Genomic DNA, 144,179 nt, shown 5'->3' with positions numbered 1-144,179 from the left:
TTTTGTTTTTATTTTAGTTATTCTGTGTTTGGCTTCATTCCCTGTTTTGAGCATTTTATTTGTCTCCATTGAGTTGTTTGTATTTTTTTTTTTGTGGTTTTGTTTCCTAATTTAGTCATTTTTTTGTCTGGTTTTTGACATTTGTCCATTTTATTATTGCTTTCTAACGTTTTTGGTCAAATTTTTAATCTCTTTTCTGTTTTGTTTTGCACCGTTTGTCTCATTTTTGTACCTTTGTAAAATACTAAACCATTCCGTTCCAGATCCCTGTGACTAAATGTTTTGCGTCTAAACACTGGCTAATCAGTAAATGACAAACTGAGGCATAATGTTGCTGAAACTAAATCTACATTTATTTTTCCTTAAAAAAAATCAGGCTGTTCATAATGTTTTGTAAAAAAAAAAAAACTTAAATGTGAACAATATTGCACTAAAACAAAGGAAACATTAGGAGTTGTGGTTATTTATAGGTTATTGTGCTGTGGTTTTACTGGTCACTGGAGATCAAACTGGGCTGAATGTGGAACCTGAACTAAGATGAGTCTGACTCCCCTGATGTTAATTATTGGTGTGTATTCAAGTGTTTTGACTGCACCGATTGGCTTTGGAACACAAGATCTGACTAATTTAAGCATCTGAGCAACAACTTGCAAGCTGCTTTTCCCCCCTTTACCTTTTCAAGCTTAAGGTGTTTCTTTGTCTTGTTTCTTTTTTTCTCTCTTCCCTTCATTTGTCTCAGCTCCACCAAACCCTCCTCCATCCTCATGATCTGACAGGCAATAAGACATGGCAGCGTTTAAATAGGTTTCTGATCAGCTCTCATCAGAGGTGAGCGACACAGATCGATACCCAGGCATCCCGTCTGCGCTGACAACACTGGGAAAATCCCATTAACTAAGCGACTTAGCTTTAGCGAAGCACTCTGCTGTTTGATTATTTGCCTCCTCATCCTTGGCTTTGCCATCTGTTCTGAGGGTCTGGGGAGGGGGGGGGGGGAGGGGGGGGAGGGGGGGGGATAAAGTTTACAGAGGGAATTGAACTGACCCTCTGCAACACCACAGAGGATGACAAACAACAACAATTTCCTGAAAAAAGTTCCAAACTGTAATGTCGAAGGTAAGTGGAAGAGGTGAAAGAATTTCAGAGAGCTAAATTGATTCTATGACAACACAAGTGATGACAAGACTCTCCTTCTGAAACCTCCAGAAAGCAGCTACACAGGTCTTTTGTGCAAGAGGCGTATTATGATATGTGGTTACTTTTACCACGGACTGAGGCAGCATGAGCACTTTCAGCTAATGTCTTAAACCAACATATGATCACAATGGAAACCATGTAGTGGCTGTCGTAAATATGATGAGAAAAAAGAGGAATAGAGCCACTAAGAGCATGGTGGCCTTCCATCTTTGGACAGATGGGTTGGAAAAACAGGCTTTACCATGTCAGGACATGTTTTTATCTGTTTCAGACAGAAAGTCAATGTTGTTTCTTTTAACCACGACTATAAGCTTCACTGCCTGTTTATTAGTCCAGACGAAAAAGGAACCCACTCTGGCCTCTGAACCCAGAACACAATTTTTCCATCAGTTGTTTAGCATCCATCCATCCATCCATTCTCTATACACCGCTTTATCCTCACTAGGGTCATGGTTATTCTCTGGTGTTTCCCCACTGTGTGAGATAGCGTTTCCTCAAGTGTTCTTAATTCCCGAGTTTGTGTGAGTGTGTGTTTATGTGTATGTGTATGTGTGTGCGTGTGTTTGTTTTTATGTCTCCTGTATTAAGTGTTTTTAATTGTTGTATTGGTTTTATGTAAAGCACTTTGAGCTGCTCCCTGGCATGAAAAGGGCTTTATAAATAAAGATTGATTGATTGATGGGGGGTGCTGGAGTCTATCCCAGCTGACTCGGGTGAAGGCAGGGGACACCCTGGACAGGTCACCAGTCTGTCACAGGGCTACATATACAGACACACAATCACACTCACATTCACACCTACGGACAATTTAGAGTAACCAATTAACCTCAGCATGTTTTTGGACTGTGGGTGGAAGCCGGAGAACCCGGAGAAAACCCACGCATGCACAGGGAGAACATGCAAACTCCATGCAGAAAGATCCCAGACCCAGGCCAGGATTTGAACCGGGGATCTTCTTGCTGCAAGGCGACAGTGCTAACCACTAGACCACTGTGCAGCCCTGTTTAACATCTAAAACTAACCAAATCTTCACAGTTTAACTGTGATTTTTAGTTTTGTATCTTTGCATACGTTTGTCTGTTAGCAGCATTTCTCATAAACGGACTAATGGATTTGGATGAAACTTATAGTCTGGATCTACGGATTTGCTAAAAATTTCTGTAGAATTGCGAGATAGCGTCATGGCGTCACTGTAACCATGACAACAAGTGATCACATGATTGTGATCCTACTACAGATCCACTGCTGGGGACTTATCTGTTGGAAATCATACAAAGAACAACCGATTAAACTGTTGGGGTGTTTCTGAGTCCCATCAATTCTACTATTTAGGTCACACCATTCGGTATCCGTACATAACGTGCAGATGCAAAACACACGCTTGTGCTCAGCGCAAGGCCATTTATGATTAAAGATTTCATCCATCAGAAATCATACAACGACACTGCGCTCTCTGAGTGCTTTTTTTGTTGGTTATGCAGCAATTTTCTGAAACATTTTCAATGCTGTTTTTTATTTAGCCTAATTAGCAGTAAAACTGTAGAGCTAATAGAGTGCTTTCCAAGTTAGCTAAACATATTTGGAAAGAAAATCAAAGCAAATGGTAATGGCCTTTATTCAAATAATTTGTCTGTTGGATACAACTAATGTGTCCCAAATTCATACTGCATATTAACTGTCAGGATTGCTGAAGTATTTGGCGTATTTTGCAGTAAAATTAAGCATATTTAGATTGAAAATATGAACAAAGAAAATAGGGGAGCAAGGCACAGCTGGAAAAAAAATGTAATGAATCGTGGCAGATGGCGAGACGCCTCCAGAAAGAAAAAGTTGGAAAACTAAACTAACAAACAAACAACAAAGCGACTCCCAGCATGCACTTCAGGACTCTCTTTAAATCGTTTTAATGCGGTATTTTTGTAAAATGTCTTTGACCTTTTCTGATATTTTTTCTGCAGGGTTGTGATTCATGAAAACGGTAAAGCGTATTTTCCAAACCAATATGCTTTTGTTAATGACTGAGTGTGTGTGTGTTTAAGCGTTTGAAGCGTTGAACAAAACATGTTTTCCTTGTCAGCGTTCATAAAAGATCTTTGACTCAAAAATCTTCCAACGAGTTCAGTACCTGACAGTAACCGATCGGAAAATTGCTAAATTATGCGCAGGGATACCTCTGTGCATCGCTGACACCGGGTGTACGTTTACAAAGCAGCAAGCAAGTTGTCCGGGTTCAAACTGAGCATCAAAGATAACTGGATAAGCAGAACAATTACACGTACGGGAAAAAGAGCAACGTTTCGCTTTCATCGAGGACAGACAGCGGCAGCTCGACAACGGAATTACAACAGCACAAACAAAGAAGGAAGACAGAAGAGTTTAAATAATTTAAATGCATCTTAAATTTAATGCGCCAGGAAATAATGATGCCTCTTTGTCGGTAAAATAAAGATGAGAGACAAACGAGCGCGGGGAAAACACTGAATCTGACATGTACAGAAAAATCATCCTCTCTGAATCTCTGATTAACTCTAAGAGCGCAGACAGACGACTGTCTCTTCTTTAATCTCTAATTAAGTTACACGCTTAAGCGCAGACACAAACACACACATAATGCTTAACAATCTTGTATCACCGCATCCCAAATGAGAAACCTTCTTTCAAGCCTTTGATGCTGCGGTTGTAACTTGTCTGCCTCAACAACTGCAGCGATGTTTTGATTGTTGTGCTCTGCATAAAATGCGGGCGCTTACTTTTCTTATCCCAGAACTGCTCCAAGAGACAGGTAAAGTTTCTGATTATTACTCGGTCTTTACAGTAATTTATTCAGGAAAATGAGAATATGAAGAAGAAAAGCGGTAAAAGCTGTCACAAACAATATGAGACTTTGAGGTGATCCACAGATTTCTTTTTAGATTTATTACCTGAAGTCACGCTTGTTATTATACTGAGAGTCTAGCTCATTGTTAGCCTAGCCACGCTAGACCCATGTTCTGAAGGCACGAGGGTCTAGGGCCGCTCGACAGGGAGGGAGGCGGGCTAAAAGGTTGTCTGTCAAATCACTCTGCAGCAACTGGGTAGGTATACAACCAATCAGCGCAACGAATAGGCTGACGTAGTTCCTAGAGCGCCGGCGGATTGTGGCTAAGTCCCATTAGCTTCCCAACCAGCGGAGCCAACTGGTATATTAAGGATTTGCCATATCCCGTCGGCATAAGTCCAAATACGTCTTTCTTCTCAATGAAACACTTCAGTGCCGTCCTTTGTTTATCTTTCAAGTTGAATTTTAGCTTCAAATCTTTAAGGGCTGTGGCCAAAGCCGAGTCGAAAGTTTATTGTGCGCCGGTTGTTTCTGTCAGAATCGTCGCGCCTCTGTCGTCACTTAGTTACGCCCGCCTTCTGACTCTACACTTCATGGTGATTGGTCCGGCCAGTTTTAGGAGCATCCAGCCTCGAGCCTTATGGAGGGTAACTAGACCCACCCTGGCAGAGAATTAAATTCGTTGCCGTGGGTTGTCTAGCGCGGCTAGGCTAGCTCATTGTATGATTGTGGATAAAGATTTTAAAGTAACAAATTAGTGGAGAGGCAACACCTCTAGTTTCCACAAAACCTTTCCAAGTTATTATCAGTTTGCATGTCAAATCAGTGTCTGAATAAAGAAGAGCCTCAGCACACAGTCAGTAACAACAGGCGGCCTTTAAACCACATTCTGCCAGCGAAAGGAAGCTCAGTCTCTCACTGGGATTTGCCAACGATCTGCTGGCTCAGATAATAAATCAAAATGAGTCAAAAAGCAGTGGTCCTGAAACAGACAATTACAAATTATTGCAGTGCAGCACCACTTAAGGAAAGTTCTCTGGCATCCATTCTTCATGAAACTACTGAAGGTTCTAAAGGAAGATTTGTTTTAGCGGCGTGGCATTAATTAAACAAACGTATAAAACCAATAAAGAGATGGACTGCGATTAACATGAGTGAACATCACAATTAAGTTTGGGTTTAATGAGCTCACAGTCACAACTTTACATCCGCTCCACGTGTGAATTTTCCAAAACGATCAGATAATTCACAGCGTTGTTTTATAGTCAGGCTGCATCCCATTGTTTGTGTAATCCTTCTTTGAATGCACAGGAATAAAAGAAAGACGCACACTTGGCTGTGTGAAAACAATCTGCTTTTCAGTGACACAGAAATGTCACCGCTGTCTGTATGATGGGACGGTGGGCCTTCAAGGAAGGATAGTGACACACTTAAATGATGGGACAGCCGTTTTCAGCACTAAATGAAAGTAACCACGCATTCAAAAACAAACCAGCAAACTGCATCCGCTTCTCATCCTGCACTGAAGTCCCACTGCTGTCTGAGCTGAAGTTCAACAGCTCTAAAGCTGGTATTCAGGAGGGCAGATGCATGCTGAAGTGGGGTCCTGACCTCATGTCCCGACACAGATCCAGGGGGTCCGTTTCACTTCGCTTATCTGCTGCTCAAATGACCCCGTTCAGTCCGAGCACGTTATCATTCACTTGTGTGTTCAAAAGTTTCCAAAGAAAAAAACTTTGTCTGAAGAGTAAACACTATTGCAATGCATGAGCAGGAATTCAAATACAGTACTGTAAATATGCGTTCACTGTGTGCTTGCCAAAGGGTTATGAAAACATTGTCTAATTTTTAGGACCGTTGCATGTTAATACTTAACCTCTCTCAGGCTGGTAGGGCCAGTAGCTGCAGGTTGGAAATGCCTCCTCCATGTCTATTGTCCACTTGTTTGCTCATCTTTTATTCCTCTGCTGTCCCCTCAGCCTAACCAGTCGAGGCTCCTTGAAGCTGGTTCTGCTGGAGGCTTCTTACTGTTGTTAAATCCTTGCTCAAATATTCCCAGGTCTTGACCTTAAGCGCCCTGAAGTGACTTCTCTTGTGAGTTGGTGCTTTACAAATAGAACGGAATTGAACTGAACCTGAACTGAATTGATCTTGAAGACTGCTACACCCATTTCTTCCCTACAAGATCTACAGTTCCCACAGCAGCTAGCACTTTTTGAAAGTTTTTTATGTTTAAGCTAAGATAACTGAGGTCTTTGGTTGAAGGATTATTTCTTCTTGAGTTACATGAAAAGTACTGTGCTCAAAAAACTGGACAATCCTTCATTCAGCCATCCGCTTTGCCACTAATGCACCCTTCCATACTCACCACTGTGATCGCTATAAATTGGTAAGGCGGTCCTCCCTTCATACCCGGCGACTTCACCACTGATTAAATTTTGTTTATAAGTTAATTCTGGGGAAGACACCTCCCTACTTGTCCTCTCTTCTTCCCCTTGTCCATAATTCAAATCGTACTAGGTCTAGTGAACACATCAAGCTCATCATCCCCAATACTTCTGCTATTTTTGACCATAGCTTCTTTCACTTTGTAGCTTCTAATGACTGGAACTCCTTATAAAACACTTTCAAACTTTCTACTTTGACTCCACTCACCACCTTCAAGCTTAAACTCCAGCAGATTGCAGTTGACTGTTGCTCCTGTTGATCACTTTGGACTTTACTTAAAAGCATACTTATATATACACACACTTTCTACACCTCATGTACATTTTTTTTTAACTCACATTCATAAGCTCCCATGCTTCTTACTGGTTTCCTTTTGTTCTTGGTTATGTTTATATGTCTATTTGTGTCTGTAGTTTACATGTTTGTTATACACCCCCTGTCAAAAGTTTTGAGACGGGTTCTAATTTATTTGAATGAGAAAGTGTCTCAAAACTTTTGACAGGGGGTGTATTTGTTCCTGCTGGCGCTTCTTGGTCATCAGGTCATGTTTGCAAACGAGAACCGGTTCTCAAACACTTTTACCTGGTAAAATAAAGGTCAAATAAGAAAATTAATAAAAAGATTTCATGTATGTACATAAACATAAAGCTACTAACTACTAACTTACTTTAACACAAAGACTAGAAACAGGAGAAATGGCTAGCACTGGTATGTCCAAAGGTAACAAAACACAATTAAAGCTAACTAATTAGCTTGTTGTACAATTGCTGGACAATTTCTTGGCTAACATCAGTAACTTTGTGGAGTCAAAATGTCGGTACATGACGAGCTTTTCTCAATCTCCAAACTTTGGTAGCAGCTAACTCTCAGTTTACACCACAGCAGTGCAACTCAGACAGCATCACAGGACTTCAAATCTTTTTCTCAGAATCAGTTTTTTTACTCTGAGCCATAGGATCTTTGAACGTTGTTGTTTTTTTTTTAGTTCAAGCATGAATTTACAGACAGAAAAAATGAACACCAACAACTTCAGTTCCTCAGATGGCCGCTTGAGACGGACTCCAAACACGAATCAATCCCCATAGACCCCAAAGCTAAAATGACCAACTTCATGAGACAAATAAACATGTTTACGGCCTGGTCTCTCCAGCTAGTTATCTCCATTCACTACAATTGCACAGGAGCTGAATTTTTCACCTGTTTAAACTGTTCTAAAGCTTTTGCTCATGCATAATGAAGCAGACTTTGAGTGGCAGATGGGTGCCTTCATGCTCCACCTCTCTTTAATTCCTTCGGTGGAGTCTGGCACTGCCAAGCAAATAAAGGCCAAAGCCCCCATCTTTACATGTAATGCTAGTGGTTTTAGCTTCAACATGTGTTACAGCGAATAACTCTGAAGAAGAACTTATATAAAATACGCCTTTGTTTTTTTGTTTACCTGTGTTGCTGAGCCAAATAATGCAGCAGTTCCGTGTCCTCATTCGGCTTTATCGTTTCAGTAACCACCAGTCCCTATTGGGATTCAGCCATAATCAATCTAAACAGCACTTCATCACTGTCAATAAGCTGACATTTATCAGTCCCTGTGTACTTCATGGGAGCCGCGGCCGCACTGATGCTCTGCACAGTGGTACAATTAGCCAGCCTCCTGAACCGAGCCCGTTTAATGTACTTCCTACTGCAGGAGCTGTCAACGTTCCTCAGCATGTTCCCCACACCGATCCCACTCTCTGTCTCACGGTATCTTTTCTAACAAATCTCCACGTCTATAATATGCTTACTTTTTCAGTGTTATGGATACTATGAGCCCGTTGGCTGGATTAGATGATGATATATGGTTCAGACAATAGAAATCTCTCAGCTGTCAGCGGCTTCCCTGTTTGTGCTGAGGTAGCTGCTGCCTCTTTGGCTGTAAATAGCCATGTTGGAAATCAGCGAGCAGGAGACTGTTTCGCATAATTTGTAAAGCGGAGTCATTTTCTCTTCCATTAATTTAGAAAAGTTCCACTAATTAAAACAAACACAATGCTCGTGACCCTTTCATGGGCATGTGAGAGGCCTGCAGGGCTCCCAAATTTATCTGCAATTTGCAAGCTACAATTATTTGTGAAAAGTGTCACCACTCGTGATCAATGCAGCTCGCTTTTGAGAAACAAGCCCCAGGTCTTTTTGGATTGGATTGGATTTTGGATTCACAGGATTTGTGCACTAATGTGATAAAGTGCTTTGATCTTGGGTTTTTATTTCACTAGATTAGCCAAAAAGAAACACGTTAGTCATTTTTTAACCGTTTCTCCGTCGACTTTCTAGGAAATATGCTGCATCACGCTGTCAGCGGTTTCAAACTCAAATCAGTTTGGGCAAGAAGAATCCTAAAACCAATGCTAGCAAGTCAGACAGTTCTTTTCAGCACATTTCAATTTGCCCTGTGCAGTGTCCTTGTGAGAACTCTTCCACGGCTGTCACGGAAAACTGAATTTCTTGGCATATTAGTGCCACCTTTAGATCAGTGGGGAAAAAAATGAATGCACTGGAAGAAAACTGCTGTGCACATGCAAAACAACACAAAAATAGAGGCCCGCTTGTGAAAACACTGCTACAAAGAGCTGGTAGTGGTACAAAACTACAACACTTCCTGTAATAAAATGTAATTAGAGCTCAAGAAAAGCCTGTGAACCTGGACAAATATCTATTTGTACATATAAATCCATCCATTATCTGTACACCACACAATCCTCATTAGGGTCGTGGGGGGCTGGAGTCTATCCCAGCTGACCTGGGGCAAAGGCAGGGGACACCTGGACAGGTAACAGTCTGTCACAGGGCTACACAAAGAGACAAACAATCACACTCGCATTCACACCTACGGGCAATTTAGAATCATGAATTAACCTCAGCATCTTTTTGAACTGTGGGAGGAAGCCGGAGTACCCGGAGAAAACCCACGCATGCACAGGGAGAACATGCAAACTCCATGCAGAAAGATCCCGGGAAGGTCAGGACACGAACCAGGGATCTTCTTGCTGCAAGGTAACAGTGCTAACCACTAGCCCACTGAGCCACCCTTATTTGTACATATAAATGTACAGAAAAATTTAAACACTGAACAAAACTTAAGCTTTGCAGCTCTTGCTATGAAATTAAAGACTGAGAAAAAAAGAAAATGTGGGTTAAAAATGATTAACAACACATCTGTAACATGTGGGTCTGCCAAATCTGGCCCCCATGTTGATAGTTTGAGACTAGGGATGTCCGATAATGATGCCAATATCGGGCCGATAATATTGGTGGGCTGATATTACAGAATAGAATGATGACAATAAAGCTATTCTATTCTATTCTATTCTACAACATCGGACCACTGATATTATCGGCCCGATATTGGCATAAAAATGTATTATCGGTCCATATCGTCGTCGTTATTTTTCCTATCATGAAAACCAATTAAATAATGCACTGGAAAGCCTTGTTTCATCTTAGAATGCATCCAGTTGGACATCACAATAAAATCAGCCATGATGTGTTAATTCCACCACAGGAGACATGTGAGGTTACCTGAAAATACTTAAATAGCCCCCAGGTATCGGTTGATAACAGAATCGAAAATTGAGATTTGGACAATATCAGCATATCGGTTGTTGACAAAAAAGCCAATATCGGACATCCCTATTTGAGACCCATGCTGGGTACATTGTTATACAAAAATGCCATATATTGTGATAGATGATTCTGTTCCTGTTGGACGCTCTACCCACTGATCTGTAAAACTAAATTATCTCACCATAATGCATGGACATAAACAAATACTTTCATCACTCCACACAACCGAAGCTGCAAGCGCTGGTCTAAGTAGTATATTTAGGGCAGTCGATTACATATATTTACTACAGAGCACACTTCACATTTTAGTGCTAACTCATGCATTCTCATTACACAACCACACACTGAAGTCTTTTGTTTGTATCGCCATTGAAACAGTAATTAATCTGGGACACGACACCCACGGCGCACCATTATCCCGCCTTTCACTAATGCAAACACACTTGAGGGATGGAGTGGGTATTATGCAGTTTGACATGCACCAAATCTGAGCTACAGTTTCTGCATGTGGAGGATAATTTATCTCCGTAATCCCCAACTCTGGTACCTGTAATCTTTTAATACAGTGAAATCTGGAGCTGCAAAATAAATAATTCAAAAACAAACAAACAGAAAGAGATTTAGGGTTTATAAACAGTCCTCATAGAACATGCAGTTGTAAAATCAGGAATCTTTCCTCATCTCATTTATAGTATTGATGGGATAATATAATTTAAAAAGTATTTATGTACAGAGCTTGTTGAATGCACAAAATGACCACTGTTAAACAGAGCAAACAAAGTGAGACAACCACTCATTGTCTTTCTGCGATCGAACTGCTCAAGCAAAGGGAACGACGGTGCACAAAATGCTGCTTCATGTGTGTGAGACGTTGATTAATGCGGGCGCAGGAGTGAGGCGTTGCTGAATTGCTGATGCATCAGTTATTAATGTAGTGTTTGAAACAGGAGGGGGCTGAGATAAGAAGAAAAAAGCGATACGTGAGGGAGGGAGCGTTTGTAGAAAGACAGGAGGGAACACGTGAGCGGTTCTGACGGCAGAGATGTTTGTCTTTCAGGTCACACGCCACTTTGCTTTCATGTGTTCTGTGAGTCAAAAGACATTCGCGTCTCAAGGGTCGGAGCGTGAAGAGAAACTTCCAAAAGCTCGTTCAATTCAAAAACAACCATTTCTACATTAAATACACAGAATGTAACGATCATGGGAGCTGTTGTTTTCACCACCACTGCAGAAGTTAAGTTCATGGATAAGCTAATGAATTTTTCATCAAAATTACTCATTTTTTTCCAACAAAATAATCCCTTCCTGCCTGAAAAGCGTGTAGATGTAACTTTCCAGCTGCCTCATTAAGCATGCACAGATCTATGAATATGCAAATGAGCCAGTAGTCCTTCCTGCATCCGCCCCTCTGCAGCTCAGCACACCAGCTCACCTCTGAGTCGACTCAGACGCTGCAGAACTACACTGTGCAGCACAACGGTAAGGTGGAATACTGGGAGTTATTCAGCCACACGTCCAAACTAGAAACTGATTCTGAAGAAGAAAACGATATAGAAAGTACCACCATTGGCTTTCCTTCGCTGTGTTATGAACCTCTGGCTGCTTGAATCTGTGCTTTTGAGATGGTTTCAAATACAAAGTGCTCATCCCTGGTGGTTGATGCATATTTATTTGGTGATGTGTCTTCTAGCACATACAAAGGAGGTGTTTAAAGCTGTATTAACATTGCATTTCATCATGCATAGTCCCATTATGGCATTTTGTTCAAATTAAATAACTGGACTTGCTAACATAATTGCTCACTGCTAAATTGTTAGCATTAAATGAGCCAACTCCACAGTGATGCACAGCTGTGGATGTCCTGAGTCCACGTTAGGTCAGAACTGAGGTTGATCGCAGGATTTTTTTTATCTGACTTCATGTTTTCATTTCATTTACGATCACAGGAGGCCATTAGACGTTCCACTAGTGGCAACTGGTGTAATAGTTTTGTTCAGTAATCCTCAAAGAAGTGCTCCTTTACAAGCTAAACTCCCACAATGCAGTCTGCTTGACAACACGGACGTAACCGCATCCTTGGATTGCTGTAGTGTTTAACAGAAACTTGGAGGTGAAACCAGCTAATATACAATATTTGAAGTGTGCATTATCTATGAAAACTCTCATTTGATCAGTGCATCCCTACTCTATCTGAAATAATGTGATGGATTTATGTCCATCATGAGCAATAAAAACAGTAGAAAACAAAACATCAGTACAGCGACTACAGCCAACTACAGTGTCTGCTTCTTCCTCCTTCTGCTCCCTCTGACATCATCTGGTGTTTACTGTGTTTCCTCGCCTTTGGATGTGACGTCATTTACAGGCGGCCACAAAGAAATGCAACATCACAACCAAATATCTAAATACCGATGAAGCTATTTTAAGACAAGAGGGCTTTCTCACCTCCAAACTGAGCGTTTCCATTTGCAGATCTGTCTCCTAAAACTGCTGGCTCAGTGTTCCATTATCCGACTACAGGAAAAAAAAATATGTAAACAGGAACAATTACATTGTGGGTTCAGCGGTAAAGGTGATCACAGGGAGCAGGGGGGGACTGAGCAGAGGCTTAACAAGCTGAAACTCAGCAGAGTAAACAAGCCGGCTGCCCCACTCCGAACCAGATGTTGCCTGTGGTGTGTGGTTTGTTTGTCAGCCGTGAAAGAGGAAGCAGAAGAAGGGATTTCGTGTTTGCGTGTGGATGGAGAACTCTACAAAAATGACAACAAAACAAGGGTTGACGCTCATTCTGGGGCAGCAGTGTTTGTACGCTTATCCAGCTCTGTGTGGACTCGGGGCAGCTCTGAGGCTTTTCTCACTTTCTCCAGCTTCTGCAAACATTCACTCATGTCCCATTTGCTTTAATTGAAGTACTCGCAACTGCTGAACTGAAAAACAAGTTTGCCTGCTTCAGTGTGGCGTCCGAGCAAGTCAGAGTTCACGGCGGTTCAACTTAGGCCTGCAAATAAAAAACAACCGCATGTTTAGTTGGAAAACAGAGCAGACCTTGTCCTAAAAGTGAACTATCCCATCATCTACTTTGAGCATCATCACACCACCAGATCACAAAGTCGCGTTCCTTCTTGTGGCCGTCTGCAGCGAGGCCGTCAGCCGGCACAAACGCACACGACGAGCTCCGTCACTACGGCGGCATCACCACGACAACAACGCTCCGAGCTGAATCGGTTTTGCATCAGTGCATGTGACCTCCTCCGTCCCACAATACCTCCCTGTTTAGCCCTGATGAACAGCTGCTGAGCCGCTCCATCTTCAGGCCTCACTGACAGGAAATGAGTCACTGGGAGACGTTTAACCCCGCAACCTCTCTGACACACGGGGTCACCGAGTAGCGCAGTCCATTATAGTGTTTACATCGTTCCTTAATACCTTGAGGATGAGGTCAGGTCTGCCGCAGACCTCTTGGACTTTTACGAGTTATACGAGTGGAGGAAAAAGGGGTCAATTCACTTCAAAAGGGAGGAAAAGCGCTGAAATACCACCATGGGAGTCCATTAATTAATGCCAATTAAGGATAGAGCTTAATCTTGTTTCTTTGGTGCTCTTAACGTAGCTGGGAAAATGTGATGCGAGGGGGAAAACTGCAGAAAATGATAGATTTTATGCAGCGAGCGTAAGCGTCTCAAAGAAACACAAAAAAGCCATGGAGCGACTGATGTAACAAGCTTGGCAATCTTCCACAGGCAGCATCAAAAGTTTCATTTTGAGCTCTATAATGTGGAGATGTTACCATTTTATGCATATTTTACCTCTTGGAGGACTTTGAAAGACATCAAAGTGTCTTTACAAATCTCTACATTGCTTCACCTCTTGCAGGGACAGTAAAGAGTCGGTTTGGGGACGGACGGCAGCCTGCAGTCAGAACCGACTGCAGCGCTGAGCGATGTGGACTTTGAGACTATTTTAACAGAAGAAACTGTCACGACCAAAATGCAAAAACAGAAATAACAGCCAAAAACAGTGGAGCTGCAAGTAGCACAAAACAAAAAACAAAAAAAGGCTGCATTTAGTCAATGGAAAACAGCAAATAATGTAAGTTTTTGTGCTAAATGTGTGCCATTATTTGAACGAGTAATCATCAAAGTTACAATACTGACTGATAGCTGAACTCGGTAAATTTAAACAACTGGCACAGAAATACATTTCTTCATTTAAAGGTGCTAATTATGTTAGTATTCTCTGAAAATAGCTCCACTTTAAGACTCCAAACTTCACCACTGATGAGGAGAATTTAGTTAAAATCATAATCTGGGAGGGAAAATCTCCAAACGCAGATAAAGATCAGTCAAAAAAAAGACTCCAAAAAATGATTTTTAATTAAGAAACAGCTTTGGCTACACAGAGATCTTAATCGTTTCAGTTCCGTCTTTGTCAGCTGAAAGCCGTATAAGCCTGTAAACACATATCACACAGATGTAAATGTCTCACATCAAGCAATCCTCTGGTTCTTATGCTGCTCTCCAATGAGGATATTTCTCTCCGGCGGAATTTAACTGAACATCCGTGAGGTTCGCGGCAGGCACAAAGATGCTATCATTATTCAAAGCGGTTGTAACAGCTCGCCGTTTTATATCAGCAGCTTATTCTGAGAGATAGTTTGCTTAAAGTATTACATTGGGATGATGTAGGATCCGAGGAATGAAAGCTTGCTTAAGTGCGTTTGACTGAGAAGCTCCTGACACCGTTCCAAAGGCATATCCTGAGCGTAAACACAATTTACTGGAGAAATGGAGGATTTAGTCACATTTGTGCAAACAGATAAGATCAAAGAGGAGGAATATGGGGGTGGGAGAAAGGGAGGGAAATTGGGGGCGACACGCTGCCTGAATGACACGTTTAATCGAACAGATAATTGAGGCCGGATTGCCAGGCGGTAAAAGAGCGAGAATTAATCCAGGCCACAGGAATCATCCGTCTAGTTTATTGCATCTCCCTCACTCACCTTTGAGCGTGACCTCTCCGTCTACTGTCTGCATGTTCGCATGAATGTGTGTGTTCAGAGTTCACGGCTAGTTTAACCCTCATATTCTCTTTATTTACGGGCACCAAAAAATGTTGTTTCCTTGTCTGAAAAAGCCAAAAATTCAACAACAAAAAAAAAAAATCCTCAAATTTCTGAAAATTTGCAAAACCTTCAGGAAGAAAATTTTAATAGTTCCTTAAAAGTTAAAAAATAAATAATCCCCCGAATTTGGCAAGAAAATTCTTGTACATATTTTCAAAAATTTCAGAATAAATCTTCAAAAAAATACTAAAAATATCGAATGTTTTTTATAAGAGCATTCACACACAAAAATCAACCAAAATCCAGCAAAATCTGCTGGATTTTGGTTGATTTTTTTGTGAGTGTTCTTTAAAGAAAGTTTTACTGATATACACGTAATCACTTTAGATATTTTTAGGATTTTCTGGGAAGATTTTTACTCATTTATTGAAAATATTTACAAGAATTTTTTCTGGCCAAATTTTTTTTATTTTTAAAATAAAACTCTTAAGGAATTATTGGAATTTTCTTCCTTAACGTCTAGCAATTTTTCAGAAATTTTGGGAATTATTTTTGCTGAATTTTTGGATTTTTTTTTCACACAAAGAACCAATGACTACGGGTGCCCCTGCACAGAAAGATTATTGTGAGTTCAAGAGTCTGATGAAAACCAATAAAATAAAGTAATGCCTAGATTTCACTGACATTTACCGGCTCATAGAGGAAGGGAGGGAACTGTTGTTGGAGACATTTTTTTTAAAAAGGCATAAATATGGCATTGTTTTCCATAACTTAAGTTGAAGTAGTTTTCTTATTTTGCACAGAAATGAAAGCCTTGTTGCATTTGAGAATACATCCAATGAGGGATCACAATAAAATCAGGCATGATGTGTTAATTCCACCACAGGAGACATGTGATGTTACCTAAAATTAGTTAAAGAGCCCACATATATTGGTATCGGTTGATATCACAATTAGAAACTGAGAGTTGGACAATGTCGGTTATTGGACAAAAAGCCAATATGAGACATCCCTGCTCTCCAGTAATGAATGTATTCCAGCCTTTGACAAAAGGAGGTGAAGTTTAATGTCTGTAGGAGTCTTTCCTCTGATTTTATTACACATTTGCAGCATCAAAGAGCAACAGGATCTATTTTAACGCCTCCGAAGAGGGATCTGCACGCATTCACTCATAACACAACACAGCACGGTGGAAACTTCATGTTTTTGTTTAAACTATAAATTATTCCTGGCATTCTTGAACTTTCCTTCTCCTGTTTCCTCAGATTAAGCCCTGACCTCTGTATTTCATATTTCCCGTAACGGATTGTGTTTGAACGGTTCCTGCCTGTTATTATTTTTGGTTTCGTCGATCCCACAGTCTGCTGCAGCCTCAGACTCCTGCCGCTGGTTGGACGCTTACATGGTTTTGGCTGCAGCGGACCTCTTGCCTCATGGTTTCTTCTTCTTATGCTGCCTTCTGCTTCAGTCATTTACTGACATTATATGCCATGATTTTTGTCTAATCATTGTGCTAATATGACATTATAACTTCATTTTCAGGTGCAAAACTAAAAGAGAATCTATCATTCAGATGGAGATAGTTTAAAGTTGTCATTTAGTTACTTGTATGTTTGTTGTAATAAGTCTGACTAAACAGAATTTCATCACTATTTATATTTATTATATGCACGGTTCACAGCTCATTTATATTTCCTCTGCGTCCTTCCTTTCACTTCCTACTACCAGATGCATATTTTCAATTGTCATTTTCACAAGAGGACGACTAAGCTGTAATCAGAATTGATTAATGTCTGCTGCAGAAAGAAAAAAAAAACCCTGCGTGGGAACAATAAATCCAACTGAGTCCAGATTAAACCACTCACTTCTTCCAAAAATCTAGGTATTATTCTGTTAAAAAAACAAAACAATGAGCCTTATGTTACTGAATGGACCTACATCCATCAAATTATCTGGCCCAGTTGATATATTTAGCGCTTTTTCTGCATATATTATATAATTTTGCAGGGAATCGACAAGGGATTTGGCGCATAACGCCACCTCTGCTAAAAAGACATTAAGGCTCTATAGGAAGTAGGCATCCAGAAGAATGCATGTCCCTTTGTGGTCACCATGGAACAAATACTCAGCAGATTGGAGGCAGAAAAGGCACATTTTAGTGAACAAAAAGGTTTTGGCCTTAAGCTGACTTTGCAGCGGTATTCTCGTGCGCAGCTAGACAGCTAGCTAACATTTCAAAGTCTTCAAATAACCACACAGGGCTTGCTTTTCTGTGCTTTACTTGAGCTTGACTTTGATCAACAGTTTTCTCTTTCCTGTAAAACTGAAACAGACAACAGACAACAACAGAGAAAATAAAATAAATCAGTATATCAGCGCTGACATATTCATGTACACACACGTATTACACATACTGAAGCCGATCGCTAACTCTGCGCTGTATGACACGGTTTAACTACATAACGAATTATAACAACAGAAACTTCTAACATGGCAGTCTTATTTGATGCTTATGTACACATTTTACTCACAGACAAATAATTTCCAAGGCAGAAGCGTGATAAAACATTAGCAGCAAAGGTTAGCTGTGCGGCTGTCGTCACTCTGCATGAGACGTAGCAACTTCAAAGATAGGTCAGAGCGGTGAGAGCGCTCACACCGCCATCATTTCTGACACCAAAACAAAACGAAGAGCGCTCACTCTGACGCTGTTTTTTTAAAACCCAACTGAAATCAATTTTCAACTTAATCACTTCACTTTAAAGACAGCACAGGCCTCTTCTTAAACCAGTTAATACTTTACGAAAGAGGTCAGTAAGGTACGGTTCGTTTCTTAGCAGCAGAAGTTCTGTTGCAAAATGTTAAAATTTGCCTCCACATTTGGCATTTTAATAATGCAAGCTTCCAATCCAAACTGGAAATCGACTCTTTTTGGCTGACAGGGACTCGAGAAGACATTAAAATGTTTGCAGAATTTGGTTACTGTCCCGCTAAACAGACTTTATTCTGAATTAGAATGAGTTATAATTTAATTGTTTTCCTCGGCAAACAGAAAAGGCAGAAAACGGAGGAAAGCACGGCCTACAGTGAGAGTCGGTGAGATTCCATCCCACTCTTTTACAAACAGATGGCGCCCGAACCACCCCGCCGAAGCACTCCATCACTCCACTTTAGGACGGATTCGTGCTCCGCTGCAGACACAATGTGCATATAATGGGACACAAGTCAGACTTGTTGAGAGAATGAGGTACATTCTGATAGATGTTCAGTTTCTGACACCCAGTTTCCATTCAGCTGGAGGTGTGAATGTCATTTCCTAGACACTCGGGAGGAAAATCTGTCGTAATTTGCATGTTTGTATGTGTGAGAGCGTGACGACGGGGATTAAAATGTGAGTGTAAGTGAATCATTTAATCCCTGGCTTAGGAACAGCTGGTTGTACAAAAAAAGAAGAAGAAGAAGAAGAAGAAGCAGCAGAGCCTCAACTCCTTGCTTGTGGAGGAAGGTGGTGAGACAGAGATGTCAACAGAAAGACGGAGACACGGAAGAGGAGAGAATACAAAGAGGAGATGCCAGAGAGAGAGAGTACAGACAAACAGAGAAACATCCAGAATGGGAGAGCAAAGTGAGAGGAAACAGCTGCTCAGAGAAAAGGGTTACACAGGAAGCCAGAAAGAGACAGAATGATTGAGAGAGAAATGGAACCAGCAGAACCGATAATATCAAAGATAGTTTGCTCGATTAATGTCACATTACAGGAGATGTCAATTAGCTACGTTCATGTATGTTATGTTGTTGACTTTTATCAATATTTATGTTTAGAATACATGTAACTCATGGCTCATTTGTATTTTCTCTGCATCCTTTCTTCCACTTTCCACCACCTGATGCATATTTTCAGTTGTCTTTTCGGTTAAGCGGTGAGGAAAGGGACTTCACGGGTTACTGGAGGAGTACATGCAGTACAACAAACGAGGTTAGCCACTCATTTATCAAGCACAGGTTGCATAAGTAAACCCTGCATGCTCTCATTCCCTCACCAAAGTGGATCCATCATTTTTTTTCTACATTAGAAAGCATGTGTTTGGAGGCGCTGCTGATAATCCACGCAAAGAAGAACCAGAAATACATACATACATACGTACGCCATAAATTGAAGAGAAACGATAAAAGGTACGGCCACACATTGTCCCGCACGATGTAAACAATGCCGTACACGATGCTGCTTCCTCCCAGGGAGTGTGTGAACCTCGTTGCTGAGACTGCTAATTGCTGGCTTGTCAAAAGATCTTGTTTGCCAAAGGCGAAATGTGCTTAAGTGCCAGCAGCCTCCCACTTCTGAGAGGCCAGAGAGCTGCATCAGTGCGTCCCGGCGCATATTCAAGCCCTATAAGCTCTGCATTTTCTTCATCACGAGCACGTTTCAGTGAGAAATGGTATTAATAGCAGCCGTAAATTATTACAGTACGAGGCCACGCAGTGATGAAGCCAAAGGAAAACCAGGCCACGCTGTATATTCTATACCAGCGCTGTCAAACTTATTTTAGTTCAGGTTCCACTTTCAGCCCAGTTTGATCTCCAGTGACCAGTAAAATCACAACACAATAACCTATAAATACTCACAATTCCTATTTTTTAATTTGTTTTAGTGCAAAAATGAAAATGGAATTATCTTTCTACAAAACATCATGAACAACCTGAATTTTCTCAAGAAAAATAAGTTTGATTTCATTTACATTCAGCCTCAGTTTATCATTTCCACATTACAACTTCCAGATCACAGAGTGTCTACAAAGGAACACATTTAGTCACAGATATCTGGAACTGAATGATGTAATATTACACTTAATGATGAAAACGCCAAAAATCAGACAAAGAAAGACAAAAAAACAGCAAAAATAAGACAAAACATTACAAAAATGAGACAGACGACATGAAACAACGAAAAAAAGACAAAAATTTAGACAAAAAAGTTCAAAAGCGACAAAAAAACGACCAGATGACAAAAACGAGACAAAAAATTACCTAAGACAAGCGAGACAAAGAAAGACACAAAATGACAAAGACGATACACAAAACAACAAATAAAGCAAAACGCAAACCAACAAAAATAACACAAAAAACAGAAAATAACAAAAAACAAGCTAAAGTATTACAAAATGACAGAAATGAGACAACACAAAATGAAAGGAAACAAAAAATCTGACAAAAAAGTTGCAAAGCGACAAAAAAAATGGCAAATGGCAAAAACGAGACAAAAAAATGACAAAAGCAAGAAACAAAATGACAAAAAAAGGGAAAAAAACCAAAGCAAGACAAAAATAAAACAAAAACATGAGACAAACGACAAAAGTCCAACAAAAAAAAAGACAACAAACAGCGTAACCAAGACAAAATATTACAAAAACGAGACACAAAACAATTAAAACATGAGACAAACCACAAAAAGACAAAAAAACAACAAAAACAAGACAAAATATTCCAAAAACGACACACAAAACAACAAAAGAAGACCAAAGTCAACAAAAACAAGGCAAAATACTCGAAAAATGTCGACAAAAACGAGAAACAAAACGACTGAAACATGAGACAAACCACAGCCACATGCTTGACACCCCTGCTCTATGCAATGCCACACAATAAATCCGTTTCTCCCCACCTCCAAATATTCCCCTATTTCAGATTCAGTGTTAAAATCATCTGGTTTAGGTGTCATGTCGGGTCGTATGTTGCGAACAGATGGCGGGACGGATGGACCGAATGGGGTGAAGGGCGATGGAAGCACAGAAAGAGACACAAAAGAAGAGAGACGACTCAAAAATGTCAGCAAGAGACTAAAGATAAACAAACTGATGGAGCCAATTAGACCAACCCCCCGTAACTGGAGCTTAATTTAACAGCCATACGTCTCAGCGGCTCCATTGAGAGGACAAGAAGCCCACAAACCTTCTTTGAAGTTCTTCTCTCTGTGGGCGGTAATGTGGCGTGGCACTGAGAGAAAAGCCCTACAGACACGAGGACTGAATAAAGCTCGGCCTGTGTCCATTTCTCATGAATCAGAAGGACGTAAAAACACATGCAAACACCTGGAAAAAACACACAAAATGACAAAAACGAGAAGCAAAACAACAAAAGAAGGCAGAAATCAACAAAAAAAAGACAAAATATTCCAAAAATGAGACACAAAACGACAAAAACAAGAAACAAAACAACTAAAACATGAGACAAACCTCAAAAACACAACAAAAAAAGACAAAATATTACAAAAACGAGACATAAAACAACTAAAACATGAGACAAACCACAAAAAACACAACAAAATCAAGACAAATTATTATAAAAACGAGGCATAAAACAACAAAAGAAGACAGAAATCAACAAAAAAAGACAAAATATTCCAAAAATGAGACACAAAACAACTAAAACATGAGACAAACCACAAAAAACACAACAAAAACAAGACAAATTATTACAAAAACGAGACATAAAACAACAAAAGAAAACAGAAATCAACAAAAAAAAGACAAAATATTCCAAAAATGAGACACAAAACAAGAAACAAAACAACTAAAACATGAGACAAACCACAAAAACACAACAAAAACAAGACAAATTATTACAAAAACGAGACATAAAACAACAAAAGAGGACAGCCATCAGCAAAAACAAGACAAAATATTACAAAAGAGACACACAAAACGACAAAAACAAGAAAGAAAATGACTATAAAACATGAGACAAACCACAAAAACAAGGCAAAATATTACAAAAATGACACACAAAATGACAAAATAAGTTAGAAATCAACAAAAACAAGACAAAATATTACAAAAATGAGACACAAAACAACAAAAACAAGAAGTAATAAGACTAAAACATGAGACAAACCGCAAAAAACACAACAAAAACAAGACAAATTGACAAAAATGAGACACAAAATGACAAAAACAAGAAACAAAACAACTACAAAACATGAGACAAACCACAAAAAACACAACAAAAACAAAACAAAATATTACAAAAATGAGACACAAAACGACAAAAACACAGACAGAAGTTTGTTTCTCTACGTTGACCTACATCCGTCTCTTTGGTGCGCATTTCAAAATGCCGTCAGTTCTTCTTTAAAAATCTATGTCGGTCTTTATGTGTCCAGTAAGCTTTTCTCAATAATGACAGAGATGAGGTGAAAATGTGCAGCTTCAAAATTCCAAATTGTGCTTTCCAGGAAACCGCATCACAAGCAATGTCATACGCAAATCGTTTTTAATCTCTGTGACCTTAAAGTACGAGGAAAAAAATGGAAAAATCAAATCCAATTTACAGAAACCAACAACTACAGGCATGACAAAGCGTGTCTGGTAACGAGTTTGTTCGGCTGAATGTGTTCAAGATGGGATCAGTCTTTGAAAGCACCTATTAAAGTTCAAAGCTGTGGGAGGAAATACATACATGAAGATGTATTTATGGACTGGCCTTGTGCACGCTTCATAAAAGACACGAAATAGCTGCTGCGTGTTACTATAGCGATCCGCACAAAGACGTCTCTGGAGCTTCGGCCGAGGAATGTTGGCAACTGGCGCGTCTACAGTAAGAATACACACAGAGCATGTGCATGTGTGGGTCCATTTCAATGTATGTTTGACTCTATTTTTAAACCTGAAGAGCCCAGTCCTATTCTTAACATTAACCCAAAAGTGAAATGAAACGTCACAAAACAAAACGCCAATGAGACAAAAAGTTCCAAAGCAACAAAGACTAGACAAAACATTACAAAACTGAGACATAAAATGACAAAAACGAGACAATGCCAAAGAAAAAACAGACAAAAAATTTCCAAAGCGACAGAAAAACTGACATACGACAAAACGAGACAAAAAATGACAAAAACAAGAAACAAAGCGACAAAAAATGGACCAAAAAAAACAGACGTGAGACAAAACGGAAACACAAAACAAATACATGAGACAAATGACAAAAATCAGACAAAAAAGACAAAAAAAACAACATAACCAAGACAAAATATCACAAAAATGAGACACAAAATGACAAAAACAAGAAACAAAACGACTAAAATAAGACAAAATATTACAAACACGAGACACAAAATGACAAAAACGAGACGATGCCAAAGAAAAAACAGACAAAAAAAATCAGACAAAAAAGTTCCAAAGCGACAGAAAACGTAACCAAGATAAAATATAACAAAAATGAGACACACAACGACAATAACAAGAAACAAAATGACTAAAACATGAGAAAAACCACAAAAAAAGACAACAAAACAACAAAAGTAAGACAAAATATTACAAACACGAGACACACAATGGCAAAAAAAATAATTATACAAACGACATGAAACAAAATAAAAAAAGCCACCAAATATTAGACAAACACGAGCGAGACAAAGGAAGATACAAAACGACAAAGCAAAACACAAAATGACAAGAATAAGACAAAAAAAAACAGAAAACAACATAAAAAGGGACACGAAATGACAAAAACGAGACAATGCAAAAGAAAAAACAGACAAAAAAGTTCCAAAGCGACAGAAAAACTGACATACGACAAAAACGAGACAAAAAATGACAAAACCAAGAAGCAAAACGACAAAAATTGGATAAAAAACAGACGTGAGACAAAAAGGAAACATGAGACATATGACAAAAGTCAGACAAAAAAAGACAAAAAAAACAACATAACCAAGACAAAATATCACAAAAATGAGACACAAAATGACAAAAACAAGAAACAAAACGACTAAAATAAGACAAAATATTACAAACACAAGACACAAAATGACAAAAACGAGACGATGCCAAAGAAAAAACAGACAAAAAAAATCAGACAAAAAAGTTCCAAAGTGACAGAAAACGTAACCAAGATAAAATATAACAAAAATGAGACACACAACGACAATAACAAGAAACAAAACGACTAAAACATGAGAAAAACCACAAAAAAAGACAACAAAACAACAAAAGTAAGACAAAATATTACAAACACGAGACACAAAATGGCAAAAAAATAATTATACAAACGACATGAAACAAAATAAAAAAAGCCACCAAATATTAGACAAACACGAGCGAGACAAAGGAAGATACAAAACGACAAAGCAAAACACAAAATGACAAGAATAAGACAAAAAAAAACAGAAAACAACATAAAAAGGGACACGAAATGACAAAAACGAGACAATGCAAAAGAAAAAACAGACAAAAAAGTTCCAAAGCGACAGAAAAACTGACATACGACAAAAACGAGACAAAAAATGACAAAACCAAGAAGCAAAACGACAAAAATTGGATAAAAAACAGACGTGAGACAAAAAGGAAACATGAGACATATGACAAAAGTCAGACAAAAAAGACAAAAAAAACAACATAACCAAGACAAAATATCACAAAAATGAGACACAAAATGACAAAAACAAGAAACAAAACGACTAAAATAAGACAAAATATTACAAACACAAGACACAAAATGACAAAAACGAGACGATGCCAAAGAAAAAACAGACAAAAAAAATCAGACAAAAAAGTTCCAAAGTGACAGAAAACGTAACCAAGATAAAATATAACAAAAATGAGACACACAACGACAATAACAAGAAACAAAATGACTAAAACATGAGAAAAACCACAAAAAAAGACAACAAAACAACAAAAGTAAGACAAAATATTACAAACACGAGACACAAAATGGCAAAAAAATAATTATACAAACGACATGAAACAAAATAAAAAAAGCCACCAAATATTAGACAAACACGAGCGAGACAAAGGAAGATACAAAACGACAAAGCAAAACACAAAATGACAAGAATAAGACAAAAAAAAACAGAAAACAACATAAAAAGGGACACGAAATGACAAAAACGAGACAATGCAAAAGAAAAAACAGACAAAAAAGTTCCAAAGCGACAGAAAAACTGACATACGACAAAAACGAGACAAAAAATGACAAAACCAAGAAGCAAAACGACAAAAATTGGATAAAAAACAGACGTGAGACAAAAAGGAAACATGAGACATATGACAAAAGTCAGACAAAAAAACAACATAACCAAGACAAAATATCACAAAAATGAGACACAAAATGACAAAAACAAGAAACAAACGACTAAAATAAGACAAAATATTACAAACATGAGACACAAAATGACAAAAACAAGAAACAAAACAACTAACATGAGACAAAATATTACAAACACGAGACACAAAATGACAAAAACGAGACAATGCCAAAGAAAAAACAGACAAAAAAATCTGACAAAAAAGTTCCAAAGCGACAGAAAACGTAACCAAGATAAAATATAACAAAAATGAGACACACAACAACAATAACAAGAAACAAAACGACTAAAACATGACAAAAAACCACAAAAAAGACAACAAAACAACAAAAATAAGACAAAATATTACAAACACAAGACACAAAATGGCAAAAAATAATTATACAAACGACATGAAACAAAATAAAAAAGCGACAAAAGATTAGACAAACAACACAAGCTAGCCAAAGTAAGACAAAACGACAAATAAAGCAAAACACGAAATGACAAGAATAAGACAAAAAAAACAGAAAACAACAAAAAAAGAGACACAAAATGACAAAAACGAGACAGTGCAAGACAAAAAAGAGACAAACGGACAAAAAAAATGACAAATGACAAAAGCAAAAAACAAAATGACAAAAAAATGAACAAAAAACAGACGTGAGACAAAAAGGAAACGTAAAACAAACGACAATAGTCAGACAAAAAAAGACAAAAAACAAACACAGAGCATGTGCGGGTCCATTTCACTGTATGTTTGACTCTATTTTTAAACCTGGAGAGCCCGGTCCTATTCTTAACATTAACAGCGAAATGAAGTCCAGACTGCAGTTCAAGCAGTCGAACAAACTGCAGTTCACACGACCACGAGTGCCACTTGAAACTCTGCAGACTGTTAGCGGCTCATTATCTTCACTTGATAGGAAGTTGAGTATCAACACTGGACTAGAGAAAGTAGTCTAATTGCCAGTGATAGTTGGATGGAGATGCAGCTTATCTCTGCCACCCACTCAATCTCCCGCTTGGTCTTCTTCCCGCTCCTGTAATTCTCTCCGTTTCACTCGGACCTTCTGAGAAATGGGATCACGAACACATAACTGTCTTAGGAGTTGACTCCAAAGACGATAAGCAATCATCCACTCCACTCCTTTCCCTTTTTCTCTGCTTGTTCAATCATCCTCTCCGCTTGTTAGGAAACGACGACCGCTCTGTGGAGACGAACTATGAGATCACCCGTGTGGCCGTGCCTGCACGCATTTCACAGCGACACGCAAACAAGGGGGAAACCGACACTCACACTCGCACACACAAAACCACATTTATTATGATTCTTCCAGTTTTCTGCAAGCAATTTCAGAGACGCTTTGTTGTTGCTTTCGGCTTTTCTTGATCGTGCTATTAAAGCAGTCTATTGGCAGTTCGGCTGGCAAGGCTATAGATTATTTTAGGCCTCAGCGTATGAGCCAGCACTACGCCAGAAACCGCTGTAATTACAAGATCCAGTCGGCCCCTTTGAATAGCAATGGCAACCAAAAACCTTGATCTGGTCAAAGACAAGCGGGAAGGCGGGGCTCCTCCAGCTAAAATAGATCTGTCCACATGGAGCTGATTTGAGGTTTTCTATATGGGGAGCCGCGGCCGGCACAAGTAATGAAGTCAGTTGAAGCCGATGGAAAATCGCGTGCGGCTCTGTTGTGGGAAAACAGCGCTCGCCTGCCCACAATATTAAATCCATCACTACTGTAAAATCAAACGGAAAGAGATGAGATGGGACTACTGTGTTGAAACTCCAGATGGGATATTTTACATATCCACGCTTTTCTTTTGAAATAAAAAGCAAAATAAATTGATAACATGCAGACCGGAGTTCTTGAGTCAGCAGCTATGATCCCACAAAGCAGCTCCATCACTCCACTATTAAATCAAGGAGGAGGGGATCGCACATAACTGTAAAATCCACATGCAGCGGCACAAGAAAGCATTTAATGTTGCAGAAAGATAGACCAGGGGTGCAAACATGAGGCCCGTGGGCCAAAAGTGGTCCTCCAGAGGGTCCAATCCGGCCCTCAAAGTGTAAAAACTACAGAGAAGACATTAACTGCAGATTGTAAATTAGTAAAACTATAAATTTAAAATAATTTCTAGACCATGACAAGTTGTTTGGATCATAAAGTAAAACATTAGATTGTTCATTGTTCTTTTGTGTCTCATTTTTCTAACATTTTGTCAGACTTTTGCTGCTTGTCTGATGTTTCTGTCATTTTGTGTTTCCTTTTTGTCTCACCTGTGTTGTTTGTCCATTTCGTTTTTGACATTTTGTTTCCCACTGATGTTGTTTTCCGCCTCATTTTTTTTGTTTTGCATCTCGTTTTTGTTATTTTGTGTTTCGCTTCATTTGTCGTTTCTTGTCTCGTTTTTGGTGGTTTTGTGTCTTTTTTTTCTCGTTTGTGCCATTTGTCCATTTTTTTGTCGATTTGTAACTTTTTGGTCTAAATTTTAATCTCATTTTTTGTTTTATTTTATGTCTAATTTTTGGAATACTTTGTCTCGTTTTTGTTTGTCTCATGTTTTTGTTGTTTTGTGCTTCCTTTTTTTCTTGCTTGTTTTTTTTTGCCTTATTTTGTCATTTTGTTGTGCTTTTTCATTTTTGTGTAATTTTTTTGTCTCGTTTTTGTCGCTTGTCCATTTTTTTGTCGCTCCGTAACCTTTTTGTCTAATATTTCGTCTGTGTTTTTTGCTTTGCTTCATGCCATTTGTCTCATTTTTTGTCTTTTTTTGTCTCATTTTTGTCATTTTCTGCTTCATTTTTGAAATATTTTGTCTTGTTTTTGTTGTGTTTTTTTTTTTTTTTTTTACCAGACTTTGGTCATTTTGATCATAAAGTAAAATCCTCCATCATACAGTTCCAGGTGACTAAATGTTGTGTTCATTTGTAGACATTCTGTGATCTGGAAGTTGTAATGTGGAAATGATAAACTGAGGATGAATGTTGCTGAAACTTGAGATCAATTTGGGCTGAATGTGAAACCTGAACTAAAAATGCTCTAGACTGGTCAGAAAAGGTAGGTGGCCTTAGTTTAAGTCGCACAAAAATAAAATCTGGCTCCTATCTGTTTTTTTCTCTTAGTTTTTTTGTATTGCTACACTTTTCGCCAAGTTTTCCCACTAAAATGCCCGTGTAACTGTTAAAATCTACTGTTTTCTGCTGAAATAAACACAGTGTTTTGTAATGTAATATTTTGTAGTCTGGGGAACAAAAAAACATCTTAATCGACCCAGAACACACAGCAAATGAGTCCACCGCTGATCAGATAGTAGAAGCAGCACTGAGCGGTTATTAATCTAGACATCTCTTTGAAATCTGATTAGTTTGATGTGAGCCACGGTCGGAGTCTTTCTTTGTGAAACCGGACCCCTGGCCAGCCGGATTCAGGACCTCGGGAACGGACGGGGATTCGCTCTGACAAGACAAGAGCAGAAATCTATCACCTGCTACTCGATTCGAAAACGTTACATTCAATCAAATAGCTCCTCTGTCAGTCATATCGACTTACAGCCGCCGACTCCTCCTAATTTATCTCATGTTGTCACCGACTGAGAACATCGCGCACAAGTGTTGCAGCTGCCACGCTTTTCCTCCCACACCACGACGCTACAGCGGCAGCCAATAAAGTGTCAGGGCCCTTAAGATCCTCTCTGAACCGGGCTCTAAGGATAGCATAAACTCTGACAGTCTCCTCAGGAACTTGAAAGTCCCAGGAGAATTTTAACACTCGCCTGCGATGACAGATGGGATGGAAGCAAATTGAAGGACTGCTTGATTTCCACAGTATCTCCTCCTCTTCCGGAGAGGCTGGGAATGTGCTATATATTACACACTGAGCTGTCTCTTGTGCTCTCTGTCCATCATCGCACAATGATAGAGTCTATCCTACTGTGTAGTAATCTCCCACTTGACATCGGTGAAAAATAGTGCCCTTGTCCTGGATATAAACCCCGTGACACGGAGCTACAGACAGAAAGGTCACACGGCGTGATGGGAGCGGAACGGTGCAGCTAAACGCATCCGGAGGTCCTGCACGATGCTGCAACCGAGAGAAATAAGTTGCATTTTGTGCTACGGCTGTGCAATTATTTCACAGTTTCTCACATCAAAACCTTTCCCTGAAAAATCGCACTGATACGTCTGACAAGTATCTCCTTCCCTCTCTGGACCGTGTCTGGTTGATTACTCATTTCGGCGCAGTAATCCTCCCCATCGTGCTTTCTCTATGGCTGCCCCTGCATCCAGGTTTCTGTCTGAGCCCCCTTCTATCCCCGGGCATCTAGGTGTAATCAGAAGAAGCATGATGTGCTGCTGGGAAGAAAGCCTCCTATCTGGAAGAAGAAAATTGAAAGAAGGAGACTGAAAGACTGAAGGGACAGAATATGATACTGGAGAAATGTGCGCTCAGGAGAGGCAGAGAAGGAACTAATGAGGAGCGGTGGTGGTGGAGCCGGGCAGGATAGTTGCACGAGAATTCAGAATTCTGAGGTTTAGCGGGGAGGGCGGCGTCTACCAGGCTTTTTCTGCTTTTTTTCCCTCTTGCTCCTTTGTGGACACGAGGCCAGATGGTATTCTCATTGAAGAAATTATGAACAAAATGAGAGTTAGGAGTAGACTGGCAGGAAGAGGTGGTCCCAGCAGACACACACCGTGCACTCACTGGGTGTTATTTTACAACAAATTAATTCTTCTGCACTGAAAGAGATTAAATGGCACAAAAAACACATGTGAAGTTTCTATAAGATTAAATAATAATTAAGGCTTTTTTAATTGAAGGCTCATCTGGTCACCTCATTCTGCCTCCACACAGCTGCGATAGCGAGTACAGTATTGTTTCTGCAGGCGAAAGGTTCCCCAAGGAAGCCCGTCATTCTGTAGCGGAGCGGAAAACAGCCGTCAGGAGTGAAATGACATTAGTGGGAAACATAGTGCAGATTGCATTGTAGCTTAGTAGTTCCCCTCAAATGCTGAAATTGCAAATTGGTGCTTTGCAGTGATGTACTGGGTTAGATAACAGTGAGGCTGGAAGCTGGATGCCTCAGAGCTGTGCTTAAGTTTGTGGTGCAGTTAATTACGGTCACTGTGTGCAGCAGTTTACACAGAGAGACGGATACGTTCGCCGCTCAGGCTTCACTAAAAGCCAAGCGACGGCGCTGAAGTGTGATAGCAGCAGCAGAGGTGCAGATCAGGACATGCTTCTGTGGGTAGATGGCTGTTTTTGTGGACCAGATCCCAAAGGTGCAGCGCTTACGAACACAAATGGCGGAGACAGAAGAGGCCACCCAAAGCCTCGACTACCAATTATCCACCTGTTCTCGGCAGCTGAGAGCCATTTTCACCAATGCAGCACAAGTCTTATTTAAAAGTCAATCAGGCGGTCACAGGGGAGAGGGGAGCTCATCTGTCCACCTGCCTGTCCAACTCCCATGATCCTCCTAGAGCCCTCCACAGCAAACCAACAACCTGGCAACAATCTGCCTCAGCCTCTGTTGAGAAGGACCAGTTATCACGCTCTCATTATACGCTGCGACTGTTGACTCTAAGGTAGTAACGTGCAGCAGGAGCTGAAAGGACGAGCACGAGAATCGGTGCTTCAGTGTAGAGAAAATTGTTTTTCATCTCTTCAAGCAAAGCCACTCAAGCAAACACTCCGCCAGTGTGTGGATTTGCATGTTTTCTCAGTTTCATACGACTGCAAAGGGAGGATTTTCAGCTTTTGGAATGTTGATTGGAAAGAGGTTTTGAGAGACTTTAAAGCAATTCGACATTATTTTTTCTGAGACTTTATAGACAAAACGACTGACTAATCAGCAAAATGGAAGCAATAATTAATAATGGTAACAATAATGTCAATCAGCCCATATTTATGGATCAAAAAGTGCCTAAATGCTGCAGCTGCACACAAAAAATTGCAGTTGAAAAGTGAAAGTTAACGAATAATTAAAACAGTTTTAAAAAACTGTATTCCATAATAATTTGGATATTATCACTGAATCAAAGGGTTCCTACTGATAACAAAGATCCAGTTGAGCTGCCAAGCTCACGGTGAATCAGGATTCAGCTCCCTGCAGCTTTAAGCCGCTGTCTGTTTTGGTTTGTAGGTTCCTAAAAAAAAACTGAGCAGCTGCTCCCTGCACAGAGGCTCATACAAACCAGTCGTGCAGCGTGAAGAGTCAGAGTAAACACAGGAACGATGAGGAGAACTCAGCAGCGGTGGACCTGGAGAGGTTCCTCAACCAAACCGGGAAAAGAATGGCAGCGAAATTTTGTGCAAAAATTCAGTGATGTCCACATTTCTCAGGCCAAGTGTTTGCTCGCACACTCAAACGCTGCTTGAGAAGGGATAACACAACACAGCAGCACAGTGGAGGCAGCTTTGGGGATTGCCACCCAAACAATGGATCATCCGTCTCCAACCGTCCAGCATGTTGAATTTCCAGTGTGAGAACAACACCAAAGCACTTCCTCCTCAAAGACAGAATGCGCCGTTTATAATCTACATGTCCCAACCAACACGTGTAATATTTGCAGATGACTAAGTGCTGCTCTCTGGGGGATCAAGTCCAACACAACAGTGTGAATGCATCCCTCAAATCTGAGGAACCGAGGGACAATTCATGTCTGCAGGTCTGTGTATTTAAGAAGCGAGAAGATGAATGGTTGTCTCAGCAGCAGCAGCAGCAGCACACATCCTCGGGGAATATGTGGAGCCGGTCCAGGACTTGAAATACCTCTGCAACGTCTTTGATAACGGAATTAATACTCAATCTTCTCCACTCCACTCCACCTCCCAGAAAAAAAAACTGACAAGACAAACAAGGCAGCTGATGACAGAGACAGATGCAAAGAGACACAAGTTGGATGAATCACAGCTGAACGTGAATCCATCAACGCTTTCAGGAGGGATTCAGTGTTGGAAAGGCTGATTAGCATTTGATTGTATTAGCTGGAACAGTGTGGGAGAACAAGAAGTGCTGCAAACTTATGAGATGAGTTGATGTGCAATATAGCCATTAATGTAAATAATTAATTACGGTGTTGTCTCAGGAGTTACTAATTAACTGATGCCTGTTTTATCTGCAGGTCTCTGCTCATTAAACTGCAGATATACAGTGGAAGGGTCTGAACTACTGAATTTAGTTTGCTCAGATTCATTAGAAGGATTAGGGGGATTCTGCAAACTGGAAACAGCGCTCCATTCTTTCAATTTAATTACCAACGTGCACTACATTAAACAACAAAACCCCTTTAAATTCTCAGCTCACATCCTCCTAATAATCCAAAATTACCTGTTTGATTTAATTGGCTCACCAGGATGTGCTCCTCAGCTCATCTCAGCCCTATTTTAAACCCAGTGATTGTTCAAACTTGGCACCACATGACATGTTGGAGCAGTCTTTCAGGGGCATGACTGAGAGAAAGGAAATGTCTTATGGCTCCTGCTGTCACAGTGCTGGAAGTGAGCCCCCCGTTAGCCATTCATCAGAGCAGGCTACTATGTCAGCAGGCTGTGGAGGAGGTCGATATTCCGCCGAGGCAAATAGGCTACATTTACATTTATTTATTGGGAGCAACTACAAGGAACCTCATTCCTGCTCTGGAGAACAGCCACCACCTCCTCTCACACACCGTCTGCAGCGCCAAGCTCCCTCTGTGGACTGCTGCGAGAGCAAGGTGTTAAAATTCACATCAGGCGGTGGAAGACGGCGTTTGCCTCACATATCTGAAAGTAGGTTAAACTGCACATCCCCAAGAGTTGGGCAGAAACGCTCCACTGGGCTGTATGCGTGTCCAAAACTTCCCCAATCAAACGCGTAAAAGCGGAAATGTAGCGCAAACTTTCAGACCGAAATGCTTAAAGATGTGAAACTTACCACCCCCATGTCCAGCTGCTCGGTGGTCTGAGAAGGAGCCGCTCCGGCCAGAGGTAAAAACCACAACATGGGCACCAGCAGAAGCAGCAGCAGCAGCATCTCTGGAGAAATATTTCTCATCCACTTGTGAAAAACCGGAGAAATCATGATGCCCTAAGACAGGCTGATCCTGCAGGGCTCAAGACACCGACCCCGACAGCCGCATCCACGGGGTAAATCACACGCCGACACTCTGGAGAATTTCAAATCTACCTCACTGTTGAGCGCAAACACATAAAACACATTGGCGAGAGGGGCGTTTTAGGATCTGCAAGTTTGCTTTTCTTTGCGCTCGTGAATGATCGCCTATGTGGTCATAATCAGAGGGGGGGATCTGTGCGCGTTCAGCCTTAATCAAAGTCCATGAGAGGTAAAATATCCACGCAGCAACGCACGAGAGGTCCGCTCCGGATCGCGCAGACTCGAGCAGTGGAGGGAGAGAAGGCAGCTGCGTGCGGTTTTGTCCCGAGCCGGAGAGGAGACCGCTGGTTGACGCACAGAGCGAGTGGATGAGTATTTGGCCCAAAGTATTTGAGGGAGGGAGAGAGAGAGAGAGGGAGAGAGAGAGAGAGAGAGAGAGAGAGAGAGAGAGAGAGAGAGAGGAGGGGGAGGGGGGGAGTCCAGAGCCTCTCTCAGCCCACTTGGACATTAGTGAATTCATGACGCGCGTCGTGCGTAATTTCAGCGACTTGGGGAGGGAGAGGTTAAGACATAACGCGCAATTTGTCCGCGCATTATCGTTACAGGAGAAATGTGCCAGCGTTAAATGGGGTTTGCATGCCCTGGCGTGAATCCTGTTTTTAACCAGAAGCTTGTGTTTTATTTCATCCTCCAACAAGATACACAAAGAGGAGACATGTGGAGTGTTTTTGGGAGGAACTGGTGGTAATAAGTGTTGTTTATCTACCTTTCCATGCTGGTAACAGAAGCCTAAAACTCATCAGTGGCAGCAGCTACTCAACTCCTCACGTTTTGGTGGTTCTGGTGCCAGTGGGTTCCTAAGATGTGAGTCACTTAGATATTTCCAGATAGTAGCCTTTAGGGCCCCTTAGGCAGAATCATGTCTGTGTCCATTCTGATAACACAGACCACCAGCACTCCTCTGTTCTGGGGCTTTAAGGTATAATGAAGTCAGGAAAATGCATCCTGTAGCAGTAATAATAATAAGACTAGTTCTAGTCATGCCAGCAGCACGAATGGCAAACAGTCAGCTGGACCACCACTTTGGTCCACACTGATGTATACTGGAGGGATTATTTTAGATGTTCCCAGATGATAAACTGTCCAGATTTTGGAGTGAAACTGTCCAGATTTTGGAGTGAACTTGTGAGATTACGTGAGAAATTTACCACTGATGGATTGGATGGATTACAAGAACGCTCTTGGTGATTCTCAGACCTTTCAGTTCCTCTCACCATCGGGTCAAAGTTGTTATCCATTCCTTTGATTTACGATCGTGTTTCCACACATCTATCAGGTGAATTTGACGCAAACTTCTGAACTGATAAAGACTGATAAAGAAATTACTAATAGTTCCGGCAAGAATTTAAAACTACTTTCACCCCTGCTGACCAATAAGCCGTATCACTGCCAAAATCTTATCAGGTGATCTTTGTGTAATTTCTGGCTTTCCCTGAAAATTTCATCTAAATCCGTTTGTCCGTTTTTGAGTAATGTTGCTAACATTGAACAGACAGACAGACCAACACTGATTGTCACATAATGCCGTCTCTTTGTAGAAATAGTAAATATCGGCAAAGAGGTGGAGTGATAGTGCACCTGAAACGTGAATGAGCCAGAACTGTAAACACGTTTATTTCTGCTCTAAAGTCAGACATTTTAACATGTAAGTCTATAAGGATTCACTCACGTTTGGAGTTTAGCGTTGCGCTTTTTGTCACTGATTTTTCAGCTCTGCAGGTTTTTGCTTAGCTGTGTCTTATTGTTTCTATTGTCTCATATTTAATAGTACTTTTCTAACCGGCTCAGTGGCACGAGTGTCTGCTGACTCATTGTTAGAAGGATGTTATTTACACCTTTTTAACAATCTCACTCGGGCCTAGAAACAAGAATAAGGAGATTCATTATATTTCAAAATTATTCCAAAGTCACAGAGCCTGAGGTTGTTCATTTTGGCTTTAGTGTTTCCAGCTGGTACTGGCTCAATTTGGAGATGTTTTTTCAGGTGGAAATTTCAAAGAAAACTCTAAAATTGGCTACTTAAGATGTTAAATTACAAAAAAAAATGTGTTAATACTCCTAATGTCTAATTTATTCACTGTAAATTGTTCACACAGTGGTTAAAATGCAGAACTAATGCACTTGTGAGTCATGGAAAATGTTCACATCCACTGATCCAAATTGCTGAAAATACAGCATCAGTCCCAAAACGGAGCTGTTAAATCGATATCTCATGTTGTTTGTTTTTGACCCGGTTCAAGCTAAGATGGAGACTTCAGAGCAAAGGCTAAAACGGTTTGAGAAAAGGCAACGGCAAAGGGTGAAGACGGAGAGAGAGTGAGTCATTTTTTTTTAACTTTAGAAGCTCTGAATGCGGCCTCCAGTCAACTGTATTGGTTGCTCTTTTACTGCATCATCAGTGAAAAATCGCAACTCACAGCCAAAGGTCATTCAAGTATTTAAACCTCAGTTAATCAGTATAATCTATGAGCCCGGAGATATCAGTCACATCTGTTTTTTCTTTCAGAGAGCAGAGGCAAATGCTATGACTAATGATATTTTCATTTCAAACGTGGGCAGTTAGCATTCAACGAGTTCAATTAGACAGAATTAGACGTACGTATCAGCAGCAGCTGGGTCACTGAGGTAGGGAAAGTGCACATGTCTCTGAAATGCAAAGATGTTTTATTCTGTGCTCCTCATTACGCCTCTGTTTTCATCGTATTTGCGGAAACATCAGAGGAAACACAAAACAATTTGCTGAGCTGCAGAGATAATTGCAATGTGAAAGAGTGGTATCAGGTGGCTCCTTTCTTCCTCGCAGAAAAGACTAATGCACTTCTTCTTTTTTTTATATATCTTTTGTGTTGCATAATATTAAAATCCAGCAGGTAATGGAGGTACACACTGTAATCGCCGGCAATCACTAAGGGCATGTTTAACCATTTAATAGGCCCACAGATCAACTCGTGTAATCGGAATAAATTAAAGGCGTTCAAATAAAAAATGAGAAGGGAATGCTTGAATTCATCCTGGATGGACACACAAACACACACACTTCATCAGATCTATTACAGCAGGCATTCGTCACCAGTCCAGAGGAGAAAGATATAAAGATATGTTGTGGGTTTTTTTGAGCCTGTCCTCAAACCAAAAACGACCACATATGTCGTCTGTACACGCCCGTATTACGACCCAGTGTTACGTTTTGACTATGCGACCTCTGGCGGTTGAGTAAATATCGACACTCTGGAGTCGCAGGTGAAACGTCATCATGAACAAACTTTTATCTAACACTATCCCTGTCCCTATCCCTAACCCTAACCTTAACCATAACCCTAAAAACGTGTTGGGAAAGTGAGAAAAAAAGCCGTTTTGCGACGGAAAAGCCGTTTCGCGAATTAAATCCCGTAATGCGTTCGTTTTCCCCGTAGGGGCACAAACGTTCATACGACCGCATAGGTCGTATTCCGGTGCGCGGTGCAAACGACCGATGCGGTCGTATGAATTGGAGGACTTGTTGGTTTTTTTGCTTAGCGGCATTAACTTCTGCTGCGTTAGTCCCAGTCAGACCGGTCGTATAACCACAACGTTATGATAATTGTAACATCTGAATATTGTGTCTCACAGCGTGCCTGCTGGCTAAAAAGAGCTCCAGTCATTCGGTTTTATATTAACAGAAGGTTAAAATATCCATTTACTCCTCTCGGTCTGCGGTGCACATTCTACCTGAAGTGTTTTCATCATCTTCACACCATTTCCCAGAGAAATTCTACTCATTTTCTTTGGTCAGATCGTGTAATTAAAAGGAAAAAACCCACTGGCCAGCGTGAACGTGGGCTGAATTCAGTTCCATTACTGCGATTATCACACACATTTTAATATTTGTTGTTGCACGCTGTGTCACAGTGGCAGCTTGGGTTTCAAAGGGGAGATAAAAACCGTCAAATATCTTTCTTTACGATTGCATCATCTCATGTTTTATCACCGAGGAGTGGCGCGGATGTGTTGTTTGATCACGCAGATGACATTTGATCATCCTTAATACCATTTTTAATTCCTAAAACATCAGTGAATACTCAGAATTAATTACTTATTTGCCTTTTTTCCTTTGTCTTTTATCCTGCGAGTGTGTGATTATTGATCAAAAGAAAGTACCATTAGCTAATTACTACACTTCTACCTCAGTGTTGTATCTTTTGCGTGTCTTACAGAACATTTACCCAACATATATCAAACTTTACTTGTAGATTTTCATGAGTAAAAAGCTCTACATCGGCGTTACTCACCTAATTATGTCCACAGTATTTGGCACCGTGACTCAAAAACTGACATCTGTCTACATTCCCTTCCATCCATCCACTGTCTATCTTAATCCTCATTAGGGTCATGGGGGGCTGGAGTCTATCCCAGCTGACTTATGGTGAAGGTAGGGGACACCTGGACAGGTAACAGTCTATCACAGGGCTACACAATGAGACAAACAATCACACCTCAACTCATCTTAGTTCAGGACCACATTCAGTCCAATTTGATCTGAAGTGAGCCGGACCAGTAAAATCACAGCATAATAACCTGTAAATAACCACAACTCCACATGTTTCTTTTGTTTCAGTGCAAAAAAAAGTCCATTCTGAAAATGTTCACATTTAAAGAAGTATGTTTTTACAAAACATCATGAAAAACCTGAAATTTCTTAAGAACAATAAATTCAATTTTAAAAACTTCATGCCTCCGTTTATCATTTCCACATCACAACTTCTAGATCACAGAGTGCCCACAAAGGAACACAACATTTAGTCACAGACATCTAGAACTGAACAGTATAGGGTTTTACTTTATGATCAAAACAACAGAAGTCAGACAAAAACAAGACAAAATATTACAAAAACTAGACACAAAATGCCAAAAAATGGACAAATGACAAAAACGAGACAAAGAATTACAAAACAAAAAACAAACAACACAAACAAGACACAAAACAGTAAATGAAAAACATAAAACACAAGCGAGACAAAAAGGAAACACAACAAAAAACGAGACAAACGACATGAAACAAACGAATAAAAATTGGCCAATAATTTCGACAAAAAAGGATAAATGACAAAAATGAGACAAAGAATTAAAAAAGCATAAACAAAACAACAAAAAACAAACAACACAAGCGAAAAAACACAAAAAAGCACAAAAAAACACGAAACTACAAAAACGACATAAAGCAAGCGAGACAAAAAGGAAACACAACGACAAAAAATGAGACAAACGACACGAAACAAAACAAAAGAAAAAAAATTGGCAAAAAATTTCGACGAAAAATGGACGAATGACAAAAATGAGACAAAGAAATTAAATAAAAGACACAAACAAGACAAAAAATGACAAAAATCTGACAAAAAACAACAAAAACAAGAAAATATTACAAAAATGAGAGACAATAGAACAATGAACACTCTAGTATTTTACTTTCTGATCCAAACAACTTGTCATGGTCTAGAACTTATTCTAAATTTATAGTTTTACTAATTTACAATCTGCAGTTAATGTCTTCTCTGTAATTTTTACACTTTGAGGGCCGGATTGGACCCTCTGGAGGACCACTTTTGGCCCGCGGGCCTCGTGTTGGACACCCCTTATCTAAACACCGTCCATTTCTCACAGTGAAGACTACCAGATGATGTCCTTTGTGTGACTCTGAAAGTATTAAACACATAGTTTCTGTTACCCCAAAGATACGCCGCTGTGCATAAATAGTATTCAAACATAGTTTGAACTGCAAATACTCACCCCTGGGAAGGTTGAAGGTAGTAAACCTTATTTTGCCTGCCAGTGCGCATAAGCCTTACTGTAAACGATGTTTCCGATAGCATCTGTCTGGTTCGGAGGACCTGTCAGTATCACTCTGGACAGTAAAATCAATACCGGCATCGGAGGAGTTATAATTAAATCAATCTTACATGCGTTTGTGTCACTGCCTGCAATGCATCTCCTTCTGTGTCCACGTATCTCACTCTCTCCTTCCTCCTTCAAAGCCTCTCCTGCCCAATCTCACTGTCACACACCCGCAGACTTTGATGTATAGTTCTTGTAAGCCTGCGAGAGCTCGGGGCTGCCACCAGAAAATCTACAGCGAGAACACACGAGGACTCTCCCGCTGACTCGCTCAGCCCTTTATGTACACTTTCTGTGAGCAGACTGTGCTCCGGGACACGCTGCATAATTCATGCCATTGTGCCTTTTTAAATGGGGACAGTGAGAGAAGTGTCCGAAAGCAAATAAACAAAGAAAACAGAGTTCAGGACTGCATGTAGATGAACCGCAGACACAGGTCATTGGCTGGCGGTTAGAACTTTCTCCTGTGTCGACATTTTTCTCCACAATGACAGTCGGTTGGTGCGCCACGGCTATTTTTCCACTAAATTTTGTGCAGACTTTCATGATGTGAAAAGGACAAAGCCAACCAACTGTGATAAAACCTCTCTTTCCTTTTGACATTTGTGCTTTTTTTTTCCCCAACTCCCAAACTACAGATCGCCATAAAATTTACTACAGATGTTTCTGTTCCTCACTTTGATGTTCCCTTGATTTTCCAGTTAGCATTAGCTTAAAACTTTGATCTGTCCTTTGGTTTTTGACCCAAGTGCAGGGCCGGCCCTAGGACTTTGGTGGCCTTAAGCAAGATTTTTTTTGTGGCCCCAAAACATGCACAGGGCAACTACCAAATCACGTGCACAGCTTGTAATTGGGTTAAAACACACATGCACATGATTAACAGCATTAACAGATTTATGTTTTATTGGAATAAAGACAGGGACAAAATGCGAATCACACACTTATTGTGGTGTGGCCCCCCTCTAGTGGATGTGGCTATAAACAACGGCATAGAGTGTTTATGCCAGCGGCCGGCCCTGCCCAAGTGTACCAACATAAAAGTGAACTATGAAAGTAAACATAGTATATCTGCTGGCATCGGTGTGTTGCATTGAGACTGCATGCTGATGTTAGCATTCGGCTTAAATCCACCTGGTGCCTCAGCAGAGTCTGACAGAACTGCTAGCATGGCTGTGGATGTTTATCCCAAGCACATTTTTTTAGATTATTCAACAAATGTACACTTTTGCTTTCTAGAAAACAATAACACTCCATTTGAAACATTCAGATGAGACGCAGATGTTCTTGCGAAGGCTGACTGTTGTGGATTTCTTGTCCTGGAAGGGTTGGAAAGGGCTGACTGTGGTGACTACACCTACAGTGACATCCCTGTGTACTGAACCTGAGCCACTAGAACCACAGCTACACCCACAGCTGTGGCAGACACACCTTATGAAGGGTGAGGCTTTTAATAGGCCGTCTGTAGGACACAGACTTATGCTGTGTAATGACAGACAACCTGCTCACACTGATGATGTGGCTTAAGGTGTTTTGCATACAAGTCAAGTGAGCTTTGGTTTCGGTATTTTAGGATCTGACTGCGCCTGCAGACAGAATGCATTAAAATAAAAGCTGCGGCGGCCCATCATAAAGAAATCTTGGGGGGTTTGAAACATCCTCTCACTACTAGAAGGCCATTTTTCAAGCTTTTTCCTACTTCATATGGTCGCCTGTGTCTCTCCTGCTCGCCAACAGTTGAGCATCTATTGGTGTGAAGGTGTCTATTTGTGTGTGGCAGCCCGGTGGTGGAGGGGTGACGGCCAGTACTGTGGTAGGAGTGGAAGGATTTTCTCCAGTTCTGAGCCTCCAGTGCTCTCTGGCCAATCTCACTAACCTGGGAGCAGGTCTGGCTCTGGTTTCCTAACAATCCAAAGTGACTACTTTCTGCTGGACTGGTTCCTCTCTGGTCCCTGTAGTACAGCTCAAAACTGTGGACAGTACATCGGTAGATGATGCTTGGTGATGCTGTGACCGGGGCCCCACACTGGAAAAAATGCCCCCTCAAAACGAGAACAAAAAAGTAATTTTAATGAATTTTTACCTTGAAATCAGTGAAAAAAATCTGCCAATCGAACAAGTGAAAACTGGCTTGGTGAGACTTCTTGAAATAAGATATGATATTTAGAATATTGAGATCTTAAAATTAAATTGGGGAAACTTATTTTCAGCTCTATTTTACCAGGATCGACATTCTTAGATGTCTTAAACTTCCTGCTGTCTTCATTTATGGCACCAAAAAATATTGTTCCCATGTCTGAAAAAATCCAAAAATTCAGCAAAAAAATTCCCCAAATTTATAAAAAAAAAAATTGCAAAATCATCAGGAAGAAAATTCCTTAAAAGTTTCCCTTAAAAGATTAATATAAAAAAAATCTTCAAATTTGGCAAGAAATAAAGTTCAATAATGAATGAAGCATTCAGGAAAAAAAACAAAGTTCGCTGGATTTTGGTTGATTTTTTCAGAATGTTCTTAAAGAAACATTTTTTTAACATTTCTTTTTTTTCCACCATAAATGTTCAAAAATTTCCCCAAAAAATTTGAAAATGTGGAAGTTGTCACTGTGAAAGTATATATTTTTTTCCACATTTTAAAACTTTAAAACGGGTCAATTTGACCTGCAGGACGACAGGAGGATTAAAATAAGATCATTTCAAGATTGTTTTTTGACTTAACAATATATTTAAGATGCATTGTCTTAAAACAAGTCCCTCCATCTGCTGAAATGTCTCTTGTTAAGTGAATTGGGATGAGACATTTTGACTAAAAATAAGACAAATAGACTTGGTAAGATTTTGAGTTTTTGCAGTGCATGCGGTACTGGGGCAGTGCAGAGTTACATGCGAGCCACTGGTAAGGGATTATTCTCATAGAAGAGGCTAAATATCTAACTTTGATACACAGAAATTAGTCTTCAGGAGTTAAATCAGCGATTGGACTTCACCGACTGAACTTATTTATTTTTCTTTGCACTCTGTAGTTTTTTCATTGTGCCTGGTAGCTTTTTGTGTTGCCTGTATGCTCTCATTTTGTCGTCTTTCCTGTTACACTTTGAATGACTTTCCGCAGAAGTCATTTAAAATAGAGCTGCTGTCGTTCTGAGGTCAGCCAAGACATCTAGGAAGCTGATGAATCTGTACTAGAAACAACAAAGTTTAGATTTTCTGAAGCAAAGGGTGCATGTTCCACTTTTGCTGTGTACTTGCATCATGTCCAACCCTCCTGTTTTCTACTCAGCTACAGTGGTGCGAGAAGTACAGATAAGATGGATTAGACAGGATTTGCATCAGTGTTTTAGAATTGTGAGAACATCTAATGAAATTATGTTTATTTAACAAACTAAGACGACTTAGTCTTTCCTACATTAAGTGACCATTCATTAAAAAGTCACTGGATAAACCCAAATTCTTAAAGACATTAAATGTAAGTAATTTTAATAAACTTACTCCAACTTAAATGTTGTTTAAATCTGATTCATGCGGAGATGTCTGTTTAAATTACACACAGTACTAGGTCGATGCAGTGTCAACAAAATTCATCAAAACAATATTTGTAACTTCAGAGGTTCATCTGTATCAGTAAATTAGAATTTCTGTCTTGCAACCATGCATTTAATTAAATAGTAGAAAACAGGTCTCCTTAATTACTTTTGAGAGTGTCGATGGGGGTAGTATGGGTACGCAGCAGCTCACACACAGTACAAGTACAATTAAATAAAACAAAACTAAAATTCAATAAAACAGTGTTAATAAAGCTGGGTCAATATATAATTGAGGGACTTTTGATATCGTCTGCACACATTTTTATTAAAAGTAAAAAAAAAAACTAATGTTTTTTATGTTCATTATGATCATATCTTTACAAATTCCATAATTACTTAGAATGAAAACAATCACTTATTAATAAAAAATGACTGGATGTCACTAAAATGTCAACTAAATAACCGTCCCAATTTCATAACAACCACCTTCTAATGAGCTAAACAATAATAAAATGAGCTGATTCAGAAATAGCTTTGATTGTGTTCTTTTTATTAAGTTGAGATAATCATGACAGATATTTCTTTTTTGGCAATATATCAAATTTTATATGGAAAATACCACTTTCAACGAAGTTCCCCGTTCCAAAAACTCCTCTCCAGGAAGTGTGTTAATTCCAGATCACATGACCTGCTCCACATGATGTCATTTCCTCCTGAAGAAAAGACTGGAAAGACTCCAAGGCTTTCTGAGTGATTTAATACAAAGTAGTCAACAGGTTTACTGCAATATATTTAGAAATAACTTTCAATTTCAGTTTCACTCAACTGTATATATAATATTAAGAAGAATTTTTCTGTAAAAATGCCATGTGGTGTTTGGTTTAGGTGGCCGTGTTGATTTTAGGCATGAAAACAGCAAAAATGTCGATTATGATACATAAAGTCCCACAATTATATATTGACTCTGCTAATAAAGTAAAAATAAAGTATAAATAAGGATTCCTTGAGTCCTGGTAGACTCAGTTCCTCTGAAGCCATAATGGACTTTTTCTCTATCATCTCTGGTATGTGGCATTCAGCAGTACGATTCCTGAGCTGCTTCCTTTGAGCGAGGCGTTCAGGTGCCTGGTGGCTGTGGGGACAAAAGATCTCCTGCTGTCCTGCAGCACAGCGAGATCAGCCGCCCACTGCTGCAGCTTCTCTGTCCAGCCAGGACTTTGAGAAGAGGGAGGCTGACATTGTCCAGGATGGACGGCACCACGCTGTCCAAACTCCTGCCAAGCACAGAGCCAGCCTTCTTCACCACCTTGTCCGGTCGCCTAGCGCTGCTGTCATTCATGCTGCAGCACAGAAAGGGACACTGGTCTCCACTGACTAGAAGAACATATGCAGCATTTCACCGATAGCCTCCTCAGGAAAAAAGAGCCCTCGTTAGTAGTGATGCAGTGCTGTTGAAGAAATTTCACTCTTAGTCCTTCGAAGTTTGCTGCAGTGGTGTGTTTTATTGGTATTTCTGGCAATACGGTGGATTTACCGACACAGAGTATGGGTCTGCTAAGGTAAGTCGACCCAGAACATTTTTAGGGATGGATCAAAGGGAAGGGAGGGGGCTGTATGTGACTACCAAGGTGAACAGTGGTGAATTTGGTTGCTCATCAGTGACCGAAGGTAAGACAACAGAACAAAAGGGGAATTGAATCAAGAAATTGCTAATAGCAAAGTTGTGACAACAAAATGCAAGAGGGGGATCTGGCAGACAGTAGCGCATAATAAAATATAAAAGAATTGTGGATAACCATGGGAAATGGAGTGACAGTAAGTATCTGTAGCACAAGGTCTGGTATTTTCTTCATCAGTACCATTTTAGAGTCATTTTATGGCATAAAAGGTGCAGCGAGGTTTCACTACTGTATACAGCTGAGTTGTTGACTCTGCATTACAACATTATGTCAAACCGAGTGCATATTTTTGAAGCTAAATCTGAATCTGCTGCGTAATTAGTAACTCCAGCTGCCAAAGAAAAGACACACTCTTACCCACACACCTTCGACTGAAGTGTAGTGGATTAGAGGCATAAAGCAGCGTCTACTTGTCCTTAAATATTACTGTGGACTGCTGGTGACAGCAGGGAGTGGATCAGCGTTTCTTCAGCGAGGCGGATTGTTCTCGGCACGGTAAAGAGTCGAGAATGACAGCTGATTTACCCGACCTCAAAAGGGTATTTAAATGCAAATTCATGCTGTAATGTCATTCCATTCTAATATAATTTTGGTTTAATTGTTAATTAACATACTTCGAATAAGAAATCACAAGCTATACTTATGTTTGTCTTTTTTTGCTCTGCTCAGGAATCTGATGGATGATTAATGAGGAGTGGAGCAGAAGAGCAAAGGGCCTGGAGATTTTCTGTCACGTCGTTGACCTCAATCTAGTTATGAGAAAGACCTCAACAAGCGCCCGGATAGATCATGCATTAAACAAAGCCCGCGTCCTCCCCAATTTCACTAAGATGTGCTCAAACCCTTTTATATAACTCTTGTTGTCAGCAGTCATAAAAATTGCTCTATTCAGACATTAAAAGTCAGACAAGACATAAAACCGGTGGCATAAATAAATGAGAGCCTCGATACAAAGAAGTGCCACTTCACAATGTGGAGTACTGTACTCCTCTTACCATAAAAGCACGACAGCCCCCTTTCAGTGAGCTTTTCAGGGATGCTTTTATAATAAATAGTTTGTTTCAGTGAAGGAGAAGTGGATCCGTCTATTTAAATAAACTGCACAGGAACACCGACGATAACGCAGTTCCATCTGAAGTTAAACTCACTCGACCGCATGTTGCACGCGAGATCTCCACCTCATCTCTAAATGCGATGTGATAGATTTATGAGACTGAAAACCATGCAGGCGGCTCCCAGAAACAGAAATTCACATTAAAGAGCGTGGTGTTTCCTCAATTACCCCACCTTTAATTAATGGCAATATTAATTCAATCAGGGGTCTGAAGTGGATTTATAGCATGATGATACATTATTCATCATGACTTCACGTAAGAGAACAGGGGAGGTTTCGCTTGTACCACTGTGATATTCATGTTTAATTCATGCCTCTATTCAAGCCGCATGATTTCATACAAGATGCAACACATTCTGCTGTGTTTTCCGCTGTGAAGGGTCTGCATGTGTGAAACGCATATTGATCTCAAGATGTGTTTGTGATTAGCGGCAATAGTACGATTAGACCCCTGATTAAATCTGCCGTTGCCCGGCTGCAGCTAGGCATAATGAAATCTGATTATATTGACTGAAAGAGGGCCGCGTGCAGACAAACTACATTACTGCTGTAAAAAAGATGGATGTCGGGCGGTTCAACGTGTGCCGTCTCCGTCTCCTTTGTTCCGCCGAGGCTTAAAAGAAAAACAGCATTTATTGGATGGTGAAATGCGAGAGGTCAAGAGGCTGTGCATGTAAAACACATGCGCCTTTCCTTTCCTCCTCCCACACTAATCAGACCTGAGAGGAATCCTGAAGTCGTCTGCTGTACAGAGACTTGGTGAGTTGTGTCCTAGATTGGAAGAGGTTCTCAAAAGCTGTGCCTGAGGCTCCTCCACAACTACCCTGAGGTCATATTTCTGTTTCCCCCTCCACATATGTCCAGCTGCACACACACACTCACACAAAAAAACTAGTTCATATCTTTCTATGAGTACATATTTATGTTAGTCTGTAAGTCAGAACTTGATTCTGATTTGTATGTTTAAAGGAAGGTGTATGGACACAGATCAGGCATCATAATATGACCACCTGCATAATATCATGTTGGTCCTCTTTATGTGGTCAAAAATGCTCTGACCCATTGGACGTGGACCAGAGGAGCTCTCAGGGTGTCCTATGGCAGCGGTCTCCAACCTTCTTTGCACCACAGACCGGATACAAGCAACACAATTTTGGACAGACTGGTCATCGCGTACAAAACAAACAAGAAAAGCACTCAGAAAGCAGCACTCCACCAAGGATGCTCAGTCGTTGTATCATTTCCGACATGAAATCCTCAAACACAAATTATCTTATGCTGAGCAGAGGAGTGTGTTATGCATGTGTACGTTATATATGGACTCTATGGGACTCAGAAAGTCCTGATAAGCCCTCAGCAGTGGTTTTATAGTAGGATCACAATCATGTGATCATCAGCTGGCAGCTGACATAGCGCTCACTTGTTGTCATGGTTACAGTGACACTGTGCTGCTATCTCACAATGAAACAGAAATGTCTAACATATTCATAATGATCTTTTTTTAAAAGAGTCCGAAACAAATAAAATTACTTGTTGTTGCTCAATATTTACGTACAGGCTGTAAACATATCTGTTTCTCGCTTTTACATTCGGCCTCAAGTGGCCATTTGAGGAACTGCAGTTGTTCTTTGTTGGTTTCAGGTTGCCGCCTGGTCGTAGCCCTAAAATAAATCTTTTTCTCCCTCAAAGCATCACTGTACAACCAAGTGTCTCTGCACACATTGATACAGCCACAGAGAAACACTTACACACTGTTACTGTCTATTAGAACGAGATAATGACACTGCAAATGCCAGGCGGTAATTAAGTCACAATCAGTTTATTGAATTGGGATTTAAATGTTTGGTTCTCTGTGGGGTTATACTTGTTTAGCAAATGAAGCAAATGTCCTGAATGGGTTGCATAACACGTTAAAAGTCGATCAGTTTAATTTGCGTACATACACTACGTTACAATGATGTCGGTTAATGTTATGTTCCCGCGTTGTTAATCTTTTGTCGCTCGATCTGGTTGCTCAGAGTTGTACTAGAATCCAAAGGACTCAACAGAGTTCTCATGCCTTGCTTGCCACATATTTTTTAGCTCAGAGTTAGTGATAGAGCACATGATCTCCCCTGTGATTTCAGAAAAGGTTAATATAATTAGATGCTGAATTTTATTTGAACTCGATAAATTTCTTCCACTCACACCGTATTGCTGCATTTATATGCCTACATAATCAGCTTTGAGTTTGTTCCAGCCTGAATTTTCTTTTACTTTGCATGTCATATGCAACTATGCAAACAGATTAGATATAAGCTTTTCTCAAATTGTACCAATTCTATGCCTGATACAGGACGAGTTAATAAATAATCTACTCTTTTCTTCCTTTTTCATTCTTGTTGATGTTTTCAGCTGTCACATCTATTGCATTATATAGCTTTGTTTTACCTTACATAAAATAGTTTTTAGGGCGATGCAAATATACTTTCAAATAACTAGGAATGAGGATGTAAAGGGATCATGCCCCCAGAGCCTTAAAATATTGTTTCAGGTTTTCATCATCTCAGCTTCTTACCTGTTTACATCCCTGGAAATTATAATGAAGCATTCTGATACAATGAAAAATGTTATATTCACCCATCAGACGTACCTGTGGGCTGTTTAATAATGTTAAGCACAGTTTTTAAACAGATCCCATCATGTCTTGTGCTCAGTAAGAAAATTAGAAACTACCACAGTGCCATCCTTTTAATACAAGCGGTTATAAGACGTCTATTTTACACGTTCTTTTCCTCCTGTATGCCAGTTTCAACCTGGTCCTAGTCTAATCATAAAACATGAATGGAGCTTCAGTAGGTCACTAGTGTCAGTTACTCAATGTTTGCAAATATTTCATATGTTCTACATGGGTCTGCAACTTTGGATGCTCCTGTCAGGAGACTCTTCTAACAATCGTCGCCTTCATCATGGAAGAAGCTACACTACTCTCACACATGTGTAATTAAAACAGTTGGTAAGATGACACAGAATGCCAGGAAATTTCAGTACAGAACAACCCTGACTTGATGGAGTTGCTCAGATATGTAAATAATTTCATTGGATTCGCAGCAAACGCCTCCTGGAGGAGTTCATCTCTTAACAAGATGTGTGCCTACCGAGACTGAATCAAGGGGAGTAGAGAAGCTTTAGGTCTGAAGATGGAAGACCTCATATATAAACTTAATAACAAAGCTGAGAATATGAAGCTAAAAACACGTAAAAGTCGTTTAAGACTGGCTGGTCTTCACTTGGACCTCCAAACCTGGAGCCCTTGCTGTTTTAAGCAGACTAAGGGGCTCGACACACGGGGAGTGACAGTTGAGGGGGGAATGCGAAAGTCATTGCAACAAGAGATAAATTCAACACACGGTGCACAATACTTGGCAGCGGCAGGGGACGGCGACACACGGCGCGCTGTGCAAAAGCACAGATCGCTTGTCTCCCTCACTTCTGATTGGCTGTGAAATTGGAGGGATTTTTTACGTTTTCAAAGAGTTTCATGACAGAAAAGCATAAAGATGATGAGCCAGAAGATATTGCTTGATTTAGCCATTGGCCGATAAAAGAAAGAAGCGACCCTGGGTCCATGCCATATTGCAAACTCGGAAAGAGCATGGAGAATACCACCATTTGATGCCAGATCTCAAAAAAGATCCAGAAAAATTCCGGGCCTACTTTCACCTTAGCCCAGAACTTTTTTCCAACTTTTTACCATTAATGTATAGGAGCTGACTGCACTATGTAACATGCTGTAAGCTCATTGGTCAGTGAGTGAAACCCTCGCTGATTGGTTGAAGCTCCAGGCGACAGCTAGCCTAGCCGCGCTAGACAACCCACGGCAACGAATTTAATTCTCTGCCAGGATGGGTCTAGTTACCCTCCATAAGGCTCGAGGATGGATTCTCCTAAAACTGGCCGGACCAATCACCATGAAGTGTAGAGTCAGAAGGCAGGCGTAACTAAGTGACGACAGAGGCGCGACGATTCTGACAGAAACAATCGGCGCACAATAAACAGTTATCTTTCGACTCAGCTTTGGCCACAGGCCTTAAAGATTTGAAGCTAAAATTCAACTTGAAAGATAAACAAAGGACGGCACTGAAGTGTTTCATTGAGAAGAAAGACGTATTTGAACTTATGCCGACGGGATATGGCAAATCCTTAATATACCAGTTGGCTCCGCTGGTTGGGAAGCTAATGGGACTTAGCCACAATCCGCCGACGCTCTAGGAACTCCGTCAGCCTATTCGTTGCACTGATTGGTTGTATAACTACCCAATTGCTGCAGAGTGATTTGAAAGACAACCTTTTAGCCCGCCTCCCTCCCTGTCGAGCGTTCCTAGACCCTTGCGTCTTCAGAATTCAGAACATGGGTCTAGCGCGGCTAGGCTAGGCGACGGCGACAAAAGTTGAACATTTTTCAACTTTCTTATATCGCATTGCAAGTCAGCGGGTGCACATCTACGTGAGCGCGTGCAAAATTTCACATGCACGAATGACGCCGTCGCGTTGTTGGGAGGGGGGAAAGCGATGTTCATCTCGTCGCACAGCAGCCATAGAAAATGAATGGAGCGCGACTGTTGTCGCCTCCCGTGTGTCGAGCCCCTGAGGCGCCATGTCCACCACCAAGTGTTTGAAGCTGAGAAAGTTTTCGAAAGCATGAATCTACTTTTCTCTTTACAGACACACAAAAAAATGTCAGCTGGTGTAGAAAACTCCTTAATGCACACGAGTCAGTACAAACTTATGCTCCCAGTCACTTCTTAGTTGGTGGCATTTACTGACTGTAAACATAGTTTTCCTTTTCTATTAAGAAAAAACAATTGCAATGCAGTTTTTTGTAGCTTAATCTGAAGTGTTTTTGATTTTGCACTGATTAATATGCTTGTGTGTTTCCCACCAGACAGTCTTTAGACATTTGCTGTCAGAGAAAGACTTAAGTGCAATTTTCCATAAGTGTTTGCTCGGTAAGATCACCTGAAGGAAACAGACTTAGAAATGCTTCATGTGTCTTTAACAGTTAAAGTGTGATCTCAGTGCTGATGCTAATTATTTATTACCTTTGTGGAAGACTTTATTTTTGTACCCGGAGATGTTTTAAGGCCGACTTCACTAAAAAATTATTTCAAAAAGATCTCTCCTTAGTGGAGTTTATCAGGCCAAATGATTTTGGAGAGAGGATTGGTGGTTTGTATGACTTTTTCCCTGTTTTTTTTTTTTTTTTTTTGCTCAGGGGCAACTACCAGTGTGGAATAGCCTGTTGATGTTGGCGTACATTCTTAGAGCAAGCGTGTTTCTGGTAAGAGGCGCTGCTATTAATTCACAGTTGTAACATTTCTTAAGAGAGATTGCAGAGGAGTCAGTAGCACAGAACTAAGGTTAAAGTTACAATCAGTCGAAGCAGGTTTAGTCTTTTAGCCTCTGGTCCTCAAATACACTGACCATGTAGAGAGTGTTCGGAGGTATTTCTATTGGCATTCTCACCATCATTAGAGGTAAAGTTCAACTAAACGTGTCTCTTGGAAGGAACCATGAAAGACCAGACCTCTGTACTGCCTTTTGATTATCTTTTTCAGGCTCAGTGCTAGCAGCGCACAAAGAAAACAAAGCTGTGAACGTTAACTGAGAAGCTAGATGTAGTTTTAATTTATGTTTTGCCTGTTTTAGTTCATTGTGCTTAATGCTAGTTCAAAACTCACAGAGCCAATCGTCAACATGTACGTCATCTTTGCTTTTCAAATTCAAATTAAACGTCAGCATCCGTTTTACAAGCAGGTGTAAACTTTCATTTGAGTGGTTGAGGCCGCTAGTTTATATTGAACACTTTACAGTATTGTTGGCAGAAACAAGATGTTGTTTTATATAGTGTAGTGTGCATAAGGTCAGACTGGCCTCAGAGTGTAGCTTACCTCTTATTCCTTCTGTTTACAACCACATGATGTTGCACAATGTAAAGGAATCCTGGCCAAAAGGTTGAGGAAGGTGGCAGGCAGCCTTAGCAGACGTCTTGAGTGCAAAAATAGGTGAGGATTTTACTTCCAGTGCTTCTTCATTCACGTGAAGCTCAAAGTAGAAAAATATATTTGCAAGGAGAAAGTCATTTCAAAATTAATCCAGCAACATGGTCTCACCTCTGTCTTATGCATGGGATCACCTACATCCAGACAGCAGGGTGACATGCTTTCCGAGCTGCATGCAAACAAACCATAAACAACATCATCACACAAACTACAAACTCACTGGCATTTTTAAATGCCTCCATATGAGCATCTGAAGTCTAAACTAAATGATGCTTTTCAATACAAAACAAACAAACACAAAGGAAGAAAAAAACCCTCCACTTGGTTTGGCCCAGTGATGTCACTCTGACATCACCAGTATGTTAAATCCAGGAAGTGCTGGGCGGCTCGGTTTCTAAACACTTGGGTCTGGATGGAGTCAGAACAAAGGGACAAAAAAATGTAAGTATGAACAAAGGAACAAACTATCAACCCACTTAAAAAGCTACTGAAAGTAATTATTGGTATGTCTGATAGATGGAAACTGTGAAATAATAATGAAACAAACAAACCCGGGATAGCATGTGCTGCAGTGAAATATACAGATAAAGAAAATAGTAGTGTGTGATGTGTTGAGTGAAAGGAAAGGAAAGTAGTGAAGAAAAAGAAGAGTTGTCACGCATTTTCTCACAAAATAAATGCAGTTTCAGCTGCGTACTCTTTACTCATGCCTTTATTTTTTGGTCATTCTTCAAGATAAGATCATCCTTGAAACTAAAAATCAAAGATGAGAACGATGACAGATCCCAAAAACCATAAATTATGCAGCTGAGATTCTCCCATTTGTTTCATTAACAGGGTTCAAGCCTCGCCCTGAGTTCTCCACCGTCTTTATGGTTTCACCCCGTTCAGGTAAGTGGGATTCATAATTACAGTACCATAAGAGACCAGTGATATATAAAAGCAAAGTTTTATCTCCCTGAAGCAAGAATTTTATGTTAGACTCACAGGAATATCATAAATGGGTGAACAAAAATGTTCAAGTTGGCAGAACTTTTGTCAAAACTTGTTGACACGTTGAATAAAATCAACGGAAATCAAATCTATTCTCTCACGTTACCTTGAAATCTTCAGTATTTTTAAACTTTTCTGTTGTTTTATTGCAGTGTATGAAAACCAAAAAGGTTAGACTGCTGTTTAAAGAAAAAAAATGGAGGCAGAAACCCTTGAAAATAATTTATAAAGGGTGAGTTCGACTGATGTTAGATTCTCATGTCAGCCTGGTTTTACGGTCACATAAAGCTAACTGTGTCATTAGAGCTTATTAAAACCAGAAGACAAACTAAAAAGAGAAAACGGTGTTAAAAGGGGAGTTTGGTGAAGGGCCGTACGAATAAATCTGGACTTTACAGCTTTATTCTGGTTCTTAACTTGGGTGTAATGATCTGTGGCATCTTAAGTTTTCAACTCAGTGCAAACATCGTGGAGTAGTTAACAGCGACCTTTCCCCCTTTTCCCTTTGACATCTGGACTGGTGCCTGAAAGAGCTGAAATCTGCAGAATTTCCACACCTCCTTACAGGGAATATAAGAATATGTGCATCTGTAATGAAAAGATAAGAAAAATTCTGTACAGTTGCTATGAATGGGGAAAATTCGCTTCAAAGACAAGGCTGTGAACATACATATGTCTGTTGTAAAGCTGGACATTTTAACGCAGATCTATGAGGATTGATTCGCTTCTGGAGCCAGCCTCGATGGCCAGTTTTTCTGCGCTGGCTTCATCTGTCAGCCCCCGAGGTTGCCCGCTTGATTGCAACTGATTACGTTGGCTCTCAGTTGAATAGTTGTTTTCCAAAACATCTAAATTCTTGGATCGTGTAAGTCGAGCACAACAGTCCCTGCAATTGTCAGATTTCGTCAAGCATGTGTGATATCATTAGTCATGTGTTTTACTTTTGTTTTTTTAATGATGTCCCCTAAATTGGTAACTTGAAACTCACGAACAAATGTGCAGTTTTCACATCTTACATCAAGCAGTCACATGTTCGCTGTCTATTCACGACTAAGGATTCGACCAAACACACTTACAACCGCAACAGAAACATTATTTTTGAACACGGAAGAACCCGGCCAGGTAAATAAGGAAGAAGGGGCAAGTGAGAAGAGGAGTAAAGATTTGTGGTGGTGTAGTGAAGGGAAGACACCAAAATCGAGGGAGAAACAGAAGTGTGCAGAGACAGAGCTGTCGTCTAATGAACGGTGGTCGTACAACGGTCGAGGCTGGTCAATGAGCAGCTTATTGTAAGTCATGCATCAGCGTCTTCAACTATATTGCATCCTCGAGGAAGCACAGCTTTGGAATTATACGCCCCGCTATAGCAAGACAGAAGAACTGAAGTAAAACAATGCAGTACAATAACATCAAGCCAATAAATGTCAGAGAAAACTCACACTGTGTGAGTATGTATGAACACACGATGCACATGCTACAGCGCATAAACAGTAATATCTATTTCTGATCTCCAGTGTGTCAAACTGGTTGGGATTTGGAAGAAGGGCAATTTTCACACCTCAGCGAGAGCAAAAGATCTGCAACATGGCTGCAGAAAATACTGCTGTTACACGAAGACAGATCGGACAGAGTGCTACCTTCAGTGGACAATGGCGCCTTTCAAAATACCAGCTCTGTGAGCATCTCTGCAATAAACAGCAGCATCTGATGACCATGAAACAACTCGAGAAAAATAGGTGCCATTTTATAAAAACATTGACAGAGTAAAGGAGCCGCAGTAAAAGTGTGAACAGGGGTGAACTATACCCGGTATATCAGACAATGTTATCGGTTTTCCTTTGCGTGCTGACAGTATATAGGCCTGTGTGTTTTTATAGAGGATGCAGGGAAGAGCGCAGAACATTTTAACTTCTCTGTGACTGTCCGATTCCACAGTAAAACTGCTTTGTTGATTGTTGATGGGACTAATGGAGGAAATGAAATCCCTGACATGCTTGTGTTTGCGAGGTTGATCAGACTGGCCAAAGGCAGGAGACGTGGCTGAAATGTTACAGACCTCCGAGCCACTCTTGGTGTCCCATGTCAGTGTGGCAACATCACTATCTGTGCTGCAATATCTGGGCACACATATTTCCAACACCCAGAAAATATTCTTATACACCGTCTTCAGAGATCTTGTCCATAAGAATGAGAAAAGTTTGGTAAAGTATGTCTTTCCAGCCTCCACCATTGGGAAATGCAGTTCCTTCCACTATATTCTCCCTTCCAGTCTTTTCTGAATTCAAGTGGGAGGTGCATGATCGCTGGTGTAAAGAACAAATGCCCCTGCTTGCTGCAATGGATGCTCCTTGCAGAGTAGATCGTTGCAGAGGGTAAGCAACAAGATTTCTTCCCCTGTTGCATCCTAAGGGGGGAAATATCAGGTGTGTTGTTGAGAGAAATCTGTTGCCAGACAGGAAATCTAGCTTTACTGCGCTCCAGTGTTTGTCCATACATTATTTAACTTAGTTTTTGTGTAGATGTATCTTTCTATTATACTGTGCTGTGTAGGTGTTCTGTTTACTGTGGTGTAACACACAATAGCATCCAGTTAGTTATAGGAAAAAGAGAACATTCAGTGTTAATAAAAAAAAAAAAAAGCATACAAAACTAAAATATGTACATAAAGGAACATTTTCAAGGTCCACTGCCATACTGTCCAAGCATCTGCACAATCTACCTACAATGATGTATAAAATTCTGAAGGAACTTTTAAATTCTGAGGGCATTCACTTTATATACAGTCACGGAACAAAATATTTTTCCACCCTTGTTTTCTTCAATTTCTTGTCCATTTTAATGCCTGATACAACAAACTTTTTGTTGTTATCGTTATATTTGTCCAAACAAATGTACCTTTAATGACACCAGGCAATAAAATGAACAAGAAACTGAAGAAAACAAGGGTGGAGTAATCATTTTTTCTATGACTGTATGTGAGAATAGCTTTGCCTCTAAGTCAGAGTTCAGTGTTTTTTCGACCTTTCGCATTGCGTTTCACTTTGCCAAATTATTCCCGATGGCAAATGCCCCAAGAGCTTTGAGAATGTTATCACAGTTTCAAGGAAGCGGCCAAAGCAATTGAGAAAAACTATAATAAGTGTCAGCACGGCGAGGGCTAGTTAGCGTTGCCGGGTCTCTGGCAATCCAGCGACGCAGTGACCCTGACAGATACAAAAAGCTGCACTACAGGGGACGCAGCCAAGCAATGCATCATGGAAGCAATGTTCTAGTCATTCTGCTGTCTCTCTTCTTCCTTTTTTTCCCCCCTCTGTGTTTCATGCCCTCCTCCCACATCTTGCAAGGACATCCCCCGCCAGCATGTGAATCTGCATTTGTTGTTACAACTAAGACTTCACTGTGGTGGTCGCGGCGTCCGACCGTCAGGAAAACACAATGTTTTCCCCGAAAGTTGTTCCATGTCCTTCTCAAAAAAGGGTTTCCAGTTTCATAGTTTTCGGTAAACAAACTCTCACCTCAGGTTATTTTTACGTGTGAAGAAGAGATGAGCTGCTGAGTGGTCCCCAGACTTTTTCAGTAATTAATAAAAATATTTAAAGTCTAGCGGTGTTGCAGATGTGTTTCATTGAATGTTTGCATTATTCATGTTTGATGTCTTCTTGCCTGGCATTAATATTCATAATACAGCCATTATTGTATCCAGGATTTTCATTCAATAAGTGAAACCTGAAAATAATGAGTCCAGGTATAAGCTAAAGGCAGCAGTTAGGAACCTTCAGCAGTCAGTGTTTCATTCTTGGCTGGACCAGACTTTTACTGCATGTCATTCCCTTGCTGCCTCCCCCCATATTTGAAGTCTCTTTTCACGGTCACTGTCTAATCACAGCAAAAAAGGCCAAAAGAAAGGCTGCAGTCAAAAGCCTTTGCAGCTAAAATATGACAGAAAGTTTCTGTTTTTATGCCTAAATTAAACCCACAAATCCCCATGTGCGTCACGGAAGTACAGATTCGGTGGGCAGAAGGAATCTTTTGCATGAAAAATGAACCTCTCTATTTGTAAAACTCACTAAGTAAAGTTTTTACTTGCTGATTATTCGTGTGAGTTTGAAGCATCGCTATCTGCACCAAAGTGCTTCCTATCAAGCAGGCAGAATTAGGCCACGGAGACGTACTAAGGAGCACGACTCAAAGGACTGATAGAAACTTAGAAGGCAAATGAAGTCTTTTGGCTGTCCAACTAACTGTTAGACCACAGCTTTCTGTTTTCCGCTGAGGCCGTTCAGCTGCATGTTGAAAGACCTGCGATTCTGCCAAGTAATGACATAATTTCTCACAATACCGAATTTCCTGCCTGGACACTTTCATCAGTCCGCTGAGGGAACAAGAAGGATGGGAACGATGTAAAACAATATTCAACAAGTACAGCAGCCGATTTAACATCGGTTCAATCTAATGTCTCAGTTTCGAACTAATCTGACTGTGGGCAGGCTGTACTCTGACCTCAAAAATGTCAAATTTTGAGGTCTGCTGTTAATAATATGCAGCGTATGCACCATGATGAGTCTATATTGTGTGGACTAATGGCTACTGGAAGGCATCTTAAGACCTCACAGTTTGGCAAAATTCACAACCAGTGTCCCTCTCTGTGTCCATTTCCTTCTCTCTCTTGTTTTCATATTAGCGCTGTGTGTTTTTGTGCCCGTAAATCAAAAAGACGGACACTCCTTAGGAACGTGCCATATTTTCTGCATCACAGGTTGACCTTCATCGCAAACAATGAAAGCATCAGAGAGAAAATAAAATCAAGCAAGTAAGACTGTTCTAGGTGGAAGATTGGTATTTGGGATTTTATTCTTGAATTAATCTTCCGAAAATCCCATCACAGCCATTCAGTCCAAATCATTGTTCGACATTCTGACCAAGTAATTACCAGCAGAACTGGGCACAAATGCGTCAGATGTCAGAACAACTTTCAGCTATTTTTTTTTTACTTTGGGTCTACAAACCAAAGTAGGAACCTGTTGTCATTAAGCCACTCTGAAAATGTTTTGCTTCAAGGCATTTCAGATGCTTTAGCACAGTAATGGTGACTAAATGAGCACAAAAACTGCTTCTGTGGACAGTTTGTGTCAAGAAAAAATGCTCTAAAACACATAAGCATGAGGCGCACTGCAACTAATAAGTCATCAGATCAGTAATTTCCAGTCTTTAACCTGACAAAACAGGACAAGGCCACTTAATAGATGTGAGATTCACTTATGTGGCATTTCAAAAGCTGTGAAATTGAAGGGTAATAATGACGATTATGGAGCGTAACTGTGGCAACCTGAGCTAATGCTCATTGGTATGATAATTGCAATGATAATCTCATCTACGGTTATTGGTCTCACCAGCCTCCTCAGTATTTATTGTTCTCTTAGGGATTTTTCATGCTTTCAGGGTCTGCAAGGGTACATGTGGTGCAAATTTCATCACTTAACCAAGTCTTTGAGGGGACGAGCGGCCGTCTGTTTGGTCTTCCATGCCTTGAAAATTCAACATTTGAAGAGTTTGAAATGAAGTAGTCACTGCTGGACTGTGGAGGAGCTTTGTTTGTCTATACTCTCATCAATGAAACACAGTAGGAAGTTCTCCAGAAATCCTGTGCTACTCCGCAAAAACTCACAATCTTACCAAGTCTATTTGTCTTATTTTAAGTCAAAATGTCTCATCCCACTTGATTTAAGATAAATTCACTTAACAAATGACATTTCAGCAAGATAGAGAGACTTGTTTTAAGACAATGTATCTTAAAATATCTTGTTAAGTCAAACGATCTTGAAATTATCTCGTTTTGAGTTGTATTTTACAAGAAAACTCACAATAAGTTTTATATATCTCAAATTAGGAGGTTGCATGAAAGCAGAAATCTATTTTTGAGTGAAAAACTACTATTTTTAAAGCATGTCTGGCTTATTTTAAGACACCTAAGCTTGACAATCCTGGTAAAATATAGCTTAAAATAAGTTTTCCTGGCTAATTTTAAGATCTCAATATTCTAAATATCATGTCTTATTTCAAGAAGCCATTTTTCACAGGTTCTACCGGCAGATTTTTTCACTTATTTCAAGGTAAAAGTTACTTTAAATAAGTTATTTTTTCTTGTTTTGAGAGGGGCATTTTTTCTAGTGTATGTTCACCCACTGTACCCAGCACACTTCAAGTATAATTACTGATACGGTGCTACAACGAGCTGCACACATGGATCATGACTTGGCCTTTATGTGTCGTTTGTCTGACTTCTATCCTTTCTTATTTTCTCTGCCTTCCTTCACCCTCAACCCAACCAATAAAGGCAGATGGCTTTCCTGCCTGAGCCTATTTAAAGTTTTTTTTCTTCTCACTGTCAAAGAGTTGCTAAAAAGTGAATATTTGTTGTGTTTCTCTCCAAAACGTAACATTTTAGAAGTCTTGATTTCACTCAGTGAAGTGCCTTGAGTTCGGTGCTGTGTGAATACAACTGAGCTGAATCATTTATTTAAAGTAAAAATCATCGCATAAACCGAAGGAGCCATCCGCTAATCAAGGGTGAGCTTAGGATGAGGATAGTTGGACTCCTCCTGAACTCTGTAATTGACTTTTTCTATATCCCGCTGCCCCCTTTAATTAACGTTATCAGAGAAAAAGGCCTAATTAACACAAACAATGACACTGCTGCAAAGCCTGCACACTAAATCACGGAGTTAAAAACAGACCAGGTTTGATTTAGTAGAGCGCACGCACAATACTGGTTCAACCTGGCTCCATAGCAAAGGATGGCTTTCACCCAGTCTTCATTTTCTTCATTTTTAGTCATGATTTTTGGTATATTTATCCAGATTACAGTATGATTGTTTTTATTTTTTGCACATTAAAATTGCAAAAGGTACAGCTGTCCCTTATTTTAATTTATATAAATAACCAGATAATAATAAAAGATGAGCCAATTCGCAAAAATAGTGCCAAAAAAAACATAAAATAATGGCATCCTCAAATATGCCGTTATTTTATTGGCATATGGACTAGAGACGGAAACGCGCTGACCTGAACCTACTGTACATGAATGATGACTCATTCTCTGGTAATTTCACGATGGCAGCCTCAGCTGGCTCTTGACTTCTTTTCAGAATAATAAAACGATGAAATGCTCAAGAGATCGTACGAAGAAGTCATGCATAAGAGTCCACGTCCAACTGTTAGAGTTCAGCCGAGACATTAATTGGGTGGAAACGTCAGGAGCTGGAATGGTACACCGAGAGAGAACATTAATATCATTATCACAGCTGCAGCCTCGGTGAAAATGAAATAGTTCTTATTACAGAGTGTGTTTGTACTTTTTCACCTTCTGAAGCTCGCATCTCAGTTAATGCTGGGGTCATTTACAGCCATGACGATACAAGGTCTGAAAAAGCTGTCTGAAAAACACCTCGTGGCTTGTTTCTTTTTTGTTGAATACATGTGTTGTGAAATAATTTTTCAAGGCTCGGTTTGATTTGATCAGACTGTCTCTCTTCAGCATAATAAAATAAGCAGAAGAGATTCATCCCATGGCTTTGTTAATAAACAGTTTTAACCTTTTTCCTGATTACTTATTCATAGAAGCATCATTTAGTTGAATGTGCTCTTCTTTGAGGATTCAAAATATTCCATTTCCCCTTTGATTCCTCTGTTGAAATTACATTAATGGAACCATCAGAGTGCAAGTAAACGAACTTCGCATCATTGCTCCGCTTTCCCCGCCTCTCCTTTTAATTTGTCCAGAGTGAACGACTTCCTTCATTGGGGTGAACATTTATAATCCCACAGAACGGAGGAAGCACCGACCACTCTCGTTTTAGCAATCAATTAGCTTTAAAAAGGGAAAAAATGCAAACATCCTGTGCAGCAGTTGTCCTAATTCCCTTACAAATGATGTTTCTCAGTTTCTTTGCGAGTATATGCGGAAAGCAAGCCGACAAGCAACGGTTAAAACCAATTTATTTCTATGTTAGAGGGGGAGAGTGAGGGTGAGGAGGAATGGTGGCGAAGGCTAATAGCTGAGGGAAGCTGATGGAGGAGCAGGCTGAGGAGGGAGTTGCAGGAAGGCATGTGGTGGAGCTGGCAGTGTGGCAGGCTGGATGAGCTGCAGATCAGCTGATAGCTATAGGAGCAGATCAGCACTGGGCAGGCTGGCAAGCAGAGTGGACATGAAGCACCAACCATCCTCGTTCCCAAGACGTCAAATAATGCCGTTTTGTCAGAGCTGCTGGTGTCTGAGAGATACGAATAGAGCATTATTTTTTTTAGGTTTTTCAGTTTAAAAATCCTCAAGGTATTTTTACGTGTGAATTACAGACTTAGGTCTCTTCCTGATCAGAACTGGGATATTTTTGTGATCATAGCATACAGTTTTCTGATTAAGTTGCGTGTTATAGGTCAATGGCAGATGGAGCTCACAGGGGGCAGTGGTGAGCAGGACAGGACTGTGAGCTGCCACGGGGTCCAGAGAGGAAGAAGTCAGGAAAGGTGTGTGTGGTCTAATCAAGCGTCAGGTGTGTGCAGCACCTGTGGCAGTTTGCACAGCATGCTGAAAATTAGCAGCTAGCATCCTACTGCCCAGCTGGTTGGGGTGTATTCCGTCCTGTTTGTAAAACGAATAACGGTTCCAAAATAGATTAAAATTGTCGATGAAGCCCAGACCATAGTCTCTGCAGGCAAAAAGCAGGTATGGAGTCTGAGAAGTCGGCTGAACCGCTAAACTCCAGGAGCCAGTGTTGGGATACAAACACCTCTATAAGTGAAGAAGGTCTCTAAAATCAGCTGTCGTCAACACAGATTGGTTACGGGCGGTGTCATTACAACCAACATGAACAAAAATTCTGGTGACTGTGGATGGCAGTGAGTGTAAAACCTCCGGGAGGATGACGGCCACAGTAGCACCAGGAAAGCAGCGAGTGACTGTTAAAGTAGCGGATATTCCTGATGATGGAGTCCCCCACAATTAATGTGGTCGGAGGGAAGAGGGGACGGGGGGAGCCGGTTTTGCCTCACTTGGATCAGATGGGGCCCGGGTGTTCTCTGGATGCTGCGGCTTGGAAGTGGCGTGTCGAGAAGAGGATCCCAGCGAGTGGCATCAGACCGCGTCCCCCAGCATCCTGCGCCGAAACACGAGTCAGTGGGGCGGGATGTCCTGGGTCCCGGCTCAGGGCACTCGGAGGTTGCAGGAATGGAGACGACCGCTGAAGCCGTGAGGGTGGAAACACCAGCTGGAACCGTAGTGAGGGAAGAGCCGACCAGAGCCGCCAAGGAGGAAGCACCAGCTGGGAGAACCAGCTTCGGAACAGCCACCGGGTCCGACTCTTTGGCAAGTGGCGGAAAGTCATCCAGACTCAGGGCCTCACACCGGTTGGACAGTAGGAGTTCACAGGCACAGGGGGATTGCCGGCTGGTTTTGCAGGCCTTCCTGCCAGATGCCACCTACCAGGACTCATGCAGTGGAGTGGAGCTCCGTTGTTCAGGTTTGGAGTAGAAACCACAGCGGCAGCAGGCATAAGCTTAGGCTTCACACCCAGCAACAGCCAGCAGTCTTCGGCTTGGAGATGTGGCAATGGGGCCGAGGCAGCAAGCCCGGATGAAGCAGGAGCCCCTCCGGGACCAGTGGCAAGCTGGGAGGTGGGGGCCGTGTCAGCACATGCCGAGGGCGGCGGATAAACGTCGGTGGCCGGGATGGTGAGGCCCAACTCAGCTGAGCTGGCGGGCGGACCTGCGCCCAGCTTGACTACAGAGTCCAGTAGTATTTCCTCATTTCGGATCCAGTAGAGGTCGGAGATACGGCGTTGAAGATCGGCGATTGACCGGGATTTTTGGAGACAGCCATCGCACTCATGTGGAGTGGGGCCTCAGCCATGGATGTAGAGTAGAGAAGGTTCTTGGATGACGATGATCAATTTTACCATTAATTTCAGGCTAAACTTGTGGGGCTGATTAATCACAGCCACTAGTGAAATGTGACAATAATTTAATCTCGTTCAAAATAATTTAAAACCCGCTCAAAGCTCTCCTGGCTGGCCTTGAAACTTGCAAGCGAGATGCTCGGTGGAGATCGCTCAGCACAGCACACAGGATGGGTGTGATGTGGTTTTGCTTCGTCAGGATCCTGGCAGCGCTGTTTTGAATATATTGGAGCTTTTGCAGGCTCTCGCTAGGGCTCTCGATGAGAAGTGTGTTGCAGTAGTCCAGCCTGGAGGAGACCAAGGCGTGGATGAGTTTCTCTGCATCAGAATAGGTGAGGGTGGGATGGAGTTTAGCGATATTTTTGAGATGGAAAAAATGAAGACTTGCACAGATGTTTGATGTGGTTGTTGAATGTCAGGGGAGGGTTTAGTCTCACACCAAGGTTGGTATCTGCTGATGAGATGGGAATGTCATGTCTGGAAAAGATGATGGCGGTTATGGAGGATGATTGGACCTGATGAGGGTTGCCGACAAGAATGGCTTCAGTTCTGGAGCTGTTTAGTTGGAGAAAGAGTGAAAATGAATAATACTGAAACTTGCAAACCTCGATCGACTGACCTGTTCGTCAAACTGAAAGCCTTTTCAAAGGTTCTTTGATGCAAAAAGAAGAACTTGCTTCAAATGGGTATTGGAGTTCTCCAAACAAAGCAGTTTAGTTGTGTTGGATTGTAATTTTGTGGCACTACTCTAATGCCAGACTATGATTTTTCTAGTTTCATTTTATTCAATGACTTCAAACTGCCTTTCACTCGCTGTTCAGTTTAGGCACCAAAACTGCTTGCTTTAATCCAGGAAATGTCGCAGTTTTGTGTAAAATAGACCCATTTACAACAGTAACCATAAATTACAGGAGAAGAACAGGAACGACGCCTGCAGAGAACTTTCTGCTGCAGTCTCAGTGTGTCTATAAATGACATTCTTTTCAGGTCTCTGTGACTAACCAGCACACTGAAAAATGGCATTAAAGGGTACCCAGCGTGTTTTAATTCCACACAAAGGGGTCCTGACTGAGGCTTGAAGCATAGGTAGAGCAGGATTAATAAAATTTAAAAAAAAGGTGAGGAAAAACCACAAGAAGTTTAAAGCCAAAGTGTAAGGAGCTGCTGCTTTGGAACCACACTGTCTGAGTGAACAATGTGGCAGAGAGAGCAGGAGGAAGCAGAGTTTAAGTGTTGCTTTGATGAGATGATGAGAGGCAGGTGTGTAGGCTGATGCAATCAGGAGAACGGGAGGAGCGCCATGTCCACAGAGAGGCAGACAGACACACAGACAGACAGGGGAGCACAGAAACACAAGGGAGGGGAAATCAACACAAACACAAGGGATGAACTAAAGGTACAGCCAAGACCGTGACAATGCATGTCTGTGAGCAGGAAACGAATCAAAACGAGGCATCTGTCTGTCGTGGAATAAAGGAACATGGTGTTTTTTTCAGTTTTGTTTAAAATACAGCAATGATTCCGTTGAAAATGTGCAATTCTTCATTAGCGCAGAGCCAGTGAACATGATCAGGGCACCAGGTGCTGCAAACACCGTCCAGAATTGGCCGGTGTGGGCAGATTCCCTATCTTGTCAGTCCAGTTTGTTCCCGTGGTGACGCTCTTCTAAGTGAATCTGAACATCTGATCTGCTCATGACCTGCAGCTGAACTAATGTGACTATTAACAATTAAATATAAATGTTGCTTTTCTATGCATAGTATGGAAATGGATTTATTTTTTTCAGTGGCAACTAGAGAAATAACATTCAAAGGAAGGTGAATACAGACTCTGAATTCTGTCATTTATCATGAAGTCTGCATGCACCGGATCTGTCATGTCTGACGTATAACTCCATTGTATGCAACTGTGCCTTTGTACTGTGTTTGACCTCTCTGCACACAGTGTTTACTGTCGCAGCTGACTGCCTTCTCTAAGTGACTGTGTGAGCTAAACTCACAGCGGTAGCCCACTGAGCTTGATTTGAACAATACGGCAAATGAAAGGGGAAGATTATTTATTTTTGTTCCAGAGTGCGGCACATCCAGAAAGCGGTTTCCAAAATGAGCCTTTTTCTTGGTTTGAGAGGCGACAGAGCCACTGATTGGTCTCACAGCCGGCAGTGGGGGAAAAAAAACTCTCCTTTTTTTGTGCGATGCTTTCTTCGGTGCCGGCAGTTGACCTCCGGATCAGGTTTGCGACTAGACCTTGTAAAACATCAGCGGCCCGTTTTGTCTGCCTCCTTGTTTGATCTGGTTCGGTACTCTTCCGCTTCTTGTGCTCCATTGCGAGGTGTCCGTCTTCACAGGAAATAAGAGAGAACTCCTGAGATTTTCCTGCTTCCTAATTGTGTCTTTAAGTCATCACATTCTCACACACCTATTACTGCAATCTACTACCACAGACGGCATCTTTTGAGTTTGGTATAATTTGTTAAACATAGTTTTAGACGGCTATCCTGAATTCTCCTCTTGTCCCTGTGCGCTGGGTCGATAACATTTTGTCGTGTTTGTGTTCTTTAAACACCTTATTTGTAGGAAATGTTACAGTCAGTTGAAACAGACCTGACAGAAGTCAAACCGGCACCTATTATTCAGCTTTAGTTGTTCCCCTTAGTTGTTTTATAGGCCCTTTGTTAATTTAATTTCTAGCTGTAATTCAGTTTTTACTATCAGCATTCACTGTTAATGGCAAGAGCTGCTTGAATAAATGAAACCTCTGAATCGCAGCTCTGTTTCTGTGCCTCACGCTGTTCTCAAGGTGCTGCTGCTTTTTACTGTGCATACAAATAATCACAATTTTTAAATGACACTGCTGAAAATGCACAAAAATAACAGCGATCGGCCTCAACATTAAAACCACCTGCCTAATCCTGTGTAAGTCCATCTTGTGTCACCGAAACAGAACCAGCTTGTCTGGGCTTGGACATTCGTTAGTAGATGACACACATGACATTATTTGCAGATCCTTTGAGTCCTGTCGGTTGTGAATTTTTGCAAATAAGGGATCGGATTAAGATCTGGGGAGTGTGGAGAACTTGTCGTTAGCATGGCCTCATGGAGACGTTCCTCCATTCATTCCTGAATGGTTTTGGCAGAGTGACAGGGCGCATTGTCCTGCCAGAAGAGGCCAGTACCCCACGGTGGGAGTGCCGTTGCCACTGGAGGGGTTTCTTGGTCTGCAGTAATGTTTAGGAGGGTGATATACGTCAAAGTAATATCCACACGAGTGCCAGGACCCGAGATTTCCCAACAGAACATTGCAGTCGCCTGTCAGTGCTTTTAATGTTGTGACAAGTTGGTGTATATTGTGTTAAAAATAAATATTATTATCTAGTAGTTTGTAATCTTTGAAAGACGGCGGTTGACAGTAGGGACAGACCAATTATAGGCGCTGGTATTTGGCATTTTTTTCAGTTATCAGTATTGTTACTCTCATTGATTAATAGTCACTAAATAAATGCACTACTGTGGGTCTGCTGCTGTGATCTCAGAAATCTCTCTCAGTTCAGCAAAGTTTCTGCTAAAACACAATCTGGAAAACTGAGACAGAGAAATACAAGAGATCTAGCAGCGACAAAAACAGAACTGTGCACGGAAATGTAGGAGACAAACTGTTCAATGTCAAATCAGTAAACCGAGCAGAACGTCATAGCCTCCTGCGATGTTCTGACTTCTTCATTATTATTGCAAGAAGCTGCTTTACTAATGGAGAAGCCAAGTTATGAATGCATGCTGTTAAAGTATCACATTTAATCTGTATCAGTTCAAAAATATTGCTTATTTGTCTTTCTGGATGACCAATAATCGCCCTGAAAAACCCCACATCAGTCCATCCCCGGCTGACAGGAAACTGCCACACAGTGTTTCATATCTGTGATTCAGAGTCGGCCAGTTCATGAAAGCAGACTGAGATGACTGTGACACTCAGACCATGATTGGTTGGCATTACGAGGCACAAAGTGTTCCACAGACACATCCCCACATCATTCCAGCTTCACCACCGGCCTGGGCAGTGAACTCAGGCCGGCACGCTGTCACTGCAGCCTCAAATTTCTCTTCTTGACTGACAGGACCCGAATCCAATGAAGTATTCTGCTGGTGAGCATGTTGTGCATTCTGAGATGCTTCTCTGCTCACCACCGTCGTGAACAGCAGTTGTCTTTGTCACTGTTTCCTTTCTGTCAGCTCCAACCGGTCTGGCTATTCTCCTCAGATCTCTCTCATCAACACGGTGTTCCTGCCTGGGGAAGTGCTGCTCACCGGGTGTGTTTTTGGGTTTCTCTCCTGTCTGAGTAAACTCTGAAGACTATCCTCACGCTGAACCTGAACCCGGTCTCCTGGGTCCTGTGTCTGACTTATGGCTCCCCCATTTTTGCTTTTTGAAAGTTTTCGAAGACATTTCCTATCATGCTTTCCAGGGGGAAAAGGAGTTTCTTTGAAATTGTAATTGAGAATGCAGTGTCATTGTCTGGGATGGATATTTACGCTTTTTTTTTCTAAACAATATATACTCATGGCGAAGTATAATGATGCTTAAGTAACTCATATTACTTTGTTAAGGATAGGGAAGGACAAGCGACACCAGTTTCATTTGAACCATCTTTGTGTTTCAGTATAAATCCCACTGCTGGGATTATTGTGCACCAATTATGTTTCCATAGAAAATAAACAGGCAAAACAAGTCAGAAGTATGATATACACTTAACTCATTGGCTGCCAGCTATTTTCAGAGCAAAGAGCCCCCTACTGCCAGAGTTTTTAAGAATTTTGACAGATTTTTCAAGATCTACAGAATATCAAGTTTTAAGACTACATAAACATTGAAACTATCAAAAGAAAGTGTAGATTCTCTTCTTTCATCAGGAAAAAAGAGTTTGTTTCTAGCATTTTCGGTTCTAAAGTTATTGGCAGCAGAACATAGGGTAGTTTCAGCAAAAACAGCTGTTTTTGACCAAAAAACAGAGATAACAAGCTTTTTGTACAGAGAGGCACATCAATCACTTTGATGCCAATATTTTTTGGTTTAGTGACATCCCACACAACTGAACAGTTGTTTACTTATATGAAACAACAAAAACAACTCGGAAAAAGCATTTTGAGGTCAACTTTTTAACCTTTTGTTAGCTAAATCATTTATTTACAAACAAACAACACAAGTCAACATTTTGGTTCAGAACAATACATCTTACAAAATATAAACAGTCTATTTTAGGTGTGTGTGTGTGTGTCTGTGTGTGTCTGTGTGCTCGCTCTAAACTCATCTGACTCGGCTTCATCAGATGAGCTCAAGAGAGCGGTGGTGGCGAAACCGAAACCGAAAACTAGCGCAGCTTTGATCGCCAGCGGCTGTTGGCAACGGCACTTTTTGCTGTCGCCCCACCATGGTCACTGTCTTTGTCATTCTTTTGGCCCACCGCAACACTCTCACGTTCCAAAACTCCAGGATTTTCACCGACAAGCTCCGACAGACTATCCTGCTGTCCCCCCAGTCAAAAAACATGATTGACGTCTATAGACGTCATTGGCAGCGAACGTTCGGATTTTAATTGACGTCTATAGACGTCAATGGCAGCGAATGAGTTAATTTGTTGAGGATATTTCACACAAGTGGCATCCTAACATGAACTTTAACTGACATTTGCTGGGCATCATCGGCTGTAGGTCGTGTTTCTTATCCGTCAGCGTAGAGAGCTCTCCAAGAAGTGGTGAATTGAATTCGGAAACCCCCACGGTTGACTAACTGAAGGTGTTTGCACAGTGTTGCGTCTGGGACAATGAGCAGTGACCTCTCCCTCAGAGGATGGATGCTCAGGAGGTCAGGTGTTTGGATCATTTGCCTCAGCCGCCTCAGGTCTGGACACATTTCTGCGTTAACTTATTGACTAGCGGGCTGGCTGGCAGACCTTTTCAACCGTTTGCAATCAAACTCTGCTCGGGGCTGCAGTCTGGGGCACAAAGAGAAATATTTCAAATGCAGTCTGAAGGAGCGTCCCTGTGGGTTCGGCCCATCAGTAATTCCTGTGCACCTTCCTCATAATGTTATTGATAGCATTCAGAGCTCCGAATCCACAGCCCCACAATCTCTGCTGTGTTATTTAAAGGGCTGTTTCTGAGGAAATATTGTCTCTGTCTCCTGTAAAAATCATCGTAATTCGAACAGGATTTGGGATAAAGTCTTGTACAGTAGATGTAGCTGCAGTTTTTTTAATCGATTTTTAAAGCTACGGTGCTTTTTGTTTCCCCTCAGACTCACACTTGCGTGAGTTTCTTCAGTTACCCAGCAATATAACACCGTAATGGAATAACTTATTCAATGTACTTAGTGTTTGGAAGCTATAAAACCATACTGACATAACAGACAATGGGTGAAATGAAAAGTAATATGAATAACTAAAGTTTTGGGATTGATGTGAGGGAATACAGAGACTTTTCATGAAATTCAGAAGTATTGTAAAGGGATACAAGTGCAGCCTTGGAGCAAAAACTCTCACCTTATCCTCTCAGTGGCTTCATTATTTATGCCATAACATAAATTCACAACATGTTTCCCTCCATCACTCCCTCTGTATCCCATCTAAAGTATACAAATGTGTTTATGTGCTCTTCCCATTGGTTGTGTGTTGCTTACATTTTTGCATTCTCAGACACATTTGCCAGCCGCTTTTAGCTGAAGAGCCGCTTTGGGGGAAGATAATGGATGGATTTTTTGTTTGGGTTTGTGATATATTGACCTTTCTAACATGTCTGAATAAAAATAATATGCTCCTGGGTATTGCAGTGCATAAATGTGTATCTTATGTGTTTGAGTGCCCAAAGACTTTCCCTAATGTATAAGTACATAATCTGCTGAAAACACCCTGTTTTTAAAAGTTGAGTGACCAAACAAGAAGGAGGCAGTGAGGGAGGCCACCAAGACATCAGTGAGTCATTAAGGTGTTCCAAGCTTTAGTGGCTGAGATGAGAAAATCTGTACAAACTCGTTCCTTTTCTTCATTAGTTAAATATTTAGGGGAGAGAGTCAAAGAAAACCATCACTGTTGACAAAAGCTCATAATAAAGCTTGATTACAGTTCTCCAGAAGGCATGTGGCTCTGATTGAACTGGAAGACAGTTCTTTAGTCTAGTGAGACCAAATTTGAGTTTGTTCACTATCCGGTTAGATGCTGTCTGGTGGATACCTAATGCTATGTGTCCACTAGATGCATTTTTCCTGCATCTAAACACATTGCATCTGAAAATCGCCCTCTTGCTGGTTGGACAAACGCATCAACTCGGGAGCTGTCTGCTCCTGGATTTCAAGCCGGACCAACATGGTGGCTCGGATGCAAACTTTCTCTTTTATTTGGAAAACAGTTACGTGAAAAACATTTCTGAAAGCATTTGAGGTGAGAAACGAGCTGTGCAGCAGCTGAATCTGTCCTCGTTTTGGTTCCCTGACGACTAGTTTGACAAAAGTTTTGCGATGTGTTTTGACATCCGCACGCCGCACCGAATTTGCATAAAATAGAAGTGGAGTCTACTTTATGCAAACGAGCTCCAGGAAGATGCACCAGATCACAGTTAGAAATGCACCGTAACCAGACCAGCATGCAACGTGGTGCATTTTCACGTAGACCATGAATGAAATGCGGGAATTGTCTGATCTAGTGGGCTTATACCTCGACACTGCACCTCACCACAAACACAGCATCCCCATCGTAAAGCATGGTGGAGGCAGCATCATTTTGTGGTGATGCTTATCAGTCTCGAGCCTCAAAAGGCTCATAAATTTTGAGGGTAAAATGAATGCAGCAAAGCACTGGAACATCCTGGAGGACAAAATGATGCAGTTTGCAAGGGAACTGCAATTTGGGAGAAGATTTGTTTTCCAGCTAGACGATGACTTGAACACGGCACAGAGCTGCACAGAAATGGCTTAAAGACAAGTGAATGTTTTCAGAGCTCAGACCTCAATCCAATTGAGAATTTGTGTCTGGACTTGAAAAAGGCTGTTAACTCACAATCCCCGCGCAACCTGACAGAGATTCAGCAGTCTAACCAAGAAGAATAGGGTAAAACTGCAGTGTCCAGATGTGCAGAGCTGATTGAGACCTTTTCACACAGATTCACTGCTGTGATTTCAGCCAGAGGTGAATCTACGAAACACTGACTTGAATGCGATGAATACGTATGCAGTCCCTTATTTTAGGTTTTCTATTTTTAATTAACTGAAATTACCACTGCTTTCACCTTCACTTTTGTGTGAATTCCTGTCAGAAAAGCCAAATTATTTTGATTCAATGTTGAAAAGCAGTGAAGAGGAAGTCCTCAAAGGGGGTGAATACTTTTTTAGACAATGTATACATGCACATTTACTCATTGCTCTGACTTTCTACCTGTCGTATCATTAACCAGACAAATGCGTTTCTCCTTAGGACCAATTTTGTTACATATTAAAGTACAAAAGTTATTCAGCATAAAACCAGACTGACTGAGGTGACCATCCTTTCCAAGAAAAGTCCTTTGGTTTATCTAATTCGCTAATGTTTAAGAGAAAGTTGTTTTCATTTTCACTTCTTCATTCACTTAGGCAGAACTCCATGACTGATGAAATGCCCCTTATTCCCTCAGGACTTGTTATGTTGCCCTCAACATTTTAAAGGATCAATTGTAATTTCCGTAGACATACTTAAACGACGGAGTCGGGAGCATGGAAAGATCAAAGAACTACAGGAAATCAAGTGTCCTGATGTTTACTAGAGCTGAAACTCCTTTAATATTGATTCCCCTTGAGAAGCCCTGAGTTTTAGATGAAGCAATAAGCAAACAGCATGAAGCTGCTGAGCGGACGGAGGATGTTTGTGTGCTCGTGATGCCAGCTGACACCCTCTCATGGTTAGCCAATAGCAACATGATGTAGAGCTTTTGGGAGAGGAGGGAGTTGGTTGCCGTTTGCTGATGTTGTGGAAACGCTGATTGAGATGCACGATTTATTCAAGCCAGCCAGGGAAGATGAGCCTATCTCACACTAACAGCCCCTGAAGGATGCCGCTCAACACAAAACACAAATCACTGACTGCTGTCAATTAAACAGAGTGCCTTTATTTAATGAGAGAGGGAGTTTACATTGCACTATTTTGCGTAATACCGTGTGTGCTCATTTGTAAATGCATCCTGATTCAAATAAATGTAAGGAAGCCTGAAAACAGTAATTTTCTGAGTGGAAAAAGCGCTGAATCAAAGAACTAAATCTGCAGTCTGTAAAACAGAAACAACGAGCTGCTAGTCTGTAATGTGGTTCTTCTAAAGGGGCTTCCAAGTACTCGGGTTCATCACTCTAAGTGAACCATTTCACATAATGCACCTAAATTTCAACTCGTTCGCTAATGTAAAAGTATTGATTGGAGCAGCTTTAAGTATGGTATTTTATAAATTACCATAAAAAGAAGCATCATTTAAATCCCCCACACAGTTACTAAAGTAGATAGGCACGGCCCCGGTGCTCCACTATCTACTTAACCACACAGATACGTTTGGCATTTGATGTTGCAGTTTGTAAGTCGATGAAATTTCTGCCTTTGAAGTCGCTGGCGGACAGTGGATAAAGCGACGCGATCAGAGCTCAGTGATCACAGCGACGGGAGGCAGGGTGAGTCAGAGTAATGCCAGCAGAACCAAGGCCAGAGAGGAGGAGAAAGGCTGCTAAATTCCTCAGAGCCTGTGGCTAAAACAGCACAAAGGAATGCGGGAACGCTTCATTCCATGAGGACAGTGCAGCTCTAGAGACAGTCTGTACGTCATGAAGGTCTCATAGGTCTCTTAAAAAGGTATGGCGTGAAGCGTGCGATACATATTCGTGCAACACTGACTAGATGTCCCTGTGAGATTATGGGTGTACATACTGTAAATGCATGGATGTAACTGTATGTGGCGGCACTTTCACCCCAGCTGCTATGTAGGAACTGAACAGGCAGAGATCTACTGTAGTTTTAGCAGAATTACTTCAATAATTTCTGAACAGGCTGTTATGTCTGACATTTGGGAATATTCCTAATAATCTTTAACTTTATTTGAATTGTGAGATTGCTCATTTTGTCCTTCATAGAACCATGGTATCCTCATGAGAGTACATAGCAGACTTCAGAACATCTAATCATGCAAGATGGAGATAAAAACCAAAAGCCCTTCTCCACACTGAGGCACACAATGAAGCAGAAACATTAACTGGTGCTGAATAATCCACGAACTGATGAGACGGAGTTGGCTATAGACAGTAATGGACATCCGACAGTCTCTATCACATCTGAACCAATGACCAAGAAGTGAATAGCTTGGTTAGGCACTCGGTTTTTTTGTCACACTTTGCAGAGAACACTCTGAGCAGAACGATCAATGAGCTCACTGTACGTGCCATTTATATTATTTCGTTTCATCGCAGATATTCACTCACAGATAGATTCATCCGCCTCTTGAGGAAATGCACATACAGACATTCGATGCCGTGTCAAGAAGGATCGGCAAAGATCAAGACGGGATGTCACGGATTCACCACAAAGCCTCTATTGAATGGTGATGAGTGTCTTCTCTCAGACCGATTCAGTCCGAAACCTACAAGATGAGCGGTGGAAGCACCGGCTCATCACATCTATTATTCAGAAAAGCATGTGTGAGCAGCTGTTTCCAGGCTCATTAGACAGAGATCATAGTGAGATTGATGATACAATGATTGATGTGATCCAACCCGCACATGTCTTCTGCTCGGATCAAGGCAGTTTGAAATCGCCAGACATGCTACAATGGAGATGGGGGATAAATGATTAAATAAACACGGGCAGTAACATTTTATGCGTGAGAGTAGACTACTACTGGTATGGAATTATTTTGGGGATGTGCCTCTATAATCAGGATGATTATGTTCTGTAGCTATTGCAAGTTGACTATTGAAGTGTTTAAAGCAGTAGCGTCAAATTCGTCTTAGTTCAGGTTCCACATTCAGCCCCATTTGAACTCCAGTGGGTTGGACCAGTAAAATCACTGCATAATAACCTATAAATAAACACAACTTCACATTTTTCCTTTGTTTTAGTGCAAAAATGTTCACATTGATGGAAATATCTTTTCACAAAAATTATGAAGAACCTGACATTTCTTAAGAAAAATAAGTGCAATTTCAACAGCGTTATGCCTCAGTTTATCATTTCCATGTTACAACTTCCAGATCAGTTTCTCCACAAAGGAAAAAAACATTTAGCCTCAGGTATGTGGAACTGAATGATGTATTTTGTTTTATGATCAAAATGACAAAAAACAACAAAAACTAGACAAAAATATTACAAAAATGAGACGAATGACATGAAACAAAACAAAAAGGAGACAAAATGTTAGAAAGTGACATAAAATGGACAAACGACAAAAAATTAACAAAAGTGAGAAACAAAATGACAAAGAAATATATACTAACAACACAAGCAAGACAAAAATACCAAACAAGACGAGAAAAAAATACACAAAAACGGGAAACGGCAAATAAAGCAAAATACAAAATGACAAAAACACAAGCAAGACAAAAAGGAAATACAAAACAACAAAAACATGCGACAAATAACAAAGGTCCGACAAAAAAGACAAAAAACAGCAAAAACAAGACAAAATATTGCAAAAATGAGACACAAAATGACAAAAGAGCAATAAGCAATCTAGTATTTTACTTTTACATCACGACAACTTGTCATGGTCTAGAAATTATTTTAAATTTATAGTTTTACTAATTTACAATCTGCAGTTAATGTCTTCTCTGTGATTTTTCCACTTTGAGGGCCGGATTGGATCCTCTGGAGGACCACTTTTGGCCCGCGGGCCTCATGTTGGACACCCGTGGTTTAAAACATGAAGCTCCTATTACAGCATTGAAAAGATGCAAGCATTTTCAGGAGGAAATCTCTGCAAATTCAAGAGCGGGATAAAAGATGTGAGCTCTGCTGCATCCTCCCCTGTTAGAAGCGTTGGCAGATGAGTAATAGAGGGGAAAGCCTCAATCCCATAATGCCCCGCCCTGCCACTCACTCTGATCTAGTTGCTAATTAAGGGAATGCTATGACAGGGTTACCCGGTTCACGCACAGGACACATAAATCAGATTCTTCTTCTTTTTCTGGTGCTTTCACATCTCGGTGTGGTTGTTTGTGTGTGTGTGGGCTTCAGCGTGCATTATGTGCTTTAATATGTACAGTATGCTTCTTTTAAGTGCTTCTCCCCCGTGGGCACGCATGCAGGGACTCCAGCGCTGGATGGCGCATATTTGGGGCATCATCCTTGTTCTGCTCAGTTGCACAAGGGCTTGATCCATTAACCAGATTAATTTGGGAGAGTGGATGAAGACGGAGGGGCGGGCGATGGAGAAAACGGGGGGAAGCAGCGGAGAGGAGAAGACCAAGAAGAGTAAAAGGTAAACAGAGAAGAGAATGGATGGTGGGGAGAAATAATGAAAAAAAAAAGAGGAGACAATAAGAGTTTGTGGGATTGTTCTGGGAGCAGTAGTAACTCTCCTCTTCTATTGCTCACTTAAATCCCCAAAAGCGTCTGTAGACAAATGTGTATTGGAGTCTGTGCAGCTTAAGCAATTTCATAGAGCTGTGGAAGATGATGGTAATCCAGTTAAATTGAAAAATGGCGAAGTCCATGGATCCTCGTTCGTACTCGTATTAATACTTTCTTGCATTCATACAGCCAGATAGTAATATGATTAGCCCTGAGCAGAGGTAATAACTTGTCTCTTCTGCTGTGGAGATGCTGAAGTATGAAATATGTTCTGCGCTTAAGTGTTCAAAACTGATCCCAAAACTGCTCCGAAGCACGACTGAGCCAACGTGTAGGAGCTTCTTCGCTAATTGACGTAATTTTTTGAACTATTCCTCCCTTTGCATTTAGTGCCCACAACCTTTGCACAGTCTGTAGTTTGGGAAATTTATTGCTTGGAGCAGGTTTTTAGCTGTGCTTCAGTGATGCTCGGTTATGAATAAATGAGTGGATTTCGCGGGCCCACTTGTGTTTAATGGAACAGCTAAAAGGAGTGTCATCAGGAGAGCAGGGAAGATGAACTCAGGTTATATATATGTGCGTTCGTGTTTTCCTCTAATGCCTGTATGTGTTTGTGTGGACTTTGCCATCCTACACAGAAAAACTGATCATCGCCGCAGCAATTATGCGTTATGAATGCTTCAGCCGAGTGTCTGAGGGAAACTTAAACCCGTAAAACATCGAGAGGGCTCAACTGTAAATTCTCCCTGCCCACCCAGCTGTCAGAGTGAAGCTCTCCAGGTTCAGTTCAGGGTCAGTGAAAATGGAGGTGTTTTATGGCCGCTGAAGGCACTGAATCAGTATCCAATCGTTATCTTGTAGAGGTAGCAATGCTTGGTTTGTTTCTATTCCGGCTTCCCTCGGCTGCGTATGCATGTGTGTGTGTTTGTGAGCCGGGTGGCCATAAATCATCACTCTCACAAATGTTTTTACACAGCTCTGTCTTAAAAAAAAATCACCATGATTTAGAAGTGTGTCTGATTAATAGTGACATTTTTATACCTGTCACAAGTTGAGAGTAGGAGAGGACATGCTGTGCTCCCACCGCCCTCAGAGAGACAACTCCACAATGAAATGCTCCGGATCCTGATGGATGGTGAAGGTACACGATTCCGTCTTGTTGAGGCTGGTGACAGAGTTTTTTTTTTAAAAAAAAACATATTATTACGCAGCGGGTCCTCAAATAGAATAAGAGAAATGAATAGAAGCAGTCATTTTTGACCCTATTACTAATGATATTAAGGAGAAGAAAAGGAGACTTGATTTGCCACAGCGAAGACAGCGCGTCATACGTTACCTTTCAGCCAGTAAATGCTGTCTGTGCACGGTTCGCTTGTGATCTGTCTTGGCTGATATGTAATTTTTCAGTTTGCACGGACACACAGGCTGCTGCTGACATTTCCAGCGATCGCTTGTGCTTCTGTGTAATTTGCTGAAAAAAGTAGCGATAAATCAACCCCAGATCCCATGATTTAAGGAGTGTGCCACTGGTAGCAGTGCTTTAGTTGCTGTATGTTGTTTAAACATCCATTATCTACGTATACACTGCATAGTCCTCATTACAGTCACAGGGGGCTGGAGTCTATCCCAGCTGACTGAGGGTGAAGGCAGGGGACACCTGGACAGGTAACAGTCTATCACACAGATACATATAGAGTTAGCAGTAGGGTTGACATTCAATTTCGGCAACATTTTGCCTCAGTGTATCATTTACACGTTAAAACCCATGGATCGCAGAGTGTCTACAAAGGAACACAACATTTAGTTACATGTATATAGAACTGAATGATGTAGTATTTTACTTTCAAAAAGACAAAAATAAGACAAAATATTACAAGAATGAGACACAAAATGACAAACGAACAATGAGCTATGTAGTATTTTACCCTATGATCAAAACAACTTGTCATGGTCTAGAGATTATTTTAAATTCATAATTTTACTAATGTACAATCTACAGTTCATGTCTTCTCTGGAATTTGTAAACACTTTACAAAGTAGTCCCACGGGCCAGATTGGACCCTCTGGAGGGCCGGTTTTAGCCTGTGGGCCGCGTGTTTGACACCCCTGTTCTAGAATGACACAACGAAGCATTTGCGGGATCTCATGCTCACGTTAGCTGGATGGCAAATCATTATTGGAAAAAAAAAACTGTGTTTTTACGACATGAAAGTCATGAAAGTTTGATTAAATTTAGACACAAAACAAGGAAAGATTTGGGAGAAAGAAAGAACATAGTTTGAGTTGACATAAATACTTAGGTACTGTTACAAAATCATGGTTTGGGTTAAAATGAGCAATTTGGTAGAGTTTGGGGACCTTCGTCATCATGGTTGTGAAAATCACAGTGTAGCTGAAGCTGTGTGGTCATGATTTTTCTTCTTTTTTCCACATTGACTATGAACTTGAAGCAGAGATGTTGAAGTCCAGGTGTGGCGACCATCCATCCACCCTGACCTCCTCCTCAGTTGACTCCTCACAGTCTCATTTTAATCATTTGACAGCACTACTATAAATATTAAAAATACTTTCACCGGATGTAGTCCAAAGTTTTTCAAAATGTGTTACCAAAGGTGGACCAAATATTAGAATGACTCGAAAACTCAGTATAAACTTCAAACTTCAGTTTATTTCAAGTTTCTATGGGTCATTTTAACATCGATAACTTGAGGTATGCTGACGATACAGTCCTGCTGGCAGAGAATGAAGAACAACTGAAAGAGATTCTGACAAACGTAAATGAAGCAGGGAAACAGTTTGGTATGAAAATGAATGCCAAAAAGACAAAATCAATGGTAATATCAAAGACCTGCCCATCACCAAGAATTCATATGTCTATTGATGGAGAACCTATAGATCAAGTGGAAACATTCATATACCTAGGACAGCAGATAACTGGAGATGCAAAGAATGATCATGAAATTATAAGGAGGATCTCAATAGCAAGGGGTGTGTTTAACAAAATGAGAAGCACTCTGACAAATAAAAATCTAGGACTAACAACCAGAAAGAGAATTTTGAAGTGCTATGTATGGTCAACCATGTTATATGGATGTGAAACCTGGACCATTACAAATAACACCATGAAAAGAATTATTGCCTTTGAGATGTGGACATATAGAAGAATGCTGAAAATATCCTGGACAGATAAAATCACAAATGAAGAAGTCTTAAACAACATAAAAAATAAAAGCACACAATTATAGAGCACATATTGAGACTCAGAAAACTCAGGTACTTTGGTCATCTCATGAGAAAAAATAACATGTCAAGAATATTATTAGAGGGACGAATAGATGGAAGGAGGCAAAGAGGACGACCAAGAGCAATGTGGGCAGACAATATGAAGGAGTGGACAGAAATGCAGCACAGTGAGGCAGCAAGAACAGCCGAAGATAGAAGTACGTGGAGAACTACCATATCCTCCAACCCTGTAAAGGACGGAACACGAAGAAGAGAAGAATGGGTCATTTGGTCTTGTTTTTGAATGTGTGACAGGGATTTTACTTTTAGCCTCTCTCTGTCTAACAGGCGCAATAATTTTAACAGAAATTACTAGAACAGTAACTGCTGCAGGCAATGGGGTTCACATGTATTCTAATTAAATCCAAAGACCACAGGAGTCAACAGATCGATGCAGCCGTCAAAACTCTGTAAAGCCACACCACGCCTTGTTCCTCCAGAAAACGCAGAGGGGTCAGTGTCGTGCTTCTCTCATTCCTTTTGCTATCTTGCTCGGCTTTCATCTTACTTAGGTTCGAAATTGCGTCTTGCCAACTCTGCCTTGTCAAACCCAGATTGAATGCAGACTACTGCTGCCAAGGGGAAACCCAGCCGGGCCGTCATGGCTGCCCGTCAGAGTGAAGCATAGACAGGTTGCGACCTCCCGCTCTTTGTTGAATGTGGAGCTGCTGGCAGCAAATACCACAGCAAGCAGAGCTGTACTGTTTCTACAGCAGCTGGCAGAGAGAGAAGGGTGGAGCAGAGGAGAGAGGAGGATTTAAGCAGCATAGTTGGCGTCTCATTTATATGAATTGTTGGAAAGGAAGAAAGAAGATGCAGGTCACAAGAATCAAGCCACTCAGACAAGTATGAGCAGAATGGGACCCACCATGGAAGAACACTGATAGTCTTCCTTTTTAAACATTTGCTATGAAAACCTCCTTTTTTCTGAAAATTAAATTTAGCAAAAAGGGCATCATTTGTAATTCCCCCCTCTGCCATAATAAGTTAATAAAATAAACTAGACTACAGTTTATTGCCATGTGCATTACAGTACAGCTACACTGGTATTCTTTGTGAGTCAGCTTTGTTAAAAAAAAAAGTAAACACTATACCCTGAGTAGTTATTACACCTTTTATAGAGTGCACAGGAGTGGCATTGCACATGTTTGTTGGTGATATTGCACATGTTTGTTGGTGATGTTGCACGTTTTTGTTTGTGATACTGTATTGCACACGTTGGTTTCTGATATTGCGTGTTTATTTGTGTTTCAATTCAAAAAATTTGTGTTATTGCACGTTTCTTGGTGATACTGCACACGTTTGTTGGTGATGTTGCACATGATTATTGTTGATATTGCACATTTATTCGTGTTACTGCACATTTGTCAGCGATATTGCAGATGTTTTTCATGTTATTGCACTTGTTTATTTGTGTTATTTCATGTTTTTTGTGTTACTGATTGTTTGTTGGTGTTATTGCAAATGTTTCTTTTGTGTTACTGCACATGCATGTTTGTGTTAATGCACCTGTTTGTGTTACTGCACATGCATGTTTGTGTTATTAATTGCACGTTGGTCCCATAAACTCAAAAACTACATTACGCTCCAGTCTGTAGCATGAACGTAAAGTAGACTGAGGTGAAATTACACTGCAGTATGACAAAAATGCAGTTTATGTACACTGCTTAATTTTAGCCCATCCAAACATTTCTGAGAGAAAGACAATGCAAACTCCCAGGCTTCGGGCTCGGTGCCCATGGTCAGGCATTCAGCCTCGCTCATTAGAGGGCTTTCCAATTACAGTGGGACTGTCTGCATTTTTAATGGAACACTTATTCAGGGGCCATTGTGTAGTGAGCCCTGCCTGTGTTCCAGAGTTTGGAGCCTGACCGGATGAATGTGAAGGAGCTGCTGTTTTAAGGGAACAACGACTGCTTTACTCTTCATGGGCTCCAAAGAAGCAGGGATGGGTTTTTTTCCCCCTGTGAGAACAGCCTAAGAGAGGCCAACACATACCAGGAGAGAAAAGACAGGATGGACGGTGGGTAAAAGGGAGACACCGGAGCCACCGCTGATGCTGTCCATTGAGTCAGGCAAAAACTCAAGTGTCCCCCTCCGTGTTCAGTCACAGTCCGATTGGCCGATTGGCATTCCTGCATGCACCACAGAACATCCAGCTGAGACCTCGAGGGAAAACGCTCCCCTACACAAACACTACAGTCCTCCAGTGCACATACAGTACAACTGACTGGAATTATTATTGCATTCTCCATCGATGTTTAACTCGATGTGTGCATGCTGTGCTTTTCTGTTTCCCCCTATCTATTCCTCTACTTTCACCATCCTCTGTCCCCTCTATATATTATTCTTCCCTTGCTAAAGGCGAAATGCTTTTCATGACAAACAACCACATGTGGAACAAAGAAATATAGCGAAACAATTCAACCCAGGAAGAGAGAAAAGCACGAGAGATAAAATGACGAGAGTGATTAAGACAAATACTTCATGCAAGAGCTGTGGAAGCATCAAATAAATGTGAAGAGTGAAATTAATGGCTAAGTAATACACATTGTGTGTCCTACAGAGTGCATAAGTTGGTAAGTGGTTTTAAAAGCACCAGAGATGACGTGTCCCCACTGTGGAGCTCCACTAAGAGGAGTGAAACAATTGAAGCATGCACTTGAAGGCACTCACATATTTTTTTTTTTTAACTGCAGAACACTGAAGAGAATGACAAGAAACTCAGAGGAGAAAGTGTTTGAAAATGTGTTCAAATGTAATTAGTGAGCATAGTTGTGTCGCCTCTCGTCTCTGTGTGTTTCCTCCTCTCAGTTTGTAGCAATGATTATCTGGGCCTCTCATCTCCTCACTTTTCTTTCTCTCTGAAACTAAAGCAGCACTCCCATTTTATCGCATCCTTCTGCTTACCTTCAGGATTTACAGTACAGGCATTTAGCAGACAGCCTCATCCAGAGTGACGTACCAAAAAAAAAAAATGGCAACAACAAAAATAAGCGAACAATACAGCACCACCAGCGTGCCTTGAGGGAAAATCTTTTTCATCTCGCCTCTTTCCGTTGACATTTCTGGAGGCTGTCATTACTCTCAACCTTTTAGGGCCCAGATCACAGCGGGAGTCAAAGCAGAATGCCAGCGGTCGACAACATAAATCACAGAATCATCCAGGGTCAAACAGTCAACCAGTTAACATTTATAACTCCTTACTGATTTGATTTGTTCATCATTTTCCCACCGGTCTTAAATCAATCCTTTTTGGGTTTAAAAGCCGAAGACACAGAGGTCCTTTACACGGCACACAGTGTCCGTGAAGTGCAGCTATAAGTAATCTTTGAGGGCGTCTCATTTAGTCTGAAGAGCAGGAAGTGATCCCGTTGTTGGGGCAGAGGTAAAGAGACATGAGGTCAAGCTACATCTGATATCTGATACCCTTAAATGAGGCACTTAACCTCCACCTGCTTGAGTGAAGATGGCTTGAATATGGGATGATATATAGCCTGTCTGCCTGTATCACAGCTAGCACGCCAAAGGAACATCCACTCGTTCAGGCATTTGGGAAAGGCAGAGTATCAGGAAGAGCACATGGTGGTTACCTGGCAACCTCACAGCAACAAAAATTACTGCACCTCCAAAGGAAATGCAAGTTCTTTCCAAATAAAGGGGAAAAAAACAACATGCTGGTAAACTGGTAGGATGAGAAAAGATGTTTGTTTCTAGTCTTTAAGCAAAGCTACGCTAATTTTTTGGCTCTTGCTTCAAAATCAAAAACCATCTCTGAACCATAGATTGGATTTAAAGGTGGACAAACCCTCTCTAATGTCACCCACAGGTTTCCAGAACAGTTATGAAGCTCAGTGTGGTGCTCCCGTCCTCACTATCCTGATGGTTCCTGAATCTACTTAGCTTCCAGCAAATCATAATTTGAACACTGAGGTAAAACACAAGCAGCCACACCTTTAAATATGCAAAATATTACACTTTAATGCAGATTTTAACATGTGACTTACCTAAAAATTCACCTTTGGACTGTTGTCATAGGAGAAATTAGCTATAGAGATCAAATGTGTGTGTTTATACCAAGCTGTGGACGTGGTTGTTTCTGTTGTAAAGTTGGACATTTTAACATGAGAGTCTATGGAGACTGACTCGTGTTTGGAGAAAGAATCTAGTGGTCATTCGAGGAACTGCAGTTTTTGGAGGTCAAACTGTCATTTTAAAGAAAAGAATGTCAGCAGAAACATATGCAAATGAAAAAAAGTGCACAAGAGTTCCCTACATGCTATATTTTCATGTCTGCTTGATTGAATGGTAGGGCAAAAGCACAGAGTCATTAGACTTTATTAAAACCAGCTGGGAGAAAAAAAGTTTGGTGAAGTGAGACATGAGCAGCCACACTTTTAAATATGTGAAACATTACGTTTTAACACAAATTTACATGGGTGACTTACTTAAAAATTCACCTTTGGACTGTTGTCGTAGGAGAAATTAGCTACAAGGTCTAAATCTGTGTGTTTATCCTAGGCCGTTAACATGGTTGTTTCTGTTGTAAAGTTGGACATTTTAACATGAGAGTCTATGGAGACTGACTCACGTTTGGAGCCAGAATCTAGTGGTCATTCAAGGAACTGCAGTTTTTGGCATTTGTATGTTGGCTTAATTGTTTCTAGCTTAATGCCTCAGTTTCAAAGCACACAAACATGAAGACACACTTACTTTTTTGGAAACAAGATAATGAAACTGCATTCAAGTATAAATCAAGTAATTAAACTGAGGTTTAACTGGTTGGACACTTTTCAAGTGTTTCCTTTTTCGTGGACGATGTTCGCTACCTTTATATCAGCCCGATCTCACGAGGATTCGTGAAACTGTCACGTAAGTTTTAGTTTCGGTTTCGTGCGCACCAACACGATTTCGTCATGTTTTTCGTGCCGCTCACCACGAAATGCACACCAATGTATTTTAAACGGCGGACTTTTCGTGCCACTCAGAACGTATTTCAAAAGAATGTGTATATTATATTTTTAATGTAAAACCGTGGCGAATCCAACGCTATATTTTGCATGACATCGTTCCTAAACATAACCATAACCATAACCATAACCTAACCATAAGCCGGTGGTACACTTACCAATTTGCATAGGAATTTCAAGAATGTCCGGCGGCCGCAAACGCGATCACACAAGCAGTATACGCCGATGGACAGCTTAGATCGTCATGAATCCGCCGGTATAAACCACTTTCAGATGTGATTACCACAGCGAAAAACATTTCGTGGTGAGCGGCACGAAAAACATGACGAAATCGTGTTGGTGCGCACGAAACCGAAACTAAAACTTACGTGACAGTTTCACGAATCCCCGTGAGACCGGGTTGTTTATACTGAGGTCACCTGAGTTGTGTTTGATTTATTATTTATTTTAATAAACCCAGTATTCATATAATTACTATACTACTTAGTGTTCTCTATGACCTAAAGAGATGAGACTTTCATTTTAAAGAAATATAGAAGAAAATCTAAGATCTTAGATTTAGTCAACCTCACTATACTTGTTATGCTAACTTACATACTGTTTGAATTTTACTGCTAGCTATATATGGAGTATATTTAATGTCAGAGCCGTACATCATCAGAGTAAACTATGAGTCAGTTTTCAATGTTAGCTTATACTTTGTTTGAATCACATATCCTGTCATGCATGTATCCAAATGTGTGTTGTGTTTTCCTTGCTTTCCCACCCCTCCCTCTTCTCCCATCCCTCCCCCTTGCCCTCCTCTGTCCTTCTCAACCCGCCCGGCCAGCAGGCAGATGGGTCCCCCCTATATAGAGCCGGGTTCTGCTCGAGGTTTCTTCCCTGTTAAAAGGGTGTTTTCCTGCCACTGTCGCCTTTGGGCTTGCTCTGGGGGTCAGGCATTTGGGTTCTGTAAAGCGTCTTGAGACGATTTGATTGTAATTGACGCTATATAAATAAAATTGAATTGAATTGAATTGAATTGATCTGCAGACAGAAAACTGCCGGTTATCAAAGCTACTGTAGAGATTACTCAAATGTGCATAGACAGCATGAAACAAACCGGTCAAGTTGGTGCTTTTACACTGAAAGAAATGGTTCAGAATGGAGAAAAAAAACAGCTGATAAACTGCATCAAATTTAGAGTAAAATCACAGGTTATTAGAGAGCCGCACTTACGGAAGGAAAATACTGAGATTTTGAGAATAAAATTGCATGTTCTGTCTGAATGTCAGCAGAGACACGCGTACAAGTTTCCTACATGTTTTATTCTCATGTCAGCTTGATTGAATGGTAGTGCACAGTCATTAGACCTTATTAAAAGCAGACGAGAGGAAAAAAAGGTTTGCTGAAGGCCTGTTTAAATAAATCTTGACTTTACAGCTGTATTCTGGTTTCTAACTTATGTTCAGTCCTCTGTGGCATTTCAGGTTTTCCGCTCGGTGCAAAATATCATGGAGTACTTAACAGTGACCTTTCCCCCTTCTCCTTTTGACATCTGGAGTGGTGCCCAAAAGAGCCGAGTGTCGCACAATCTTCACACCTCCTTAGAGGGTATATAAGAATATTTGCCTCCGTAATAAAGGGATAATGTCTCATTGTGAGAAAGCTTCAGTCCAGTCCATTTTACTCTGTTATCTATTCCTCAGCGGCAGTGGACAATTACAGATTGAAAAGTGCCACTTTTTTTTCTGCTTTATCAAAGCCAGCACAGCTGTAGAGGCAGATAAAAAGCAGCAACAATAATCAAATGAAACTCTTTTCTCGCACACATGTAGAGATTTGGCTCGGAAAAAATAGTGGATTTTTTGACCCATGTGTCACTCTGTATTAAGGCAAGATATTCACAGATGGAAGCAAGTGAGTGCCAAAAAAAATTAGGCCTTTTGTGATTTCATACACTTTGGGATTATTAGAGGATTTTAGTCCAAAAGCATCCAGATAGACATCCTTTATCAAGCTGGCTTTGATTTCCGCCAGCCAGTGGTGACTGGTGTGGAGAAATCGCTCATGTTTTGTTGTTCTGCTGCTGTAAATTGCCTACCAACGACTAATAATGGATGAAAAAGAGCTACGAGCTGGTGACTTGAGTGGCAGGTAGAGGAAACTGTCTAGAGCGGCCACGTTAAAATACTGTTATTTTTTAGGAGAAACTAGTATTTAAGTGGAAGTAGTCACTTAAAGAAGTGCTTCTTTTATTTGATCTTGATGTGATATGATTATATCCACAGAGGCAGGTAAAGAAAGGAACATACACCTGTGTTTAAGTATAATGTGTACGCACAAACATATCCCCAGATGGGAGAGGATAAACAGCCATAGAGGCTTGTTACAGCCTTTAAATCTTGACATTTTCATTCCAGCATATAAAATAACATTTTAGAAGTGGCAGAATCAATCTTGAAATCGCTTTACACAGAAAATCACAAAAAAATTCCAACCACCTACATGGTGATTTGTGGGATTGAAATATTTCCTCAGCAAATCAGAACACACATGATTGAAACTGTCTAATATAAGATCTAGGCTTTCATTCAGACTTGTTGGGGGATAATAAAGTGATGTTTTATCATGAACTGTCCATTAAATACAGTTGTGATCACTTTCTAACTGTTCCCTGAGCTTCAAACTCCATCTATGTCTGCGTAGCCGAATATAAAAACGAGCTGATTCTTTATTTGTGTGCACTGTTTGGTTCTGTCTTATGGCATCGTGCTACAAGAATGTTCAGAGACAAGAAGCAGCAGGGGTGGTAGCTTGGAAGCAGGATGTACTGAGGGTATCAAGTATTAATCTTATTAGCATTAACTCAGTCCACACACTTGCCGCTCAGTGTCAGTTTGTCCTTCTCTGGTGGAATCACCTCAGATGAGCGCTCGCTGCTCTTCGTGCTGTGGTTTGGTAATGTGCTTGCGCCGTTTGAAAGCCAAAATCTGACAGCGGAAGAGGGAAACGGTGAAGTCACGAAGGCTCTACTCGTCTAAATCTCCCGCTGCAGCTTGTGCCATTATTCTGCTATGAACAGAGTAATGAGTGGGGCTGGAGCCGAGTACCAGCAGATCAGTGCAGCGGTGCGTCCAAATATCTTGACTGAGGGGCCGTTTACACGAGGACCATCTTAACAGAAAACGCAAAAGTGGCGTCTTGTCATTTCACGTTTAGACGAGCGGTTTTGAAGGAAATCTGCGTATATACGGTGACTCTATAGTGTGTGGAATTCGATTGGATATGCATGCCAGGCAGCTGGGTGGCGCTGTGATAAAACTCTGCCATCTCCCTTTATGGATCTCCGCCGCGGTAAATGTTCATGAATGGAATCTGTACAGATTCTGTACGTTTGTTAGTACGACTCCTGTAGTGTACATAGAGCTGCCAGAGTTGCTTGAAGGTACGAAGGATGGAAATAATCACACATCTTTGTTTACTTCCTTGTACCGGCCGTCAAACCAAAGCACCGGCACACGTATGTGACGTAATCGCGTACACAACGTGGTCAGATCTCGGCAAAGTTTTGCGTTTTGCTGTTTAGACGGAAACGTAACAGCGGAGCGTTTTCTACTTTTCCACTCTGGAGGCCGGTTTCAAATTTTTGCGTTTTTAAGCCCCCAAAACGCCGTCCTCGTATAAACGATGGGGCGTTTTGTTGAAATATTTTGACGTTTTTACCTGCAAGCGTCCTCGTGTAAACGGCCCCTCAGAGTTCTGGTTGTAGATATGCTCATGTGTGGTGACAGCTGGGGTCTTCTAGGAGGAGGAGTTGTGGTGGTGGACCAATCCGGTGGGTTTGGAGGTGTGGAGGACCAGAGCTGGGAGGAGGTCTGGAGCTCCAGGATAATCACTCCTCATGAGTGCCAGGTGGGATCTGGAGCTCAGTCTTCATCCAGCTGAAATCAATCCTCTCTCCACAAACCAGACATCCAGACACAGAGGCTGAAAAAGTCCATTTCCCAGCACACGGACGTAACCAGAGGATGTAACAAAGTAAATAAACTGGACCAGCTGCACATCAGGTCTGGGGTGGCCAATGAAATTTAAGAGACGGCCAAGGCTCCCCCCTTAGCAGTACCACTGGATCCTGGATTAGACCAACCTAACTGAATGTGCATGAATGCAAACAGTAAAAGCTGCGTGAAAATGAAGGCGAACGTAAATATTTTTCAGTAAAAATCTGCACAAAGACGACCAGACAATTATAGTCTGCAATAAAACTACAAGTATGATTAATCTGAAAAGCTCCTAAAATACATCTAAAGGACTACATGTCACTCTTTACTCACCTTCTGTGAATGGAGTAAGGTGGTTTTCTGAATTTGAACATCACCCTGCCTTGACCTTTTTCACACGGTGTTAAGCTTCCATTCATTCACTCACACTCGTATGAAATGAAGCTAGAAAGGATGACTAGCAGAAGACAATGCACTCAGGAGTCATTAATTAACTAAAAAACTGTAAATCGATGAAGTGCGGTGTGACAGACACAGTTTCATTGAGATGACTGTGCAAAAGATGCAGGTTTCAACTGTTTCAACGGTCACTATTGGAACATACAAACCTCAGTTTTTCTTTTTCGGTATTTTCAACCAAAAGCCACAAACATGGACGGAGCGCTTCCAGCCAAAAGCGCCCAGGGGAGCGTCCATGTGGCAGAAGCTTTGTGCAAAATGTTGGATGAGCATAGATGGCTATCCGCATTTATTTACTAAACTATCTGCACTGATAGATACCGCTACATACCAGTGGGGACATTTGTTTTATCTGGAACGGCCTGCTGTTTGACATTTCTCACAGTGCTATGAAAACACATCAATAGTCTAACCATTAAGAATCACGCTGTCGCAAGCAGACTTACAATGAAAGTTTTTCTTCTCAAGATACCTGTCGGATGTTTTGGTGCGCTGCTCCAGACTGACAATGTGCAATATCGCTGCCGTAAACCTGCAGGAAAATGTTGAACAAGTGGAGTTTAAAGGCTCCCAAGGTCAGGGGCTTGTCGTCTCATCCTGTAATCAGTGACTGCATGACTTCTGTCTTTGTGCTTCAGGGAAAATCTGTGTTTCTGTGAAAGTCGTTTTAGTTTTTAAAGCCAAATCTTATTCTTGAACAGTGGTGTACTGGCCACTGGGACAAATCCCAGCGGTGGGTCAGTGGACTGTCAAAAAATCCATAAAGTTTTCACCGACCCTATCTATCTCTCACTGTGTTGCTTGTCATTCGTGGTAGCATGACAGCGTGTTGGATGTATGTTCATATTTAATATACCCTTAGCGACTCTGTACTGGTCCCAGTGGATAAATCCAGGGGTGAATTTCTGTCCCAGTACAACCCAGGCCTCAACACCATAGCTGCATATTACTGAATGTAGAATAGCAGTGGGGTCAATATATAATTGTGGGACTTTTTGTATCATAGTTGACATTTTTGCTGTTTTCAGGCCTAAAACCAACATGGCCGCCTATAACCAAACACCACATGGCATTTTTACACAAAGATTCCTCTAAATATTATATATACATTCGAGGAAAACCGAAATTGAAATTTATTTCGAAAGATATTGCAGTAAACCTGTTGACTACTTTATAATAAATAACTCAGAAATCCTTGGAGTCTTCCAGTCTTTTCTTCAGGAGGAAATGACATCATGTGGAGCAGGTCATGTGATCTGGAATTAACACACTTCCTGGAGAGGTGTTTATGGACACAGATACAATTTGTTATTTTCCATATAAAGTTTGATATATTGTCAAAAAATAATTATCTGTCATGATCATCTCAACTTAATAAAAAAGAGCACAATCTAAACTATTTCTAAATCAGCTCGTTTTATTATTGTTTAGCTCATTAGAAGGTGGTTGCTATTAAGTTTGGACGGTTATTTAGTTGACATTTTAGTGATATCCAGTCATTATTTATTAATAAGTGATTGTTTTCATAATAAATAATTATGGAATTTGTAAAGACATGATTATAATGTACATAGAAAACATTATTTTTTAACATTTACCTAAAATGTATGTAAGATATATCCCATGAACTTCAAAAGTCCCTCAATTATATATTGACACAGTGCTATTTGAGCAATTCATTTATTTTTTTCACAAAATTTGAATTTAAGATCCGGAGTTTTAGAGTCAGTTACTCTCTATGGTACACATACATTTTTTGTGTTGCTCTACACTTTCTTTAAGACAGCAAACAGTACGTTGTTGTTTCATGCAGAACACATTGGGGAAACTCGGTCTGAGTCAAGGGTGGCAACAAACAGCAATTTCCTTTCTATCCGTATCTCCATATCACAATATCTACACGAGCCTGTGAACAATAAATCCTTCGTAAGTTTAATTAGATGAAACTGATTAAACTGAACCCTCGCCTGTTAAAATCCGACGGACAAGAAAAAAAAGCAATATTTGCCATTTCACTTTATGGGCAGTTTCCAAAACAAAGCGGCTGCACAATAGGTTAGTTAGCAACCAGAAACACAAAGAAAAGGCCGGAGAGCAGCAGCTGAGTCACACAGGGTGAAAAACAAAGACGGCGTCGATGAGGTGTTGAAGAGAAAGACAGCTGGGAAGAGGGAATGAGAGAGAAAACAACAGCAGGGAGAAGTGAAAGTAGCAAAAAAGAAGGAGGAAGAAAAAAGACACACAGCTCTTAATAGAAAGATACAATAGAGCCCCCAGGCAGCTGCACAATTAAGTAATGCTGCAAAGAATGTCATTATTACTTGGGAGAAAGTGGGAATCTTTCTTCTCAAACAGGATACAAGACTCTGCGGTGTATGAATTATTTACCCTACTTAAAATTCTCTGCACCAAAACACATGTCAGCCTCACAGCTGATGAGCTGTTTTTCTAGTCAGGTATGAAACCCCATTTTCCTGCTTAAAGGTGAGCTTCTTTGGTTTCTCACTTGTAACGCTGCTCGGGACATAATGCAGCCATAATGAAGCTGCTGAGGCTTCAGATGAAACAGATCTACTGTAACAGGCAGAGGAAACATCTGAGAATTAGAAAAGAGGCAGGAGAAAGATGCATGGGCTCGGGTTCTAATAGATTGTTACCAGTTAATGCTCAGTGGGAGTCATGTGTGAGACTACCGTCTTCGTAATATGCAGTAGAAAGTAGGTTTGCATTATAAATTACCTTGAAATTGTGCTGCAGTTGTTGGCTATTCCTGTGTGAATCGGAAACGTTTGTTCCGTGTTTTGTGAAGGATATCTCTATTTTTGGCTGAAGGACAGAGACGGAATGTATCAGAAGGTAATGAGATGAATAGGAGGAATAATGATAAGGCTTCCGTGTGCATTTCGCTGCCAGTCATACCAGCAAATCAGGTGTGGCAGGTGGAGAGACCCCTGCTGGGAGATGTTCATCCGTCGAACAAAAAAAAAAAACAGCTTCACCACTGAATTTTAAGCGAGAGCTATTCCAGTTGTTAGTCTCAAATCATAAAACCAACCCCTGCTCTGTGTCGGCCATTTAGAGCAGCCTGATACGACAGAAAACAGATTATAGACTAAGAGAAGAGATACTTAACGCTGTTGTTAAACTGTCTATTAAAGACTCGGTGAAGAGTGGAGATAATGGAGACTCTTATCGACATCCTAAAATGGTTTAGTTCCAGCTGTTGGTAATTACAGATGTTGTCTACTGTTTTTATCCAGTTGGCAAAATGTTTTTCAAAGTGGCTCAGAGAGGTGAAGAGGAAGCACAACTCCATCCATCCATCCTCTATGCACCGCTTTATCCTGGGAAGCACAAGTCTCTCCTATCAAATAGCTTTTCAGCTTCAGGAGATGCTGCTCTGAATGCTGCTTTCTTGGGGCAGTTATTGTTTTTATAGTGTTGCATCAGGTTGAATAATTGTGTAATTTTTCTGGTGATGTGTTAAATGTGTGGAACCCAGAGGCGGCAGCAGTGATAAAGCTTTGCTCATAGCTTAATGCCAGCGTTAGTTATTGATCTTGAACAATAGATGCAGAGAAGCTTTATCTGGCTTTGCATTTAGTGTTGCATCAGAAGTGAGTACACCCCTGTAAAAAGTCATTTAAATGTCAAATGATTTCATTTTGCATCGTCTTTCAGTACCTGCATTATTTCTGAGTTGACATGTAGAGCAGTTCCTCTCATGAACAATTAAAACAAACATTTTGTAAAGACCATGTTGATAAAGCGGCTAGATAGCTCAGTCTAACACCCCTGACTTTGACACAGGAGATCGATGGTTCAAATCCCGGTCAGGGCGTAGTTTTCTGATGAGGACCTTTAGGTAAGACCCTTAGTGCTTCACTGTCAGGACTATGCATACACTGTAGTTGTCATCACAGCTTTTTTGCTTTACGAGTAAGCTAGAGCTTTTTTTTTCTTTCTTTTTTAATAAAGGTTGGCATTAAGTGACGTCCTTTATGCTGCCTGAGCTGCTAAAAAAAACCCAGATTTTCTCTTGTCTGTCTGTTTTTCAGAACTGATTTTGCAAGTAAATTGGCATCATTTTTGGAGGGAAACCTACTGCAGCTCTGATTAGCAGCGCTACGAACCACTCCTGATTACTGCCCCAACTGTTTTTGCACTGACTTTTCGTTGTATCCACTCCCAGATGGATGTTGCTTTGGATAAAAGCATCTGCTAAATGTAATTTTAGAAACCCAGTGGAACAAACCTGAACAGACATTTGATTATTGACACACAACTTAGAAAATCTGTGGTCACTGAAATAAAATTAAGAACGTTTGTGATTTCCAGTTAGCCTAATTGCATTAAGATGGCTGTAAAATGATTTGTAAACACCGGAACCTTCTCAGTTTTGGACCTGTGGGCTGTCTATCTGCATGCCTGTATTATGGCTCCATATGGAACTCAAACTCTCAATGCCAGAATAATCGTGGAAAGTCAAACTAGGATACATCCCATGTTATTGATGCTCAAATTTGGTTTTGAAATCGATTTAAAGTTATTGTGTGCACTTTTTTTGTATTTTTTTATTACGTTTTTAACCAATTTAGGACATATTTTGAATAATTCATCAAATTTGGAGTCATTTTGGGCCAAAGTTTTTCATTTCGGAGATATTTTTCATCCATCCATCCATCCTCTATACACCGCTTTATCCTCACTAGGGTCGCGGGGGGTGCTGGAGCCTATCCCAGCTGATTCAGGCGAAGGCAGGGGACACCCAGGACAGGTCGCCGGTCTGTCGCAGGGCTACATACATAGACGAACACTCACACTCACACTCACATTCACACCTACAGGCAATTTAGAGTCATCAATTAACCTCAGCATGTTTTTGGACTGTGGGAGGAAGCCGGAGTGCCCGGAGAAAACCCACGCATGCTCAGGGAGAACATGCAAACTCCATGCAGAAAGATCCCAGGCCCACCCCGGGATTTGAACCAGGGACCTTCTTGCTGCAAGGCGAAAGCGCTAACCACTACGCCGCTGAGCAGCCCAGATATTTTTCATATTTTAGGCAAATTTGTTCTCATTTTGGGAAGCTTCCGAGACAATTTGAAGGTATTTTGGTAACTTTTCTTGTCAGTTTGTACAGTTTTCAAGTGATCGTGGATGCCTTTTTAGTCACATTCGCTTCGCCATTTCAGTTGGTTGAGTAATTTTGGATGAGTGCAAAAACAGTTGCAGCAGTAATCAGGAATGATCCATGGAGGTGAAGTAGTTGTCCTCCAAAAATGATGCCACAAGCAATCCGTTACTTGCAAAATCCAGCTCTGAAGAACAGACAAAGTGAAAATCTGGACTTTTTAGCAGCTAAGGCAGTGTGAAGGACATCATTTAATGTCAACGTTTAAAAAAAAGTAAAGATAAAACTGGCACAGGGTGACAGCTACAGTGAATTCATAGTCCTGAGAGTGAAGCACAGAGTTGTGAGTGTGATGATATGGGGCAGCAGGAGTGCAAAATATGTTGGAGAGAGAACTTTATAGATGACATCCTAAATGTCTGTGGATATGACAAGATGACTCCTCGTCTACAGTGGCTTTACAGAAGACGAGCATCCCAGCACATTAATGATCCAAACAGGCGTAAACTAACCGTGACGTCACCCGTTGGTTTTAACGCCGAGAAAATGAAGCCCGGATTTTGCTACTTCCTGGTCGCCATTTTGGATTTTTTGGAGCCAGTGACGTAAAAAGCGTCATCAAACAGACTGGACCGGAGAGCAACTAGGGGCAGGATTGGCTGAGGACTCTCTTATCCCGCCCACATTTTACCGCAGAGGCTTCTGTTGCTGTCTGTCAAGTATAGCCACGCCCCCTGGCTCCACCAACTTTAACGATTTATTTAAAATTCAGTATTGATTTATTTTAAGATCGGCCACCTGATCTCTCATTTTGACCATGAAAACTAACGGGAAAAATAATCCTGAGCTGTAGAACATCAGTCTATCAAATTTTATTTTTTCCAAAAATGAATTGGGGTCTATGGAGAAAAAGCTTTTTGGAGCCAACCCTAGTGGACGGCGTGATATTGCAAGTTTTTGACACTTCCGGGTTGGCTTCAATTCTGGAGCCAGATGCTACGTCCACTTTATATACAGTCTATGGATCCAAAGCACAATTCCAAAAAAAAACAGAGTTTGTAAAGAAGAAAAGTGAAAAACATGACCTGGCTAAGGATGTCTCCTGACTTGAATCCAATGCAACATCTTTGGGGTGTTTTAAAGCGAAAGGAAGAGCAGCACAACCCCTCCAGCAAAATGCAACTCGCCAGAAATTAGTTTCAGAACGCTTTCCTCGATGCTGAGAGTGACTTAATCTGTGATGAAAAATAAAGGTGGACACAGGAAATATAAAAGATTTTGCTCTCAGTAATGTTGTATTTTTGTTTTATAATTACAGTAAATCTAAAGTGCTCGTGTTTATCTGGACATTGCACAGGAGAGAGAGTTGTGTATAATATATTCAGTGGTATTCATGTGTGATGGAATGGTTCTATTTTTGTACAGAATAAATAGAAAGTCACAGGGAAGGCATAATAAATGGTTCCAACTCTTCTTGTAAAGCTCTACTGGATAATCATCTGATCTGGTTAATCTATTGTTTGGAATAAGATTAAGCGCTTTAGTGAGTTCTGGGAGGAAAAAGTGGCTTCTCTAAGTGTTTCCCTTCCTTTTCCACATCCCTCCTCTTCTGTCCGTTCTCTTTAATGTTTGTTTTATTATATCTTTCCCATTTTTAGAAGATCTTAACTGTCCTATAAGGGGTTACTGTCTTTGAAGAGTTTGTTCAGAGGTTAAATCCACCCGTCTGCCACTTGCTCTTTGGGTTTAGTAGAAAGAGTGCTTGTTCCTTTATCAGAGCTGGAAACTGCTCACTCATTCCGAAATCTTTCGCTTTGAGCCTTTTCAGTCAAAGCTCTTGATGTTCTCCCGTTGTCTGTAGCATTCAAACGTTCCAACAATGGATCTGAGCCCGGTAGGTGCAGTACTAGACTGAAAAGTGTTACTCTGTGTCCCCTTTCTCTCAGCGGCAGTGGAATCTGGTGAAGGTGAACGTATCCTCTCAAATTATTTAGAGAATCTTTGTTTTTCTTCACTGGGTTTTTGAATCACATTGAATGTGGCGTTGTCTCTATGAACCTGATCTTGAGATAGAACACAAACTCTTCCTGTTAGTTGTTCTCTCCTTTGATGTCTTTGATTTCAGCGTGTAGATTTGAGAGATTTTTAAGTCGGTAACTTCAGTCAGCAGCACGTCATGAATTTCCACTTTGTTGTGTTTTTCAAGATGTTTGAGGTGTTTTTTTTATTTATTCTTTGTATCTGTAAGATTTCGAAATTGGAAGAATCAGATTTCCTCACTCGAAAAGAATTGTTTCTTTTTGCCAGTCTGTGAATGATCTTGCTTTGTTGGTGTGTTGAAGCATGTTTTTTTTTTAAATGTTTTCACACCAGGTTTACCACTAAATGATAGCATAGTGCTGTAGTTTGGACCTGTGTATTGTTTTCAGTTAATTTCTCTGTGTATTTTACCAGAGTTTTGGAAATTCAGAAAGTGTCACACGGTCCATTATGAACAGGTTTCATGTGACTTTGCTTCCTGGTACAGACAGGGCCGGCCCTAGGACTTTGGTGGCCCTAAGCAAGATTTTTTTTGTGGCCCCAAAACATGCACAGGGCAACTACCAAATCACGTGCAGAGCTTGTAATTGGGTTAAAACACACATGTACATGATTAACAGCAAATATTTATTTTTAAAAAAATGTATCCTAGACAGGGACAAAATGCGAATCACACACTTATTGTGGTGTGGCCCCCTCTAGTGGATGTGGCTATAAACAACGGCATAGAGTGTTTATGCCAGTGGCCGGCCCTTGGTACAGATTCTGTTCATGTATTCAAGCACATTACTTAGGGTTTGGGTTCTTCGTCATGGCTGCTAAACATACTTTAGGTTCATTACCGCCGCCTACTGGGCTGGAGTGTTCATCAGTGTTACAGGTGTGACAGAAATAAGGGAACTGAGAAAGGTGCGATTAACCCTTTAAAAGGCTCGTTCCCGCTTACTCGTACACACAGCCGAAACCGAACATTCTTGGCTCAACACGTGTGACTTGTTTGTGATTGCTAATTGACATAAAATATGCACACACCCATATGTTTAAGTCGACCAATGGTAAGATATAGACATTGGCCCCAAATTTGCTTATTTCAAACGATGAAGCCGTATGAGCCGTTATAACGAAGCTGCAATTACAAAGCTCTTATCGGGGCCGCGTACCGGCCGAAATTCACAATGGTGAACATCTACGACAATGCGACCTCCCAAGACATGATCGATATTTTTATGGATTAGGTGGTCTTAGTATATGTACTTCTCCAGAAACATGGCCTTATAAGGATTAAAAAAATTTTTTAATGCGTTATTTTTTCTGTAATTAATCAATATTAACGCTTTAAGGTCCCAGCCCTATTAAATATTAAATGCTATAAAAAACACTAGGTTTTCTGTTTCCAGTCTTGGTGCTAAGCTGAGGAAACCTGCTCCCAGCAGTAGCATCACACTGTGCAGAAATGAGAGGGGTATTGATCGTCTCATGACTCGCAGCAAGAAAGCAAATAAGCGTATTTCCAAAAATACCACATCTATTCCTTTAACCCTTTAATACTTAGCTCAGGTTATTAGTATCTGAGGCTATATTGCACCCTGGCCAATTTAGCGCTTTTATCAGGTTGGCAGCTTTCAGGTATTTTCTGCAATAATAAATACAACAGTTCCAAAAAAAAAAACCAGCAGAGAGAGAGATTACTGATGCTGCTAACGATTAGAAACTTGTTTTTGTACCATTTAAAAGCACAACCAGAGCATGAGGATGACACCAACAGGATAGCATGATGATCAAAATACATCCGAAGCGTCTTGCATTCTTACTTCAGATGTCTGGACCCACGCTGCAGCACTTTTCCTGACCAAATTTGATCTTAAGGAGCCACAAGATGTTAGAAATGCACCTTCAATAGAAAACACTGGCATTCAGGCTTCCAAAACCTAATGGATTCTTTGTAAGTCTTTAGTTTGTGCTGAAACAGAGCCATACAAAATATACATTAGCAACTGTTGCTTTTAATATGTTTCGTAATCTGTCTTACACTGGAAATGCATAGTCACTAGCAAAAAAAACAAAAAAAAAACAGATAAATTTGTGGATCAAAAGCAGACTTAAGGTCTAAGAGAATAAAAATCTTATCTGTCTAATAAAAATAATGGACAATCAAAAGAAGACAAAGAAGTTACTGTCACTAATCAATATGGAGGAGGTTTGCTGCACAGAGCACACAGGTTATAAATCCTGTAAAACCAGTTGGAAACTTTATATTTTCCCCTCCAGTCCTTTATCCTCACTGTCGAGCTTTGACATTAATCTCTCTATTGATTACTCTGAGTCCAGTAAAGAACTGCACAGAAAAGCAGAAGCACAAAACAAAACAGAAAATAAAACAGAGCGTGATCTCCACTCCGGTGTGGATCAGACTGAGCCTGACATGTGTGCATGTGTGTGGCCCCCGAGTCACATGCAAACTAACATGGACGAGCTTCTGTAACCATGAAATCTCTGTGTGGGCGGGTGCAGAAGTTATGGTTTGTTGAAGGTCCCCGGATAACATGTCACGACTAAATAAAGCATTAAATAGACAGAGTGCACATAACATTTGTTCTTATTATTGTCACTTAATTCAAAACACGTGACTTCCAGAATGAGAAGAAGTTACAGCAGCTATTGAAAAGCATGCAGTGCAGAAGAAGCAGAAGAGACAATAGGGTGAGATGATGAGAAAATATCAGAGCATCAGGAGGAGGATAGAAAAATTCAATAATGTGTCTTTGCAGCGAAGCTTAAGAACCTTGAAATAAACATCTGAGGAGGTAGCACAACAAGAGGAACAAAGATGACAGCAGGTAGGCCGCAAAACAAGGTCGCATGGATGAAGGGATGAATGGTGTCATTGTGAGGGGCAGGAAACGGAAAGCTGCCTTCATGTGAACACTGGCAATTTAGTCAGAACTGAGTGAGCAGCAGCAAGTTGAACGAGTGGAAACGACACACACATGCACTAGTGTGTATGTGCAGGCGGGCGCTCGCACTCGTATATACGCTGGTTCTGTGGCCCGCTGCCAAAGGAGAATATCCTCCAAATTCCATGTGGTACAGTGAAAGCTGATCCTGTGTTCACGGAGCGGCTGGTGCTGAAAGCCTGCTGGGGCCGAATGCAGACTCTCCATTCACACTCTGTTGACCTCCATCAGCTGGAGCGCTAACGCTTTCTGGACTCTGACCTACTCTGCAGGGCTGCTGCAGTACTTTTTTTAAGGCTAGGTGCACTTTTACTGTTTTGAATGTGATTTTTAAAGTAATTTTGCTCGGCATTATGTAATAATTGCAGAGTTGCAAGCGTCGCATTTGCTGGATTTGCTCTCTTTACGGTGATAATAAATCAAATAAATGAAAATATCTGGTTTTTAATATGCAGCTAAAAAGTGATGCCATTTTATAACTGATGACTGCATCACGTTTTTGATTAGCTTCTGAAATCTGAGTGCTGACTTGGGTTGAGCTTGAACCGAGTTGCTGATGCATTATGGCAATTGCACTTTTGGAAACTTGTATTATTTATAACTGGGTCAATCTGTAATTGAGGGACTTTTGAAGTCCATGGGATATATCTTGAATACATTTTTATTAAAAGTAATAAAGCAAATGTTTTTTATGTTCATTATGATCATGCCTTTACAAAACAATCACTTATTAATAAAGAATGACTGAATATCACTGTAATGTCAACAATGTTGCAGAAAGTCCCACAATTATATACTGACCTGTCCAGAATGACTTGAAAATGATCTGTAATTACGGAAAATTAGTCCAGAATGACATGAAATTTGTCCTAAATGCCTTGAAAATTATCCCAAAGACATGAAAATGGTTCAAAATGACAAGAAACGATCCAAGCTGACAAAAAAATGTTGAAAATGATGAGAAAACTGTCCAAAATGACTCGAAAATAACCCTTAATTACAGAAAATGTATCCAGAATGACATGAAATTTGTCCAAAATGACTCAAAAATTGTCTGGGTCAATATATAATTAAGGGACTTTTGAAGTCCATGGGATAAATCTTGCATACATTTTTATTGAAAGTAATAAAACTATTATTTTCTACGTTCATTATGATCACGTCTTTACAAATTCCATAACTATTTATTATGAAAACAATCACTTATTAATAAAAAATGACTGGATATCACCGAATTTAATAACAACCACCTTCTAATGAGCTAAACAATAATAAAATGAGCTGATTCAGAAATAGTTTGGATTGTGTTCTTTTTAATAAGCTGAGATAGTCATGACGGAGATTTTTTGGCAATATATCAAATTTTACATGGAAATTAACAAATTGTATCTGTGTCTGAGAAATCACTTCCAATTAAGTTCCCCGTTCCAAAAACACCTCTCCAGGAAGTGTGTTAATTCCAGATCACATGACCTGCTCCACATGATGTCATTTCCTCCTGAAGAAAAGACTGGAAGACTCCAAGGCTTTCTGACTTATTTAATATAAAGTAGTCAACAGGTTTACTACAATATCTTGAGAAATAACTTTCTATTCCAATTTTCCTCAATGGTATACATAATATTTAGAAGAATCTTTGTGTAAAAATGCCGTGTGGTGTTTGGTTATAGGCGGCCATGTTGGCTTTAGGCCTGAAAACAGCAAAAATGTCAACTATGATGAAAAAAAAAAAAGAAGTCCCGCAATTATATTGACCCAACTGTGTATTTGGCTGCAGTTACTATGGTACTATCAGGAACCTTTAAGTGTATATAGAATATGTATATGTATGTATGTGTATGAATTCACTCCTTTTTGATAAAAGTAGGTGACAAAATTCCTCAGCTGATTTGATTGTTTCTCCCATTGGTGTTCGACTGAGCCGAGATCCGGTGACTGTGAAGGTCATTCGCATCGTTTCCATGCTCGTCAACCCATCCATTGACCCCTCTGTGAACGGGAGCGCTGTCCTCCTGGAAATGGACCACTACCATCTGGATAAAGCTGATCACTGAAAACAAGTTTTCTGTATTGATTTGCAGCTACTATTCCATCTAAGGGAACAAGTGGAGTCAAACCATGCCAGGAAAACTGCCCTCCACAGCAGAACAGAACCATAGGAGTCCAGTCCTCTTCTCCTTTTGTACACCACACATCATTGGGAAGATGGTGGAGGATGACTCATCTGACCACTTATTTCCACATCTTCTGTAGACCATTGCTTATAGTTTTTGCACCACTGAACTATGAAATGTGCATTCATCTCTGTAATAAAGGGCTGTAACTGTCCTCAGACGGTCTGATCACATCCTGCATTCTGAGCTTCCTCTGTTTTTCACAGTCATCTGTTGACCACAATTTCCACACAAATATGGCAGGACCAATAGGTAAAACCACTTTAAATTGCATTTTTGTTTGCTGGATTCTCTTTCCTGCTGCAATTATCCTCACAGAGCCCCTTAGAAACGTGGTTCAAGCACAGTGAGATGTGGAAATGGTTGGTTTCTGGCAATTTCCTGCCAGAGCCAGCAGGGCCGAAGTGGCCCGTCCCATATTTCACAAACAAATATAATTTTGGGGTCATTAGTTTATTTTGGCTCACCTTGCTGCAGCTCTGGAAAAATACTCAGAGGCAGTGAACATGGAACAGTAAGGATGCTTTGGAAGGATGCTGCTCTGTGTCTCAAACAGAGCCTAATACCAGAAAGGCCACCAGCCAAAACACCCTCATTAGTGGCAGCGAATATACTTCAAATTGTGAATGTCTCTCCCAATTCCAAAATTTTTGGGCCTCTTCAGTGGAAAAAAAAAAAGGACACTTAGGCACAAAGACAATGAGTGCCATTAGAACTGTCGAAAGTAATTTCACAGACGCCATCATCTGCCAGTAAAATATGTGTGATGTGAGCTCTAGCTTCACGCAAAGCTGTGCTGAAGCCGCAGCGCGACAATAATGTGTCAGAACAGAATTTGGCCCTCTCGTGTAGACTTTTTCACGCCGTTTATTCAATTGTTGTATATGTTTTGTGTTATTTATTTTTTTAAATGTTCAAACAACCAAAACGGCGCACTAACATGTGATTTTCTCGTGAGCGAGCCAAATGGATTTGGCTCAGCTCCGCGTGTCGCTATCAAACCGTTCAGGAAACAGGATTTATGTAAAAAATAGGACGCAGTGGAAGCAGAAAGCTGCGATGCTTTCACCAACTTCAAGCCTCAGAAATTAATTTTCAAACTTGACATGGAGAACGTGAGATTAAGCTGATTTTCCAAAGCTGCAGCCAGATCCGGTCTGATTCAATCTGTTGGCGCGGATGAATTTTCACAGTTTATTCCAGACACAATGCCGCGGTTCAGCTCCGGGGCCATCGCTGAGTGGAAGCACCGATACGAGCGAAGACAAAACTTCCAAATCATCTCACCTGACAAACGCCCTCACCCACTGAGAGCTCACTGTTCTGCTGACTCCATTTAACCAACAAGCACCAAAGAAACACGGCTGATACTGGCACACACTGTAAAAAAAATGCTGTTTTAACCCTCCTGTTGTCTTCATTTACTGGCACCAAAAAATATTGAAAAAAATCCAAAAATTCAGCAAAAAAAAAAATCCTCAAATTTCAGAAAATTTGCAAAACGTTCAGGAAGAAAATTCCAATAATTCCATAAAAGATTCCCGTAAAAGTTGCCAGAATGCTGTTGTAATACTACGGTAAAACCTTTTCCACATTTACAGTAATGAAATGTATTGATAGTGTTGATTTTAGGGTGAAAAAGATGTGCTTCATTCCATATTTTACTGTTAAAAAATGTTTTAAGCTTTAAAAAATGTCAAATTTACATAAAAATACCATATAAAATCAAGTTTGTATATCTGATTGTAAATATTACAGCATTTTTCCATCATCAGCACAACAGTTTGTGTATTTAACATCAGATATGTGTTTTTTTTTTTAGCAAAAACTGCGGTTAAAGCTGTCATAAATATTCACGCATATGTCCATTATTAACACAAAATTACATGAGTTTGACCATAAACTCTATTTTTTGCATGTAATAAATGCAGAAATTATCATGTTTCCACAACAATATGTCCATTTAACTGGGAAAAATTGGATTCTTTTCAAGAATTAAATGCAAAAATTGCAGTATTGTTCTACATGTTACGACTTTTTCCACTAAAAACTGTGAAGGAGTCGGGAAATGTATTTTTCAAGAGAAAAAAAATCTAAAAAAACACACTTTTCTCCAGATTTACGGTGATTCACAGATATATAAACTGCATTAAACTCATTTAGAGTTTAGATTTTTACCATCATGGTGTGACAGTGCCTCACCGTAAAATTTGCAAACTTTTTTTTTTACAGTGCCCTCTTTACTGCTACTGACTTACTGCACTCCAAAATAAAAGTCACTGCAAACCAAAGTGGCTCATATATGCTTTCTTTTTTAAATCATGAGTCATTGTTCTCTTTTCACTGAGTCTTATTTGTCTCTTGACCTATCCAGAGCGCATTCTGCCTCCTACCCCCTGAAATGAAGGGATGGATTTCAGCTCATTGTTCACATTTGCTAAAAAATAAACAATGACAATTGTATTTTGTCCTTCTGGCAATAATTTTGAATAAAAACAGCCCACGGTTAGAACAGAAAAGCGCCCCTCCTGTTAAAGAACAAAGCGAGGAGAGAAAAGCCCTCCTGAGTCGATGTCAGTCGCTCTCACAGACAGAAGCCCAAGGCTGTTCGGTTGATGCTTCTCACTTTAGCACCACAAATTAATGGCACACATGAAGCAGTCAGAGCTCCATTTTATTTCATTATTTATTTATTTTTCTTTACTTCAGCCTTTTTTCCCCCCTCCCTAAGTTCATTGAGTCTTCTCCTGTCTTCAGTTTGATGTTGTTGCCAAGGACACTCACAGAAAACAGAGCAGATAAATAAATATACATCAAACCACTAACTTTTATTTAAGGCTGAATGCAGTTTTTTTTTTTTTTTTGGCGAACACTTACTGGGAGTCTTAGAAACAGCGAAACGATTTTGATGCTACATTTGTTAACTTGCATGTAAAAGATTTCAGACATTATAAAGATTAAAGGCAGAAGTGAGCAAAGTGTCCCAAAAGTGGGGTGAAAAAAGACATAAAACCCTCAAATTAAGATAACTGCAAGCAAAATTAAATCCAGCAGGGAGACCAGAAGAGACCAAAACCCGTCTCTCTCTCCCTCTAAACACCGTCTCCCATCGGTGTTACTTTACAAAAGTGTTAACTTATTCCAAGCTGAAGCGCCAAATTACTACAAGCTGTGTATTACATTTCTTTTTTTTTGTGCAGGCTGACATTTTCACACACCAAAAAAGTAAAAGGTGGAAAAATAACGACATGACAATAGGCCTTTCTCACAGCAGACATTTTGACATGTCCCAGTGGGGAAATTTGGCTCCTGCTATTGTGCCTGCTGGCTCACTGTCACGCTGTCATGGATTATTGGGACACTAACAAAGTCTTTGTTAATGCTATTATGCTAGAAACTGTTTTTCTTGCTATGACAAGTTCAAATGTTTGCATCGGGCCTGAATAATAGGAGACGCCTCCTGACCTGTGGAGAAAACACCTTTGGCTTGTCCTGCTCTGCACAGATTTTTGGATTTCTGGGTTAGAATGCAAATTGTGTACATAAATTGTTGATAACAGCTCGTCTGGTTCACGCCCGTCTGATATTACCACAGTCCTCACGCAAGATAAATGAAAGCGCTAAATGGAGTTGTGCACAGAAAAGTCTTGCAGATTACCAAAGACGAGTGATGTAATGAAGCATCAAGTTTGCAACTGGAACAGAGTTAGGCAGACTTTCAGAGAGTTTCGGCTGCTCCGTGGAAGCCACAGAGGGACTTACAGGAGCTAATAACTAATTAGACACAGCTGCTGGAGTGTGCAGGAAGACAGTGGCATGTGGGAAGACATCTGGTGGGCAGGTAGGGAAACAAGGGGTCTGGGAATCAACAAGAACAAGGAAAAAAGGTGTCAAAAAAAGACTTCATGAGAAAATCTAGAACAGGGGTGTCCAACATGAGGCCCGTGGGCCAAAAGTGGTCCTCCAGAGGGTCCAATCCGGCCCTCAAAGTGTAAAAATTACAGAGATTGTAAATTAGTAAAACTATAAATTTAAAATGATTTCTAGACCATGACAAGTTGTTTTGCTCATAAAGTAAATTACTAAATTGCTCATTGTTCTTTTGTCATTTTGTGTCTCATTTTTGTAATATTCTGTCTTGTTTTTGTTGTTTTTTGTTTTTTGTTGTTTGTCTCATGTTTTTGTGGTTTGTATTTTCTTTTTGTCTCGCTTGTGTTTTTTTGTCGTATTTTTGACATTTTGTGTTTTGCTTTATTCTTTATTTTGTGTGTCATTTTTCACATTTTGTATTGTTTTGTGTTGCTTGTGTTGTCTGTCTTTTCTTTTTTGATAGTTTTATTTTTCACTTTTGCCATTTTTGGTCTGTTTGTGTCATTTGTGTAATTTTTTGGTCTCATTTTTGTCTCTTTTTGTTATTTTGTCTCGTTTTTGTCATTTTACATCTTATTTTTGTAATATTTTGTCCTGTTTTTGTTGTTTTTAATAATATTTTTGTCTGACTTTTGTCATTTTTATTAGAAATGTAATGTATTTTTCTTCAGAAATTTCAATTTGTTCATAATGCTTTGGAAATTCCTCAAATGTGAACATTTTCGGAATGTAGTTTTTTGCGCCAAGATGAAGAAAACATTTAGAGTTGTGGTTATGTATCTGCCATTATGCTGCGATTTTACTGGTCTGGTCCGCTGGAGAACACATTGGGCTGGACGTGGAACCTGGACTGAGATGAGTTTGACACTCCTGATCTGGAACGTGTAGCTTGAACTGTAAATGACACCACTCAGACTTCACCTTTGATTGCACTTTCAGAAGAGAGAGATCTCTTTGAAATGAGCTAAACAGCTGCCAAAAGCCAACATCATTTCCTTTAATTTATGTCAGCGGCTTAACAACACATAAACCGTTTAGCTGGAAAATGGGAGCTTTAAAAAAACTGCACAGAGAGAAGTCGATAGAAAGCAGATATTAAAATCTTTTTAAAATTTTGCCAGCAGAGTAAACACAATGTATAAAAAAGGCCATGCTGATTTAACCATTGCTAATAAGGAGGCAGAAGCAGTGTAACAGACGGACAGAGAGGATGGTCAGTGAAGTAGAGTGTTAGAAAAAAGGAAACTGCAAGAACAGAAAGACGGATTCAGTGCGAGAAAATAAGGACAATCTGGAAGGAAGAAGAAACACGAGAAGAAAAAGGAAGATGACGAGCTCCCCCTTCGATCAGCTTAATTTCTGGCTACTTCACATACTGTAAGTGTTTTAAACCCGGTACTTAAACGATTCCATCTGTAGAATTTACTCAAAGGATCATCAGAATGGCAGCGTAAAGTATGCATAATTACACCCAACTGATAATGACAAATTGGCTTGAATTTCTGAGAGGAAACGAATGTGAGAGGAGAATGTGGGTACGGCGAGTGAGATAACCCACAGATGGCAGAATTAAAATGAAGCTGTTAGTGCTTCCATTTGTGCATATTCACAGTTTAAGCTTGAGTCATTAAGCTCTTATTAGAAATGCACAAGACATCTGAGTTTCAACAGTTTTCATTGGCTCCAATTTTCCACAGTTGGGATTTCTTGAATTGGAGACTCTCACATTCTAAATTTTTAGCACGACTTAAGCTAAACATAAAAGATGTTTAATTGAGTACTCCACCAATTCACAAGATCTGGCAACAGACTGTGTGGTATAAATTAGTGGAGTTTCCCTTCAAAGATTCAGTCATGCTACAGAGTAAACAAACATTTTGCACTTAAAAAGGGAGTATATTAGCAGCTATATACTGCCATGAATGAAACACCAACAAAAGCCACACAAAGTAGCGCTGGCCCGAATAGTGGTTTCTTGCCTCCGAATATTCGGGCCCTATTAAAGACGAATATCCGGATATTCGTTCCACCCCGTAACGTTCAACGGTGGGTGAGTTTGACGAAGAGCCTGAATATTCGGATCCGTTCGTCTGGTCTCCCGGGTCCAAATTTTGCCTTCAGTTAAACTGAAGAATTCCCAAACAGCAGAGATCTTCAGCATCTTGTCTTGTGTTTATGCGACGAAGTGGAGCGTGACGTCTTTGTCTTGATGGATTCATTAAGTCTGCTGATAACTGGGGGGCGAATATTCGGATACCAAAATTAATATCCGGACACCGCCGTAGCGAACGAATATTCGGACATTTGAGATATTCGGGTCCAGCCCTAACACAAAGCACATATGATGCATCTCAGTCTTTGTAAAAAGCATTCAAAAGTTAATTTAAAGCTCATCTAGTAGTCTTGATTAGCCAAAGAAAGCTGTCTTTCCTCTGTGTTTCAGCTGGGACTCTCCATTGGTGTGCTGTTAAGGACAGATAGGCTACTTACTGCTAACCACATGGCTGTATTTGCCAGTTTCTGCTACAAAGACCGCAAAGCACTTGGGACACGCTCTGAGTTAGGGATTAAGACGCCAGCCATAAAATACAACATCCCTGGTTCAAGTCAAGCCGGGGATCTTTGCTGCGTTGTTCGTTTCTTGTTAGATCTCTACTGAGGGTTTCTAATATCGGCATAAATCCTCAACTACAAACAAAAGCACCAGAGCCGCCAACCAGTCCTGTTGCAGTTTACATCTGTGTCTGTCCAGATCCATGTGTTGCAGAGACTTTGAAGAGTATAAGTTCATTGAAAGAACCAAAGAAAAAAATAGAATCAGATTCCTTTTATGTGTTCAAATACTTGGCCAATAAAACTGGGATCAAAGATGTAGCCACAAGAATAAACAAATGCATCAAATATGGACGTAGCTGCAAGTAAACTATATATTTGGACGCATGGACGCTTCACACACATCTTCAACTCAGCAGCAAAGAAGATCCATGCAATGATTACGGTTTTGAATTGGACATTGAAGTGTAGTTTCACCAATTTACTACCAAATATGAAATATAGCCATGATCTCTCCTTCTGTTCTTGAGTTAAGGTGTGGAGTAACGGCCAGGAAAGTGTTTCTGGAGAACATTGTGATGTTGGAGTGAAGCTGACCTGTGGCCTTTTAGATATAAAATGTCATTGCTTCATCATTTGATCCTATTAGATGCAGATGTTATGTGAAATTTTGTCATAATTAACATCGTAATGTCTTGAGTTATGGCCATAAACATCTTATCGTGACCTTTTCACCTTTGACCACCGTTTTCCAATGAGTTCATCCATGAGTCCAAGTGAAGAAATTCCTTCAAACCGTTCCTGAGATTTACTATTTTAAATAATTGAAAGGTGGGATTGATGCACAACCCATAAACATCAGACCTTCAGGCAAGAAAGCAATGAAAAGTAGAAGTCCATCAATCAGCCACGGTGTTGCTTGTTAGTAGCCTGTCTTCATATGTCAGTTCTACAGCAGCGTCTACGCTTTAGGTTTCAGGCACAAGAAAATACATTTGACACTTTCTGAACATTCTCATTTGAAACTTCTAACTCAAGCTGATGTATGTGGAGTAATATCAGCCAGGCAGTGCTGCCGGACTACTAAGTGATTTTAATCACGTCTGCTTCTCTTCATTTGATATTACTGCTCCCTGTAAAATCGCGACAATTAAGGCTGACAAAAGATCCCTGAGGATGAATGATCAGCTAAAAGAACATTATATGCTCCATTATACGCCTCTGAGCTAATACCTACCAAGAGTCACCAACCGAGGCTCCTATCCATCTTGTTAATGCTCCTCCTACCAACCTATACTGTTAATGGCGAGAAAATGTTGCACTTTACACGGAAGGTATCTGACAGATTTGCAACTCCTAATTTAAAGAACAACTGGAGTGCATCTCATTGATAGAACTTGTAGACATTGTAGACTAGTTCCTCCTTGCGTTCTGAATAGATATTGTTAGTCTTTTTTTTTCTCCTCTTGTCTCCATTTATTTATCATCTTTGGTAATGCAGAAACTTTAATTTATGAAAAGGGTTAGGCAATATAAGTTTTTGATGATGATGATGATGATCAATGAATGATTGATATTGTTTTGTATCTTGGACATAATGCTGTATGTCAGTTTATAATCTGCTCACCAAATAATAAACTAAACTAAACTGAACTAAACATTCAGGAATGTCGTAGATTATGATCCTCCTTCAGTCCATTATTAAAGAGTGTTAAGCCTTTGATGCACAACACGGGTCAAAAGTGACCCAAATCCAATGGAAAATGATTGTCTCCTGACCCACGTTGTGCATCAAAGAGTTAAAAATGACCGCACCAACCAGCAGCAGACTACGGCGTGAAATATCCTCAGGCGCTTTTGTTGAACTTCTCTTCACCCTTTCTTTAGGTTTTACTCAATAAACACTGACAAAAACAACCATAGAGAACTATTTTTTATTTGAAATCAAAGTCCTAGACGTTGGAAGAACACCAGAAAACATCAAACAAAATGTGCTTGTGCCAAACAATCCAATTAAAGACCACAGTCCAACTTAGTGAATATCAATGACATCCCTGCTGTGTTTACTAATGAAAGCATCTCATTAAAGTTGCCACTGTAACTTAATAACACAAATGTAAGGTTTAGTAATTGCGCTGGAGGAGCAGTAAGTATAGAGTTCTTGCCATTTTTCACTCAGAATTCCATTACTTTCAAAGCATTTGTTTGGTTTTTTTTGCATGCATTTCAGCACCATTTGTGGGCATTTTTCCAGGCAAAGGCCATTCGATAACCTTCCATTTCGTCTTTTTGAGTCATTCCTCGGTGGATTTGCCTGGAATCATTATCCTGTTGAAAGGTTTCAGAACAGATGGCCTCACATTACCTTCAAGCGCTCTTTGATAGGAGGCAGAATTCATAGTTGAATCAATGACTGCAGGCTGCCCAGCGCCTGTGAAGCAACCCGGAGTCATAACATTCCCACCATCACGCTTCACGGGTGGTCCGAGGCTCTTCGCTGTGAGCCAAACATGTCTGCTGTTAGTGTGAAAAAAAATAAACAAAACACTCCATCTTTAATGTGTCTGTCAAGAGCACATTAGTCCAAAAGGTCTCAATGTTTATTGGCAAACTGTAGCGCTGTTCTTAGACAGAACACGCTTTTTCTTGGCCCTTGCAAGTCAAATTTGTGCTGCCTCTTTCTGATTTTACATGCATGAAATCTGACGCTGAAGGCTAAAAAGTTACCTGGAGATCTTGTGATGAAATTCTTGGAGTTCTTGGAGACGCAAGCGTTGCGTCAGACGATCTGATCATGGGCTGGATTTGCAAAGGAGGCCGGTTCAGGCAAATTGATAGTGGTTTGAGATCTGTGTCGCCTGTAGGTGGCCTTTGTTACGGTGGAGGGATTCATTTCAAATAGATCTTTTTAAATCCCTCGTCATAGGCAACCCCAATCATTACTTTTCTGTAGGTCTTAGCATGACGACACCACAAACTTCAATAGAACCTTAGATGTCAGAGGCTTAACGAATCTGGAATTTTATTGGTTTGAAGGTGGAATATGCGATAAAATATCTACCGATCAGCTTATTTGTTTATTGTGTTATGAAAACAATGTGTTATGTGTCATTTAATTGTGTATATCACCTTTACGAATACTGTTTGAAAGAGGCCCAAATATTTACCCAAAAAAGCCAACAATTTAAATGGAAACTGCCCATTTTCTCGTGACTGTACATCATTAAACTAATATTTTGTTCTTCTCAAATGCAGATTAGATTTGAATGACAGCTTTTCTCCATTCTGTATCTAATTAAACTGCTCAGATTAGGCGCTGAACCACGTCTTGAGCTCATGAACAAGAAAAGGCATTGTCAGGCAGCCGGTGTAAAATCTGGGGTGGACTGCATTAATATTATTTTGAAAATGAGCCAGCTACAGCAAAATGCCTCTGGATTTCATATTAATTATATTACCCAATCCTTCCGGCAGGGAAAAACTTAAAACTTACTCAGCTTTTTCGACTGACGACAAAAGAAGGAAAAATAAATAGGTTATTCAACACGATGCAGCCTCCAGGCTTCACACTCAGTTTTAACTGGAGACCCCCAAACGGCTTTAATTATAAAGAATAAACCCTGCATAGCCGGCCGTGTGTGACTGAGGGTCGGATGAAGTCTGGTGAGGTTTTAATTAGATACAAGATTTTTTAAAAATTAAGATAATTACAATTACAACATTTTATTAAGGCCTAAATTAAGGAGATCTGAATCTGGGACTGTTTTAATAATTTACAGTAGATTGTGGGTTTATGATTGAAATGATTATTGCATGTTTGATGTCTATCTCTGTCCTGTTATGTCAGAGTTACGATAAAGTAAGACTAAAGCCTCTGTCTTGATTTTTAAAAAAGTCTGCTGATAACTGGGAACAGTTACGACTCGACTCAGACAAACATCCATCAAAGATACTGATTTAAAAAATGCAATATTTGGTACACTTCTGCTTACAGTGTGAATTTGCAGACATGTGTATGATGTTTTTATTGCTGCAAAGTTCACTGATATATAACTTATTTACATTTTTGGCTGTGATCACAGAGCACCTAAAGCATCTGAGTGGGATTATTTTACTACTTTTTGCAGAGTTTGCGCAAAGCGTGTGGTTTTCATCTTTTTCTGAAAACAGCTGAATGCCATTCCTAGTAGATCAGATTGTCTAATAGAATGATTCAGGTTATCATTAATAATTTAGCACTTTTTATAGTTGTCAGGATGAATTACTTGTTCTGGAAGTTGATTCATAAATATTAATTAATATATAAAACATAGACTTGTACTACTGTTCAAAAGTTTTGGTCACTTAGAAATGTCCTTATTTTTGAAAGAAAAACAATTTTTTTTTCAATGAAGATAGCATTAAATGAGTGATAAATCCAGTGTAGACATTGTTAATGTGGTAAATGAATATTCTATCTGGAAATGTTTAATGGAATATCTCCATAGGGGTACAGAGGAACATTTCCAGCAACCATCACTCCTGTGTTCTAATGCTACATTGTGTTAGCTAATGCTGTTGAAAGGCTCATTGATGATCAGAAAACCCTTGTGTAGTTATGCTAGAACATGGATAAAAGTGAGAGTTTTCATAGAAAACATGGAATTGTTTGAATGACCCCAAACTTTTCAACGGTAGTGGATTTTATTGCTAATATGTCTGGAATACGGGTCTTGTTATGTAATAAATCCATCCAAACCTGAAGGTGTTTGTAACTGCTTGATACACCTTTCTGTATCAGTAGAATTTGAGAGGAAGTCTGTGACGACAGCTCCTGAACCGTTCAAGAAAAACTAACAAATAATTCCCTGATTCTGACTATCACCAACCAAACCCAGCTAATGAGGAACGTTTCAGTAGAAATCCTGTATAGTGCTAAAGAAGAAAGTTCTGTAAAAGATTATTTTCCTCAACCCGTGTGAATGAGAAGTTTAGAAATGTGTACCTTGAATATTATTTGCATTCTCTTTTTTTTCAAATATCAAACAGCAGAAAACTGCAATAGGAATGCTATGCAATTTCAAAAGATTCATATTTTTGGGACACAAATAGCAGTAATGACACGTTTTATTACTTTAAAGCTGCATGACTTTTTTCACACAGACATTGAAATTGAAATTCATTCCTTTTCTTCTTTTTTCCCCCAAAATTGGTCTTGAAAATCGTAGAATTTCAGCGGTATTGGTACCAAGCTGAGCTCAAATATTTGGTGTGTGGCTAAAACACCAGGAAGCTCTCTGTGCAAATATCGATGCCAGAAGCTCTTTTTTTTAGATACAGGTGCCCTACTGTGGAAAAACCTTTCCTTAGATATGAAGCTGTCAAAAAGCGCGACTACAGGAGGTCAGGTCAGGTTGACAGATTACTAATGAGAGGCACCAATTACAGAAGTCCCTTGAGTCATTAATTAGACGTATATTGTGTACATATTGAAGACATTTATTCAGCTACTTTATGCTGATGTAGTTCCAGTAGCTCTTTATTTGTTGATGTCAGAGGAGGCAGAAATGCTACGGCATGTCAGACGATCTGTCTTTACGACTGGAAACACGTCAAACCTTGAGGCAGATTGGCTGCAGCAGCAGGAGACCACATCTTGTCAGCCAAGAGCAGAAATGTGAGGCTGCAGTGGGCACGAGCTCACCCACACTGGACAGCTGAAGACTGGAAAAAAAAAACATAGCCTGGTCTGAGGAATCTCCTCTGCAGATGGCAGGGTCAGAACTGAATATGAACAGAAGGAATCCACCCCAACCTGCATTGTGTCTACGGTCTAGGTCCATGTCAAAGAGGAAGTTAGAATTCTTCTCTGCTTTTATCTCCCCGTGCGTCACCTCCTGTATTCACTATCAACACTGTTTCTGGGGAAAAAAAGAGAGGAACTGATGGAGAAAGTGAAGAGGATGGGAATGAAAGAAGAGAGAAAAGTGACAAATTGAAGCGGAAAGAAACGGAATAGGCATAGGAGGTATGGCAAGAAAAAGTAGCTGAGAAATAAAAACAAAGCTGCACAGAAAAAGATTAAGTGTCCAGGAAAAATGCAGGGTAGCAGAGGAGATAAGGGGATGATGCCACCTTTCCATTTGTATACTATCTGGTGTTTGGGCCGAGGAAGAGATAATGAAAACAATAAGGAACGAGAGTCAGGGTTGAAATAGGGACTGACATCTTGAAAGTTTGTCCAAAAAACTAGTTGGGGGTGTATCTTGTCTCTGCAACCTGTTCTGTCGAGATAGAGGAGATGAGAGGAGGAAATGACAAAGGAAATCTTACAAAAAGTGCAAAATTTTTAGGGAAAGAACCCGAGTTCAGTCGAGATAGGAGCAGAAGACAAGAGGATCTCTGAGAGCGAGGTAAGAGGATACAGGTGCGGCGTTCATAGGAGGATAAATGATTGTGTACCAGAAAGCAGTAGAGCGATAGAGGGAGCAGGGGGTCAGCCAGTCACTGTTTCAAGGCTGAAAATGAAATGCAGCCGATGATAAGGACGCATGGCAGCAAAGAGTTGTTCATGACAGATAAAAAAAAGAGGAAAAAAAAAAAAAACAAGCCAAAGCTGCCAGGATCCACAGTTCATTGCAAATAATCTGCCTCAGGTCACCTTATTCGGCATAGCGTGACTGTGTCCCTCAGTAGCTCCTGGCTGCTGTTCCCTGGATTCTAATTCTCTGCTGTTCTGCTTCATACAAAGCACAGTAAAAAAAAAAAAAGTCTGAATTATCTTGCACTACAGTGTCTGCTTGGGACTTTATGTTTAGGCTCTGGCAGTTCTTGGTAAAGTTCAGAGAAAGAATGTGGTTATAAACCGCTTTTATTGGCTAAATCTAACCACAGAAAAGGGTCTGGATCCACACTCTGGGTTCTGCTCTCACAGCTCTGTGCTTTATAGACCCTCTATCCGCCCTGACCACCTCCCAGCTACTTCAGTCCACCTGACAAATGTAACACTTCATTCAGGCTTGGTAAGAAATAATCATTTTTGCCCATTCATATTTTTAATCAGTGCTCTGTTGGTAAGTTTGGGACATAAACAGCTGGTCTAGTCCATTATAACAGAGCCGATCGAGTCTAAAAATCCAAGTTTAGTCACAAAGACTTGACAAAAAGCCCTGAATGTTCATTTTAACGCTGTTAGAATGCCAAATGATTTGAATATTTCCTTTTGAAAACTGGATTAACAGTATTTTCTTATAAAGCAGAGCCACACTTCTCTGTAATTCTTTGTGCTGTGGAACATCTACTACATTACCACTTCTTGTTTTCGAACCTGGTTTCTCAAGAGCTGATTAACCAGTCAGGTTTCTTGACACTCTGGTCCAGACAATGTGAGGTATCGCCTTTTTTTTTTTTTTTACAAGTCTTGTCTGCTGTGTTTTCACATGAGACACATGCACACAAATTTGAAGATGCATTACACCAGTTTAAGTCCTGTGAAAGGGCAATTAGTCACTCCTTTTTGTCCAGTTTTTATTGTTGTAGGTTATCATTTTAGACATGCTAGTAGTTTGGCTCCACAGATGGGTCACCATTTTGGTCGAGCATAAAGTTGTGTCTCTTTGAGGTTTGTGATTTTGATAGAATTTTACAGACAACTACTTGGCAAACAAGACTTTGCTGATCAGTTCACCATCATTGGGTTAAAACTTTATCTTCTGAGACCAAGTCTGAAGATACCTCTGAACATTATGCATTCCATCTAGAATTATAAATATTAGTAGTACCAGTACTACACTCAACAATGAATAAATAAAGCAAATATTATGTCCATCCTCTATACACCGCTTTATCCTCACTAGGGTCGCGGGGGTGCTGGAGTCTATCCCAGCTGACTCAGGTGAAGGCAGGGGACACCCTGGACAGGTCACCAGTCTGTCGCAGGGCTACATATACAGACACACAATCACACCTACGGACTATTTAGAGTAACCAATTAACCTCAGCATGTTTTTGGACTGTGGGAGGAAGCCGGAGTACCCGGAGAAAACCCACGCATGCTCAGGGAGAACATGCAAACTCCATGCAGAAAGATCCCAGGCCAGGATTTGAACCGGGGATCTTCTTGCTGCAAGGCAGAAGTGCTAACCACTAGACCACTGTGCAGCCCCGAATATTATGTGGAAAACCTAAACCTAGAATACATTTATGTTTGGCTGTTTTGCATATAGAATGAATATAAATACACATAAATATGATCTGCTGCCACTCAGATATGAAACATGCTCTCTTTCTGTTCCATACACAAACATGGTCCCTGCCAACAGTAGAAATATCCACAGGGACCAGAATCGGCGATGTCCTGCCAAGCACTGTCGTCTCCGTTTTAATGCCCCTTAATTAGCTGGGTTTGACAGGCTCTGTTAATATGTAGCAGCTAAATGACTGCATCTAAGGATTATCCACTGACCCCCTAATCAATCATGAAGCATAATGGTGGAGAACTCTGAACGCTGATGTTTTATTATCAGGAGAATGAACTGAACCCATAACAGTTTGTGCATTTAAGGACTGAGTGTGTTTTACAGAGTTTAGAAATTGCTTCCAACTAAGACGCATAAATTGCACTTACTTAAAACTGGACTGCCATGTTGCAGCCCCTGGTGGTTGTGTGTTTTTGTGGTGGATCCTGAGAAACCTCTGGGTGGGGAGATGTTTTATGCTGGCTTTTCAATACACCTTGTTGAAGAGCATGACCCAGACCTCACATATCTCCAGTCATGATTTTCCTGCAGCTCCAAACATGCTCCAGTCCTCGTTCCTCTCCCCGCCTACTGCCGATCCTGATTGGACCACCACCCAGTCCCCTTCACCAATTAAACTGCAGCAGTCATCACACCTGGAGTTTAAATCTGCAGTCATGTCGGTTGTGATTTAATGTGAGCAGCTCAGCTTGGTGCCTTATGTGTCTTTGTGTTTTCTGTAGATATGTAGCTTCTGTTAGCAGCTAGCTGTGTGACTATGTTAGAAGTTACCCTTGTTTTCTGTAACCACTGAAACGTGGTTACTGGTAGCCCTGAGCTAATGTATGTTTTTGAGGAAGTCGTTTGTTATTTCTTCTGTGCGCCTTGCAGAAGTTCGTTAGTTACTTTTGTTAGTCGTGGGTGTTGCTACCATGTCTTTAAGTTCAGCCAAGGAGTTCAGTTGTTTTCTTTTGTTATGTTGTCTTAGTGTAGCATTGGATTTATGTATGATTGTGTTTGCATTTACTTTATTTTGTTTATTGTTTTGGTGCTTTTTTATGTTGTGTCTTGGATCTTATTGTTTCCTTACAGCCATGCTCAGTGTCCCAGATGTTGGTTCCGACTTCTTGTTGTTTCTGGTACGACCTTTTCAATCGAGGCACTGAGAGTGAGAGTGTGGTCAGCGTTGTTGTCCGGAGCTGAAAATAAAGCTGACTGAAAACTGTCCTGCCGCTGTGGTAATGTACGAGCAGGGAAGACGGCAAAATATCAGAACATTACAACATTGTAACCCGACTGCAACTTTTAATGTATGTATTAGTATTTAGCTGTAGTGTTGTCGCCTTTTCTTTTGGAAATTATGCCACTAAGCATCTGTGCTTTTGTTCCTCCTAGTTCAACCTGGACAGCTGGGTTGTGACTTATTGGTGTCAGAAATCATCGTTTCTACTTTTGGCAACTAAATTAACCTCAAAATATCATTGTATAGAGGTGGAGAGAGATTATGTAATCATAGCTGTACAGAATGTTGTTCCTCTGCTGGAGTTACTGATACTGGGTTGCTGGATTGTTTGTCTGATGTAGTCCTGTGATCGACTGTTACCTGTCCAGGTGTCTTCTGCCTTCACCCTAAATCTGCTGGGATAAACTCCGGTGCATAGATAATAGATGGATGGACTACTATAACCAATACCTGTACATTGTAATGCTCCTTTTTTGAACATTTATTCATTGCCATGCATTTCTTCATCATTTCCTCACTTTGTTTTAATTCAAACGGCTAATAAAATATAATGGTTGCAGCATTTCCCTGCCCTGAGCTAATTCCAGCTCATTTTAACTGGATTTTTTTGGGGGGGGAAACTGTTTTTAAAACAGAAACTGCTTAAAAAGCTGCTTTGCAATTTGTCAAGCAAGTTACAAAACAACCATCTGAACTTAAATTGGCTCAGGTAACAATACCGGGCTGACAGGCTGGTTTGTAGGCTTTTGACTACATTAATCTGTCATATCTGTCAGTTTTCATTGTGCTTGTCTCAACTAACCACAGGGAAAGAAACTTGCCTCGCTGTAAACAAGCACCAGCAGCATTAGAGTGAGGTGGTGTTTAGTACTTGCCTGGTATCAGTCGTGACATCCTTCCATTTACAAGTTATGTCTTGGAGTAAGTGGATTGAAAAAGCAGCATGCTGCTCTCAGGCAATGACCCATTATTAAATTTAGAGGCTTGTCAAAGTTACACAGCAAAACAAAAACCCCATCTTTAACTCTGCAGTTTCTATGGAGTCAAGCGACAACTTGGGCAGAACCTTTGAGAAAGTGGCTCGATTATTATCGGTGAAATATCGGGGCGATGTTGATCGGCCATCCATCGCTTTAACCAGCTTTCAGTGGCAGCTGGTGAAAATGAGTTAGTGTGTGATTGAATGTGTTTGTTTCTCTGTATACATATTGAGCCAGGAGATAGAGTACTGCAAGCACATCCGTCATTTAAGGCTTTTCCTCTCGTCAGCTCCACATAACAGGCTGATTGGGGTCACTGGATGAGAGAGATTTATGCGTTTGCCCACTAGAACAAGTGATAAAACTTGTCCATCCATGCACACATATATAGTTGACTAATAGCTGAGCTGACCTTGGTGGAGTCTTAATGGGGATGTGCAGAGAAGAGCCAAGAGGGAACGAACATATAGAACAGAGAGTGTTTAATAACAGAGATTTTTATTGGAGATGAAAAAAGAATCTGCCTGTGTCTTTGTTCCATGAATCTTGCAGTGCAGATTTCATTTTGTAGCACTTCGTTTTCTGTCAGACATTTTATTTAGCAGAAATTTGTTCATTCTTTATTGAATGAAGTTGTAACAGGAGGAAGAAAGCGTAAAGGAAAGATGGAAAGAAAAGCCTTCAATTAAAGAGCTTTTTGAACACAATGGAAACGTGTGGAATGCACAGAGAAGAAAGATCCTTGGGTGCACACATGTGTGTTTGTCCGTGAGTTTGTATGTACTCGCCCATGGGTCTCTAATGCTGTTCATTAGCTGGCTGAGTTGTGTCAAGATGTTAAAACAGACTGCCAAAGCCTTGAGCCCTTGGTGTAAAGCTGCCTGTGCAGAGATGACATTCCTCCCAAAGGACCGGGCCTCGCTGTCGGTAACAGAGCGTGGCAGACACAGAGCCCAGTCAATTAAACTGCAACACATGCTCACATCACAGCTGCACCACAGGAAATACTGGGAAACAAGGTGACACACACCGACTGTACGGTGGAAACAGGCCACATGGATCTCAGGAGTTGATACGCACCTAGAGGCAAACAGTCACACGGACACGAAGCAGACAGACACAGGCAGCTTCTTTTAATTGCATCAATAGAAACAGACTACATTATCATAACTTGCCTGACTTGGATGACTGGTTTGACACAACCAACTTTGTGTGTCTAATCCTTTCAATACACATCCATGTACTGACCTTCACAAAGCTGATTGGCACACTGAAACCAGAGGGACCAAGCTTCACCGAGCTCAGACAAATCAACTTTATCCTCTCCTTTTCCCTTCTGTTTCTTTCAGCCTTGTATTTCCCGTTGATGTCTTCTTCTAGTTCATCTTTGATCAGCCGTAAGCTTAGCACCACAATATTGTGTCCCCAAAATTGCTCTTACTCATTAAGGTATGGACTCCACAAGACCTCTGAAAGTGTCCTGTGGTATCAGGCACCAAGAGGTTATTGTAAAATGAAAGTAAAGCCTCTCTGGATCTTTCCAGTACATCCTACATATGGTCAGTTGGATTAAGGTTGCTTAAATTTGGAGGCCAAGTCAACACCTTGAATTCTTTGTCTTTGACGTCTCTTCCATGAGTAAGTCAATGTCGTTAAGCGTTGTATGCGGTCCTACAGCAATGTCTATGTTGGTACATGTCAAAGTAAGAGCCACATTAATGTCAGGTCCAGAGGTATCCAGCAGAACATTGGACAGCAGACTTAAACCAGCCGGTCCTGGCTTACCTTCTTCCCGTAGTGAATCCAGCTGCCATTTCTCCCCCAGCTAAATCCACATGATGTAAAAGAAAACACTATTTATCAGAACAGCCACTTTCTTATCTGCTGGCTCCATGGTTCAGTTCAAGTACAACTGTCAAACTACCATTATCATGTAGTTATCATGTTGGTATGAAGTGCGATCAAAAGGTTTAGAGACTGCACCTAAAAATAATCAAAAACCTAACCCGATTAAAATTCGGCCGCTCTTCACTGCCAAGTAGGCTCTTTATGAAGCACTATACCACTCCCGGTACCACTCTCATGCTTGCAATGCTCTCTGGATGCCTCTTTGTGGAAGCATGTCAAGGACTATCTGTGATTGCAACTGAATCTCCTACTTGAATTTAATTTGCGGGAAGATTAAGAGTTGCAGGGAGTTAAATCTGGTGGGTAGGATGGGTGCAGAGGGACGAGTATGTTGTTGGGGCCAGAAAACTTCTGTGTGATCACTGAGCTGTGACTGAGGGCAAGGTACAGTTGGACCACTCAAAGACCAATGCGCCATAGTTAAATGGTTGTATTTATATAGCGCTTTTATCCAAAGCACTTTACATGATGATATGTCACATTTACCCATTCACACGCTGATGGTGGGAGCTGCCATGCAAGGTGCTAACCACGACCCATCAGGAGCAATTAGGGGTTCGGTGTCTTGCTCAGGGACACCTCGACATGAGCACGACGGGCCGAGGATCGAACCGGCAACCTTCCAGTTACAAGACGGTCACTCTACCCACTGAGCCATGTTCAGCTTATTTGCATTGAATGTTCTTCCTCAGAGAAATCGGGATCGAATGGACCAACTTTGTGGGACTAAATCCTGATGCATAGTCATGTGAGTGTTGCGAAAAAGCACAGAGCATACTCCTGGTGTGCTCATCACTTTATTTCCCTTCTCCAGACTTTAGCTCCAAGTGTGAAAGCTGCTGTTCTTTCTCTGACTCTCATTACTCGTGAGGATCCTTTAGATGAAGGTTGACTCATCCTGTGCTGCTGACTGATGCAGAATTTGGTGTTAGCGCTCTGATACAGTTTGAGATCCATGCTGGGGTCGCAACTGTGCACTACAAAAATCAACGTAATGCAAGTCTTGCTGCCACAGCTACGTGTTGCACGTACAATCTTGGAACTTTCTGACCTTGCTTTGTACAGTAGATCTTCCGTGGGACTGGATCACTTGCACCAGCCTTCATTTATTCCTGCATTAGGGAGCCTTGGGCAGCCATGACCCTGGCACAATTTCACTTCCACAGACCACGTTTGGTTGGTTCTAACCACTTAATCTATGGACAATCCCAACACCTGCTGTTCTGGAGATGCTCAGTCAGCTAGTCATCACATCTCAGCCCATGTTAAAGCCACTCAAGTCCTTACGATTCCCTGTTTTTCTTGCTTCCAACACATCAACTTTTTGGCATTGATTTGCTGTCTAAGAGTCCACCCCTTGCCAGGACATCAATGTAATGAGATCATCAGTGTGATTTGATTCACCTGTCAGCGGTGTTAATGTGGTCACTGATGTGTGGATAAGGCTCCGTTTGGCAAACACAATCTTTTCTGCCTTTAGCGGTATTAAAGTAGGAGTTTATTGTTCTATACTGACACCAGAAGTATGGATGACACCGATCTATGCAGCACAGTTTGTAATGATAATAGACTTTAGAGTGTTTATTACATATAAAGCTCAAGCCTTGATCCAGAACATCGAATCAAACTGGCTGCCATCTTTAATGATGTGACATTTCTATCACTGAGCAGCTCATAAAACAGAAAACTGATGAAGAATAAATAAATAGAAGACATAAAGCAATCTTCTTTGCTGTTTTTTGAGGTAAAACTAAAGGCCGTGCTACTCAGACCAGCAGTCATGTCTTCGTTTATAAGCAAACACAAAACAAACGTTGTAACGTCAAATACGAAGTAGGATTATTTTCCACCAGTAAGCTCAAAACGGTCTTTCATTGCAGATGTCTTTTGTCTGTCTTTTAATAGAGCATCTTCCTCTTTTGTTGTTCCCTTCTGTTCCTCTTCGCAATGCTGTTAGACATGTGTGAGCTAAGCGTGTGGCCTGGGATTCAACTGGGGATTAAGCTTGTAGGTATATGCAGGAACTGAAAAGAAAAGACAGGTTTGTTAGCTGTGTCGAATTCTAATATGACACCACGGGGCAGCCAACGTATCACATCAGCCGAGCCAAATCAAGCCCATTCACCGCAGCCTATCTGCATATAAAGAGCATATAAAGAAAGGAAACAAACACCCGTGCACACATACAACCCGTTTCCTTTTAAACGTCTCCTCTGATCCATTTCTTCCCAGGTAAATTAAATGCATTTGCATTGCCACTTGCATTTGAATTGCATCCTTTTCTCTTTGGTGGCTGAGTGAAGATGGAGAATAAAGGAAATGGTCGGTTTTTCTTTGAGGTTTACCTTAACGACAGCATGAGCTTTGAAACTGTTCATGTTGAAAAATACAAACCTGGACTTATACTTTTTCTAACATCAACACCATCGCCTCTGCTGATCTGCTGCTCAGTGGATTATGAACATAAATAAGCCGACACCTGTGGAGGCGGACATGCGTCACGCTCCCGTTTAAGATCATTTATGCTAAAAAGAATTAAGACAAAGATATTTAAATTCATGAATGTGGTGATAAAATACACTCACAACCACTATCACACCTGAAAATTAGGATAATTTGGAGTGAAACGGAACAAATGAAAGTTGCTGTTCTTCCCATTTCCCCTCTGGCTTTTTATATCTTGGCGTCGACAGCGTCCTGTGGGAGGAATCATTTTTCACCAATCACATGCTGAGTGTTGTGCAGAGGACTAATCCCAGTCCAATTTATTCCATTTAGGTCAGGGAAGCAAGTAAAGGGAGCACTCTTAAATCTTCTGCCTGCATTTAGAAACGAATAAACTAATTAAAGGGCTGCAGAGGCTGTAGCCAGGAATTAGTGCACCGAACAAACTCACGTAACCTTGTTTCTCGGCCTATCGATTGCTCCTGTCATTTCTGAGTTTTGAGAGAGAGAAACTGTAGTTATTAAGATGTAATTCTTCATGGGGTGGCTGGAAAAACATCCAGAAGAAGAAAACATCAGATGTTTTATCGGGCATACAGTGTTGGGTATTAACGTCTTTTTCTTTGGTTTTTCCCACTTGGCTGGAGTTGTTTGCGGCAACAGAAACCACAAGGTCTGGTATAACTGTTGTAAGAGGTTCTGCTTTTTAACATTAATCTGCAAGTGTTCACACTGCAACTGCCCGCCCAGCCTGTTTCTAATCTTAGAGTAGAATTGGGGCTTTGCCCTCGATTCTGCAACACTTTGTGGACGTCTGTGTGCGCGGGTGTGGGAAAACTCCTCTTACTATTGCCGTTAGAAAAAAAATTGAGGCGCCAGGACAGGTAATAGAGATAAAAGAGGCAATTCAGAGCCTGAAACCAAAACGAATATGATAAAATTTTCAAGTCAGAGGAAAGGATGATACACTAAAACTAGGCCATGAAGAAAGTGAGGGAATAAATAAATAAATGAGGACATCTGCTTATTAGGTCATTGACACAAGAAGAGCTTTAGTGAATAGCTCACGAGGGAAAGACAAATTAATTCCTGCTCTCAGAAACCCTACGCAATCTCCAAAGGCAGGCGGAGATGGCAGATATTAAACAAACAGAAATAAAGATCTCTGGTGAATATTAATCCAACTTTGCTAACTGCCAGCTGGGAATGTGGCCAACATATCTTTTGTGGAATGTTTCCCCACGTTTGGCAGCACAGCGACATTTGTACAAAGCTTTCTGGAGCCGCTGTCATCAAGACAATGTTATTAAATCTGTGCCTTCTAAAACTGGAGCAAATCACTGTGGCGCTTTGTGCTCGCACAAGTGTTACGGTTACTTTTAGGCGTAAAAATTACTTGGATTGGAGGGTTTGATTTAGATCAGGGGTGTCAAACATGAGGCCCGAGGGCCAAAAGCGGTCCTCCAGAGGGTCCAATCCCCTCAAAGTGTAAAAATTACAGAGAAGACATTAACTGCAGATTGTAAATTATCCATCCATCCATCCATTCTCTATATACCGCTTTATCCTCACTAGGGGTGCTGGAGTCTATCCCAGCGGACTCAGGCGAAGGCAGGGAACACCCTGGACAGGTCTGATTGTAAATTAGTAAAACTATAAATTTGAAATAATTTCTAGTCCTGACAAGCTGTTCTGATCTTAAGGTAAAATACTATATTGCTTATTGTTGTTTTGTAGTTTTGTGTCTCATTTTTGTTGTATTTTGTCTTATTTTTGTGGTTTGGCACATTTTTTGTTGTTTTATTTCTCCTTTTTGTCATTCTGTGTTTTCTTTTTGTCTCGCCTGTGTTATTTATCTTGTTTTTGTCACTTTGTGTTTTGCTTTGCTTGTTGTTCTGCATAGCGTTTTTGTCATTTGCGTCTTTTTTTGTCTCATTTGTGTCGTTTGTCCATTTTTATTGCACTTTGTAACTATTTTGTCAAATTTTTTCTCTTTTTTTGTTTTGTTTCGTGCCATTTTCAGTCATTTTGTTTCTCGCTTTTGTCGTTTTGTGTCTCATTTTTGTAATATTTTGTCTCGTTTTTGTTGTTTTTTCTTTTTTTAAATTAAAACACTACATCATTCAACTCCAGATATCTGTGACTAAATGTTTTGTTCCTTTGTAGACAAACTTTTTTGCACAAAAAACAAAGGACAATTGTTGCTGTGGTTATTTATAGGTTATTATGCTGTGGTTTTACTGGTCTGGCTCACTGGAGATCAAACTGGGCTGAATGTGGAACCTGAACTAAGATGAATTTGACAGCCCTGATTTAGATAATTCCACTGATAAGCTTAAGAAATTATCATGACTGAAAGAAATGAAGACTGTTAGAAGGTAATAGTGTCATAAACTGAATCCAAGTTGCATGATCTGCTCACTTTTCAGGCTTTCTCCACCTTCGCTCCAACTAGACCAGAGCGCATTGACTCCTGAGCTTGTGCTTTCTTGGCAGGATGGTCTCCCCTGTTCTGAATGCCCAAATCAGTAAATCTATATTTTAGTGCTTCTAGACGTAGGTCGGCGATGCAGGAGTTTGTCAGATGCTTTTCAGCCTGTGTTTCTATGAAAAATTCATGTCAGTCAAAACAAGAAGAAGCTATACAGAAAACGAGAAAGCCGAGAGCGGAGTTTACAAAATGAACAGTCTGCTGTCAACACAGCCGGGGAGTCTGGGATCTATCATGGATCTATTTTCATTTGTACAGAAGAATTAATGAAGCTTAAGTATCCTCATTTTATGTGCTGCACTTTGCCGGCCACAGTGTCACGCTGTCCTGCAATTATGAACACGAGCTGTCATTGTTCTCCGCTGTACAATTTCCCATCTGCTGTAGCACAAAACCATGATCTGAACATCCCCACCGTGATGGATTTTATGATTCTGAGGACTTAACTTCTCCGTGCCTGCACTCTCCTGAACACTGCTCATTTAAGTCAATCTAGTCAATTGCTTTTTTATGTCAGAACCTCAGGGGGACCTTCTTATGACGATCATTATCCTAAATAGAAATTCTATGACTCATTTTCTTCCTCTCCTTTTGTCCTGCACGCTCTCCTCTTTCTCGCTGTTTCTTCTCCGCTGCTCATCATCATCGATGTTCACTGATTCAATTTGTGCTCCGTTTGACTCAAATGAAGTGCTGAAAAACAAAAGGACACAGTAATTCTGTTCACGTCAGCTAATGTTGTAATCTGAGCCTCGTGGTTTCATGTCTAAGCGACGCTTTGCTGCTCCCCGTGGCAAACACAGCGCCACCCAGAGCAGAAGTATTTGGACGGTTACACTTTTTTTTACTTTGTTCTTTGGGCTCTGTGCACAATTTGCAATAAAATAAATCCGAAATACATTAAAGCGCCAAGTCTCAGCTTTAATTTGAATTGGTTTATGTCAATAATGGGAGGTGAAATACTGAATGTTTAGATATCAGGCCTGGTTGCTGCTAGAAAGAAAAAGAAACAAGGCCTGGGGCTTGGAAACAAAGTTCGATGGACTGATGAAACAACAAAAACAACCTCTATCAGAATGCCAAAACGTACCATCTTATCTGTCAGACATGATGGTGCTTCTGCTGTGTCTTGGGCGTGTATAGCTGTCAATAGAACCAGCATGCTGGCTTTTATTGATGATTTGGCTGCTGGCAGAAGTAGCAGGATGGATGAAAGAGTTTAAAGGAGCATTCCGCGCACTCAGGTTCAGCCAAATGCAACAAAACAAGACAACAGTCCCAAACAGACGGCCAAAGCAGCCAAAGGGTTTTTCAGAAAGACGAGGGGGGGGGGGATCCTGGATGGTCCGAGTCAGTCAGTTCATCTCAGCTGGACCGCGCTGTTGTCCACCTGGTAAAAACCAGAAGCTCAAAACAAGTAAAAGCTAAAGGTAGCTGCAGTGGAGAGCTGAAAGAGCAACTCCATGAAAATACAAAGAGGCTAAAGAGTTAAAGATATGAGCTTCAATATGATGACTTTGTTTGAGTTTGTGTGTCAAAATCAGTTTTACTCCCTGAACTCTAAACCCAGCCATGTTTTCCAGTTCCTCCTCGGGGATGTCAAGGTGTTCCCAGGCCAGATGAGATAGATCATTCAGAACATACAGACCACTGGTTTCTTTCAGTGATTGTCTGGGCAGGTTAATACCAAGTAAGACTTCCTGGATCTTGTTGTATTTTGTATTTTCACCTTTCCCACCAAACAGCACCTGTTGGATCAGACAGCCATGTAGCGTTCCTTCTTCTATTGTTAAGTCTTAAAAAATTTTTAAACATGAAGTTCCAAAGCACCAAAAGCAAACAATTTCAAAGCTCTTCTAAATGTTGGACCTGCAGGATGTCCTATGTACCTTCCATATTATGTCAGGAAGTTGTTCTACCTCCTCAAATTAAAGCTGAGACATGGAAATTTAATGAAGGAAGCGTGATTTTCTTTCAGAATAAATGTACCTTATTCATAGAAACCAAGCAGTGATGGTCTGTATCTCCTTCACTAATCAGACCTTTAATGCTTATTTGTTAGGATTCAGAAGATATTTTGATAAAAAGCGTTTGATTTATGATAGTTACTGCTTCTTCCCAAACATGTTTGTTTGTTTTGCAATGCTTGTTTGAATCTATATGTTGCAGTTTACTGCTATGCACTAAAACACCAAGTCCAATTTCTCATGTGTGAAAACCTTCTTAAACAGTTTTTGATTCTGATTTCTGGAGAAGGAACAAAAACAGGGTGTGCTGAAAGTATAAAAAGCCTCTGAAATGCACAGAACTTTTAATCACTATTATACTTTCCCAAAGCTCCACAACTGGTTCATCGATATTGATGCATAAATGTGGTTAAATGATTTTAGTTCCACCGCATAAAAATAACAGAGAGCGATGCAGATTAAAATTTAGGTGGCAGGCTACTCCTCAGTTTTGGCATCACACTGAGAACAAACCCTTCAAACTCCATTAAACTCCTCACCAGTCGGGCAACAATCCAAAGGCCAGCACGTCAGTCCAGCACATTTTTACATCCATCAAACTTTAATGAAATAGAAAGATAAATAATTAAAACAGACTGTCGTTGAATAATGGAACCGGGACGAAAGACAAGTCTGATGTTTTTTTCTGCAAACAACAACCTACAACTGTGCTGACAATAGAAACGGACCAAACGGTGAATTTGCAGATGTTGTCAGTGTGCACAGATCAGAAGAAGACGGGGTTAGGCTATTTGTAATTCCCTGAAGAAGATGCTACACTGGAAAAAAATGCCCCTCTCAAAACAAGGGGAAAAAAATTATTTCCAAGAAGTTTTACCTTGAAATTAGTGAAAAAAATCTGCCAACAGAACAAGTGAAAAATGTCTTGGTAAGATTTCTTGAAATAAGATCTGATATTTAGAATACTGAGATCTTAAAATTGGCTGGGAAGATTTATTTTAAGCTCCATTTTACCAGGATTGCAGGCTTAGGTGTCTTAACCCTCCTGTTTTCCTCATTTACAGCACCAGAAAATATTGTTTCCTTGTCTGAAAAAAAAATGTTAAAATCTGCAAAAAATTCCCCAAGTTTATAAAAAAAAGCAAAATCTTCATTAAGAAAAATTCTTAAAGGTTTCCCTTAAAAGTTTTATTTTAAAAAAAATCCTCAAATTCGGCAAGAAATAAAAATGTAAAAAATAAAAGAAGTCTATAAAAATTGTAAATATTTTATATAAACGAATAAAAATCTTCCAAAAAAATCCTAAAAAAATCTAAAGCGATTCCATGTATATCAGTAAAACTTCTAATATTTTCTTTAGGAACATTCACATAAATATCAACCAAAATCCAGCGAAATTTCATTGGATTTTGGTTGAATTTTATGTCAATGTTATTAAAGAAACTTTTTTTTTACATTTATTTTTTCCATCCATCCATTCTCTATACACCGCTTTATCCTCACTAGAGTCATGGGGGGTGCTGGAGTCTATCCCAGCTGACTCAGGTGAAGGCAGGGGACATCCTGGACAGGTCACCAGTCTGTCACAGGGCTACATATACAGACAGACAATCACACACACATTCACACCTACGGACAGTTTAGAATAGCCAATTAACCTCAGCATGTTTTTGGACTGTGGGAGGAAGCCGGAGTACCCGGAGAAAACCCACGCATGCACAGGGAGAACATGCAAACTCCATGCAGAAAGATCCCAGGCCCAGGCCGGGATTTGAACCGGGGATCTTCTTGCTGCAAGGCAAAAGTGCTAACCACTAGCCCACTGTGCAGCCATTTCTTTCTTTCCCCCCATCAAAAAATGTTCAAAAATTTCCCCAAAAATGTTGAAAATGTGCAAATTTTCACTGTCAATATTATTTTTTTCCACATTTTTAAACTTTAAAATGGGCCAATATGACCCGCAGGATGACAGGAGGGTTAAAACAAGATAATTTCCTGATTGTTTGACTTAACAAGATATTTAAGATGCGTTGTCTTAAAACAAGTCCCTCCATCTTGCTGAAATGTCACCTGTTAAGTGAATGTATCTTAAATCAAGTGGGATGAGACATTTAGACTAAAAATAAGACAAACAGACTTGGTAAGATTTTGAGTTTTTGCAGTGTACATCTGGGAATGCCAACGTATATCACAGCAGAAGTTTTTGATAGTTATTAATGTGGTCAGAACCAACTTTTCCTACCGCCGGCCACAGTAACACCTTATTCTAAACTGTGATGCTAGTGATTCACCAGAAAAGCGCATGCAGGAATTTAACAATTTTATGATCCAAAAAAAATGAACAGGTGGCGGATGTTTATTTAAAAAAACAGACAAAAAGCCACATCAATGTTGGTTTGGAGCTGGAAAAAATAAAAAAAAGTGAGCAGTGAGGTTGGCAGCGCACATAAATGGACCTTTGAATTGACTGAATGTTTGAATGTCATGAAAGAGTGGAGATAATTGTGTCATTTTAAACAGCGGTCTGCAAATTCACCTAGTAATAAGTATTAACAAAGCGGCGCTCTAAAGCAGTGCTCTGTTTCCCCACAAAGCCTTCCTGGACACTGTCTGCTTCTTTGAAAGGCATCCATCAGTGAAATTTGTTTTGGTCACATGGGCTTCTCCCTCCTCCTTCCCCTTTTTATTGCAACTCTGCCCCCGTCTCTGACAGACAACATAAATTTGTTGTGCTTTAGGGAAAAAGCTCCCCGCAAATATCGCAGTTGGGGATTTTTACTCGTCCATTTTCAGGCGAGGAAAAAGAATTACGCCCCATTTCCTGTCAGTCACTCGGAGGCCTGATGGCTGCAGATCATACGCAGGTGATGGCTGATCTGTTCTTTAGCAGCGGGTGATGGTGACGCTGTTGTATGGTTGCAGTTAAGCGGTAGATGGAAATGGGATGCAGAAGTGTTGGTTTTTGCATTAAAGGCTGTTAAAACTGCTGCTTTATTGATAGCTCATTATAGGAGACATGGTTATGAATGTCACTACTTTGCTATCAGTTCAGTCAAAAAAAGTAAAAGGAGTCTTTTTTTGGTAGAGTAGTATAGTTAGCTGATAAGAAATGAGATTAAAAAGGGGGCTGTAATTATTTCATAGGGGTCTGTGCCAGAACTAAAGCAAAGAATATGAGTCTTGTGAACCTTTTCCACCTCAACCTATAAGGTGCTTTCAGATAATGGATGCAATGGAGGAAAAACAAATAAAAACTTGAGGTATTTTCCAAGTGATTATGAGGCATTGCATGATCAAAAGCAGCCTGGTGTCATGAATTGGGGCATGAATAACACACAAAGTCATATATATTTTTACTCTTTGTGTGTCATTTCACACCCATAGGCATCAGTTTAGGGGGGGACGGTGGGGATGTGTCCCCCCCACTTTTTGTCAGGGGTCATTTTGTCTCCAACACATTCAAATTCTTCACATGTAAGCCGTTGTAAACCCAGTTATTTTCAGCAGTATAGAAAATTCCGACGCTCATGAACGCACCATCCGCACTCGGCCGAGAGTTGTACAGACATGCAGCACACCTTCGTGAGGTTAAAAAAAACCGTGCAGATGCTAAATTTGCGCCTGTGCCAAGTGGAAGCTCCGACCAGAGGCGTGCAGGGGCAAAATTTCGGCCTGGGAGAATTAGTACTATAGCGGCCCACAGACCCCCCTATCCATATGTACTGATAGCTCAACAGGTTGAGTCTCTGCCTTTGGTGTGGTGGTTGTGAGTTTGAGCCCAGCTCGTGGCATTTTGCCGCCGTTCTTCGACATTTTCTCAAAGTGCTGTGGTCTCCACCCCCCCCCCCCCCCCCCCACACTTTTAAAAACAAACTGACGCCCTTGTTCACACCATCTCCTTCCATGTGTCATTTAACACCTTAAAATAAGACGTGAAAAGCTTAAACCGTGTTGTGTTGACGTGTTAAAACAGTCGTAAATTGTGTGCCATTTACATGTGATCACATGGTTTGAGATTTCCACAAACAAGGCCTCACGTTAAAGCTAGAAGGCAGAAACTGGCAGTGGCTCCTTTGACAAGGATTAAAATCTAACTTTTAAATTGATGGATCACACAAAAATCAGGCTCCATCTAATCCAACTAAAGTCCAATGAAATCCTTTAATACGAGAGATTAATACTTCCATACAGAGCTATGTAAATGAATCCACGTGGTGATAAAAAGTTGTTTACATCAGCTATGCTTAAATAAATTAATTCAGCGTCGGCCGGTTCTGTCAGTTTGTTATATTCCCAACACATATCTTTAAATGAAACCCTTATGTACTGTGATCTGGTTGTTAACTCAGTGCCTGATAGGTCTGCTTTAGTGTTTACTCACATTTTATTGTAGCACTACAGCCCTGGTGAGGATTACTGATGTTAACTTGCAGATGGAGTAAACGTGTAAGTAAGCTGTCGTTCACTGCGTTGTGACACCGGAGCTTTATCACACATCCCCCACCACACCCTCGTGCTCACATTTGGGCAGTGAAAGCATTTCCTTCCGCTAACAAGACCCCATGCTAAGGTAACAGTGAGGTGACAAACGTCTGATTCCTGCTCTCATGATTTAGTTTTTCCTCCATGCACTTGAAATCATGTTGTCTGAAAGTCATTGCCTGAAATAAACTATTAACTAACTAACTAACTAACTAACTTGGATGCTATGTGAATTTAGCCATTTTGAGGCGGGTCACAGTAGTTGGGTTTCCATCACAGTTTTTCGCAAAATAAAAGCGATATTTCTAAAATTTCGACAAAGTATATTTACGCTTTGAACGTGTTTCCATTGAAGGTTGTTCTGGGCAGAAGCATCGTAACTCTCGTAAAATATCATCCCGCGAGATTTCACTGCAGGAAGATGGACGCCCCAAACCAAAACCCTCATTTCCTCTTCTATCTCCTTCTAACACTCTGCATTCCTCTGCTGTTTGCTGTCTAGTATGGCAGTGATGTTTTTCTCAAGAATAATGGCAAGAAAAGTCTCGGTCTCCTCTTCTGTCCACACGTACCGCGCCATGTTTACTCTGAGAGAACTGGTCATGTGACCAGGTACGTCACGTCCGGTGACGTATAATTGCGGAAAAAGTGTTTCCATTGTGCTTTTGCGATATTTTTCAATATCGAAACGTCTGAAAAACCACCTCATGAGAGTGTAAAAACTTTTTAGCGATATTTTAGTCCTTTTTCGAAATTCAGGTGTTTCCATTACCAGTTTTTATTGCGCTATTTACATTTTGCGCATATCTAAGGGTAATGGAAACGCAGCTAGTGTTTCTTAGTTCTTCTAATCTACAGATGGAACATAAAGCCTGGACTTCTCTGAATTTGACTAATTATCCAATTTTCAAAGCGAGTGATTCATTTATGCCTCGTTTTCCACCGTGGATCCATGAATGCAATCACGGAGAACCAACCTCAGATAATCAGATTCTTTCTAAAGATCAAAGAGTATTTCTAAACCTGATTGTCAAGAGATGTGATTAAGAGTACGTTTTGACTGCAAAATAGTAGTTAACTCACTAAAAAGATCATGAAAAAATGACAAAGTACTTAAAAATGTCACAGCGAGCCAAGACTTTAATGACCAGTTGTTCAGCGGAACAACAGAGGGTAGCCAAATGTTAAAGCTGTATTGTCGAGCAAGGTTGGCTGGTTGTACTTGAGACATTTTATATGTTTGTAGTGATGCTGCGTGATAAATAAATTAGATGGATTCTGCAAGTGACAGAGCTACAGATGCACTAAGCAGCAGCAGCATTAAAACCAGTGACAGGTGATGTGAATGTCACTGATTATCTTGTTAAAGTTCTGCTGAAAGACCTCGTGTCCTGGCATTAAAGCAGATACTTTGACATGTGTCACATGCGTAAACATGGTTGCATACCAAACACATTTGTAACGGCGGTGGACAATGGGCCACAAGAACTGCTCAGGAATGTCTTGAGGAACACGACCAAGAGCCCAGGGCCTCCAAACTCTCCAGATCCCAATCTAATCAAAGTTTCGCAGGATGTGTCCAAACAAGTCGAAACCATAGAAACCCCAATGGATCCAGTCCCAGTATTAAACACTACAAGACATCCCCATGTGTCAGTGGCACAAGTGGGACCTTTGTTATACAGGCGGTTCTCGACTTACATTGAAATTCCGTTCCTACGATGTGGCGTAAGTCGATTTTCGCTGTAAGTCGGAACTCCGGTGAAAATGTAAGCCATTATGTGCATCACTATATGGATCAGTTTGCATATTTGTACAACTGCAGTGACGAAAACAGTCATTAGTTCACACTGAAACGCAACTCGATAGGAAAATGCCAGCGAATATGTAAACTGTAAGTCTGACTTATGCTTGGGAGCCATAATGAAGTTTGGGAATGTGGCATAATCCAATATAGCAGCAAATGTGAACAAAACGGTCTTTGTGAAGACAGATTCATCCGCGCCACTCGCCAAGTAATTCCACTGAACCAGTTCCGCTGTAACGACAAAACGTACATTAAACCGAGGGCTGGCCAGTAATCAGTTCCGACTTAACGGCGAAACGATGTAAGTCGAGGACGTCGTAAACTGAGGACCTCCTGTATTAGGCAGGGGGGTTTATAATGTGTCTGATTGGTGTAAATGAATTGTGATTGCATGTTCTCATTTTTAATAATCTTTGTCATCCGACCTATCATTTATAATGGATAATACAGTAAGTCTTTATGAGTTGCATGCACCTTGATACATGGAGTCAAGAATGAAAATGACGGGTCGTTTCTAGTCGTTGATTTCTATCTTTGACAAAGGTGGTTGTAGTCCAGAGACGCTTTGATTTTGGGCCTGAAAACCTGAAGATTTCACCTTGTTTGAATCATACTTGCTGATGCTGACTGCGTGGACGGGGTGACTGAGGTTGGAACAGATCCTGGCAGTGTAGCTCAGCAGGAGGGCGTCTGATTCAGCCTCAGCAGGTGAGCAACCAGTGCAGCTTCCAATCACATGTAAGTAATGTAAGTTAATGGTGTTTGGACATGTTGTTCCAACAGGTTTTTGTTTCAGTGACTCACATGTACGTGAGGGGGAATAGAAAGCATTCATTCCTATCCTGAGGGTAGAAGTTGACTTTATGGATGGGTTCTTTGATTTTTTTTTTTCGCTGTCATTCTTTGAAGAAGCTTTCAGCTACCTATTGCACTCTGTCAGATAGTTTTTCGGCAATAGCCTGTCTTGCAGAATTTGAAGAATATTTCAACTTAAACACAGGAAAGTGACGGTAAGATTGAATGTGAGCTTCAAGAGGTGGTTTGGTGCAGCGTTGCAGAGGTGATGCTGGATTGTTGTGGTGAAAAGGAAGGAGGCTGAACAGTTTACCAGCTTATTTATGTTGCTGGCCTCACAGCTCTGGGCAGCGACAGGAGGAGTGACACTGCTGATGCAAGTGACCGAGCTGACTTTCCTTCAAAAGGTATCTAGATTCCACCGAAGGCAGAAGGCAAGGAGTTCATACAGAAGTCAAGTCACTGTTATTTATATTTCAAATAAGTGACGTTGAGCCAAAGGGAGCAGAGAAATAAGATTACATTTACTTTAAGTGAAATATTAAGCTCAATACACTACAGTATGATACACTGTATCGACTTCCCTAACCAATTTAACAGTTAAACACTTCTTGATCCATTACCAGACTCACATAATGGGAAAATATTACAGCTATAGTGTTCTTTTGTCATATAATATAGCCTCCTTTGTTCAAATATTCATTAACAGTTTAAGATGAGCACGGAAAAGGACAAATCTTCTAATAATATGTGATTTTTTTTGTTAAATTCACAAATTAACAGTTAATTTTAATGCACTTGCTGCTCAGTTCTGCGTTATACAGCGGTGTATTAGACCAGAATGTATACTTGCTGTGTCGCCTGTTCCCTCACCCACCATCAGGGACACAACATGCATGAAGAGCTGTCAGTGAAATCCACCTCATTTCTTCGTCGGTTTCATTATACTTATCACAACCGGCGCGCTGCAGACTGCTTGCTTGGTCACCTGCCTGGCAAACTGCATTGCCAGCGAAAGGTAAGCAAAAGCCTCTATCACCACATATCAATGGAGTACCTTCACATAGCCCGTATCAGTGGCTTGCTTTCCACTGGAAACCTGTCTGCAAGAACCAGATAACCAGAAACCCTCTGTAGGAATGCGTGTTGAGCGAGGGCTCTCGGCTCCCGGCCCAGAAATAACACTGCTGAGGGGCTAAGAATGAAAAAGTCATGATACAGGCAGAGCCGCAGAATTAAAGCAGAACTTTGAGAGACCTTTGATATTGTTCAAACAAGCAGTTGATGTAATTGCCTCACAATTCGGATGTTCTCAAGAGCGTTATAATTAAAACATTCAACACAATCAACTGCTTTATAAGGCAAAACGGAAGGGAAAGGGTCATTAAAATGTTCTGAGCTGAATGATTAAGGATTGAAGGTAACAATATGAAATCTTAATGACACAAAGTGTGATTGTCGAGCACTCTGAGAACTACCGTTTAACCTTTAACCTACTGTACCTCAGCGTTGTAGCTGTAAAGTTCAGGAAGATGGTCCTAGATTTTTCCTTTGTGATTCTGACTGACTCTGTGGGGAGGAACTTCCCACTACACAGAGCTTAGTGGTGACCAGTTCAGCAAGGCGATGATTCACTTCTGAGTGTGTACGAAGGCGGTTTACGTTCATTTAGCTTCAAAGACGCTCTGAGCACAGCGTGTTCAAACACCCCGAGAGAGATTTTCACTTCATCCGAGCAACGGGAAACCAAAACAGGAGTTAGTCTGATGGTAGTTCTGCTTTTCAGGGAGTTTATATGTGTATATTGTATGTTTGTGTTGCTGAAAACTAAATTATTGAATTCTTTTTCAGTCAGCATAGGAAAATACTCTGCATTTATAGAAGGCAAAACAGAAGAAACCTGAAAAATCATTTGTAATTCAGGGCTCATACGCTGGGAAACTGTTTGCTAAAACATAAATTATCAATATCCTGTTTGTTTTTTTCTATGAATACATCAGTGGTCCAGAATGACATGAAATTTGTCCTAAATAACTCAAAAATTGTCCGAAAGACACAAAAATCATCCAAAATGATGAGAAAAGATCCAAGCTGGCATAAGAATAGTTGAAAATGACTCAAATATGGTTCAAAACAGAAGAAACCTGAAAAATCATTTGTAATTCACGGCTCATACGCTGGGAAGCTCTTTGCTAAGACATAAATTATCAATATCCTGTTTGTTTTTTTTCTATGAATACATCAGTTGTTCATATTTTCCACATATGGAGGCTACTACCACTGTTCTATCTCCAGTAAACAAACCGCAAACAAACAAAAAGTAAATTGAACAATATTTGGTGTTTACTTGTATTTTTCTGAGATGTTCCCTGTTTTGTTCAATTACAGAATAACAACTAGCAAAATAATACAAAAGTGTTTTTTTTAAATCGCATGTTAACTTTAAAAACAAAAAGAGACCAAAAATCTGTATTCTTTTAGAAATGTTGTCCATTTTTCACAACATTTGACCATTAAATCGCACCATCTTAATGTATGTATTAATAATGTCCAAACAACTTGTTTTAGTGAGATTTTGTAGGGGTGAGCTTTATGTGTCTATCTTGGAGTCCTGTCTTTACCAACATTGCTGAGTTTCCTTTGAATGTTGTTGGAGGTTATTATTTGGATTCTTCTCGGCCTCTCACACGACCTTCATGCCAGCCCAGTACCCACTTCCCACAACTTTGAGATTTCTCAGTTGTACTTTATGATGATTCTTTGCACGGTGGCCACTGGCATTTCTCCTCTTGTGAAGAGTGATATTGTGCAACTCCCTCTCAGTGATGGGTCCCTAATAGTGAGCTCAGCGTTCTTTGACGTTCTCAATTTGTAGTGCATAAAAGATTTTTGGACATGACATTTTTTAGCAAACATATAGTTTAAGGGGCCGTTTACACGAGGACGCTTGCAGGTAAAAACGTCAAAATATTTCAACAAAACGCCCTATCGTTTATACGAGGACGGCGTTTTGGGGGCTTAGAAACGCAAAAATTTGAAACCAGCCTCCAGAGTGGAAAAGTAGAAAACGCTCCGCCGTTACGTTTCCGTCTAAACAGCAAAACACAAAACTTTGCCAAGATCTGACCACGTTGCGTACGCGATTACGTCACATATGTGCTTTGGTTTGCCGGCCGGTACAAGGAAGTAAACAAAGATGTGTGATTATTTCCATCCTTTGTACCTTCAAGCAACTCTGGCAGCTCTATGTACACTACAGGAGTCGTAGCAACAAACGTACAGATTCCATTCATGAACATTTACCGCAGCGGAGATCCGAAAAGGGAGATAGTAAGCATGCGCGTAGACATGGCGGAGTTTTATCACAGCGCCACCCAGCTGCCTGGCATTCATATCCAATCGAATTCCACACACTATAGAGTCACCGTATATACGCAGGTTTCCTTCAAAACCGCTCGTCTAAACGTGAAATGACAAGACGCCACTTTTGCGTTTTCTGTTAAGATGGTCCTCGTGTAAACGGCCCCTAAGTTGAACATCTTTTGTCAGTCATTGAGCTCATTTCCAGCCAAATCAAACCTATTTGTCAGTTTAAAAAAAATCACTGTCTGCAAAGCGTCTGTGTTTGATTTAGCTGCAAAATTCAAATTTCCAGGTTGCGGCTGAATAGAACTTCTAAATTCAAACACTTTTAATAACTGTGTACACATTCTGCAGTGATTCAGAGCCTAGTTAATAACGTGTGAAAGTGTCAAGTGATCAATTTGCTGATTTTTGACACTAATATCCTGAATGAATAAGCTGCACATAAACCGATGTGAGGTTGAGCAGCGGCAGTCTAAGTGCTGGTGGGAGAACAACAGAAAGAGACGAGCATTTCAGAGAAAACAGACAAACTGTGTCAACCAGAGACAGTTCAGCGTTCGAGGAGGCAGAGAGGGGCCACATTTGAATCCCAGCACAAAGTTTTTAAATAGAAGTGTGAAAAATATTTGGAAACCTGTCAAATTACCCTCCGATTTATCGTTTCAACTCTCCACTTTTGAGGCTATAACAGCATGCGCAATTCCGGTCACGCTGTCGGCACACGCTGCTGCTTTTTTTTTTGGTTCATCATCTATTCCTGCTGGTTCTAACATGTCCTGCCACTTTCTCCCTGCCATTCCCTCCCAGCAGCAAGTCCTCAGTTCTTCTCATTGTTCTTCACTCACCTGCTCATCAGCTGCCAGTACACCTGCCCCTCATTAGCCTCAATCAGCCACCCGGTACGTATACCTGCCCGCAAACTCCAGTCCTCCCACAGATCATTAAAGCTGCGCCACATTAGCTTTACTGTGCTGCTTTTATCTTGGTTTTCTTATGCCTGCCTGCTTCGTTCTTGGACTAGTTTGCCCTCAATGACTGAATGTTTCTCTCCTCTCCATCTAAAAAGGACCAAATAAAGCTGCTGGGTTCTGCCTTTGAGCTTCACAGATCATCCCAGCATTGTCAGAGCTACAGCATGAGGCATAAAGGAGCTGATTCGTGTTCAGATTTCTCTCCCTACATGTGCTGGTTTTTTTCAGATGACCATTGTTTTTGCTTTGTGCTGAAGAAAAAAAAACCAACAGGGATGATTTCTGGCTGAGCACAGATACGGTGGCACAGTGATTCTGTGATTGAGAATCGACATCAAATGACGGTAAACAGAATACCGCAGCGTGAACATGGCTGCGAATCAATGAGCGAAACCTGCACACAAATCGAGGCAGAGCTTCATTCACCGTCGGCCAGAATTTTCAAAAAAGAGCTCATTGCTCAGTTGTGTTCAGAATAAATGCAGCAACAAGAGAGCTGCTGGAAGGTTCTGTAGAAGAATGCCAAAGAATTTGTACATAAGAGCAACAAGTTGTTACGGTGGCCGACAGGTGCAAACGTGCAGCAAACGGCAAAAGCGCTGCAAACACAGAAATGATCCAAAACCAAAAACTCACAAACACATAAAACACATGCAAGAAAAAAAATGCTGCAAGAGAAACATGCTGCAATCACAGAAACGACGCAGAAGCAGACTTGCAAAATCACAAAACAAATGCAAATGAAAAATGCTGCAAATACATAAAAACACACACAAACCCACAGAACAACTGCGAGAGAAAAACGCTGCAAATTCAATCCACAACGGAAGTGCACCAGACACGAAGAAGGAGGAGGAGGAGGAGAAGAAGAAGAAGAAAGTGTCTGATGTTTTTTAGTGTGAAAAGGTACGTTTTCATTTAGTTTTAGCATCATGTTTCACTGGGCTGGCATCTTTTATACAATATTATTTTATACAGTATTATCGAAGAGCAGCGCACTTCCGTTGTGGATTGAATTTGCAGCGTTTTTCTCTTGCGGTTGTTCTGGGGGTTTGTGTGTGTTTTTATATATTTTCAGCATTTTTCGTTTGCATCTGTTTTGTGATTTTGTAAGTGTTTGCTTCTGCGTCGTTTCTGTCATCGCAGCATGTTTCTCTTGCAGCATTTTTTTTTCTTGCATGTGTTTTATGCGTTTGTGAGTTTTTGGTTTTGGATCATTTCTGTGTTTGCAGCGCTTTTGCGGTTTGCAGCGTGTTTGCACCTGTCGGCCACCGTAAGTTGTTGTATTCAAGTTTCATACTTTTGAACAGAATCACACTTAGTGGCCACTTTCATAGCTGCACGGTCAATCTATAGTTGAGGGACTTTTGAAGTCCATATTTTTATTAAAAATAAAAAAAAACTGTTTTTATGTTCATTATGATCATGTCTTTACAAATTCCAGAATTATTTATTATGGAAACAATCACTTATTAAAAAAAAAGACTGGATATCACTAAAATGTCAACTATGTTAGAAAAAGTCCTGCAAATATATATTGATCTGTCCAGAATGACTTGAAAATGATCCATAATTACAGAAAATTAGTCCAGAATGACATGAAATTTGTCCTAAATGACTCGAAAATTGTCCGAAAGACACAAAAATCATCCAAAATGATGAGAAAAGATCCAAGCTGACATAAAAATAGTTGAAAATGACTCAAAAATGCTTCATAATGACTCAAAAATTGTCCAGGTCAGTATATAGTGGAGGGACTTTTGAAGTCCATGGGATGTATCTTGCATACATTTTATAAAAAGTTTTAAAAAAAAACTCGTTTTTTTTTTATGTTTATTATGATCATGTCTTTACAAATTCAATAATTATTTATTATGGAAAGAAAATGTCAATTAAAAAACATCTAAATTTAATAACAACCACCTTTTAATTAGCTAAATCAATTAAGTTTCCCATTACAAAAACTCCTCTCCAGGAAGTGTGTTAATTCCAGATCACATGACCTGCTCCACATGATGTCATTTCCTCCTGAAGAAAAGACTGGAAGACTCCAAGGCTTTCTGACTTATTTAATGTAAAGTAGTCAACAGGTTTACTACAATATCTTTAAAAATAACTTTCAATTTTACTCAATTGTATGAATAATATTTAGCAGAATCTTTCTGTAAAAATGCCATGTGGTGTTTGGTTATAGGCGGCCATGTTGGTTTTAGGCCTGAAAAAAGAAAAAATGTACCATGATACAAAAAGTCCTGTAATTTTATATTGACCCTACATTTGTACCGTCTAATGCAGGGGTCGGCAACCTTTAACACTCAAAGAGCCATTTCGACCCGTTTCCCACAGAAAAGAAAACACCGGGAGCCGCAAAATCCTTTTGGCATTTAAAATGAAGACAACACTGCATATATCACTTTTTTTTACCTCTATGCCCTTGTTAATCAGTCGTGATTAATTAATTACAAAGCCTCTAATTAGATAGATTCATTTTTTAATTGTGTCCTTCCACTAATATTTATCTTACTTAATGTCATTTTAGCTCCTGGACCTCATATGTTACGTAATGTTAGCTGGAACTCAATACTTTGCGAATGTCTATTTAACTTGTAAAATCTATTTATCTATTTATCTTAAGCTAATAACTTTTCTCCGGTAAGTCGCTGCCCTATTTTTCCAAGACGACACTCCTCTGACTCTCTGACCTGCTGCCTGGATGTGACATCGAGCCGTGTTCTTGCGAGTAACGTGTATTACCCTATCATGAGTACTTTTGACTCAAAGACAAGACGTGTCTTTCTTGGAGTGGAGCTTTAATATACAGGCTTGCCATTCTTGAGTACAAAACGATGCGAAACTACAGGCGTTTCTTCTCCAGGAGTAAAACAAAAAAAGGCATGAAACGTGTGGGAATCGGAAGCTCCGTGTTGTCTCTCTGCATCAGCTTTGCGCTCATGTCACAGGCACAGCACATCCGGTGGAGTGACACGTCAAAGTAAGAGCTGCAGAGATCACCACCGGCCGTTAGGGGCCTCTGGTTATGCCAGGTCAGGTGGTATTGAGAGAATAAGAACCCGCTGTTGGCGGGATTATCGCTCATTCATTGTCGTTCTGGATGTTACCCATGTTATGCTGGAGTGGATGTACTGAGCTGTTCTGCCCGTTACATGTAAGTGACTCTCTATTATCCCTGTTATGAGGAAAGTGAAGGCTTTAGCTTACGTTTCTGCGTCTGTATCGTTTTAGGGTTTCTTCATCGTTGTCATTAAAACATCTGTCTGACATCGAGAAGCGTGTTTCTTCATGAAGAAACCATGGTGGTGGTACAGTGCTCCGTCCCCGGCTGCGCGTTTGTCTCCGCCGATGTGTCCGAAGCTCTCGCCATCGCCCTGCTGTCGAACCACGGGCTGGCTCATCAGCCTCTGCCCGTCCTGGCCACGCCACCCCAGGCATCGACTCCCGCGGGTCCGAAGCTAGAGCGCCCCACAGTTGATGTCGGCGTATCCATCGAGGAGTGGAACCTGTTCACGCGCTGCTGGGAAGTGTTCCGCGCGGGATCGGGCATCACGGACGCCCAGGCCCCTTTCCAGCTGTTCCAATGCGCCGGGCCGGACCTCGGTGACAGCCTTCTTCAGACCAACCCGGATGCTGCGACCGGACCTGCGGCGGCCCTCCTCTCCGCCATGCGCTCGCTGGCGGTCATCCCCGTGGCTGCGTGCGTTCTGCGCACCGAGCTGCTCCAGCTGCACCAGGAACGGGAGGAGACGTTTCGCGCCTTTGCAGCCAGGGTGCGCGGCAAAGCAGAGACGTGTGCCTTCCACACTGCGTGTGTGTGCGGCAGAGACGTGGATTACAGTGACCATATTGTTCGTGACGTTCTTATTAATGGCATTTATGACACTGATATCCGCCGAGAGACTCTTGGTTTTCCTGATGTGCTGAATAAGACGGTGAATGAGGTGATCGCCCTGGTAGAAAACAGAGAAATTGCCCGGAACGCTCTACCGCCCTCCTCTCTGTCAGCAGTATCATCTTTCCGGCGCCAGACCGGCTCGCGGGCGAGCACCGCCCCTCCCTCTGCTGACGTCAATAGGTCTCAGCGGGCGGCTTGCCGTGACTGCAAGGGGATTTTTAATGTGTTTACTGAGGGGCCCCGTGGGTGGAATTCGAAGCCCCACCAGGTGTGTTTGGACTGTTTCAGGGCGCACAGGAGGGGGAGACGGCGGCAGCCGGCTCCGGATGGTCAACAGGCCGCTGTGAGTGCTGGGCCAATCGCCCAGATATCCCTGGTCGACTCTGGCCCCGGTCGCCGTAGACGTAGGGGTCGTCACGGGGGCCAACACCAGCATAGCACCCTGACACCCTCGGGTGCCATGACTGGGCCCACTAGGCTCCCACACCATATCTTTACTAAGGGGGAGTGGCGACGCGCTCGGATGAAGGAGCACCCCCGGGTTTCGATTCAGATTTCTGTTGATGGTTCGGTGAGACCTGGAAGTGGTGCTGGCGCCCCACGCCCCCCAGCGGTGACGACTGTGTCTGCCATTGCAGATACTGGTGCCCAGTCGGACCTTTGGTCTTTGGAGGAGTTCCACAGGTGTGGCTTTTCACAGGATGACCTGCACCCAGTCGCCCTCAGCCTGTCAGCAGCTAACCGCTCTCCGATAGCTGTCGAGGGAGCATTCTTCGCCAGGCTCTCCACAGTGCCTGATACTGGGGTGGCGACTTCCTGCCGCTCCATGGTTTATGTGAGCAGCTCGGTGAACGCCATGTACCTCTCTTATGAGACTTTGCTTTCCCTCGGCCTCTTACCAGCTGGTTTCCCCTCGGCAATTGTTGGGGGGGGGCTCGTGGGTGGAAGTACGTCAGGCGCCCAGCGCACTCCTGCTGTGTCCCCTTCTCTTGGCTCATTGGGAACCGCTGATGGTTGCAGGGGCTCACCTAATACCTTTGTGGCCAGGTGCCCGTGCCCCCTGCGCACGACCCCCCCGGCCCACCCTGCTGAGCTGCCTTTCCCTTGCGTGCCAGAAAACAATCATCGGATGAAGGCTTGGCTGCTTGACAGGTATGCCTCATCCACGTTTAACACGTGCCCCCACCGGGCGTTACCATGCATGGACGGGCCTCCTATAGAGATCCATGTGGACCCTGCTGCAGTGCCACGGACCTGCCATACAGCGGCCACCTTGCCCCTGCACTGGCAGCAGAGGGTCTATGATGACCTAATTAGAGACGAGGCCCTTGGTGTGATAGAGCGCGTTCCTTACGGTGAACCCGTGACGTGGTGTCACCGTATGGTGGTCACTCGTAAACATGACGGTTCACCCCGGAGGACTGTGGATCTCTCCCCCCTCAACAAATTCTGCCAGCGTGAGACGTTCGCCTCTGAATCGCCATTCCACCTGGCACGCCGTGTTCCGAAGGGGACCTGGAAGACCGTTACTGATGCTTGGAATGGGTACCATAGTGTGCCCTTGCGTGAGGCAGATAGACACCTCACCACGTTTATTACACCTTTTGGCCGTTGGCGTTACACCCGGGCACCGCAGGGTTTTCTGTCCTCCGGGGACGGCTACAACCGCCGCTTTGACGCTATCATCTCAGATTTTGAGCGTAAGGAGCGATGCGTTGATGACACTGTCCACTATGACACTGACCTAGAGCGGCACTGGTGGAGGACTATTGACTTCCTCACCCGGGTCGGCCGAGCTGGTATTGTGCTGAACCCGGACAAATTTCAGTTTGCGGAAAGGGCGGTTGACTTTGCAGGCTTTAGGGTCTCGGACACCACCATTGAACCTCTGCCTAAGTACCTGGACGCAATTCGGGATTTCCCCTCCCCTGTGTCCACGACAGACATCAGAAGCTGGTTCGGCCTTGTCAACCAGGTCGCCAACTACGCGCAGCTGCGGGACATAATGGCGCCATTTAAGCCCTTTCTTAGCCCGCGCTGCCAGTTCTCCTGGTCCCCTGATCTGGAGTCTGCGTTTCAGGCGTCCAAGCGTGCCATAGTCGAAGCCATCCATGAGGGTGTGGAGATATTTGACATGCAGCGGCGAACGTGCCTCCGTCCGGATTGGTCCAGGCGTGGGATTGGGTATTTTTTGCTCCAGCAGCACTGTAACTGCGGCACTGGGCTCCCAGATTGCTGCCCGGGTGGATGGAAGATCACTCTCGCTGGCTCCCGCTTCCTGTCCCCGGCTGAGCAGCGCTACGCTGCTATTGAGGGGGAGGCCCTGGCCGTGGCCTGGGGTCTGGAGCAGACTAAATACTTCACGCAGGGATGCGATGACCTTGTCATTGTTACCGACCACAGGCCCCTGGTGAAGATATTTGGTGACCGCACGCTGGACGAGATCTCCAACTCTCGTCTCTTTAGACTCAAACAGCGCACCCTCCCGTGGCGGTTTGACATCGCGCACCTTCCTGGCAAGAGCAATTGTGCTGCTGACGCTGCCTCGAGATACCCCTCCCCCTCTGGCTCGGCTGATGGGCCTTCTGTGGGCTCACCGAGCGAATCTGACGTTGAGGAGTCTGCGCTGATGGCCTCCATACGTGAGGATGCGCAAGAAATGGCTTCTATTCCCTGGTCCCTCCTTGCGGTAGAGACTGCTGCAGATCCGTGTCTCTCCCACCTGTTGCACCTCCTTGAACACGGAGGTGTCATGGATGACCGTGACCCGGCCCTTGGGGATCTCTCCCCTGTGTGCAGGTCTGTCTACACGCATGACGGTGTCCTGCTGTACCACGACCGCGTTGTGGTTCCAGCCTCCCTCCGCCCTCGGGTTCTTCAGCATCTTCATGCTGCCCACCAGGGTGCCTCAGCCATGGGCCGGCACGCCCGTGCAATTGTCTACTGGCCCGGGCTGTCGAAGGACATTCTGTCTACGAGGGAGAGGTGCACGGACTGTAACCGTCGCGCCCCCTCGCAGGCAGCCACACCCCCCCTCCCGTCCTCCCCACCGTCCACTCCTTTTGAGGCAGTGTTTGCGGACTTTTTTGACTATGGGGGCCGCCGCTACCTGGTT

The 144,179-nt window shown here is 41.1% G+C and overlaps 1 protein-coding gene and 1 long non-coding RNA gene across 2 annotated transcripts in view; one reads left to right on the top strand and one right to left on the bottom strand.

The window, feature by feature from the left end:
• LOC110969097 (matrix metalloproteinase-17-like) overlaps positions 1–33,671 on the bottom strand; it is a 108,923-nt gene extending 75,252 nt beyond the window's left edge. Inside the window, exon 1 of the mRNA XM_051938104.1 lies at positions 33,106–33,671. Coding sequence (XP_051794064.1) covers positions 33,106–33,252 — 147 coding nt within the window. The 5' untranslated portion in view covers positions 33,253–33,671. The remainder of the gene's footprint in view (positions 1–33,105) is intronic.
• Positions 33,672–52,397: 18,726 nt separating this feature from the next.
• On the top strand, positions 52,398–100,243 carry LOC127530770 (uncharacterized). The gene is made up of 3 exons (XR_007937408.1): positions 52,398–52,456; positions 82,176–82,279; positions 99,968–100,243. It is a non-coding gene; the product is annotated as an uncharacterized LOC127530770 (long non-coding RNA).
• Positions 100,244–144,179: the final 43,936 nt, after the last annotated feature.

This window comes from Acanthochromis polyacanthus, chromosome 18, assembly GCF_021347895.1.
Source record: "Acanthochromis polyacanthus isolate Apoly-LR-REF ecotype Palm Island chromosome 18, KAUST_Apoly_ChrSc, whole genome shotgun sequence".
NCBI lineage: Eukaryota > Metazoa > Chordata > Actinopteri > Pomacentridae > Acanthochromis > Acanthochromis polyacanthus.
This window is presented reverse-complemented; position numbering and strand designations above follow the sequence as displayed.